At 32.4% G+C, this 121896-nt stretch overlaps 1 protein-coding gene across 6 annotated transcripts; it reads right to left on the minus strand.

Moving 5' to 3' along the window:
- Positions 1-20366: 20366 nt before the first annotated feature.
- On the minus strand, positions 20367-117483 carry LOC143256967 (cilia- and flagella-associated protein 263-like). 6 transcript variants are annotated; one of them, XM_076514916.1, is made up of 9 exons: positions 117073-117483; positions 108520-108695; positions 86071-86270; positions 80169-80324; positions 79505-79585; positions 66680-66835; positions 61699-61806; positions 33770-33925; positions 20367-20789 (listed from the first exon to the last, which is right to left on the minus strand). In XM_076514916.1, exons 2-9 carry the CDS (start codon positions 108659-108661, stop codon positions 20715-20717), a joined length of 1074 nt encoding a protein of 357 aa, XP_076371031.1. In that variant the 5' UTR covers positions 108662-108695; positions 117073-117483; the 3' UTR covers positions 20367-20714. The 6 variants fall into 6 exon arrangements, with proteins under 6 accessions (XP_076371031.1, XP_076371025.1, XP_076371029.1 ...); XM_076514910.1 differs by having other exon boundaries at positions 117266-117479; XM_076514914.1 differs by lacking the exon at positions 117073-117483 and adding an exon at positions 111665-111965.
- Between the last annotated feature and the right edge of the window lie 4413 nt (positions 117484-121896).

Here is a 121896-nt window from a genome sequence, read left to right on the forward strand (position 1 = left end):
ACAAGAATGTTTAACAATATTATACACTACAGAAGAAATAGGTAAAATAATACCTAGGTAAAAATAGGTAAACTAGGTAAAAGAATAATAATACACTGTCAAAAAAATAACAAAGCTTACCACGACCTCTATTAGCATCATCAAAACTATGTATAACATATCCAAAGAAGGAACATCAAAACAAAAATGTTAACCAAGACTTACAAAGTAAAGAATATGTATATATGGATATTATCAGGTTATCATCATTGGCTCTAAAAGTCTAAACATTCTATTGTAAACTCTTAATATACATGACCGCCACCCAAAAGAACATTAATACAACAGATTGTAAATAACTTGTGATTCTTGTGAATCATGATTGTCTTCATCACTTCTATATTTTATAAACATTAAGTCTAATAAATATAAGTAAACGTGAAGCTAAATTTTCCATTCAATTCATACTTATCATTGAGTTATACCACTTTTGGAGAAATCTATAAATAATCATCAATCCTGTACAAAAACAAATTGGTGGAAGATTTGACTTTGTACAGTGGGGGTTGTATATTATATACATGGTGTTTTTAATTACCTTTTATTCGTTAAGTGATTTATATATATTTTAAATAATACGTAGTATTGATGCTACTAATTTAAATCTCTCAATTATTAACTTGTTTGCCCTTATAATGAAGTGTGGAATTCCAAGAAACCATTGTAACTCAGTAACAAGTGAAGAATTGGTTGACATATTAGGTCCATATTTATTATTATTCTTACCTTAAACAGCTTACCTGTTAAATAATTCTGAAGAGTAAATTAATGACATCAATGCTACATATTCTTTCAATCCTATGTAAATATAAGTATACTGTGGTAAATAAATTACAGCTAAAATCCTCACATATATACAACTATTCAGCACTTATTAAATTTATTAGTAGATACTAATTACTATTTAGTTTTAATAATGCATTTAAGTTACTACTCTATTGCTTTCTTAACAGCATTTCGAAAAAGTACTGTTTATAGTTGGAGAAGGTTAAATAAGTTTCTGGACTTCCTTGTTAAAAGAATTGGTATGCTCTTCACTTCTCAGGACTTTGACATTGAAACGTAAATCATTGAACTATTTACATATTTCCAAAATAGATGTCCATATTTTTGTCTTCTCTTCTATTGGCTCATAGTTTTATAGATTACTTACATGCAGAAAGCTTATTTTGCATGGTTTAAGCTTCACTTGTGGTATTTACTCGTATAACATGTAGGTTTCCCATTATCTCCTTTGATATATTAAGTACATGTCTTGGTAACTATCATATCAAAAAATACGACATTGTTTTCTTTCTTTACTTTAATCGTGAACTGTATTGCCAGATGGTAGTTCAGTAAGTTTAGCTTATTATCCGTAATAGGTCTATGAGTCATGAAAATGTTGTAAATCATCTGAGCCAAATACTGGTTCTTATAATGACAATTTTACGGATATTAACTGCGAAATATTTCATCTAAAAAGTACTAAATACTGACAAAAGAAGTGGGCCATCTGCTAGGTTTCGTTTGATTAATAACAGTTTCTTCATAATGTTTGTAAATTGTGCTATTGCAGAAAGTGGAAATCTCTATTATCGTAAAGATTATCAGAATGATGTAACATTTGGATATTTTATCATTAAGCAAAGAAACTCCGTATCACTCCTGTAGTTAGTTCTGTGTTACTGTTTTGTCATTGAGGCATAAATGCCAAATAATTGGGGACATGTGAAATATTTATACGTATGAATACAATATATTACTGCAATTGATAGTATTGAATGTTATAAAAACAATTAATTTAACAAATTAAAATACATGTAAAAATAATTAATTTTTGCTTTAAATTGTAATTTTGATCAAGGAAAACGATTTTAAATCTCATAAATGATAAATATTCTCTTCACTTTTCAGACTGCTCCAAAAAAAGTGCCACAATATTTTAAATTTAATTTTCATAACAAACGTTTGCAATACGTTTTATCATTGTTAGTTAATTTTACATTATATGGGTCATGTTTTTTAGTATAGGTGGATTCTTTATATTAGTTGTCTGCGAGTTGTAAGTGATAAATTTCAACAATAAACAAACAAAACACAGTCAACTTGATTTAAAATAATATATTAAAGCAAGTCAAACACAAATAAATGTATTTTATACTGTTGGTTATCAGAGTTCCATCCGAAGCTTTTAATAATCGTCTATTTGTTATCAAATTTGCATAGGCTGGTTTAGTTACTTTAAAACACAATTTGGCAAGAAGAATTATTCTTTTCTGCTCTGTTCTTACAATACAACCTGGGATAAATTTAATTTTAAAATAACCACTATATCTGTTTGTTACCACAGTTTTGTTCAGAGTTTTATATAATTATTCCTTTTTCCACAAATATCGCACACAGTGGTTCAATTACTTTAGAACACAATTGATAAGACACGTTATTCTTTTCTACTGTGTTATTACAATACAATTCGTGATAATTTCAAAATAAAATTTGCCACTATATGCTCTTTATTGCTAAACTTACAATCGAGGAATCTAGATCAAGCTACCTATCTTACTAATTATCTCAAACTATATTTCAGACACGTATTCATAGCCTAACACAGGCTCAGAATATTTCACATACTATGAGATATTATGATACAATAATACTCAATTAAAAGAACGAGAAAACATAGAATGTTCTAGTAACTTGGTACAATAATACAACAATCGCTAATTCGCCACAACTGAACTATACAACACATAATTCATAATCAGTTATGTAATCAAACCTGCAATAAACTATCATTTCTAAAAATAACTAAATTTAATAATATTGAAAGTTTAGGTTTGGAATTAGAACGTTTTGTGACACACATAACTCATTGTGTCGGTTGGTTACCTAACAAAGTCTCAGTCGAAACACTATTTGCATCATTTATCAAGGTGTTTAACTTTAATTTTGGTGCCTTATTTCCAGGTAATCCATTTAGCTCTGGTACTGAGCGAAAGGCTTCGTCTGTGACTGTGTGCTATCAAAATGTGTGAGTACAGTGCAGATGATTTATGTTTCTTTATGTTGTAAAGAAAAGTATTATAAATCTCAGTATTCTGCAGTTGTGCATTCTATTAACTCAAAAATGTTGTGGTATGTTTAGCATAGATTGAAAATAACTTTGTGTAAATCTGTATTTCATAGTAGTTGACTAATTTACTTATCGTATTTCTGTTGCTACAATGAACTTTACTAATTTTCGTAAATCTTGTAATAATTTCATTAGCGCTTAAGTTGTAAAAACTAAAACTGTATTGTTATTCATACTTTATGAATAATACTAACTTAACTGTAACAAGCATGGTTTATACAGGTCTTTACCAGCGGTCTCTGGACATAAATTTAGTTACCTTCGTAAATGTCTGCTATTTTTAAGTGAATTTATATAAACACTGTCTATAAACTAATGTGATGTAAAAGAACAGATAATTGTTTCTTGCAGATCATACCTTTTGTCTTGAAGATCACGAAACTTACAACTCTATCACTGTATTGAAACATCCACTACAATATTCCAGATACTCACTGTTCTGGCAATAGAGTAATGTAAGATCACAGTATTTAACATATTCTTCATCCTTTATATCATACAAGGGACTCGTAGTGTTAATTCTTCCTCCCGAAAAACGTCAACACATTGCATTTTTCGTTCGGCACTAAAACAACGAGATCACGATATTTAATAAATATATATAAATGATAATGCATTATATTAATTACACTACTACTACTACATTGAATATCTAAGTTTTAAAAATGTTATAATGTTTACAAATTATTTATACATATATATTAGGGGAGAATATAATTTTATTATGATAATTAGTGTTCTGTGTGGTTATATACCAGACGAAGTATTTAGTCCTTGCTAGTCTTCATAATGTTCAAATATTGCATTGCAATAAAACAGGTTGTTTCTCAAGTTACAGTCATTGAAAGCTACATGACTAATGAACAAAAGTCAGTAGGAAAGTCAAACGGAATAGAAAGTTTACAAGAACTGTATGCTGAATAAAATGTAATAGACTTGTACGAAAATTAATTTAATCTTGGCAATCTAGTATTTTATCATTCATAGATGTTTTTGTTTGTGTTAATCCTAAATATCAAAGGATATTGGGCTTTTAATGGAATTTTTCTCTTGGATTAAGTTGAATAACACAACCTAAATAGTAATATAAACAATACTGACGGTTATTTACATGTCTACAAAATACACCCTGAAAAAATTAAACTCTATATAGATCTTGGTAAGCTATATTTGTAAATATTAGTAGTTTTAAACTACAAACATGTGAGATCTAGAATGTAAACAAGAAATAACTTCTTAATGTATCCAAATCGTGAGGACGTCACAAATATATATTTAGCTCATTGTATCGTTATATAAAGTACAAGAATAGATCAATAACTTTTTTTACTGAATATCAAATTCAATGTTTTGATTGTAATGAAAAATAATAAACGTGGTGAATCTATAAAATGTGAAAGAATAAAATTTTAGTAAGCCATATAAGTTATTATAAAAAGCAACAAAACTGAAATAGTTTGTCAAGAACATTTATATATTTTGTATCTTAGAACGGCTGGTATGGATATTAACACTTTTATTGATAAGGAAAGAGCATGTTTTGACCTTCCTAGGCCATCTTCAGGTTAAGAATAGGAGATATTTTGTTGTTAAAAGTTCAAAAGTAGAATATGTGTACATTAATTTTATAAATCACAGATAAAGTGGTCTTTTCTAACCGATAGCTTTGTTAATAGATGTTTCACTATGTGTGATACTTATTAAGTTTGTGATTTTACTTACATATATTAATCATAGCATATTGCATATTGCGCTATGATGAAACATAAGTTTAACATAGGAAATATAAATGGAGATTTGTATCAATTGTTCAAACATTCTTGTCAGCAACTGATATTGATGAGGCGTAATGTTTCATAAAAGACTAAGCTAGAAATGTATAGATCACCATTTTATAATCTAAGATGGTTTTCGTAAGTAGTATGTTAGTGTATACTGAGGATTTATAAATAAATGTTTCAGCATTCGTTATAGTTGTTAAGTCTGAGATATTTTACTTACATTTAATAATATCTACCTCAACATATTGGACAATGATATAAGAAAATCACAGAACACTGATTTGTAACAGATGATTAATATGCTTAAAATATTTCTGTAAATTATAAGTGAAATATAATACATTAGATGTAACCATAACATTGCTTTTGAGTATTTATTCATCAAAACGCACATTCATAATTGCTGTATATAAAAGGGAGTTTTTGGTAATCTGTTTTGAAGCAGACCGATGCTTTATTTAGACAATTTCTCTTTGTTTTGTTAGAACAATGCCTCATTACATGCCAAAAGTTATAGGGCATCAAATTGTTTAACCATCTAGAAATGGTATGAAGTAAACAGATATTGACAAAACAGTAAGGTAACCCCAGCTTACTGTATCCAGAATCCTGAAATATCATAAGACCACAGGAAACATTGTTTTAGGAAAGTTTACTGGTATATTCCAAAATCTCAATGTCATGAGTCTATTGTTAACCCATGTGAAAATGTAGTTGAGAAGCATTTGTTCATTTTAGGCGATTCGCATGTTGAATGGTAAGAATTCAATTACAATCAGTGATTAGGGCTATACATTTGAAGTAAAATGAGGACTTCAGTCTGGATCGTTGTAAATGTATTATTAATATTGTGTGTGATGAGTCAAGAAATCTGTATTATATTTACAACTCAGTATAACAATAACAATTATATATAAAGCCTTATAACTTTAAAAACGTCTGAATGGCGTTAATTATATGAACAGAGTTGTTTTATTGTTTCATATTTTAAATCAAATAAAACAAATGGGATCATAAACTACATCTAATTGCATTAATAATAGTTTTATAAAATTGTTATTTAAAATGTATATATTGAATATATAACCACCTTCATACAAAAATGTAGAAGGGAGAATAGCTGCGCTTGCAAATTTAATGATCCCAGTCAAGGATGCCTGCTATTGGATCATGATGAAGGTGCCTGGCTATATCTGAGTACTAATTTGTTTCAAGTAGATAAAAATATTATATTAAATGTGTTTGAAGATAGAGCTAGTAATCTAAACGTACACGATTTTAAGAATTTAAATATCATTAACTTTATTGAAAATGGTGAATTTATTCAAGAACTGTCTTCCACTGTAAAAATATACAAGATTAAATAACTGTGTTCTATATTGGTATGACAAATAAAAATATTTTCATGAGATTTGTTTTGTTTCATCATGGAATCTACAAACAAGATTATAATACTCGTGCTTCTGTCTCCAATGAAGAGCAATAACTTCATCATTAACTAAAGTAACATCTGTTACAATTTTCGTGTTATCATTCATTAAAGAACAATACAATCAACATACTTGATTTTTTCACCTTCCTTCACACTTTACAAAAGTTTAGTAGTATTGACTCTACTGTCAATACAACTATCCTGTATATCCAGGCGAGGAACGAGAATGTGATCCTTAATAAAACTAACTAAATTTGTATCCTTGTTTAGATAAGAGAGCATTAGACCAAGGTGGTATAAACTTGCTACTGTATATAATCACGCACACAGGAGCAGCAATAGTCGTGTACCTGAAAGGGTCAATACCACAGGTAGTGAGAAACTCTTCCTTCAACTGTAGGCAGCACCAACAGAGTATGTCAGTCTTACTGACAGCATATAATTAGATAAAATAGGTATTTTTTCCTGTTTCAACAAATTTTTAGTGTATCACTTTCATTTCATCATTATATAAACACAATTGTAAAATTAAATATCTTTCAATTTCTACGAACATACAACTTACACTGTAAATATGCCCTTTCTATCAGCGCTGTCAGTGCCAATGTTAATAGGTATCAAATTTATTTTATTTGCCAACAAGATTGATACACGCAATTTTCTTTTCAGCATAAATATATTTTAATATACAAACAAAAAATAATAATAACATACTTCATAATAACAGTTTGTTTGTTTTTGAATTTCGCACAAAGCTACTCGAGGGCTATCTGTGCTAGCCGTCCCTAATTTAGCAGTGTAAGACTAGAGGGAAGGCAGCTAGTCATCACCACCCACCGCCAACTCTTTTAACCAACGAATAGTGGGATTGACCGTCACATTATAACGCCCCCACGGCTGAAAGGGCGAGCATGTTTAGCGCGACGGGGATGCGAACCCGCGAACCTCAGATTACGAGTCGCACGCCTTAACACGCTTGGCCATGCCGGGCCCTCATAATAACAGTTATTAATAATAGTTATTACAAATAATGGTTTATGTACAAGGGTTTTGCAAACTTAAAGACAATACTAATTCTTATATCCGGTCTAGCACTAAATATTGTATCAACGATTCAAGTTCACGATGAACAAATTAATTCTGAGTTGATATTGTTGCACCTCACTTAAGGTAGCTAGTTCGGTTGGCCTCACGCTAATTATAAGTTTACTTCTTACCGAGGGAGATATTTATTGTCCTCGTAGAAATAATAATGTCTGTTTGTATATTCGAAATCTATAAGCGTTCCTGATCAAATTCTGCAGATTTTCGATTAAAAGACGTTAATCACAATTATAGCTTCCTTGGCCTATAGCACATTGACTGTAGCTAACCAACAATATTCTTCTTGTCTTTCGGTGTGTGATTTTATATATTAATCACACGAAACTCTAGAAAATTCACCAAAGCTCTCGACAATACTGTTAATCACTAGTATTACATGCACATTTAATACATATTTGATTTTTACGCACACGAACTTTCTACAAATTTCAAGACCAGACGGAACCTGCGCAATACACAGTCAAGAATGTACGTCACATAAAAAAAAAGAAAACTATGCAGAAACAAGCATTGGCACCAAAATAAATGTATAACAGAGTATTTAAAAATTGGCGTTTGATAATTTTTAATGAAGATATTACGTATATATATATACACAAACACGCTGATAACAATTAATTAAATATAATATACTGTCAAAGAATTATGCAGTTTCAAAACTCCTGACAATATATAACACAATTAATACAAATAAGCCTATGATAATAAAATTACAAAGCACGTAAAAATACTTAAACATAAATGTTATCTTCTTTTGCCTTAACATAATCAAGAATCACACTGCTTAGGTGTTCTTCAAAAGCTGGGATAGATTTTACATGAGTAACGGAAATTTTCTGGTTGTGTTTTCCAGCCATTTGACAGGTATTGCAAGTTGTAGAAAAGTGAGAAACATCTTGCTTGATTTTTGGCTAAAAGAAATGTCTCACAATTTTGTCACACGTCTTGTTCACACTTAAATGATTTCCCATTAGAAGTTCATGAGCAACCTTTAATATTTTGGAATGATATGTTTCTGGAACAACAAGTTGATAAACTACAGTCCTGTTCTTTGAAGTTGGTATATTTGGTGGTCTTCATTTTCTCATGAGTACATATTTTTGCAATTTTGCAAAAGTAACCATCTGGAACTTTCTCAAGTTTATCTTTTAGAACTGCATATTTAGATAGTGAAGAAATCTGTGGATCCTTTTCTTGCTCATAGGTTAGCTTGCTTTTAGCAAATGGAACTTTTATCAGCTGAACCAAACACCTCAACCCCTCACTTTCATTATTTCCACTCATCAAAGACTTGTCAGGAGGACAGTTATTCACAAGTTCCATGTCATACCCCAGAAAATGTGTTGTGACAAATATATAATGTCGTCCTGTGAACATGTATATATCATATCTTTTTGGCTTAATTTATTAGCCTGAACTCAAGTCACTGTACACGAAGAAACCACTTCTGAATTTTTCTCAACAACATCACCCTTAAATAAAACAGTGATTGGCTTGCTACCCACATTGGGTTAGGCAACAACTTCTTCCCCACCAAATTGTTTCCCAACAATAGTGATATCCTTTAATTGGTAGAATATGTCTTACTCCAACCACAATGGGTCCCGACAGTAGGTCTGATGTTAAATAACTGTTATAAAGAAGAATATTAACAAAACCACTCTCAATACCTCGAGCCACAACAGACTCACAAGTGGTAGAACTTTAATTTAAAAGAAAGACAATAAACAAATAATGGTTTATATATAAAAGTGTTATAAATTTATATATAATACTAATTCTTATATCCAGTCTAGAACTAAATATTTTATCGACGATTTAAGTCCACGACGAGCAAATTAATTCGGAATTTATATTGTTGCACCTCGCTTAAGCTAGTTAGTTTAGTTGGCCTCACAGCAGTTACAAGTTCACTTCTTACAGAGGAAGACATTTAATGCTTTCGTAGAAATAATAACGTATAAAGTAATTCACTAAAGTTTAACGGTTTGTAATGTTCGAAATTTATAAACGTTCCTGGTCAAATTCTGTAGTTTTTCGATTAATAGGTTTCAATTACTATTATAACTTCCTTAGCACACCGACTGTAGCTGACCAACAATATTCTTCTTCTATTCTCTCGACATGTGGATCTTTATATATCAATCACGCGAAGCAATAGAATATTCACCAAAGCTCGCGAAAGTACTGTCAATCACTAATATGACATATACATCTAGTACATTGTTGATTTTTACGCACACAAACATTCTACAAATTTCAAGACTAGTCGGGACCTGCGCAATACATAGTCATATATACGTCACATGCAAAAACAAGCGTAGGCACTAAAATAAATGTATAAAGGTAAATCCGTTACACAGTATAGAAATTTGTTTTTAATAAGTGTTACCATAGTCTTGGAAAAATAGAAGCTCATATCGGGTATAAGACCAAGATACTTTGGATTTACTCTTGTGTTAAATATATGAAGAAACAATCCTTTCTGTATTTTGGTTAAATCAAAAGTTTTAGAAAACAATGATAATGATAATCCTATCGTTAAGGGGGTATGATGGTTGTAACCATTGTCTTTTTGCCAGTAACAATAGTGAGTTTTATTCCTTGATAGATAAGACAATTTAAAATGAAACGATCATCCAATTCTCTTATGTTCCTCAGAAAATAAGAGCTCATAGAACTCACTGCATGTATTGTATCCTTTAAAATCGTGGACCACGCAGTAATTTACTTCATGAGTTCTCGTTTGTTGGTCAGTCTCCAAATTAAAAACAAATATTTTTAGTGGCGTATTTAACGTTGTTTGAAAGGAAGAAACATGGATGTGGAGTGTGTATGAATTTCTTTACATTCTGTGCAACATGTTTAGTCACATCTTTGGAAGTGTGGGCTACAATTTATCCTGTTAGTGATAATGAAACACGTTTTATATTGAAAAATCTGTCCTTATTAAATTCTGTGTCTTCTGTCTTTAGCTTTGTGTATGTTGTAAGAGTCTATTGATTTACAGTTAGCAAAACCAAGACGTTGATGGTTTATACAGTCATTAACGTAACAAACATTATAATCACTTGCAAAATTATGTTTATTTAAGTTACTAAATCCCTTTTCACAATCAGAACACTAATACAAGACACGAAAATCCTTCATTGATAACATTGAAATAGTTGTCATGAAACGAAAGTAAAAGTTTTCTGGAATGTGATGGTCTTTTATAGATTATGTGTTTGAACTTTTATTTGATGCTCAAATTTTATCTCTTCTATTCCACAAGAACCAAATGGAACATCACAGGATTCATGAAGTTCACTAATTATGCATTAGATTGATCACTAATATATTTCTTATTAGATGGTTTTTAACATGTTAAACCTAGGATAATATCTTTGACACAGTATAAATCATCGTTATTTGTTTGTTATTGTTAGATACTGACTGTTTTTAAACGATCAACTTTAATATTAGTCATATTATACTGATCGCAGCTTACAGGCATTTGTGAAGTTGTGACCTCAATTTTAAATGGTTCATCTAATGTTACCCCTTATTACAGTGATCAACCTTTTTGATATTTGACAGGACTACGTCAGGTGAAAACACATCTTTTTCTTTTAAACATGTTAATTGGTTTATCTAACTGTATGGAGAATATACTGACACTCACTTTATCTTTAGATTTCAAATGATGTGTTGTCTCACCTAATAATTTCTGTACATTATTGTTAAACAAATTTAAAATTTTCCCAGGAGGATGCTCGAATAAGTCTTCTTTCAATACTACATTATAACTCATAAACATGGCATTATATTTTTTGAGAATTCTTGATGACATTTGTCAATATTAAATGCCTCATCTCTGGGGCATTTGGTTTTCATATTGTTTCATTATAGTACACAATTGACCTTTTAGGTGTTTTCTGTACTAATCTTCTGGAATGTGTTTCTTTTTTCTGTATTTCTAAGTTTTTCTAACAAAGTTTTTCACTATCTAAATTTTTACATGGTTTCATTGTTTTGAAACTTTATACAGCTATTTTTTCACATTTTTTAAAAAGGATCTTTTGTTTTACGTGTTTTCTTCTGGCATCTATTGTTTTTCGCGTTTTCTTTATTATATTATACATGTTCTATTCATAACTACTATTTAACAAGTTTTCTTTATCATTTGATATATCTTACAGAGTGAACTATTAGTTTATATGCTTATGGCATCAACTATTAGTTTACATGTTTATGTGATTTGGCAGGTTCTATGTGTTATCCGTATAATTTGGTATGCTTTCTAATGTAACCCGCCCCCTCTGTTACAGCGGTAAGTCTACGGATTCCAACGCTAAAGTCAGGGGTTCGATTCTTCTTGGTGGACTCAGCAGATATCCCGATGTGGCTTTGCTGTAAGAAAACACGCATACACTAATGTGACTCAATGTTTTACAAATGTTCTACCACGCTTGTAAACTTTCGATAACTATCTTTTGTTTTCATGTTTTTTTGTATTGTTTTGCATATTTCCTCCATCTAACTAATGTTTAAAATGACTTCCACATTGCTTCTTATGTTTCCTACAACTTACTATAGTTTTACATGTTTTTCTACCTAACTACAACGTTTTGTAACGGACAGGCCCTAAGGCCAGTCATTGGAGCTTCGACTTTACTGCCAATTACACCTAATTTTTGTAACTGAGAAATGCAGTAACGACTGGAACTCATACATTAATAATACGAGGAAATTTGCGGTAAGACTAAAGAAACTGAATCTGATGCAGGTATTTAACAAAATACATCAGTTTTATTTAAATCCTTACACTAACGGCCGGGCATGGCTAGGTGGTTAAGGCACCCGGCTCGTAATCCGAGGGTTCTAAGACCCCTTCATACCAAACATGCTCGCCCTTTCAGCCGTGGGGGAGTTATAAAGTAATGGTCAGTCCCACTATTCGTTAGTAAAAGAGTAGCCCAAGAGTTGGCGGTAGGTGGTGATGACTAGCTGCCTTCCCTCTAGTCTTACACTGCTAAATTAGGGAGGGCTAGCACAGATAGCCCTCGAGTAGCTTTGTGCAAAATTCAAGAGAACAGTTTCAGCCCCTTTTATACACTTATTTTATAATGCTACTCTAAATTATATTGACTGAACCAGTGAAATAGTAATTCTACTTACATCAAGTGTATCAATGAAGGTTGGATACCTTCACTATTCTGGAACTCGAGAGTCAAACTGAAGAAATGAGTATCACTCGGAACTTCACGTTGTCCTACAGAACTGGAGAAACACCTTAAAGAACTTCAAGAAGTGATTTTCCAGACGCGAATTTTTAAACAAAATTTTCTTCACATTCTTATGATGTACCAAGTAGTATACATAACTCCTCGCAAATAGTTTCACACTTCATTGGTTCATTTCTGCAACTTATCGGGCTTTCCCAAAACTCTCGAGTAATTGGTTCTATCATGGTGGGTGAGCTGGTTGACTCATCACTTGTACCACTAGTACACTACTAGACTTCCAAGTGCCAATTTTAGACAATAACATAAACTAAACTTATTCTTAGCCTTTACTGTACTACCAACTTGGTATCAGGGACTTATCACTGTCAACTGAAATACTGTGCATTGGTTTATTTTTTATCTCCTTACCTATTGGTTCTCAATACTAACTAGCTGTCTATCTGTCCATTGCCTTTTTCTTAACTTAATTTCGTAATAAAGGCGTCCTCTTACGCCATTTTTCAACATGCATATACTACTTCTAAAAACCTAAATTTCTTTTAGTTCCTCTTTTAATTATGAAGCAATTGTCTAAAACTATCTAAAAATACCAATTGCTTTACTTTGCTTCTCACTTGTTTTGTTTCCTACAGCTAACTATGGTTTTACGTGTTTTCATAGTGAACTAATGCTTTATATGGTTTCTTCATCGTTTCATATATTTTATACAAACATCTACAGACATCTTGTTTTCTAAGGCTATCTGTTGTTTTACAGGTTTTCTACGTAATGCGCATTCTACTGTGTTTTATTTATCCTTTTCACATTTTCTATCCCTAACTATTGTTTTACGTGTTTTATTTATCATTTGGTGTGTTTTGCAGAGTGAACATTCAATTTGCATGCTTACTAAACCGAACTAACGTTTTATTTGTTTCTTATGTCATTTGGCACACACTGTGTGTTACACGAAGTTGTGTTTGTTTGTTTGTTTGTTTGTTTGGAATTTCGCACAAAGCTACTCGAGGGCTATCTGTGCTAGCCGTCCCTAATTTAGCAGTGTAAGACTAGAGGGAAGACAGCTAGTCATCACCACCCACCGCCAACTCTTGGGATACTCTTTTACCAACGAATAGTGGGATTGACCGTCACATTATAACGCCCCCACGGCTGGGAGGGCGAGCATGTTTGGCGCGACTCGGGCGCGAACCCGCGACCCTCAGATTACGAAGCGCACGCCTTAACGCGCTAGGCCATGCCAGGCCCCACGAAGTTGTGATAAAATCAGTTCCTCAGTGGTATAGCGGTATATATCTGTACTTACACTGCTAAAAACCGGGTTTTGAATCCCAAGATGGGTAGAGCACAGATAACCTTTTGTATAGCTTTGTGCTTAGCTACAAGCAATTCTTACCGTATGTCATCTATTCAGATTGATACGATTTATAAAGTGAACTGTCATTTTACAAGCTTATTTCTTTATTTGTCATGTTTTCAATAACTATCATATTTTTATCTAACTGTCGTTTTATATATTTTGTTTCCTATGTGGTATGTTTTCGAGTGGCATTTGTCGTTTTCCATGCTTATTATATTAAGTGGTATGTTTTCAACTGGTATCTATCCTTTTCCGTGTTTTCTGTATCGTTTTGCTTATTCTCTGTACTTAGCTAATTGTTCCTATATTGTCTAGTGTAACAGCTGACTACAGTTTAACGTGTTTCCTATTATCCGTTACCTCCTTACCAAATATCCTTCGCCTCTTACCCTTACACATTAACCAATACCCATTACACTTTATCAGTTACTCGTTACCCCTTTGCATTGAGCTTACCCATATCATTTCTCCACTGCCCCTCACCAAGTGCACATTCTTCATACTTACTACCCATTATGAATTACCCTTTACCTTTTACTAAACACCCATTACCTATATTCTTTACCCATTAATCCTTACTTACCATTATACATTACTCTTGCACCTTACCATAACTCACACCCATTAGCACGTACCCTTTCTTATACCCTTACCTTTACTCATACTTATTTCACCTATCGAATATTCATTACTTTAATTAGTTAAAGTAATTTAAAGTAAATACTGAAAGAAAACACCTAAATACTGATTTTTGTGTGTCATGTGGTATGTTCAATGTATCTGGTTCTAATCAGATAATTGTGATGTCAAGATACTAAGTCTATAATTTCATATGAATTAGAAACTAGAACTACCAATATTGATAAGCTAGAATATAAAATAAAAATCTGATATGACTTATGTGCTGAATCAAACACTGTGGCTCCGCTCACCTCTTTCCACTTTTGGGAACGGTCCCTTATATACATGTATTTCAATACATGAAATGTGAATAGGCAATGGAAAGCTCAGAATGTTCCCGTGGTCGTTTATTGGCCATTTTAAAGTGCTTGGAAGCCATCTCTTTCGAATCAAGACTTCAAGCAAGTAGATTATGTCTTTATTCTACTCGAAATTCCATATTTTTAGAGACAAAATATGGCTTGGTTACTAAGCTTCATAAATTATTTCCGAATGTTATAGTATCTAAATATCTACTTATGATTTTTTGGGGTTATTTCAAATATATATATACAAAACCTTAAAAATATTATTTCATTTCACACCTTCCAGGTACGAAATATCTTAAGGCTTAGCATCCGAGTGCAAAGGTCTTAACCAGAAGAAATAATTGCTTGCTTTACTTCTTTCTCCGGCCCAGCATGACCAGGTGATAAAAGCACTCGACTCGTAATCCCAGTGTCACGGGTTCGAATCCCCATCATACCAAACATGCTCGCCATTTCAGCCGTGAGGACGTTATTACGTCAACCCCACTATTAGTCGGTAAAGGTATTGAAAGTAATAAATACAGCTCCCAAAAAATAAAAAGGATACTTAGCTTTAGAATTGGCAGTTTAAGCAAAACATCATTTCAACAACAAAGGCACGTTGAAAAACAGCTTTCTGTTGAAAACAGTTACAATATAATTTATACATAGAAAGATTGTAAAAACTAAAGAAAAATGAAAGACACGAAAAATAGTTGAGTAGAACACCCATAAAGGAAAGTTAACAATAAATAATACACCAAATTTTATTGAAAATTTTCAAAACTAGGGTTAGCTGAGAAAAACGTGAAACAAGCAAACATTTGTAGAGAGAACTATCACATTCTTAGTCTTAAAATTTTAAATCACTCGACAGAGAAGGTATTATTGAAATATGTAAGAAAGCTGTTTCTTGTGTCTTATAATCGTCCTTCGTGAGTTTGTAATAGTTGTTTGTTTGGCGTTTTATAGAGCAAAGCAACTAGGCTATCTGCACCAAATAACCAGTGAAAAGATTAAAAGTAAAGTAAAATTCTTAAAATGGAATCATTTTAAAACAAAGTCCAATTTTTGAATTAAAAACTTAAAGAGCATTAAAAGGCCAATGGCCCTAAGAAAATTAAAAACATTTGTAAGGTGAACAGTGTTATCATCGCCAAAAACACTGTCCAGCATCAGGGGTAAACCCGTGGACAAAAAATGTCTAAAATGGTGCCGTTGTTGAGAGTTGTAACGACGGTATGAGAGAGTAAAATGTGGACTATTGTGACCTGAGTGTCACACAAACCACATATTAGTGCATCAGTCCCAAATAAATGAAAATGATGAGTTAAAAAACTGTGATCAATGCATAGTTTAGTTAGGACAACTTCTTTCTGATCCTTACAGAAACAAGACAGCCAAAGTCCAATAGAGGGTTTTATCTGGAAAAGCTTGTTTACACGTTGTTCACTCCAAGTCGACTGCCAACTGGTGCAGAGCTGAGCCTTTAATACAGGGCCATAGTCAACGTATGGAAAAGGCATAGCAGTGATAGCACCAGAGCAGACAGACTTAGCTATGGTGTCAGCGAGCTTGTTCCCGTGAATTCCAATGTGGACTGGTATCCAGAGGAACTGGATAGAAGTAGATGTTAAAGAGAAATGGGCCAGTTAGTTTCAAACATCAGCAAGAACATGGTGAGAACTAACATGAAGCAATTCCAGGGCCAGTAGAGAGCTAAGCCAATCAGTATAAATAGTACAATTTGAGTACTGCTTAGCTTCTATGTGATTCAGGACAAGAGAAATGGCGTACAGTTTCTTTGCACAACCACCGAACCATAACAAACTATGGCAGAGCCCACAGAGCCACCTGATTACTAACCATCCATATAAATGGGAATAGAAAGATGGTTCAAAAGATGTTCAGCAAATAAAAGATGTTACTTCAAATTGGGAGTATCCAATTTTCTCAAATAACTCAAAGTAAGGTCACACTTGAGGATGGTAATAACCAATGGTGGGATGGGCTGACCAGTGGATACAGCAATATCATCCAAGGACCGAATTCATCTACCATGCCCCAATATGAAGGTCAAAAGGGACAATAGCAGATAGTGTTCTGAAAAAGCATGGCCCACTGAGGAAGGAAAACATAATCCCAAGTATGATGCTGTGGTAGGGATTGAAGTTTTGAAGCATACAGTAAAGACAGTTGCAAACAACAGAGGTATGGAGGAGTTTCATGAGAGTCTGCGTACAAACTCTGGACTGGGAAAGTGCATAAAGTCCTGTGCAGAGCTGAAGCCCCTGATGATGAATGGGGTCCAGCATCTTCAAGGCTGAAGTCCTGACAGAACTCTAGACCAGAGACCCATATTCCAGTTTTGATCGAATGAGAGCATGATATATCTTAAGCATAGAACATTGATCCTCTCCCTAAGAGGTGGAAGAAAGGACATGGTGTATGTCCAGTGCCCTTGTACACTTGATATGTAGCTGCTTGATGTGTTGAATAAAGTTCAGCTTACAGTCCAAAACAAGTCACCAGAATTTTGCTTCAGGAACCACAGGAAGCACAACTCCACTGACACAGAGTTCAGGAACATGGTGAATACCCCGTTAGCAACAAAAGTGCATGTAAATGGTTTTAGAGAGAAAAATGTTAAAACTGTTTGCTGTGGACTATTTCAGTAAATGAACAAGAGCAGTCTTTAGCTGTTGTTCAATAAACTTCATTTTCAATGACTAACACAAGATGTGGAAATCATCAACATAGAACCCATTTGCAACAGTAAGAGAGAACTGTCCAGTGATGGTATTAATCTTTATACTGAAAATTGTTACATTTAAGACACACCTCTGAGGGGCTCCAAGTTCCTGTCGGAAAGAACGGGAAAGTGTCGAGGCAATACAAACCTGGAATTGCCTGCCCATTAAAAATATTTTAATAAAAATGGGCAACTGGCCATGCAACCCATATAAGTGGGGGTCTCACAAAATGCCATACCTCCACATAGTATCATAAGCCTTCTCAAGGTCAAAGAATACTGACACAAGATCTTGTCATTTGAGAAAGGCTTCTCTGATTGACATGTCAAGTCAAATCAGTTGGTCCATAGTGAAGCGTTGTTGTCAGAACCCACAGAGAGAAGGTTGTTTGAGTCGACAAACCAAACAAGACAAGCATTAAACATTCTCTTTAAAATCTTACAGAGACAGCTTGTCAAAGCAATTTGATGGTAGTTTGAAGAAATCTTGGGATCTTTCCCAAGTTTGGAGAAAGGTAGAACAATAGCCTGGTACCATGCATAAGGAAAAAGGTATATCAGACCTGTTTGGGAGCCCTCCATGCCATGTAGCAGATAGAATTCAATCACAAACGTGGATACCATGGAAAATGTTTTGAGATTTTAGGAATACACTGAGCAGCTGCCTCAATAATGCAATCAATCATTGCTGCCATGCAGTCAGACAATGGCAGGTTCATGTTTCGTGAAAGCAGTGAAAGAGGGCCAGTTGGCTTGGTCCAACTTACACCAGGGCATGCAGATAGGGTAGTATCAACCATGGCCAGTCTCTCTCAAAATGATTACTGCCCTGTGGGTTACTGTCAACCCTCCATCAAATGTAGGAGAATAATGAAAGGGCTAGAGAAGATGGACCTGAGGAAATGCCCAAACCTGGAACTAAAGGATGTGGATCTACTGGAAAGAATGGTATGGAGAGAGATCAATGGCAGTTAGACTAACTAGGTGTATGAAAATAAGTATAAGAATCAGTATTAAAGAGAGAAAGGTTGTGATTTGAGAGCATATGCTCTATGGAACAACCCCTCCAATCAATATCAGCACCTCCTCAGAGGGTATTATGTCCATTAAAGTCCCCCATGATTAAAAAGGGAGACAGCAACTTTTCAATTAGAGCATCAAGGTCTGACTGATCATAGGTCTCTTCAGGAGACAGGTAGAGAGAACAAAAGTGATAGTATGACCCAAGGAAATACAAATGGTTGTGGCCTCCAAGGGTGTGTCGACATGTGCTCGTCTATCAGAAAACCTGTCATTTCTGTACAAAGAAAACTGCCAAAATGTGAGTGTATTAGCTGGTTTCAAAAATGTTTCCTATAAAGAGAGACACACAGGATGGTAAGAATCAATCAGTGCTTTGATGTCATCCAGATTAGAACGTAAACCTCTACAGTTCCACTGTATCAAAGTGGCAATTTTTACTTATGTGTAGGCAAGTTGCATGGAGAGCCCTTCTGTTTTAGATCACGCCTTTTTGTTTATTTTCTTTATTTGAAGGAGGTCTATTGACCTATATGGATCCTCCCCTGGGTCAATTGGTCAGGTCTCTATCGTTGGAATAAGGTTAGAACATAGATGTCATTTTGCTTTGTTAAAAGGACTTTTATCTGTAACTGACATATCCCTTAGATACCTTTCTATTTAGAAGAACAAAATATTAATATTGTTATTGTTTAAGTACAGGATATGGAATAGTTGCACTTTACCATCATGTTATTAATGTCACCTATGATTTTTATAATTTTAGGATTTTAATTTTTTTTGGTTGTTTTGTTACAAAGATAAATAATGCACCTTTATAATATGTAATGACTGAAAGGTTACATATGCTGGCAAAACTAATGCTGTTTCAAAACTAGCATCTACACATGAACACTCATGAATATCAAATAAAAATTATCCTTCATCTATTACTCAACAGTTCAATGACATGAAGAAACTGCAAGTAATAATATATTACTTCACTATTATTAAAATTGGAACTACAAGCCTTGAAGTTTTTATTGAAAAAAGCTTTTTAACTGCAGTAGATATCTTAACCTAAATAATTTACAGACATACATCCTTCAAATAAAATTGCTCTAATTATTATAATGGCAAATAATCATCAATCAGCATATTGTTTACCATAGACTGAAACAAATGTATTTATTTCCTATTAAAATTAATTTAATATTTGGATTGTATATTTTTAAGTATGCCTTACTGTACTTCAAGGTTTCTATGTACAAATGTTATTGTTAATTTCTTTCAGTTTTTTCCATGCTTTATGTTTTCAACGATCATTCAAATTTTACTTAATTTGTGCTAAAGCATTTTAATATACCCTTCAGGCACTTCTGATGATGGTATAAGTATTTTATAAATTTGACATAGGTAAATACAATATGACTTCATGTTAACTTCCATTTCTGTGTTCAATGCTTTGGATGCTTTTTCCATTTGAATAAAAAAGTTTATTTGAGAACAAAGCATCTTACATTTCTTTACAACTTCACAAATAAATAACTTAATTTTAGCACACAAATCAAAGTAACTGACACAGAAAAAATTGAAAAATGTAAACATTTTATTAATGATACAATAATTATTTGAATTTAGTTGTTCTGTCAGAAACCTACTTAACTTATCAAAGTAAACTCCAGATAATTTCTTTTAAACACTTAACTTATGACAGTAAGCTGTAGTCTTGTTACAAAACACAGTTAAGAAAAGTCAACTGTATATATAATATATTCATATTAAAAAGAGATATAACAATGACAAATAATTCAAGAATCAAAACTGCTTTCTTTTTCGTTGAAAATGGAACAAAAGTGTAATATTTCTGTTTGTATAATAAGAATGTTTAAAATAAATCCATTACCTAATATTCTTATCAATCTTCATCAATTACACTTTAAGTCTTTAAATCTTTTTTGGAAGCAGTCTCTATCTTGGATTTCAGGCTTTTCTTTTTCTGTTGGAGGTTCATCTGCAAACAAAATATTTATATTTAATGAAAAATAATTGTATAAAACTTGTAACAACAATAATTTGGTTTTATTATACCTCTTGACTAAATAGTACTGGAGATTACACAACTCATCATTCAGTTAGCAGTTTTTTTTCAAATCTTGTTTATCATAAAAAAACTTAAAATTATTACATTGTTCTTATACAACCAACAGCAAAGTATTAATTTTTCTGATAATTCAGTATTTTGTAAAATGAACAATTTGTGAATTTTTTACAACATTAAATAATGATCATACATTGTGAATTAAAACTACCAGATATTTTTCCAAAATTTACAAATATTTATGTTCATTTTCCACTTATACTAAAACATAGATATAAAATAGGCATGGAACTACACAAGAGCTATTCTGTACACAGCTATTTTTTAAGTTTGAACAGATAAAAATAGATGAAAGGCAGCTGGTCAGCAACACATACTCCCAATTCTTATCTGAGGAAATTTGACCATCACTGACATCTACAGTCTCAGAAGGTATAGAGAATATTTTTTTAAACAAAACCCATAGATTCAAAGTCTGATCATTCTAACCACAAAATCAGCCTGGCCACATATGAGCAGAAATTACTCATCCCATACAGTGGATGGGCACCTCTGAATCAAAGCTGTATAATCTGGAGTGTAAAGAGGAAAACAATCCAAGAGATGGACAAAGGTTTTTACAGGAAGTACAACATTAAGGGAAAAAGTCTGCAGTGTGTAGAAAAACAAATAACACGAGTCGTGAAATAAACCTGATAATGTGAAAAAAGGCCCATAACACCAAGGATTTACAATTTTTGAAGAAATATGAGGAGCAAAAAAGTAATTTCTCAGTAATACTTCAAGAAACCATACCTCTCAGTTCTACAAGGTAAATTAAAATTACTAAGGTAAAGGAAAAAAAAACAGTGAGATAATTCTTTCATTCTGTGAAAGTTCATGATTAAAGGTCACATAAAATCCTAATAATATGTTGTGCAGTGGAGACAAATCATAAAATGAAATGTATATAAGTGCAAACATGTAAAAGAGGTCTCACTACCTGAATAGAAAAAGAAAAACAGAGCAGAAGATTTTGTAGAAGATCCTCAATGTGATGAGAATACATAAACCTGCAGCAAGATATCAGTGAAGGTAGAAAAACCAAGAAACATGAAAGATACAAATCTTTGATCTACACAAAAAAGCAGTTTCTTTAACTTGTACAACTAAATTATAAAACAAAATATGAAATGGATAAACATTCAAAGACTATCTACTACAGCATCTTATCAGTCCACAAAAGCTGTTAATCACATTAGAAAGATAAAATAATAAGAAAAAATTAACATAAAATGTAAATTTGTAAAATGTATGCTTACACTTTCAAAAGAAAAGACAAATATGTTCAATAGCCTGATTAACAGAAATACAAGATAAATTCTCAGAAACATAAGTGACATGTTCTTGATTAGATAAATTATATTCTGAATTTGTATTTAAAAAAAAAAAAGGGAAATTTATATAAAAAAAAACTCACAATAGAATACATTTCAAACAAAGAAAAAGAAACCACAACTGTGCTAAGAGAAATTGTGACTGGTAAAGATTCAATTGGTACAAAATAAATTTGTACCACTAGCTAAATATGTGCCACCCCAGTGGTGCAGCAATATGTCTGCAGACTTAATAGGCTGCTAGTAACCAGGTTTTGATACCCATGGTGGGCAGATTACAGATATCTCTTTGTGTAGCTTTGTGCTTAATACAAACAACAAAACCAACAGCTAAATATGACTAAATTAATACCACAAAAACCATGTACTTGAATATACAGCTTATCACATAAACAATAGAGTACTGAGCATGCTAATTAATTAAATGTAAGTAGGGAAAGGAAGTTCTAACTTTTTGCAAAAACAAACAAAAGTTTTATAGCTGACATTAAATCATAAATTATATTTCAATACTACTGGTTATATATTCTCATTTTGTAATAGAATGAAGGATAGAGTACAGAATTAAGAACTAAAACAATTTTTTGGAGAAAATAAAGTTGTAAATACAGTGAAACCCCTCTAAGTGGCCACTCCTCAGATTCGGTCACCCCTTGAAAGAGGTCATTCAATCACAGTCCCTTTTTTTGTTAACATAATTCCTAATTATGTACAGTGGAACCCCTCTAATCATTCTATGGGGAGAACCTATTGAATCAAGATAAATGACTGGGCACCAGATTCATGACACTGTAAATGCGACACACCAAGTTTACCACACAGTAGTCGTGGACCCAGTAAGAAAATTAAAGTCTGAAAACAAAGAGATCTGGATGTGGTTCCCCTTTATTGGTGATATAGCCAACAAAAGTGGAAAAGTCAAAATAAACCATAACCACCACCTCCAGGAACAGGAGAAAATGATACAGAGTCCAACAACCCAAAGTCTCAGGATGTTAAAAATAGAAAGTAACCTCCTTGTTGGACCATCAACAAGAAATTTCTTGTGAAATGAGGAAAGCCCCTAATCCATGAAGGGAGAATCAGTAGAAAGATAAGACCCTGGAGAAGGATGAGGAGTGGAAGGCTCAATTGTACTCAGTTTCCCATTGAGCCACTAGGAGAAAGGGTAATAGGATAGTAAAGGGATTGTGGGAAAAGCTCTAACAGTTTAGAAGTATCTACTGAAGTAAAGACAAGTGAGCTCAACCCAAGAGAATGAGAGTTTCCAAGGAAGCCTCCATACTTAAAAGAGACAAAGAACCTCTTGTGCAGTAAGAAACAGAAAATATATGGCAATTGAGACTGCCTGCTCCACATCTTTGAGCTGAAGTGGAAAAGGCAGGGCATGATGAAGATAAGGGTGGAAGAATCCTCCCTAGTGGAATAAGACACTGGGTGAGGTTAAGAATGGACCTATCCAACCAGATCAGAAAATCACACATGATTAGCTTCCTGAAAATGTAAGCAGGCATATGATTAACTAACTGGGCACCATTAGATGGAAGTAAAATCCAGGTTGAATGAGTGCCATCCACTCAACAGCTCCTTGTGCAGAAGGTCTTGAACAGACTAGGCAAGATGAATGGAAGAAGTACAATCCTCAGGAGAAAAAAAGGATATCTGGATAGTGGATAGGGGGAGCAAAACTGAAGAGAGAAACCTTAAAATAGAACCCACAGAATCCATGGTATTGTTGTGAAGTGTAGCTCAAAAGACACATTAATCAAACATATCTAGAGAAAGTACCCATTACAAAGAATCTAACAAAACCTAGAAATATGTAATGTGCAAAATACATAAAAACGATGAACGTGAAAAACTATGAAATATGACATAAAACAATAAGCAACACCTAAAGTGCAAAACCACTAAAGGAACTTAAGAGATGAGAAACACATTAATATCAAACTTATAATTCTGTTCAAAGAACCAAAAAGACAAATGGCATGAGAGTAAAACTTATCATGAAGAATATGAGAATAAAATGGCACCTAGTTAATAATAACAAACTTTGACTCAAATCTAATCTCAATTAGATATGACTACTAGTAAAGAAAATGGAACTTATAAACTAAATAACATAACAGTAAAAAGTAGTAAATAACAAATCAACACATCCACAAAACTGGGCAAAGTTAAATTACTCAAACAGTAACTATCATGAACAACTTGTAAATATACTGAAAATTAAAGAAAAACAAAGTAATAACCAAACTCATAATGCAAATTTAAACTGGGGTATCTTAGATGGGGAAAGAATTACAAAAAATTAACTTACCAAATACTAAGCAGAGAAGACATGAAAGAACCAAATTATTGAGAGCAGGAATTAATGCTGGCCAAATGTAAAGCACAAACTCTCCATAAATTAAGCCTGTGCTTTCCCAGCAAACATCACTGACTCTGAGACATAGGGACTCATGTTATAACTATTGCCTGTTGTCACAGGAAGTTCATCATCTGCCATATTAAATATTGAATTCATATGAACATATTAAAATTTGGAAAACAGAAATATTTCTAAAACAAATCAGTAGAAACAATGGTAAGCAAACACAAGAAGTTGAAACTGATATAAATTTATGATCAAGCACAATCAATATTTTGTAATCACATGCAAAGAGAGTTAAAACACGTCTATACATTAAAATGATAAACGATAAAGTGGGGATTACTCTGGAATAATAGAGGAAGCTAGCCACATTAGTGCAAAAGTCACAGTATGATTGGTGAAGGATAATCACACAATCAGCACGTCCTCAAATGGTGCAAAACTGATAAGGTATAAAAGCCCAGTGTTCTGCTTGCAAAACATTTCAGCAGTTCAAAAACTAAAAAAACGTTTGGGTGAAAGAAAATGAGACCATTTCAGAAATACTGGTAGAATGATATCAGTTTATACTGAAAAAAAATTATCACACTTGGGATAATCATTTATCTGAATTTTCTTTAGCCATTCAATCTTCTATTAATAAGTCTATAGGTGATGTGCCAGCCAAACTTCATTTGGGATATGAGATCTTCCTTTCTTAGGACTGGCTAATGTAACACCCAATAGCACCTCATACAATTGATGAATGAACAGCAGAATTAAAAGATGCTATACAGAAGGCAAGATCCAACCTTGAAAAGGCTCAGAATCAACAGTAACACAACTACAGTTGCAAGAAATGGTTAGAGGTGGAATGGATCTTTCAAAATGTTTGAATGTATACTAGAAAATGTACAAGTCACTATGCATTAAGAATCAATACACAAAACAGAACTGTAAAAATATTTTACATTAAATCCCACTAACACTATTTGCATCATTCATACAATAACTCTCCATTTTAACTTTATATAAAATTTTTATTCAAACTACTCCATACTAAAAGAGCAAATAGTATGTTCTCACAAAAAAGCAAAAAGCAAATAAAGTACTTAAATGGTACTATTATCATAGAGAGGGTTAAATATGTTAGATTAAAACAATTTGGTTAGTTGGTTTGATGTTTTATGGTGCAAAGCAACTAGGCTATCTGCACCTAAAACAATTTGGAAAATGCAAATAAATAAGTCACTTGACAAACACAACTGATATATATTCATGATGAAATAGAATGAATCAGAACTACATTTTGACATATTTTTTGTGCATTTTGTTGGTTGTGTGACACCACTAAAAATGATTGCTTTAGAAAAGGGTATCTGATAGCACTTTCAACATAAAATATTCATACACTTATATTGTAAAGATGTGTTCAGATTAGGATATTAGAATTTTCAAGATAAGAATGTCTTTGAACTATGAGTGTAGCATTTTTCATTATTTAGGTTCCTGCCTTTGTCTCATATTAATTCGTTTTTTCCAGCTCAGATAACTGTATTTCAACACCAAACATACAAGTCAACCAGCATGGGTAAAGACTCCAGCATGCACTCCACTCTGAATAAATGTCTTCATATCTTCACTCATGTTTGCATACTTTTCCACTGTTGCCTGTACTCATTTTACTCTGTGCATTACATTTCTTAAATATGCCATAATAGATATATTTATAATTTTCTGAAAGGCAGAAGTATACCTTTGTACTATACATTCAGTTAATAAATTAAATTTAGTGCAATGACTAATGGATATTTTATGTGAAGTTTATTTTGAATGTGTTTCTTCTTTTTTGTTGTTTGATTGTACAACATTTTTAAACAGTGATTATCTAAAGAAACTCTTTAAAAACATAAAATTATGAGGGGCAGGATGAAGCTGCAATTCAGAAATGGATATTGTGCCACAGCCAAAGAAAGAAATGTTACTGGACAAGAGTTTTCATTAGATAGGGTAAGAACTATGTCCACTTTATTGAACTCTCCTTGAAGATGAGAAGTTAATAAATAACTGGAAGAACCTAAGCTCTTATTTTGTAAACTTTATATGTAGGAATAAAGGGTCATGGTAGCAACATCAGCATGGGCAGCCTATCTGAGGCCCATTGATGTTTTCTCTGTAGAATGCTATAGTGTCCCAAGTATTGTTTCTGATATGGGGTCAGGAGATCTGTGGTTTATTCAGTTTTATAGGGCTGCAAATTCTGTATAGTACATATCTCTGAATTATTGGTGACAAATTTCAACAATAACTGGATAGCACACAATCCACTTGTTTTATAATAATATATTTGAATGCATGTAGAAAACAATTTTTTACAACACTATACGTTACCACAGTTACATGTAATGTCCATACAGGCTGGTTTAGTTAGTTTAGAGCCCAACTAACAAAAATTATTTCCTCTCTCCTCTGTTAACACAGTACGCTGGTGATAAATTCAGTTACATTCCTGCAGGTTACCACAGTTGTAAATAATTCTCTTTTATGTCAAACTTCTACACATGCTGATTCAATTACTTTAGAACACCCTTTTACAATACAAAGTATTTTTCTTTATCTCTGTTGTTATTACAATATGAACTATAAAACTCACTTTAGAAATCATCTGTTACAGCTGAACTTACAATTACAATCTGATTTCACATTTTTCACTTTTACTTTTGCTAAATTACTTATTTTTCTTTGTATTTTCACACATTCATAACACATGACAGAAAAATTTAGAAATATCTAGCCTTATAGTAATAATATAACATATATCAAAAAACTTAAAAGTTTTGCATAAGATGACATCAATGATATTACAAAAGCCAAGTACAATAATTAAACTACACATGCAATGAACTATAACTTTCAAAAACTTACTTTTAACATTCTTGTTATAAAACTAAATATTCATTAACTAAACCAAATAGTAATTCTTGAACTGAATGCTCTTATGTATCCAACGAACATTAGAAGGTATATTACTATCTTCAGTTGTGACTGTTGGACAGAAAAAATGAACAACAAGGTTCTGAGTGGTTTTTAGGTGAGAAATGCAATAAAATATGTCAGTACCTTTTCACTAATGTCAATAAAGGAATGTCTAAATGCCTTAAAAGTTTTCTGTATAGTTCAACACACTTGATTTGGTTTTGGGCAATTCAAACTTAATGATGAAACACAGATCTGGCACTGAATTCAAAACTCAAGAAGAACAGAATAAATTACATATCATACCATTCACTCTTTATAATACACCTTTCCCTCTTTAGAGGCAGAGGGAGCTTTCATAAGAGGACTTTAATGAGAAAGATTTCTCAGATGCATGGATAACAGGTTAGTCTTTTGTCACACATGAAATTAGAATCACAAATGATCACACAAATAAAAAGCATAGATGAGTTTCCTATCATGTGCTAAGATTACATTCTATGACCAAATGATAGGTCCTAAGCATTTGTAGGCTTTGCACCATCTTACCAGTTGTAAGTGGCCAATTTCTATACTGAATAAGGCAATTATTATGCACTTTGTGTGGATGCTGAAATTTTAATTCTCATTCCAGTCCTTCAAGTATGGTTTAGTTGAATCACAAGTAGAGGCAAAACCATCCTTTATCACTAATATCAGTGTCACAATTACAAGATAGTATGTAGCAAATGTAGAACCATGCTGAAAAATAAAACATCATCTTGCCAATTAAAGATATCGTTTTCTTTGACAGCAACAGAAATATTGATCCATATGACCATTGATAATTATGTTGCTGGATGCAACTGCAAATGACTTGTCATGAACATTCGGAGCAAATAAAGATCACAAATATACCTTACCCACTACTTCCTGTGCATGAAGGTGAAATACAACTATCAGAAACTGCTGAATATAATACTGGCATGTGTATAGTCAGTTATGAATGCAGAATAGCACGTTATTTTGTCATTAAAGAGTAAACAGCCTGTGATAAAGCTTGTGGTTCCCATATGTCAAATGCAAGGAAAACTTCAAGCACTGTATTATTTAACGAATATATTGCACTGACGAGAGTCATGCATCATTGCAATGTGTGGAAGTGGATTTTGGACAGATTATTATAAAGATTGTGAATGATGGTGTAGGCATTTCAATATATACATTGCTCAGTGAAAAACAAGCCATAATAAGAATAGCTCTACCACAAAGAAAATTGCTTCAAATATAACTGATTTTCTACCTAAGGTTGAAAAAATAGTTGGTGTGTGCTGAATATTATTTTACCAAGTTGGCTAAAGCTTTCTGTTGGTAAACATATCAGTGTTTTCCATCACACCTGTTTAGTTGAGCAATAAATATTGTAAGTGAATGGACAGATCCATCATTGCACAAGACATCTTTTATACACCTTTGGTTGACAGCAAAAGACATAAATAAGTTCTTCCCTATATTAAGTATATCTTTTATAATTTTCTGTTCAACAAAACATAACTTTTGCCATTTATAAAAAAACAAAATGTCACATAAGTTTATTTTTCATAAGATAATTTTTCATTAGCAATTGCATTTAAATGTAATTTGTTGTTTGGTATTTAATTGTAGGTGTTTTTTATTCTTTACATTTTAGACATCTTTAGTTTTTTTTATAGGAGGCAAAGGGTCATCTTCTACCTAACTCCAATGTTATAAAGCAAATTTGTCATATTTTACATCTTATTAAATGAAAATCTTCTCTTTATGGTAAAGAAATAATAATTTCCTTTAAAGTACTTTTTACAAATAAAATCTATATGAAAAATATGGCAGGTCTGTTGACTGAAAGTACTAATGTTTATAAATCATAGGAAAACAGATGCTACTCTGTTTCGTGACTAGCACATTCCAAAATACAATACTGAAATTCAGTATTCATGCTCTCTGTTATTAATGTCAACTTTTGTGACCATTAATTCTAGTATTGCTTCAGCATTGGTACAAAGGAGCATTAAGACTGAAAAATGATGTAGGGCAACTTCTATAAAAGACCAGACACTTTTGATAGGTAGATAGATAACTTACAATTTAATGTAGATGTGGACTTACACATCTTTTCCAAAATAAAATCACTGTAAAAACCCACTGTTGGAATACAAGGAAATCTATTTAATCAAGAAACGTTATAAGCAACTATTCATCCTCTGACTTAGTATGAAAATAAAAATGAGTCCAATGAATAGAATTTGGTCAAAATATTGATAAATGAAATATATTTGTTTTTCATGTTATATTTTAAAAGTGATTTTTGTCCTATTTCATTCATCTTCCAATGTTCTTTGCTCTGAAGTGTCCATTTTAGATGTGCTTTCCACTCCTATTTTGACTTTTACTAGAAATTACAAACTTGTATATGTTGCTAGAACATAATCTAATTTTATTGCATCCAATCTTCTTTCTTTAATGAGATTTAATCCAAGAATTCAAACTACTTATCATATCATCCTATTCATGCTATTCTTCAAAAATATCAATAAGTTTTCCAGTTTTTGCTGTTACGTTATTTAGAACCAAGATTTCTTTTAAGTTACTGATCTATATATATTAATATATACCATGCTGTGGTTTTGCTTGTTCTGAAGACGGGTTTAGAATTATTTACCTACAGATCCGAACTTACTATCATCACATTCAGATTAATGAGGTACAGGAATCAGTTTAATGTACTTACAGATTAATTAGAAAATCAATTACATTACAATAGTTATAGGACATTGAATTTTTTTTGTATGTTACTATTCTGTGTTCTAAATTGCATATTTGAAATAAATAAGATATTCAATAAATTACTAACAAGAACCATTCCAAACATTAGGTTTAATGTTTATCAATATTTCAACTGCAAAGGAATACAAAACCCACTTGTAAGCATTAAATTTCTAGTTTCTTATGTATACATTTTACTTACTGTAATAAAAAGTAACTAAAGAATAAAAATTGAAAACTTACAAGGTTATATATGAAAATATAAATGTAAGAAACATTAAATAAAATATTTTCAACTAGATATGCATGCAAAAAACTCACATGTAAAGTAGCTCTATACTTTGTTTACATGAACTTGGGCTGAGCAACTTATGAATGATTTATATGTTTGTTATGTATGTTTAATAGTTAAATATGTCCAAAGAGCAATAAAATAATAAAATTAAATGAAAACAACTAAACTGTTATGAGCCTAAAGCTGTAATTGTCTGTAACAATATGCTGTCATTCTAGTTCGAAATAAAAATGTAATTCCAATTTGTTTCATATTTTTCATCTTTCCATTTCACCATAAATTGCTGATCTCACTATAATTTGTGTTAAAGCAGAGAAAATAAGAGATAAAATATAAAGTTTTTGTGAAAAAAAGAACATCTGATATTCATTCAGGAGATTCTAGAAAGCATGCAAATGAAATGTGAAAACTGTATGATGAAAAACTATTATTCTTAGCACGAATACTGCCCTGCATTCAAACTAGTCATATTTTATTAAAACTTCTGATTTATTTTATGTATAACATGGTTGTAATATTTACTTATAGTTACAAAATTTCATGTAGTTATATTTATTATATTTTTAATTATAGTAAACATAGCTATGTATAGCTTCACAGAAACAGGGATTGGTGTAATTAATGCACCAACTCTGTACACATACAACTCAGGACAACAGACATTAAACCCTTCTCCAGTTAAGTGATTCCTTCAACAATGGTCAGAAATTTTGCAATGATTAGAATGCAAACTGTAGACAGTTAATGAAAGAAAGCAGGCAATACTGGATGATGAATTATACCTTTTTCTGTACTAATGATGGTAAAAAGATAAACAAATCAACACCAAACACTGAATATTGAGCAAACTACTTGAAATTAAGTTATAGCATAACCAACATTCTTAAAACAAAGAGTTGGATCTTTGATTCTTCTAAAAAGATGAACAGATGAATAGAAGTAAAAGTGAGTGCACTTGGATACTGTTTTCAATCATCTCCCCTTCTTGCTGTTGCATTTATATATCATGGTTTCATTTTCTTTACGAGTAGGTGGATGATACTATTTAATTAGTTGGGTAATTCTGTTGTTGTGAGAGGTAACTTAGACCAAAGGTATGAAAATTATAAAATTAAGACCAAAAACTATATTTTTTTATATTTTATATTGATCAGTTTCCTAACTTGAGGTGATCATTAATTATGCACTGGTCAATCATAAAAATAGTACTTTCTTCTTGTGATTAATCTGACAAGTTGTCTCCATTTTATTTCTTTTGGTAAAAACATCAATGGTGACAGTCACTCTTTTCTTGTTTCTTATCAGCATTATCTTTGTAGATAGCTCCAGCTGGTTTATGTTAAGATTTCTGCTACCGCTTGTTGGTGATGAACTCACATGTATTTGTAACCCTTTTCCAGCGAGAAGAGGGCTGAGTCAAATTGCCCAGTCACCTTTGCCTCAGTTCTGACTTTGGGTAAATCCGTCTTATCTATCCAGTAAAGCATACATGTCATCATTTTGTTCAACAAATTTGGGCAGCTTGAATCAGCTGGTCCTGACCTTATTGTCATTCTAAGGTTCTTTCTCCTTCTGTTGTGTGAGCTTGATGATTTCAATTTGTGCTCTTATTCTCTCTTTTTGAGGTTTCTCTCCTCTCTCTCTCTTTTCATCTTTTCAAATTTGTGCTCTTATTCTTTCTCTCTTTATTTCCAGTCTTTCCTTTCTTTCATACTCTTTTTTATTATTTTGGTATTCTTTCATTTTATTGTATGGTCTTACTTTAAACACTCAGCTGGATCTGTATATGGTTTGTGATATACTAATTGTGATTGTATTGTGCTGTGGCTTCTCAATATTGTGTGACTTTATGCTGTTTCTCTATCCTCTACATGTTTTGAGGAAGACACTTTATACAAGAAAATATGGCTTTATGTGTCTGTAATTTTCTTCTTCCTTTTATATTGTGTTACTCTGTACTTCCTTTTTTTATGAAGCATTTAAAATATAAACTGTCAAAGAGGTATGTAATGATGTATTCTTTTAGCAGTTTCAGTACTGCAAATCATATTAGTTCTGAAAACTAAACAGTCTATGATATCTGTCTTTAAAGTGCTAAAGTTTATACATGAGGAATTTACCAAGATCTTAGGATTTCCTGAAAACTCCTATGGTTTATGACTTATATTTCTTATTATCCATCACTCTTTGGAAAAGAAGCTTATCCTCTTATATTTTCATTGAGCTTTATAACTGGATGTTGTCTATTTGATGATTCATGAATTCTGGAATCTTCTCTGTAATGTCTGGCTATCTAACATATCTTAGTCAAATCCTATGTCTTAGAATGGCTGTTTTTTGGTTATTATCTTTAAAACTTTCCAAGCAAAGGGTGTTGAATACAGGTGATAGAAGTGAGCCCATGCATGGTTAGAGGTTTTATTGTTGACAGTATTTATCAACACACTGGAAAAAAATTGTATTGATACAAAATATTGTGAGCCCTATTATGGATATTGTTAATTACTTACTCATCAAGAGTTCCACATTTTCAAGTTGTTAACAGAATATGTGTAGAGCTTCAAGGACTGGTACTTTAATAAATAAGTAGGATCCACAAAACGTAGTACTGTATCATTTGATTTTGCCATGGTTGCTTTTATAATCACCAAAATGTGAACTGTGTTCTTAAAATGTAAGGGTATTTTACCTGTTATGATACATTTCACCAATCATAAATCTACTACAGCAGCATTTATTCACTTGAATTGTAAGGAATTCACCACAAATCAAATATACAGATTTTAAACACATCATGTCTGATGTTACAATATAACTAACATTTGTGTTGCCACACCATACTATAAACATATTAAATACATTGTTATAAAGCATGGTTAACCTTCCTTATCCATTCAAATGGAAGAGCTGTATTATTTCTAGAAGTTTAAAGGGGTTATAATATTATGTAAAATTGCATCACAATCAAATATAGTGCTCAATAATGATTTTTTATAATATCTGGCCACAGTTCTAGCTATATAGCATAACAGTAGCATGTAGTACAGTGCTTCAATTTGATTTCTAATAAAATTGCACTGGAAATAGTGGATTGATAGGCTTTCACACAAACCTGTGCAACACTGAGTTTCCTCCTCCATATATGTACAAGAGTTTCTTGTCGATTGGTTAAAGATTGTTGTTGAATGTATTCCATAACAGAAGGTACTTGAAAATCACTCATCTCTTTTTGAAAATTCTGCAGTCTTTGCTCTGTCAATGCTTTATCCTGGTATATGAATGGTAAAAAAGAAAAAGATTATATATTCATGCATATATTACTTATCTGCAAGTAAGTTAAACAAAATACATTAATGTTATATTTTATCTTCTACAAAGTCAACTGGACCAAATAATAAATTAAAAATGTAAATATCAATCATCCAGTAATTCATATAAGTATACCTAACCTTTTGCCTAACATCTTATTAGGTCATTTACTTAAATATGTTTATACCCCATTCTGTTAGCTCACAGAAAACAAATTGAAAAGATAATAAGGTTCTTGAAGAAATCCTATGCCCATCACTAAGCAATGTGAATAGAAATCTCAAAATTATGGAATATTTTCAGGAGACACTTGACAATTATAAACTAAAAATTACTTCCAAAATAATATAATTTAATTTTTATATTGAAAAAACTCTCATAGATAAAGGAATCAAAATCATAATTATATAGAACTATGCAATATTTCTTCCCATAGTCTCAAAGTTGTTACTGCTACATAAAAATTTTCTTACAAATCTGTTTAGGAAATATATGGACAAAGGTATTAACTATGGGGAAAAAAAATTAACATTTGACTTATGTTGCTTTTGTTAATTTCACAGAAAACATCCCAGCAATGAAGGATATCTACCTTTCCTAGGTATTACCTTTCACCTGGTACATCTAATGCTAGACAAGTCTACTTGCATATCAAATCTGATAAACCACCAAAATAAAGTGAGGCATGATTTTAAAAGAAATTTCATCAAACTAAAGATATTTACATCACATCAAAACAAAACCATTACTAATTTAAAATGAATGCTAAAGTAAATAGCTTTTCCAGACTTCTAAAACTTGTACCAGAAATTGGTAATTGGAAGTTAAACAAAACATATAGACTCTATGCTTAAGACTAGAAACAAAAATGGATTATTTTCAATATAAAAAAAACCGATACTTTTAAGTGAAAAGAAGGCAAGCTTAACAGGCCAATAAAATTTCATAAGATTGGAAGAGATATTTAAATCCATACAAAACTGTAGGAAACCTGAGCACACATGCACATTGAGAATGTCTGAAAAGCCAAGGCACAAAACTTCACCATGACAACAGTTAATTGACAATCACAGTATTGTATTTATTTAAAAGCAATCACTTATTGGCTGAAACCATAATCACACTGTTGTATACTCCAGTTGTGTTGACTTCAAACAAGCTGAAAAGAAAAGCTATTATGGTAATCAAAAGACCAATCAAAGAAAACCACTGATGTCTAATATTCCTCTTTTGATATTATATGACTGTTTTTATCAATTACCGGAAACAAAAACTGAGGAGTTCAAACTCCCATAGTTTTGTGCCTACTTTTACAACACTAAATAATAGTTATCAATTTCTGAAATAAAATAGGTGGAATGGGGTTTCAGCTCCTTCAGACTCCTTTACTAAATCTGTTCCTGCTTATATAACAATAAATTAATTGTAAATCTCTGGAAAACAAAGAGGTTTGTTCCCCTGGACTCCTCCACTAGATCCTCACCTTCTTTACAACATTAAAGAAGACAGTTAATAATTTTGGTAAAATACTGGTTGGAGTCTGGACTCCTCCATCACATCTGTACATGTTTATATAACATTAAAAAGTACAGTTATATAAATGTAAATTAGAAATATAACACAACATAAAAAACAGTAAATTTACACTTTAATTATTATTTTAAATAACCAGAGGGTTGGAGGTAAGGGAGCTTCCTTAACAACAGCTTTGCAATAATAAAAACAGAAAGATTTAATTTGGTAGCAATGAGAATCAAAGCTGAGACCATCAAATCACAAAGAATTCTCCCCACACACCCATTGTGAGGCTCTGTGCTTAACAACAAATTTTTGATTACTTGTATAATTAGAGTAAATAAAACAGTGAATACTCGAAAATCTTAACTTTATTAGTTAACCACTCTATGACAATGGATTTAATAGTAATTTTGCTTAACCAATCTTTGGTATAATTAAAAATGGTAATAACTGGAAACATTCATTTCTGTTAGTTGATTATTTTCGTGACATTAAACTATTAATCATAGTTTTTAACTGATCAGTTTATGGGATACTAACTGATGTAATCACTGCTCATAGGTAATTGATTAATTCTAAATCACCAAGCTCTAGTGCCTTGTCTTTGCATGAAATAGCACAAATACTCATTTCATCCACCAGCTGCTTGAGATGGGTGATGGTTGAACACATATGCTATGGAAGTGTTACTTTTCCCAATGGAGATTCTTCTTGATTGTGGTGCATACTTTTGCATGGGACATGCAAACAACTGTTTCCACTAACTTTTATGTTTGTGGATTTCAATTACTATAAGTTGCTGTACTTTGATTACCATAAGCAGGATATGACTTTTTGCAGGTCTCTTGCTAGATGGTCCCAATTCAAATTGATTCATAGTTGTTTCCAATGCCATTAAGAAAGGGGATTTTTCTATCTTGGAAATTGTACACTGCTAATCTGCAAACATATGTTTGATCTGTGAGTTTGAATATTTTCTGACAGAGAAAGTAGTTACACATCTTTTCAAAAAAGCCATCAATTTCTGGTGATATTTTACTACCTACATAATGACAAGCAATATCAAAACATAAATTTTAAGGATATCACTTCACAGCAACTTTATATTGCTTGTGTCACAATTGCTATATATAAGAAAAATTACACTAATTTTCATTAAATGAAAATTCATATCTAAATATAAATGTTTTGAAAGAGCATCAGTTCGTCAGACTGCAAATATATATCAAATATCTGATGTAATCTTATTGAATAGTAGGTTTTATAGTCTGATTTAGGAAATTGTGGTTACATTTTATTTTGCATGGAATAATTTTTGTGAGATACGGACAATGTCTCACCCAAATATATTTTTATATAGTCTACTTTTTTATTTATTTTTTGAATACATCATGAAAGTTTTCTGCTTGCAATTTTAGATTTATTTGTTTCAAAGAGAGAATCTAATTGTGTAGGTAATTTGATAATCATAGTATTTTTTAAGATGAGAAATTACAAATTGTTGCAGAAAGATTGGCACTTTGTTGTATAAAATTGGTGTCTCATTAGAAAGAAATAACAGTATATGTTATTTTTGTTTTTTAAATATCTACATTTAGGCACTTTACAAATTATAGACTATGGTATGATTACCAGATCCAAAAGTAACACCACATACCCTACATAATACTTCTTGTCAACTGACATTTTTAATACTGATTGTCAATTTGTTCTCATCTAAATTTATAGCCAATTGATAATACATTGGAAGATTCATAGTATTACAGGAAACATTGTTATATATTTTTTCTCTATGTAAGGTGCTACTTGTTACATATTTAATAGAAAATGTAAAGTATAATCAATTGTGCATTTTGTATAATTATATAGATATGTATATATATAATTATCTTATATATATTTTATCAGATTTAATCAGGCTCGTGTATACTATGCAACAAATTAAATAATATTACGTTAATATATAGCATTCTTTATGTTTGTTTATAATATTATTATATTTAATACTTACTGCTTATAGGCCTGGTATAGCCAGGTGGTTAGGGCACTGGACTTGTAATTTAAGGGTTGTGAGTTCAAATCCCTGTCACACCAAACATGCTTGCCCTTTCAGCCATGGGGGTGTTATACTGTTATTGTCAATCCAACTATTCATTGATAAAAGAATAGCCCAAGAGTTGGCAGTAAGTGATGATGATTAACAGCCTTCACTTTAGTCTTACACTGCTAAATTAGGGATGGCTAGTGCACATAGCCATCATGTAGCTTTGCATTAAAGTAAAAAAAACAAACAATCAAAACAATACTGCTTATATGTGTTGTGTGATTTAACATTAACTTAGAAGATTTGTTAGTTTATGTATAAAGTCCTGAGCTGGCAAGACGATGAGGGCACTCAATACAATGTAAGGATGGCAAGTTCTAATTCATGTTATTCTAAAGATGCTTGTCCTTTCAACCATGAGAGTGTTATAAAGTGGTGATCATTTCGACTATTCGTTGATAAAAGAGTTGGTGGTGGGTGATGATGACTAGCTGCCTTCCCTCTACTCTCACAGTGTTAAATTAGAGACAGCTAGTGCAGATAGCCCATATTGTAGCTTTGCAGAAAATTCAAAAACAAACAAATGTATATTCTTAGTGAGTTACATAATGAAATTTGTTATAACTATCTTCTTTAAAATAATTAACTTTAACACTTACTATAAAAGCTAAATAATCATTAAATATTTTATCACTAATCGAACTACAGTGTTGCACGTTCAACATGCCTTATAATTATTTTACATTACTCTCTTTAAACATACCAAGTTGTGCTATCTTAGGTAGAGGAGAGCCTTCACATTCACAATCAAATTATGAGAAGTACTTAAAGCTATAATTGTATATAGATGGCGATTTACAAAGACTGTATTGACTGATGTTTGTAACTCTATAATTTTAATTTTCAGCTTCAGGGTTAAATGGGGAATAGTTGATCTCAAACACCAGACATCCAATACTTACTACTCAGTGATGGGCCAAAATATCAGTATTTATATGTATTATCACCATATGGAAAATTTATTTTGTGTTGTTCCACAATTAATTATTATAATTTTTGTATATGATACAAAAATGTATTGAAATAATTTTCAATGATTTGACATTTTAGCTTCAAACTTAAAATTGATGCTAATAAATAAACAAATTGATAGTTAGCTACAGTTTGGCTAGTGAGTCAGAAGACATTAGAAAAAAATGTTAATACGCATTTCAAAATGAAAATTGATGGACTACTTCTGTCAGGTATGGTATCAATACATCCATGATACCAGTACTTCTGTAACCTATTGCAAAATTCTGAATACAGAAGGTTATTATAATTATGATTAACAGTGCTGTTTCACTTGCCTGTGCCATGATGGTTTTTCCCTTTTGAACCCATGCCACCCACTAAGAGTCACATATATGTTCCAAATTTCTCATGAAAGACGAACTTTGTCAAGGGTCAAACTCAAGTGAAAATGCCAAAGAATTCAATAAAAGAAAAGGGAGGGTTCTCAAGATTTTAAAAGTAGGAGCTAATTCTCCTGTACTGAACATATACCAAACTAGATATCCACAGATTCTTTTACTATTGCTTGAACACAGGAGTATCCCTAACTATACCTAACAAATTCATAATGTATACACAATATAATATAAAACTAACAAGAGCCCAAAGACAAATTCTTCAATCAGCTTGTTGTAGCGACGGCATTGTAAATAAAAATATTTCAGAAACTAGTGTCACTTCAAAAGTTTTGTGTTCTTTCACAAGAAAAATAATAAATAACTATTAGACTAATTTAACTAAGAGCATATATGTTATTATTTATTTGTTATTAATCATGGTTGTTGCAATGTTAGAAATACTATTTATAAATGTCAATGAATAAAATAAATGTATTATTAGCCACAAAGTACAAATGTGTAAATAATATATGGGTATAAAACAATTAACTCCATACATAGGAGCTATATAAAACCCTAAAATAACTCTTTAAATATCGGATAAATAAAGCCTAACAAGTCTTCAAGTTATTTTTAGAAATGTCATATGCATATTACCATGGCTGGATTAAGGGCAACTGATGCCCTAAACACAGCCCAACAATGGTGCCCCCTCAGCCCCTCCATTGCTTAACTGACAAAACATTAAGACTCAATAAGTGCTGAAAGTGAAATAAAAGTTTGAAAATTTATAACCCTTCTTCAGTTTTCTCCCAGGCCAGACCCCACAACTATATTAATTAAAAACTTTATTTTATTTATTTTAGAGAATGGGCATGGATCAAAATCAAGCAATGACTGAGGCCTTTTATTTAGAAATGATGAAGGAAATCACTTCTTTGATTAGTGATAATTAAAAATAATTAATTTTACTGTATATTTGTTTTCACTTTGATGTTAACAAAAATGAAAAATTTACTCACAACCCTTTTATTCAAAAATTCTCATTTTCATGTTAACAATATCTCACTTTGAACTTAAAACCCTGTAAGCAAATTATTTACTTATACCTTAATATTTATTTAAAGTTTAAAAAGTTTTTCTAGATTTTTTAATTGCCAAGTCTTTGATCAAGTCCTCAAAACTAATTTGGTATAACAAATTTCCCTCTATACTTAGCAGAAACAAGGCAACCAGCCTGTTTGTCTCATGGTTGTTCTGTTGGAATTTTTAACATTCTTGAGTTGGGAAAATGAATGCTCAGTTGTGCAATTTGCGATCATTAATGTTAAAAATACATGCAATGTAATGTGTACGTTTGGAAACACACACTCAATTTTGACTTCTGAAATTATTTTATAAAATTCAGCATGACTGAATCTGGTTTTTACAGTTTTCATTGCACTAAACTTGTCGTGCACACATAAGTGAAAGCACTGAAGCTCAGCAGAGAGATTAGTGTCCAAATCCTCTGAGTAAGCATCAAGTAGCTATTGGGAACACTAAGAGACCAATCAGTTTCAGCAGATGAAGTGACATCATTTGGCACATCACAAAGGAAAGAAAATCTGTTTGCTATTTCTTTGTACCCCCTTCTTCTCTTCTTCTCATCTGGGTTTCTAGTTTGTCAACAATTGTGTAGAAGGTGGTGGTATGAAATTTATCTTTGGCATTCAGATCTACTTCTTGTGCATCATCTCCATTATTGAATACATTTTTTCTGACATGTTTGCAAGTTTGAACTGCATTGAAATCAACATTTGGTAGTATTTCCTTTGCAACTGCTTCAAATCTTTCAGTCATCCCTTAAAGTGTGTAGTTGGTCAGCTAATGACCCATACAGATTTGCACATTTTTAAGTTCACATCCTCATTTTGAAAAACTTGACTTCCTTTATAAAACTTTGCAAAATCTCATCCACATGATCAACATAAAAACAATATTATAGCTCTTGCATCTTATTTGTTATATTGTCTGCTATTCTCTTAGTGTCTCCCTTTTGTGACTGGTCTTCAACTAGATGTTCTAAACCTTCCAAAACCTTAAAGAAATACTTCAAAATTGGTATTGTTGCCATAGCATGTACCTCCCATCTGGTATCAGAGAGGGATTTTAACACACTTGCATTTCCAAGACAAGCTTTAAGAATATTCCACTGGCTGGTTGAAGCTGAAAAAAAAGGTACAGAGCAAATGCATTGTAGAGAAAAAATTAACTGCCATTTGACAGCACTCAACACCACTTCAGCCTACCAGATTTAGTGAATGAGCTGCACTGGGCACACATATGGCAAACTTATTCTAAAATCTTTTGCTGCATCCCCTTATAATGCCCACACATGTTAGCAGCATTGTTGTGAGACTGACCCCTACATTTTGAAAAATTAAGTTTGTAAACTTCACGTAAGTACTACAATACCTTGTTTGCCATTTCCTCATTGGTATGGCTTTTCAGTTCCAGAAAGGTTAAAAAGCATTCAGTAGGCTGCCCATCTTTAAAGTATTGAAGTACAACACTTAACTGATCTATATGTGATAGGTTTGGCATCGAGTCAATTGACAAGCTAAAGTAACTAGAATTTACTTCATCAACAATGAATACATGGACCTTCTGAGCCACTGGTTCAATGAGTTCTTCACAGGTGGTTTTGGACAAGTAAGAAGGATTTCTTTTTCCAGAATTTCAATATTTCAAAATGTACCCTGCTAAAAATGGATCAAACTAACTTATGAGCTTAAGCAGTCCTAAAAATTCCCATTCTGCATTGAATCAAACTTTTCATCTGTTATTTGAAAAGCCAGACCACGTTCAGCTAATGTATGAATTACAGCTATTAAATGCTCCAAGACAAGTTCCTAGTAATTGCAATCTTCTTTAATTTGTTTTTTCAACTCTTGTGACAAGCCTAAACCTTGTCTGCAAGTTAAGTATGTTAGCATAGAGTCTCAGTGAATAGTGCTTCTTTCATGATGATCTATTACAATAATATTTTGCCAGTCACTGAACCATTCTCTTTCAACAAAATGTGAGGAATATTTAGGGGCAAAAAGTTTACAAAAAAAGAAGTAAGCTGACCCTGTTGATAGTGAATACAATAACCAGTCTCTCTTGTATTGCTCACTGTTGGCTTTTACCCCAAAGAAATGTTTTTGTGAACATTATCTTGTTGGTTTGCCACAATTGAAAGTCTGGCAAGATTTGCCAAATGGCCCATTGTGGTGTTGATAGTCAGTGGGTCCACAAGCAATCCAATAAGCCACATCAGCAGAGAAACTGAGCCACAACCCTGGATCTTTTGCTTTAGTTCCTTCATCTTTTGTAGACTGAAGCATTTTACCATAGTCCAGTAGATTTTCATTTGTAACAATTATTTCAACTTCAGACTGTCTTTTAGAGCAACTTGCATCAACATTTAACACTAAAGATATCAGAAGAATTTACAGGCAAAGTGAGATCAGTTGTGATACTTGTGCCAGTTGAGCCAACCTCTGACACCTCAACGTCATCTTGATGTTCTGACCTTGAAGTGGACAAAATGGTTCTTGCAGGTGTGGAGCTTGGTTCAACTTCAATCTTATTAGAGTCAGATGCAGTACAAGTGACTTCTGGTGGCAGAGGTGGGTTTTGATTTGGAAGATCATGTTGTGTAAGTTGAATGAAAAAATTAGTCAGCTTTCCAGTCTTGGCCACTAAATCCAAAACCTTTTGTAAGTTCTTTCTTGCCAGTTTTCTCTTTTGTGCACCACTTAATTGAACACATCTCATCTTGCAGTCTGAAAAATACAGAACATGGATCATATATAGTTATAATGATTAGAAAAACACTGAAATTCATAAAAGAAAATGCTGGTAAGATAGCCAAACATACAAAACTCTAGGTCTACATTTAGACAATGGTTGTCAACAAGTTATCCTATGACCTAGTTTCATAGGCACATAAAGATGAATTTATACATACCTTTATTGATTTGCTGCATTCTGATTAGTTGAAAACCATTTGAGACCAGTCTCGAATCAATTCAAGTTTGGCTTCAATCCATTTTAGGTGAATTAGTTTTAAGTCATTGCAAAAGTTTAATTAAGGTTGTTGTTGTGGTAGCTGTATGTAAGAAGCAATGTCAATGGTAATATTCAAATTCAGTGTGAGCCAAAAAGTATTCCAAAACAAATTGTGAACAACAATACATATTGTAGTAGCCTATATACACTGATCATTCTGTACTGGTACATATACATATCATATAATCAATTGTAAACTGTACTGCGCATTGAACTGCTAAATACTGGGTTAGGCTTCAGCTAGAGTATCTTAATCCTAATCAAATATCTAAAGAATGAGTTGTAACATCAACTTTGAGCTCAGTTTTGACCAGGAGACTTTAGATAAGCCAACAAACCATACATCAACAAAATAGACATATTTCTGAAACTTTATCTGCATGCCTGGATGCGAAGGGAAATTCAAATTAACAGCCTTAAATTGGGAATAGTCCACTTCATTGTTCCAGGTTACAGTGGCGTTTCCAGTGTATTAACTAGTTTAAGTTACAGTATTTAGGCCTAACATTATTATCACTCGGTTCTCAGATAACAACACTAACATTAGGCCTAATGCTAATACATTGCAACTGAGGCTGCTAATATTGAGCCTAGTATTCAGTACTAACCTTGCTCACATGAACTTGTTCAATTCATGCACTTTTTCAGACAATCCTAAATTGATTTTGTTGATTTGTAGGTTCTTTAAAGTATCTTTGTATAATCATGGTGCCACAGTACTGTACTAATACTAGTAGTATAGTGTATACATAACAGCATTAAGAATCATGTCATCGTACATGTTGAAGTCTTATGCAATTTGACTAAAAGGTCAAATTATTGCCTTTAGACAGCTCTGATCAGTCAATTGTTTTCCCAGCTTTTCAGAAATCTAATAGAACACATACTGATCTGAATTTATAGTTGCAAAATAGTTGAATTATACCTAGAAGTTTGTTATCATTGTCTCTATGTTTCTGTCCCAGATTATTCATTCATCTCATAAAAAATATCACAAGAGGGTTAGGCCAGGTTGGGGCATCATGACATCAGAATAGGATCAAGGAAGAAGTAAGGAGAATATAATTGTGATATCCATTTTTGGGTCTAAAAATGGCACATTTAAGACCAAGCACCCTTGTATTTATCCCCTGAGTAAATCTCAGCTTCAGATCTGTTTATATTATTACATAATCATAAGGGAATACATACATGCCCAAATACTCTTATAGGTTACATGTAATCTATGAATGGTGGCATTGCTATGGTGGAATTCCTTTCTAAATTTTTTTTGTATGATAAATTTCAAAACCTGTACTCACACACAAAGGAGGTTTTTTTAGAGCAAGCTGTTTGAAGCCAAAATAATTACGGCTTAGAAAAACTTCAGCGAGAAACACACTTATAAAAATATTACAAAACACACATGAATAATGCAATACTAATGCAAATAAAACTAAAACAAATGAGATAATAACCCAAATATAACATACAAAAACAGAAGCCAAAAAAACACAAAACTAGCCTCATCTCTGTACACATCTGTCACCATTTCGTTTCACTTATGTTTCTATGGTATTATTTTATTATTATTTTATATAATATAATATAATATCATATATAATATTTAATATAATATTATATTATTTTTCTGTAGATGTAACTGAATAAAGCAGCAAAAGGTAAAACAAAATAGTTCCACTGCCTGTAATTTCTTACAAATAGCCACAACAGAAGGAATGATTAAGAAAAATATTTCATCTTCAAGGTCAGACATCATAACATACGATCATCTTTTACCTGAAGTTTTATCAACATTTTGTACTGCTCTTTACAGTAATCTTTTGCAAATCAGTGACTTCTTACTTCAGATACATAGTTTAGTAGTTCCTCGAAATTTTAGTCACTTGCCAAGCCAAAGAAAACGTTTTTTTAATAATGCAGAGTAAAGTCGAAGATGACAGATAAGGGCAATTACAAAAAAATCAACTAAAGTTGAGCATGGCAGTGAAAAAGTTATGGTCATGATAACTAGGGGAAAAACTCTGTGGTGCACCCTTCCCTTGGTGCCCTAGAAACATGCTTATTTTGCTTAATGGTTAATCCAGAGCCGCATGCCACATCCAGGAAACTCCAACAGCAAGCCCATAGCTTGAACCTGTGTGATTTGTTGTCAAAGCAACTGACATTATTTGCATCAGCCAACTATACTGACACTATTTTGCCAAAGTAGTGTAGTTTTAAATGCAACATGGTTAGAAATAATGTGTCCAAGTGGTTGTTCTTTGGAGATAAAAACAGATTTGAAATAATGTAAACTACATATATACATATTTTTTTTTCTCACATTACTCTTATTTTGTTGATGATCAACAGCAATGTTAGTCCTAGTGGCTTCATATATCATCTTGCAAGCTTTCACAAATTGAGTCATAACTTTTAATAGTAAAATATTTTTTCAGTATGAGTAGCAGTTAATATTAGGGTGCACTTGGCCTTCTCCTGGCCACGATTCTCTAATTTCACCTAAATTCAGCATTTTTATCTTTTCTGAATTAATAAAAACAAAAATTGTAATGAAAATGTGCTTCATATTCAAATATCATTAAGAAAAACATGACAAAAGATTTATATATATAAATGAGAAATATGCATACTCATTAATACTTAATACAGAAAATAATTAGTTATTCCTCAGTTGCAGCTAAGTTTGGAGAAGATAAATGGCTTGACTTCTGTAACAACTTAGAAAACTCACAAACTAATTCTAAAAAAATCCAGAAAAATATTAAATTTCTGTCATCTAACAAAAACAATAATAATTTATTCTGCCAAATAAAGAAATAATATTACAGCAAAAACCAACATCCAAAGATGCATCACACAAAACAAACAATATAGATTATCTCAAACAATAAACTGAATCAATCTACAAATCATTTAATAATAATCAAGCAACAACAGGTATATTTTTATGTTGAAAAAACATTTGATAGTATTTGACACAATGCTAAAAAATTAACTAAAAAAGCTAATTACTGATGAAACTATAATGAGATAGATATTGAACTTTCTAGCTGACAGAACAACTAAAGTTAAAGTTAATAATACACTATTAAAAACATTTAATATACTGTAGGATTATCACAAGGATCCATCTTTTTGCCACTCCTATACATGATATTTGTTAACACCATCCAGTTCTCCAACTCATTATATACATATCACTTTCAAAATATCAGAAACTTAGTAATTTGGAGCATGTCTAAAAATCTATTCATAGCAATGGCCCATGTTGAAAATTCACTAAATTTAATCCATAAATGGTGTAAAAATGATGATTGATACTAAATTCAACAAAATCATATACAATACCCTTCTTCAAAATACTATGCAAAAATATAAAAACTCTCAAGAAAATCAAACTTACATCAGGAAATACACAAATAAAAACTAATAACAACATTAAACTTTTCGGTATCACCTCTGACACCCAGCTAACATGGAACAAACATATTCAGAACATACATACCTTGACATATCAACTACATTAGGCTCATTGCTGGTAAGTACATAAGCTATACACCTGCAATATACCTAAAAATAAGTAAAACATTTGTACACCCACTTAAAACCTATAAATACAACAAAACAGAGCAATAAAATTAGCCCAAAGGCTTCCAAAAGTTACCCTAGTAAGTTACATACAGAAAACCAACAACCTACCCACTTTAAAAAATAGATTAACTAAACTAGCTTTCAAATATAAAAAAGCAGAAAAAGAAGTAAATTGTCAGATGCACTACTTGAACTTACAAGCTACCCTACCAAACACACTTTGCCATACTGTCTCTTCTGCAAACAGGAAAACAAAACATAAAACACATACACACAAAAAGCTGAACACCATGTCATGTTATTATTAACCATCATATTTTTTTTTACAGCCATGGCACAGAACAGATAAATTATTTGGATTCTGTCCTATGAAAGTGGGTTTTCTTATAGTCACTCCAGTTTCCACCCACAACAAAATCCACCTGGATATTGGACCATATTGTCCTTGACCTCATTGAAAAGAGCTCCCAGTTCAGTTTGTTTCTTTCCATAAAATCTGATTCAATAATATTCATTAAAGAATGAAATTAGTTCCTAAGTTCAAAATTATTGTCTTATCAATAGACAATGTGATTTTAAATTTAATACTTCAAATGTATGTTTGGATCTCTCTGTCTCACCTTGTCCGAACTCTTTACCTCTACACTTCATTAACAACCACTGAAAAAAAAAGACCTTCATCTCTCAAATACTTCCTGTAAATGTTTTAAATGCTATTATTGCCATAGTAGCTAATTATTCTCACATGCAGAGTTGAAGGGAAAAAAAATGTTCCTAAGCCCCCTATTGGAAAGAGTAGGTAACTATGACACTGTTTTCTCTTCCTTCAAACTAAATTCTTACTATAATTAGTTTTTCCCTGTTAGCTATTTTTAATCAGATGGTTTTGTAACATGAACAAACATATATTGGTACAGAAGTTAAATGATATAACCTGTTGTATGTGTGAGCTGCAGCTTTGCAGTAAAAACCTTCCAATGGGTGATGCTACAGGTATGTGTAGAGTAAGCAGACCCAGTACCTCCAAAGTACCAGTAGTTTTCCTTGGTACCATAAGGGATTAGTCTGTTGCACAACCAGTTCTGCTATGGTAATACAATTAATGTTGCAATTTGCTACTTCACTTCCAGAAACCATCTTCCAACATATGTGATTGAAGTATGACTGTGTTGTTTCAGTTGAACCACAAACAGGAAAAAACATCTGATTGTAAAACTTTCAAGTTCACTAGTTGATGTTTGTGGATACAATACTGATAAAGAACAGCTATAGGAATATAGAGACTGGTGATAGAACTTGCCAATATATTTAAAATATCAGATAGTTTAATGAGTATAAGAGCTACTTGCTATCACACAGACACAGGTGATATATGTTCTATAAAACAAATAATATACAAGCTTAAAAAATTTAGTACTAGCCAACAATCACTGCAAGCAGAATTCAAATCCCTGTAGTTTATCTCTTGAAATAAAAAATAAACACATACATACATATGTACCACTTGTTTAATACCCGAGTTCTATTTTGAACAAGTATATACAAGGAGTTTTATTTATGAGCACTGCTCATTTACTATTCTGAGTTATTTCAATAATTATATTTTAATGAATGTGATATATTTCATATTGTGCAACTTTAATTTTAAGTGACTTCTACAGTGACATTTTCTGTTACTATCAATAATCAGATCATATTTTTTGTTAAGCTACTTTTAGTTCCATCAATTTCTGTCATTAGAAATTACATTTTTTCATTGCAAATATTCACCAGATTCTACCACCATAAATACCCACATATAGCACACACATTTTTTTTCCCAAAATTTCTGGACATCATTTGACACTGATGAATCACTGGAAATTAAAAACAACAACAAAGAAGAATAAAGATGATATTAAACATAGATAAATACTTCAGATGTCCTATTTTATAATTCTACAATAAGTAAAGCACATATTCACAGTAATCACAAATTTAAAGTCTAAAAAAGTCCATGTCATCATCATCATTTTCAAATAATTCATCCTGGGTGATAGCATTGAGATATTGTAGATCATTATTATTACTGGCTTTGGCAAAGCAGCTCCAGTGGTCATGGCATTATCATCATCCTTCCATAGAATGTCATCTTCACTACCATCTAGAGCTTTTCTTGAACACCTTGACTATTGGTTTTTCAGGGAGATCATTTCAGACATAAAAATTCCCCAAGCAGATTGTGGCAAAATCCACCTTTTGCATACTTCCTCCATTGAAGAATGTGTGGGACACATTTACCACTCATATTTATGATCAGTCAAATTTTATCAGGCAAAACTTTTTCAAATTCTGAGAGCTTTTTGCAGTGGGTTGTAAAATAATGCTAAAATACATTTGCAGTAATATTCAATCATAATCACTCTCCTATGCTTTATCTACAGGGTGCTTTATTTAAAAACACGTATATACAAATTACAGGCAACCGTAAGTTCATCCTTTGTTTGTTCATTAATATATTTAATTAGTCAGCAATGGTTGTCACTCACACACACATGTACAATTACTAATCAGGACAATAATACACCACTCACTATACAAAGACCAATCAGTTGTTAGAACTGCTCTGCACACCACACATGTACATACTGATTTTTCGTAGTATGTGAGGCCACAAAATATACTGCACACTACATGCAGGTATTTATGGTACTCTGATTAACCAATTTCAACAATGTTTCATGTTATTTGTTATTAATTCCTTATATGCATTATTTCATTAAAGTCCAGATTGTCTTCAGCATCATTCTTTATTTCAATTTTTTTTATATGTACTTGCATAAATTTTCTGTACTAACAAATAATTTTATGAATTTCACATTTTTTTGGGTTACAGTGAATTTCAAACAACTATTTATCTCTAAAATACTCATAGTCTTTCCATTGGAAGTTGATCTCATGTGGTCAACCAGCATATGACTTATAATTTTCAATATACTTGCCACAATGCAGAGCATACGTCAACTTATCAGTAATTCTTCACTCTCCCACAATACTTATCATGCATGCACCAGAACAACTTGTGTTTATCCTTTTTCCTCTCATAATCCAGATTTACTTTTTCAAAGTGATGGTGTTAACATCACTCACTCTGAACCTTTATTTCAACATTTATACCAGAATTAAAAACTCTACAATTTCTTTGGAAGCCTTACACATGGAAAAATTGTTGGCTTTTATTGATTAATGTTTTCAGGCTGTTAATTCTGACTCATCTACTACTATTCTTGGCAGTTATCACACTCGCATGGATGCTCATCTGTGGATCAGTGAAAAACCCACCATTTTACCCATAAAAATACACATACACACACACACAAAAAAAAAAGCTTATTCATTTGTCAACTATCTCTAACTTTAAAAAAGCTTCTTCAAGTCTGATTCCTGTTATTTAATTAGGCAGTGGGTACAATAGAGTAATCAAAAAACACATACAAACTAGTATCCCCAATTTAATCAGAGCTATGAGAAGTGAACAGGCATATCTCATCATATATCTTATGTTGCAATTGCTTATAAACTGTTCTACACACGTTGATGGAAGTGAACATCACAGTCTTACTTTTTATTTATTTATGTTATTCATAAAGCAAGGTGGAACTGTGTCTATGACAAAAGATGAGAGTTATGTAGCATGCTAGAATTCTAACTATATGAATTTAGATAAATGCAGTATCTTAAGAGAAGAAGAACCCTAATTATTCATATATGACAAGGGAAAATATAAGAATAGGTTGCATCTTATAAAAGTCCATTTATAATATACAATATAAACACCAAATCTCCTAAACCAAGAGAGACCAGTTTTTCATTGTTCAATTTAATGACTTCTCAACCTCAGAAACCCTTGTAATTATTAACATGAGTGAAACAGAAAAATCTTAAGCTACCATATATTTTATATGGGTATAATGCTATGTTTGGAGAATAACCATATGCACAAACAGAATTCCAAAGCTAAAAACCTGAGGTATTAGTAGAATTTTAAAAATGCATTCAAATTCATCTACACTCCATCCAGTAAGATTAGCACTAACTGTAAATGATATGAGGAAGCCAATTTAGTAGATAAAAACCAAATATCACTTTAAGATTTTAAGACACATTATTATAGACAAGCTAGATCAGGTACACAAACCATTTCATTAGCACTGATGGAGAGAAATCCATAGAAAGAGATTTTCTGTTAAGTATAAATAACCTTTGTTGATCCCTTCTGAAATATTTTGCTTATGCAAAACAGCAACAAACTGCCCTGATAAAAAAAAAATTCTTGGATGAAAATCAGTAAGAGTAGATAACATAGTTAATAAAAAACAGTGGTTGTCTTTTCTTATATCAAAAGTCTTTAATAACAAGGATGCAGGCATAGGATCATCTCAGAACAAAAAAAGTATGAGATGCATACAAGATGTAAATATCAGATTTCTGCCAATTTATAGAAAGAAGAGAAGAATACATAACTTCAGTAAAAGTCACTGAAGGTATAAAAGAAGGATGGACAAGATATCTTAACTCTATTTATACAGGACTGGTCAAAATGATGGACCATGCAACAATCATGCAATCAACAGTGTATATATACTATAATATTCAATGGATTAGTGTATCTTCATCAAATTTTAAAAGCTTTCAGACAACATTTCATGTGTTTTGTAAACAAAAAAACAGGCTTTTTAATTAAGTATTTTTACAAAAAATTAATGCAGTAAGAATCTGGCTTAGGCACAGTGATTTTCATGTTGATATTAAAGATACCTTTTTATTATACAGTTTTCAAGTTTCATTTACATAACCTAAATGAGTATCACATTTCTTTTTTTCTGTAAAATGTTTTTTAGACTGTCCATTTGACCAACCTCATATCTACCACTAAACCTACAAAATAAATCTATGTTACTCTTCTTTTATTCTCAAATGTCTTCCTAAACTATTTACTTTACAGCCTAAGCTAACAGATTTTTTTTCATTTAGCTTTTAAAATTTATAACTGAACTTCAACTGAGACTATTTTGGTAGTTTTACATGAACAATGGATTCACACCAGCATGCTTGTGTCAAATTACATAACATTGTTTATGCATAGAACATGCTATAATCAGTGATGAGAATATTGTTTATTTACTTAATTTAAAATTACTTACAATGAATTTCTTTTTTTTCATATTTCAGTTAATTTTATAACAATAAATACAAATGCACATAAAAAAACATGAAATTTAGTACTAAGTCTGAAGTCTTGTCTTCTTCAAAATTTTGTACTCATATAATCCAAGTCAACATCAAAGTTCAACCCTAATTCAAAGTAATGATTATGTGTTGTAAGAAATGTTTTAAATATTTAAATGTCTAATTTAGTATTGGAAACATTTTGATATATATAAAATAGAACATCATAAAACTAATATAATTTATTTGGCTTTCCAACTAAGATAGAAATGGTTTAAAACAGTTCGTCTATTTGGTCAAGCAGAGCTCCAACAGCAAAAAAACAACAAAGAAAATGACATCAAAATGCCTAGTTCTGCTTTATCCAAAGAGTTCAGAACTCAAAGTTGTCAGTTAAGCAAAATTTTCACTTTTTATTGTTTACAAATAATACAATTTCTCTATATATAAAGCACAAAATCTGTGTGTCTGTTTGTGCATTATCTAACCACTTCTAAATCACTTAGCCAATCTCAACAAAACTTTGTGGGACAATAGTTTGGAATAAGGAGCATGTTAGTGGGGAATAACCCCTCCATTCCCCACTAGTACTGTTTCTGGGCATTTATTTTCTTTGGTGTAAGTTAATGTTAACTACATTTAAAGATAGTGCCATGTCCTTATAGAAGCAAAAAACATTAACTTTTCTATAACACAACATAAACAAAGTGTGAGGGGGTCACACAAACATCTTATATATCTCAGAGAGTGAACTAACACTATCTATGAAGAAATGCAATGAAAAGAAATGCTCAACAATATTGCAATAATACATAAACTCAGCTAAAGTTTCTACTCCAACAGCCACCATAAGATTGATATTAATAGCTGTTTCTTGAGTTATAACTCTTCCTACTTTGATCCATGAAGCTTCAACTGACCCATTTCTGCAACCAATGACCATCAATTAATTAATCATGTGAAAAACTGTGGAAGGACATCATGATCTAGATGTTGAAAGTAGGTAACAGAAAACACCCCTACTACCATCACTTTGTGTGTTACTTTTTCTAACATTGTCACTGCACAGTATATACATTGTTTTAAGTACAGGAGATAGATTCCTCAAGCAAGCCATGTTGGGCAAATCTATGTTAGAGAAACTCAATATCTCATAGAATTAATAGAGATATGGGAATACAGCAGAGTTGAGTTTCCAATACAAGATTACATATGGATTTTTTTTATGTGTAAATGAAAAGCCCTACCATACAATATTGTATACAAAATAAAAATATAAAATCATAAATATAACAACATTCACATGTGATGTCATGCACCTGTAAATGCAAATATGTTAAATTAAATCATATAGTACTGCATTTTATTGTAACACTTGCCTATGAATGAAAAAACAAAAACCTTTTGTTGATGAAAATAAGGCTTGTGATGATGATGATAACAGGTTTGGAAGTTGAGAGATTAGTTTATGATTAATGGATCATTTGGATCAGTGAAAATTTCAGCCTCAAGCTCCAAGGAGGTAGAATTAGGTGAGATGAGGTCAAAATGCATTACACTGGCTGACTTGGGCTTCATAAAGTCATTAAGATACTTGACTTTCTTTCACAAATCGTTCATGATTTCTCTGCAAGTTGGTAGGACATCATTAGACCCTCTTTTAAATTTAATGTTACTTTCCATTATGGAATCTAGGTATACAGCCATTTCTGTGAGCTAACTATTCTTGTACAAGAAAACACACATAGCCTTCACTGTGGGGATGTATTTAGCAAGTTCTGTTTCTTCAGCATCTTCATTACTATCATTGGCTATCAGTGCTTCATGTTCTTCATTCATTGGCTATTGGTAATGGGATCCCAGCAACTCAACCACCTCCTTGTCCTTCATATTATCAAACCCCTCACTTCTGATTAATGAGTCTCACAATATCAACAACTTCCTTCTCAACCATTGAAAATCCCTTGAAATCATTCATGATTTCAGACCAAAGATGATGCCAGCACACATTTATGGTAGACTATTTCACCTCATGCCATGACATTCTGGTAATATCAATACAATCCTTAATGTTATGGAATTTCCAAAACATGGTTAAATTTTCAAAAACACTGGAGTCTGTAGTTTGGGTTCCACATTCCTTGTGTAGTAAGACTTGAATGTCTTTACTACTCCTTACAGTATTGATATGGTATTGGAAGGTAAAAATACTATTTCCACATTAGAATGCCTGAGCTGCATTGTGTTAGGGTCATGGATAGAAGCATTATCCAAAGCTAGAAGAATTTTAAGGTTGAAGATCTTCTTTGTCAAGTATTTTTTAACCTCGTGCATATAATAATTTTGTAAACAGTTTTTGAATAGGATCTTAGTTAACCAAGTTTTTTTATTTGAGCATCAAACAACAGGCAAGTGTCACTTATTCTTGCCTATTGATATGGATGGGTTTTTGGAACAATACACTAACATAGACTTGCATTTAAAGTCACTTGATATATTCCTGCAAGAGAAAGCAAAGTGAGCTCATCATTAAAGACCTTAACACCAGATACTACCTTTTGCTCTTCAATGATATATGTTCTGATGTCCATCTTCTTATAAAAGAGAACTGTTTCATCTGCATTAAACACCTGTTGAGGGGCATATCCTTTTTCCTTAATTAATTAATGGAACCTTGGCTTGAACTGTGCAGCAAAATCACTATCAGCTGCCTCAGTTTCATCTTGCAACTTCACATTATGCAGGTTGAAGTGTTGCTAAAATCTGGAAAACTAGCCTTTACTTTTTACTTGCCTGTAACTCACTGGCATCTGCAGTACTTTCCCCCTCACTGAAGACTACATATTCATACAGACTATGCATCTTCTCAAGTATCAATATGCTATCAACAACAGAGCCATTTGTTTTCATTAATCCACATATCCAATACTTTCTCCATGAACAGATTCCACCTTAACACTTGCATGGATTTTCTCTTCACTCCTCCTAATTATACGTATAAAAAACTTGTTCATACAATACTCCCAACCTATGAATGCTATACTCATCCTGCTTTGTAACTTATCAAGGATCTGAAGTTTCACAACTAATGCCATAACTTTGTGGCTTTTCCTTGCCTCACTAACACTTGATGATACTTTACAGTTTGATTCCATACTACTATTTAATAGTAATTAAGAAAAGTAGCAAAAAGTGGTAAAAATAAATTGACTACACAACACTGAACTTAGCCCTATCGCTTACATTTTCGCTTACAAAACACAGTTTATTCCCATACGAATGTTAACATCTAGCTTGGATAAACTTGTAATGGCCCTTGCCCCATATTTAGAAAGCTAGAAGTTAAGGTTAAAGGAAACTGTATACTTTTTGCATGTTATTACTACATGTTCTTTAGTGCATTATTTAACTATAAATTGTAATTATAAATAGATGTACACTGTTACAAACTCAAAGCTATCTTGGATAAACAAATGCAATTTCAATTTGAAATCATTCTTAAAGGAAAAAAAAATGATAATATATATGTCATTTAATTATTATCATGTGTATGTATGTATTTACGAAGTTGGGCAAATTGATCAATCCTATATGGTGTTAGAGTAGAGAAAATAAGAGAGAAAATATAAATTTTAATGAAAAAAAAAGTCTGGAATGTATTTAGAAGATTTTAGGGATTACACAAAGAAAATTTGAGATTTTTGAAATAAAGAAAAGTATTTTTTAATTTTAACATGAAAATTATTTTTCACACAGACTATTCAAAGCAAACACTAGATATATTCATGAACATATATTTATTTTCATTTATTAAAAATTGCTAAAATATGATTTTTTGTATGTGAAGAACTTATAATATTAATTAAAAGACTGCCAAATTCCATGAAGATATAACACAACATATTGAAAGCTGAAAGTATTAAATTTATAAAGACTTTAAACGTTTACAAAATGGAGGCATGGTCAGTCAAATTGACTGAGCCTGTGTTCAGAACATTTTAATTATCTATAGCACTCATATGTCTGCATGTTGGGCAAAAACTGTGTAAAATCAAATTTTCCATGTATGACAGAGAATTGGTTGCTTTTAATTTTGCATGTATAAACAAATTCATGTTGGTCAAACTCACATTCTAGAAGGTTTACTGCATATACAAAGTGTATATGCAGTTTCTTAGCGATTCTACAAAACTTTTGGTGAGGTAATAAAAATACTGTTATAATATGTTATATTATAAATAAATTGTGTGAAAATTAGGATTTTTATGACATTTATGATAGCATCCACCCTCACATTTCTTTAAGTTCATAACACAGACAAAGGATTTGTACTTTAGCTTGTAACAAACATAAACGAGAATTTATGACTATTTTTGAAAGCAGAATGCTATGTGGCAGGCATGGTGTGTGGTTTGCAGTTAACTGCTTATATCTCCATAAAGCAAACAATTTTTTACTACAAGTTGACAATTTAGCTCAAAGATATATACAGTATAAATAGGTAATTCCACAAAAAAGTTACAAAGTCATCTAGGAGTAGCATACAATGCATAAATAGACAATTTGAAATGAAGAAGGTGTCATGTGATAAAAAAAAAGACTTAGCATTTATTTGAAAATGTTCTTTTGGAATCAATAATTAAAACTTATAACATTAAAACGACTATAAATTACATACTGATGCAAAGTTTATTGATATAAACAAGTAACAGATTACTTTAATGAAATTTTGAATGTAACCTGCAAAGCTATTCTGCCTTGTGCACTTTGATCCACTAGTTCTAAGTAGTGAAAAATCAGAAAACTTTTCAAAATCAAAGTCTAAGAAGGATGATACCTTAATAGAACATGCAGAAGATATGAAAGAAAAAGTTTGCTCAAATATTTTACCTGAATGCCTCATGTGAATTGATGAATTCCATTCCATGTGATCAACTCACAGATGATTCTGTGAATGAAGATATATGAATTAGGTTTAAATCAAACATTCCAGTTGGTGATGGAACTTGAATCAATTAAATCAATTATCAAATAAATCATCATCCAGGAGTTGCAGGATCATCAGATCAAGTAGTATAGGAACATCAACACTCTGTGATGAAGATACAGTAAACCTCATATGATTCATTCCATTAAATGCAGAATGAAAAAGTACATTACATGATAGAAGGTGCTTCAATTGCAGCTTAAAAGGAAATACTACCAGGAACTGCAGAAAGAAGCTTTTAATTAGAGAACTGTTTTTCAAAGCAAAAAAAGTAAGCCAAAGGAAAGTAGATGTTTAAATTATAATTTAAAAGGACACATCATAAAAAACTGCTTTCAATTGATGATTGTGGAAGGAAATTACTACACGTGGAAAACATGAATATTACATCACAGACTGTAACCAAGTTGATGATGTTATAAGGAAAAGAATATTTCACCAGCCCCATTGGAAATACAAAATGTATTATTTAAAGAAACCAATAAATAAGAGTTATTGATGGAAAGCCTTGCAGAATGTTGAATGAACTTGGTATTACAGCCATAATTCTTTGATTCAGTCTGGTAATGAAAGGCGCAAAATTGCCTCCAAAGATGAAGGAAGAGAATAGATTGGTGTGTACAGCATGTGAATATAAAGATCCAACAAGCAGAGACACCTCCACAGCTGGAAGCTTTTTACACCACATAAATGCATAATGCAAGACTAATTAACATTAGGGATTGACTTCATTTAGAAATATTATTGTGGTTTTGAACTAGCTCAACAGTCTCTAACAAAGAAAGCCCTATATACTACATGAATACAACACCACCAAAAGTTGAATTTCAAACAGGAACAAAAGTAAGTGTAGAGGATAATGAGACAGTTACCTCAGAATGCAGAAAACAAAATCCAAAAGAATAGATGGTCCAAGCCAAAAGTTATTTGTTTTAATGTCAAAAGAAGATATCCAACTTAATTTTAGTGAAAACCTCACTAGAAACAAGACAACCTGCTGGTGAGTGCAGGATGCCATTGGAATGATTTCCAGAATATCTAAAAGGATGCAACCACCAGTAAGTGTGCTCAACCATCTACAAGAAGAGAACTGCCCCAATGAAAAAAACAACAACTGACAATAAAGAGATCATCTCATCCTCTTACCATAAGCCACAGAAAAGAAAAGCATAAAAAACACTTGTTCAATAGAAAGTTTAAACTCAGTAAATGTATGATAACAAATAATTTGTTTTGTTAATCAGAATTTATGAGTAGATAAATAAAAATTGTGAATCTAAATATCTTCAAATAAGAATCACAAAAAAGTGAGAAAACAAGACTAGCGATACTATAGACATTATTTATTCAAACTACAAACCCCTATTTTGGCTCCATGCTGTTATCTGGAATTACATTTGGTGGAGTCAAAATAGGTATTTGTAGTTTAAGTAGATAATGTCTACAGTATCTCCAGCCTTGTGTCAGGTTTTTAAATTCTCAATTTTTTATTTATCTTGTTTGCTGGCTTTTCATTGCTCAACTGTGAACAAAGGATTAATTGATATGTTAGCTAACCTTATACATTGTAATAATAATGAACACAGCTAGCAGCAAGTTGATACAGTTCATGATGGTTTACTGTAGCTATCAACTATTTGATCGCATTCATTAGATATGTAAAATGTCAAGCTGTAGCTGGAGATTGTGATGGAGACGTCTTTAAAAATATAATGAGTGTTTATAGTTTGTGTTATTAAATTTATAGTTTTTGTGTTGCTAAATTCTCCATACATTAGCATTAGCATAGCAAGGGACAAATATCAGACTAAGACACAACCCCCTCAACATTTATAACATTTAACCAATAGAAAAAAAGCCTTTTCAAATAAAAATACATACATTTAGAACATCAGTTTAAATAAACCTTTGTATCTTTTACAGTGATTATTCTATGAATATGTGTAACAACATTTAATACTATGTGTGCTGAATTTTCAAACTCTTATTTGAATTTTATTCATGCTATGAGATGGTTTAGGTACAACTGAAATCTTATGTGATGTAATACTAAAAACCTTTAGTTCTGTTTAACTTAAATCAAAGTCTTTAGTCTTCATTAATTGTTTATTTCCACATAAGATATTTCTATTACTTTTTATTTCTGATTCATTTTATTACTTAACTTCAATCTATTTTTATTTTAATTTACTTTTTATCATGTTTCATTGTTTTTGAAATTATTTATTTATTCATTTTAATTAACAATAGCTTTCTAATATTTATTCACATTCACTCTTTATATGCAACCCACTTTAGTTTCACACATTATGGTTTGGTCTTTCTTTTTTAAATAATTTCTCTAATTCTGTTCCCCTTACTAATTATTATGTTTCACACTCATAACATTTCCACAAAAAGCTTAGTTAAACATTTTCAATTTATCATTTGAGGTGTCATGAATTATACTATAATGAAACTCTTGCTTATATGATAATGGAAAAAAATTTTATCACATAATGTGCAACTCTCAACTTTGCAAGATTGTTATCTTGTGTGCATGTAGATTTCATCTCTGCTTCCTGTCACAGAGAATTTTATTTTTTCCATTCTCAGGGTGCAGATATGACATCTTGAATAAGTCACATGCAGATCTAATGAACTGGCGCCATCTATATAGATATTATAGTACTGTATGTTGTATGTCCATGTAAGTAATTTTCAGGGTTAGGATGGATCTTCACCAAAATTGAAATGGAGGTTCATTAGGTCCATGGGGAAATACAAATTTTCAATTTTGCATTTTTTATTAGTGTTTTTGCAGTTTTTTAAACTGTTACTTTACCCCTGTTGGTGGATCTTCATCAAATTTTCCATAAACGTTTGTTGAGTCCATGAAAAGATACACACAAATTTGCAGTTTCACATGTGTTTTTATGAGCCTTTTGGGTTTTTAAAAAATTATTTATAAAGGAAATAACTTTCATTAATCATGAATTTACGTAACTTCTATCCAGGGTATAGGTACCCCAGTTAGTAATGTATAATACTTTATCTACAACAAAACAAAACTGTTATAATGTGATGTCAAACAAGTTATTCTTTACCATGTAAATCATGCATCTGATGGTCCATCTTATGTTTTAAAATGTATATGATTGACCATTCAGCTTATGCTCACAAATTTTACAGTTATGACATTTCACTTCATACTGAAGTGTAATAGCCAAGTATCAGGGGTAGGTTGGTACCAATGTTCATGCTTAAAATTGGTGTTTACAAAGTCCTGAACAATCCTGAATTGGATATGAGGAACTTGAATAAGATATTTCTACATGCAAATTTTCAGTTTCACATTTTGTGTTTTGCTGTTTTTATTGATGTTTTTTTGGATTTTTTAAATTATATACAACAGAAACAACTTATCATGTCCTAAGACAACCTTTCATTTATCAAGAATTTATCTAATTTCTGTCCATGGTATGAGTACCCCAACTAGTACCTATAATGCTAATGATGATCATCTTGCTTACATGTTATACTTCTAAATTTCTCTCAGTATATATCTATCTTCTGTCTTTTGAAAGTACACAGGTTATTGGTTACTTTCACAAGTTACCAAATTTTTTATCATACTTGCTTTCTTAACATCAGTTTTGTAATACAACAAAATTACACAGTCTAGCTCACTCCCTATACGTCACTTTAAGTATTACAATGAGTGAAAACTTTCAAAATAATAATATTTATTTTCAAAGTGGAAGAACTGTCTACATTTTATACATCAAATCAAAAACACAGAGAAACAAAAAAAGACTACAAGTTGCAGATTTAAATTAATGTTTAATAATCAAGACATAAACATCATACAATCAGCCACTAAATTTACTCTCTGAAGAGAGGATAGATTACTTTTCATGCTTTTTAGTAACCCAGTCTTCATAGCACTGCAATAATGCCTCACAATTTTAATTTTAAGAAATTAAGACACCTACTATTACTGCTCTGTCAAAAGGTTTGTCAACATTATATTCTAATTTAATGTTACTTGAAAGACACATTGTGTTGCTACTCTCAAAAATATAAAATATATATAAATTCACCCATCCAACCAGTATACTATAATTAAAACTGTAAACTAATAGTTTATAAACCCTTAAGGAGTTAAATCCCTAGTACCAACTTTAAACGATCAAAATTCTTTGTTATTACATTTATTGTGGCCTTTGTATAATAATAAAATAAATCTTCTGAACAATTTTGAAATAAAGAATATGATTTATGAAAAGATGGCAAATTATCAATGTATTTATTATGATGCAGAGGTGAAATTCTATTGGTACTCAAAGGTACCGAGTACTGAAATTAATTTTTAAGGCAGTACTAGTGATGTAACTGCTTTGGCCTGCTTTGTCTTTTTTCATCTTTATATACAGATTTGTTGATTTTTTTTTAATAAACAGATCTGCATCACTCAGTTAAGTATCTTTACTTTTCTTTGAAAACATCTCCCCTGTTATGATGTTACTTCAGGTAACAACTCTTCAGCTGCAGTACTTGAAATATAGCAATTTTTTCAACCAATATAGTTTTATCTTCTACTGGTTAAATATGAAAATTAGCCAGCTAAAAACTAAATAAATTATAATGTAAACTAAACGTTTTGTTCTAAATTAGAACCACAGTATAATTTCAGATTTATGTATATAACAACAAAATGGGTTTGAAATGTTTAATTCACTTCTTTCAATATCAATTTTAAAGTTATTTGTAAAATATCTCAAAAAATTCTAAAATAAAATTTTATATTAAAAGAATAATAAACTACTAATTGTGATACATCTACAAGAAATACTGTATCTTATAATTCTATGGTATGCATTTAAGTATTTTAATTCTCAATACCTTACCTGTTTAATGTTAATGATTTCATTATCTAGATAATTTAGAAGGTCTTCCAATCTATCAATATCTTTTTCTTGTTCCTCATAATTACGAATAGTTTCTTGTAGTTTGGTCTACATTAAAAAAATTTTTTTAAATTTTGGTACAATAAACCATCTGTGAATTTATTAAATTTCATTAAAGTATCAAAATGTTATTACATGAACAGTTTGTACAACAGGATACTTTGTTTCAAAACTTAACACCAAACAACATCTTTATCCTGTCAATTACTGGACTTAATTATCAAGTTATATAAAATACCACAAGTGTACAAACAAACATAAAAATAAACGTTTTTGTACAACATTTAACTTCCTTTGTTTCACACACTTTTTCAACTGCTATATAGCAGTTTCTTTTTCTCAAATTACACAAATTGTACAATGATTAATGATCAACTTAAAATGATAACTTTTATAACTACATGTACAGTGCTTTATTTTAAAAAAAGAAACATATGCTAAATAACATATATGGCATTATCCTATACCCATAGTGTTTCATCTATTAATATTAAAGTCTTGAAACTGCAACTATCATGCTATTTCCGAGCTGGAAATATTTAGTAGAGATTTCACTGATACCTAACCTATTCCATAATTTTTTTAAATAAGCTATTATTTTTGTTTGTTGTCAAGCACAAAGCTATACAACAAGTTATCTGACTCTGACTACCTTAAGAATCAAAACCAGATGTTTAGTGTTAATAAGCTCTCAGACATACCACTGAACCACTGGGAGACAATAAGCTATGAAATATGTTACAATAAAACTATTCCAACAACACAAGATGATGGACTACATAATTAATTTTTACACAAATATTTTTTATGTGTGAAACTACAGTTTTTAACTTGTGTTTCATCTCATAAAAGTATATTTTAACTACTAATGTACACATATTTTGTGTATGTTGGGAAATAGTAAAGTACTTAATATTCAGTACTACTGTGTGCAAAAATGTCACATCTTCAGTCTTTAGAGTATGGGTGTTTTAAACATTGTTTTACTGCATTCACCAGTAAGTGAGATTTTTATTTTTTTATATATATATATAATGTCACATACTTACAGCTCAAAAAATGAATGCTATAAAATCATACAGCTTAAATAGTGTTACATAATGTTTTACAGTATTCTGATTAAAGAGGATCTTCCAACTTTATAACAACAATTTACATATGAAATGCAGTGATGTATAACCACAGTTACAAACTGTTTTGTCAAAGGCATAAGTGAATTACTGACCCTTGAGCACTGCAATATCACCATAATACAACTTATAGTTAGTCCTAGATGGAATAATACATGGATGCTGGTTTTTCATTAAAAATGTGCATAATATGCTCAAGTACACAGAAAATATAAGTAAATGTAGAACTCCTGCAGAATTCAGTTAAGGTTTATTTAAATGTACTACAGTGACATTCACGTTTATATATTTACAGAGTTTACAGTTATAACAGTTGCATTTTCAGTTACTCTCATGCACAACTTGATAGCTACTGGTATACTAATGTTATAAAATATTAATAATTATAATTAAATTGGTTTTATTTTGTATCTACTCTTCTATTTGTCATGCTGTAAGAGATCACTTGAATTTTAGTGTGTGCAAACAAAGATGTTTCCCATTCAGTCTTTCTAAATACATTGTCTAAAGATGTGTACATCTTTGCACCAAAACAGCGTCATGACTTATAAATACCATTTCTTTCTTTATTTTTTGATGGAAATTTAATAATTGCCATGATGACATACTTTGTGTTAGTTTTTTTTTTCATGGAAAATACACTTTCTATATTTATTTGTTGTTGTTTTGTTTTGTTTTTTAATGGTATAAATGGCTTACTTATACTAAAGTGTGATTTGCTGGTTTTAAAAATGAATTATCTTGTTAGTTTTTACCATGTATCTTTCAAATGAAACTCAAACTTATTAATAAATTTTCATTTTTGTTACACATGTTAATAAATACCATATTCATACATTTCAGTATTTGTCAAACAATTTTATTCATAAAACAATATAGCCTTTCATATAAAATAAAATTCTAAGGAATTTAGGTAAAATTATCTACATACAGTGAAACAATTCCCTGCAGATTCTGTCTGGGCATGTTAATGAATGAAAAAGCTTTGCCACATCTCTTTACAAGAGAAAACAATTACAGTGAAAAGCATATATACAGCTAAAGTACACAACATCTCCATGTAGTTCAGTAGGAAAACACAAAACAGCAAAATATTTAAGAAAGTAAAAGCAAGCACCAAAATTATACACCATGTCAATCCAGGGCAATACAACAAAATACCAGTGATTACCAGTTTTATTGGCAACTGAAATTTTGAGAATCTCACCTAATGATCCTAAAAGGATCATAACATAGAACCAAGTAAATGAGATTAGTCTTCACCTTGTGTACTAGTTCCTAAATATGATGGTTTGATTAGATTCTGTACAGACTTTTGCAAAGTAACTGCTTTGAAAAGGACAGATTCCTAAACCATTCCAAGAATGGCAGATTGTATTAATCAAATTGGAAAAGCCAGTTATATCACAAAATCTGACCTGCTGAAGAGATACCGGGATATCCCCAACAGACGGGGCAAAATAATCCTCTACTTTTGTCACACATGATGGATTATATCAGTACAATGTAATACCATTTAGGATGAAAAATTATTAAGCTGGTTTTCAGCAAATGATGATTCAATATCACAACAATATGTCAAATGTTGGAATTTATGTTGATGATACTATAATTTACAGTGACACCTGGGAAGAACACTTATATGCATTATTGTGTTTTTGAGAGACTTAAAAAGCCAATCACACTGTAAATTTGGCAAAAACTGACTTTTGTAAAGACAAGGTAGTTTACTTAAGTCATGTAGTAGGCCATAGCCAAGTTTCTCCAATTCAAGCCCAAGTTGATTGCATTGTGAATTATCAAACTCCTACAAAAGAAAAGCTTGATGAGATTTTTGGGAGTAGCTGGTTATCACAGGAAGTTTTGTAAAATTTTGCTGGCATCCTTTACTATTAACAAACCTATTAAAGAAAATCTTTATTATGTGTTTACCCTGTATTAATGGCACCTAATTTTGACAAGCCTTTTGCATTAGCTGTTGATGTCAGCAATTGTGGTGATGATGCCAATCTGTTACAATCAGATAACAAAGATATTAAACACCCTGTTTCTACAAAAGTTTAATTGTCGCCAAAATAATTATTCAACAATGGCCTTAGTGTTAGCTTTAGAACATTTCAGTTTGTATGTTTCTGCATCCCAACAACCTACTGTTATTTATACTGATCACAAGCTGTTGATGTTTCTGAAACAAATGAAGGAGAAAACAAAAGACTGTTAAATTGGTGTTTAACATTATAAGAATATGAATTGAAAATAATCAATGTCAAAAAATATAATAACATTTGTGCTGATGGACTTTCACAAGGAGATGTAACATATATACACTATTATATATAGTTTTTTAATATCAGTGTTTTTTTAGATAAAAATATATTTAAAAATGCATGTAACTTATATTGTTAAATGTATTTTGCAAAAGTCCCACCTATTCTCTCAATTTGTAGAAGATTTTCCTGCATAAGAATCAACAATGTACAACATGTGTATGTATAATGCTAGTGACTGCCAGTATTACTGCCAATTCAAATTTTAAGACCCTCTCCTTATGACTATAAAAGGTAGCCATTGCAATATGCAGAAAGATAGTTTTATATTGTTGGTTTGCTACAGTTAGTATACTATAAACCTCAGAAGTTATAACTGTGATCAATGCTTATCAATTGAGAAACTATAGATATTTGACTAGGAATGTTAATAGATTTCAAATATTATAAACCATTTAACTTCAGAGTATTAACTTTTGACACCAGTATTTCTAAACGAATATCTGATATTTTCAACAGTGAAAAACTTCAGAGTAATGCTATGACTTCAAATTTCTAGCTATTTGAAATTATAATACATAACAAATGACACAAATTTCAAACAGTAATTCTAAGAAGACTAAACTAGACCTAAGAGAATCCCTAGATTTGGAATGTGATAATTGGCAATCTTTAGAGGTGGGAAAAAAAGATGAAAAAAAATCCTTGTCAGCCAACAAAGGTTAACCAATTTCAGTAGAAGCCACAGCAAAGTCTATGAAGAAATGTTGGAACCTGTAACATGCAACTTCCCAAAACATGTTAATAGATTAATCCATTATCAAGTAATTGCATCTGCGGCACACAAAAATGGCTTCTTGTTGTTGTAGATCACGAAGATGGTAAGGTGATCTTCAGAATGCATTGTACAAAAAAGTTTCACAAAACCCAAGTACAGAAATACAGTAACATTAATTAACTGATAAATATGAAAAACGAAATTTGCTGAACAAATCAAATGAAGTTTAAAATGAACCACTTTGTGAAAAAAACAAAGTCAAACACAGATCAATAAATAAATCAATAAAACATGTCAGAATTTGTTTTTAGAAGTCAAATTAAATTCTACTAGCAGTGGAGATTCACTTAGATATATGTTGTAAGACTGAATCGTTACAACAGAAATTGTGATGTTGAGAAACAGAATGTAATCATATCCAAGTAGAAGTAACAGTTAGAGGGGCAACCATAAAATATTTTCATGTTGTGTGAATTACCTCTCACTACTAATCATGTGAACATATTGTTTAGTCACATTAAATTATAGACATAGTAGTTATTAACTGTATTAAATAATTTTGTAGATACTTTTATCCAAAACAATGTATATGATTGAAATAATATTATTAAAAGCCAACTTGGTACACTAAGAGTAAAAAATAAACTAATAATAACAAAAATACAATAAAAACTCTATAAAATTACCCATTCTATCACAAAGGTTTGAAACAATTTAGATGTTACTTTATAGATAAAGTTATCTACCTTATGATCATTTAAAACTTGAAGAGAATCACTGGTCATTAATTTCAGATGTACCAATTGCTGGTTTCGTTTTTCAATCATATGGAGATACCGACTATTTTCTATCTTTAACTGGCTAAAATCAACCTCATTAAGCTCTTCCCCCATCTCCTCCTTCTGTAAATAGAAGTTACTGAGATGATGATTTATGAACTATGTTATATCACAGCTAAAGTTAAGTATTTAGTTTAGATTTATTTTTATAATGTCCTGATAGAAATAATATTACTGAGAAAAGCTTCATATTCTATGTAACAAGAAACCATTAAAATGGCATCAAAAGATATTTCACAATGTAGTCTAAATGTTATAGTTTTCCTTTACTGAAAATGTATTTTCAGTAGGTATTTATCTCAAATAAATAGGGGGTAGGAAAGAGCATCATACCATCTTTACCACAAGTTCATGAGACTGAAAGGAATTTCGTATCCCTCAACCTATGAACAGGCACATGATAACAGTGCAAGATATTGAATAAATCATCCAAGAAACTGACATCCAAGATTAAAATGATTTATATGTTATATAAACCATCCCACTGAAATATATAATGACTGAAACTGCCCCAAGTGCAGTAACATCCTCAGAATAATAAGCATCAGGGACAGAAAAAGGGGGAAGAACCACAGTAAACTGAAAGTATCACCATCATGACCCACAACACGGATGGAATAAAAAGAGAAAAATGAGTAAGGGAATAGAGACATCTGTAATACATGCATCAGAAATCATGTTGATTGGTTCACCTCTGAATCCAAAATCCAGCCACTGGAGACCAACATCTTACTGAGGATGAGATGAGAGATCTCATCTAAGGAATGAACTCTAATTTTGACAGTTCAGTCCTACATTATACAGTGTAGAATATCTCTTCATCTAAGTAAGCAGAACACCACTGAATATATAAGCATTCAAATATATATATTATTCGTATTTCATTAACACATTCAGGAGAATGCCTCTCGCTAGAAAGTAGTAAGGTCTCTCAAACTCTGTTAATGGAAAAAAAGGGAAGAAAGCACAGTGGAGGGTCCAGATGAGCAATGACATGTGAGACAGTACAATGAGTGACTGCATTTTGAAGAGCACACCACACTGATTTACTCAATACAAAGTATGGCAGAGATGAGCAACTATCACTTTCTACTTTACCATGAGTCAATACAGTTTGGGTATGTAACAGGAAAAACTTATCCAACTGGAAAATCCACTTACCTGAACTGACAGTGGAAGCAGTAGAAGTGTATATTAATACTATCCTCATTTAACTAATTATCAGTTAACCTATGAATAGAACCATGGGTAAATAAAAAATAACAGACACTTATTAAGCATAACTGAGCAAGATATTTAACCTAATTATTGATTAATTCAAAAGTAGAACTACAGGTAAACCTCAAAATAAGCATGTGAAGCCTAATCAAACAGTAAACATATCACTAAACACTAAAATAAAAATTTAACCAAACAATAAGTATGTATAATATGGGAGAAGTTTATGTGGATCATAGCTCAAGGGTTCTACACAAACTGAGTAACTAGCAAGAACTATATAAGATACATGATAATGAAAACGAAATTGATATGGTTGTAAAAGTGTGTAGTACAATAACATATACAAGAAAGAAAAAAGAATGTAGTTAAACTAATGATTGATTTAACAGTAAGATTAATTATACATAATCCTAAAATAACAAAAATCATTGTAAACCTAAGAGAATGGTACTGGAGAAAAGTTAAAATTAAGATTAATTGCTAACCTGAACAAGCTTAGAAGAACTGACCAATCCAATGAAGATGAAAATCTTCCCTCACAGTACCATGACCTGTGTAAATATGCTGATGGGACATACAACCTCCAAATTGGTAATATAAAAATCATAATGCAAAATTAATATCCAAACACAACTTCGTTCACAGAAACAGATAAAACATTTTGTAATGAAGTAATAAGTACGTAGAAATATAAAATAATTCCACTTTGGAATAACTCAATAAGTATACAAATACCACTATTCCATAAGAAAGAGTAAACATGTTGAGAGAAATGAATACAAAGATATGGAAAAAAAATTAAAATAAACCACCTGAAGAGAGCACAAATTAAGTGTTATAACACAAGTTATGTTAATTAGAAGTGACTCTTTGATATAAATGATCAAAGGGAGTCACAGGTGTCAAGAGAGTGTGCTTCACTCATAATAGTGGAGGGTTGTTGCATAATAACTTGCATGTAAGATGCATCAGAATTAGTCAATTCCAGATTGGTGGAAGTTTGAAGGCTTGTGGCATGCACAAAAAGATATTTTAGATGGTAGCACTGAGCAATAATAGTAACTGATGTAAGAGGAGGTAATGTACTGTACCAGAACTTAACTTCAATATAGCATTTTATTAATACACATTCTAATATAGTAGTTGCATGATATTTAGATATGACTTTACAGATAAATATATTTCTCATATGATACTATGAAACTATAAAAAAATCAACTAACCTTACTTTTAGATAACACAACTGCTGTTTTACAAAAGTGTGAGTGGTCATTGAGATGAACATTTAACACTGTATGAGGCTGTGTAAAACAACAATTAAACCGTTGTTGGCACCAATCAGTTACAAAATAAAACAAAATGAAAACACTTGCAACTGGGCTATCAAATCCTATCATGAGTGAATGCATCTTTCTTATATAAAAACAAATCATTAAAATATAAAGTAAGAAACTACTGGGAGGATGAGTACTAAAGATGACTGTCTTTGATGTTTTATATACATGGAAATTATTTCAATAGTTACCATGACAGATTTCTTCAATGTGTAAAGAAATATATAATATTATAAACAGTAACATAAATGACTAGATTACAAGTGCTATCCTGCATAACTGGTAACTATTGTGATATATGGGTATACCGTGTTTTCAATCATCTTTATCAATGCAAGCATTTTTTTTTTTAAATTTTGTGTTGGCTGTTTATACAATTTTAGCATATATGAGGTCCACTAAACCACTGAAGTTATTTTGTTCTAGTCTTGGTCAGAATTATACATGGTTATCTCTGTTCTTGAGCAAGAAAATGCTGTGTGAAGAGTCTGGATTACCCCAAAAGGGATAAGTGAAAAGTCATACATGATGTTGGAATGTAAGTTAGGCAAGATAAAATATTGTAAAATATTGATAACACTATGTAACAAAATGTTTACTTTTTCTCGTTCCTGGGCAGAAAATGTTACTTACCAATTGCTTATGCCTAAAGTAAATGGAAAAGACCTATTTTTCTCTTCAAACTTTGCTTTTGTAACCTGGGAACATATAACAAAAACATGATGAGAGACTATATATTTGGGGAGCTGATACATGAAAGTGATTTACATTACAGTCATAATTCTCAAAAAACTGCTCACTTCTAAACATTTTTGTATAACTTTAGTATAAATACATGTAAATCTTGATTCATATGTTGTTTCATTCAGACCTTATGTAAATGTTCAAATTTGCCCATTTTTACATAGAAAATAGGTTAATTTATAAATTTCATTATCCAGGTCACAAAAGCAAAGTTTGAAGGGAATAAAGGACATTTTCTGTACTTTTACAGCATAAGCAATTAAGAAATAACACATATTATCCAGGAACAAAATTTGTGTTACATAGAGTAATTAATACAAATGGAGAAGAGACTGGATAGAGGAAGAAGGAACAAACTGAACAGCGGAAGCAGTGATTAAACAGGGAACAACAATTGTGCAGGCCATAATGGACCAATGATAATGACTCAACACACAGTGGCTTGAAAGACAAACAACTCTTGGAGAAGGCAATGGATCCTTGTGTACGAATACTAGCAATCATCAGACTAGTTTACACTGAAAGCATTCACTACCAGAGCCACCAGCTGAAGGAACCACAGATCATAATAGAATGAATTTAGCTGTGAAGAGGTAGGCAAACTTGGCCAATAGAAGAAAACCCCACCAGAAAGCCTGGTGATCACTTCATGGAGAGAGAATCTTGTTGAAATGAGATAATCAATATATAACAAACCAACATGAGTTGTCCCAGAAGTGAAGATCCAATGTCTGAAACTAAAGTGAACAAGAACACGTGTGCCTAATCAATAAATGAAAGATACAATAATCAAATACTGAGAATGAATCAAAACCAACCAGCCCAATAGGAGGAACTGATTAAAAATCCAATGAAATGGAAGAAGTTCTAAAAGAGTGGTCTGGAATCCTAATTCAATCAAAGAACAACAAACTTATGAGAGTCCATATATCCCATCCAATCTGTGAGAAATGCTTCTAGTAAAAGGTACAACATGGGATAGGGATGTGAAAAAAAAGAACATTAGCCACAGTAGAGTATCTACAGAGGCCCCAGGCAAAACTGACCTACAGAGAGAGATGGAGAACAAAAGCAGAACTCAAGGGATTTTAAATGAGAGTTTACAGATTCTAAAATATATGTGAAAGGTCATTTAAGTGTGCATGATCCATGGGAAGGATGGGTTTCCACAGAAGTTCAAGTCCTCATATATGAAAAAATCTCATTACCTGTGAATGAAGAAGAGAATTCTGCATAGAAAATCATTAGCTATTTTTGACTACAACTGAAGTGAAAAAAGCTGGGTCCAGCTTAGATTCCTGTCGAGAAGAACTCCAAGAATTATGACGTATTGGTTAAAGAGAATGAAGGACATCTCCAACTAGACAAAGCAACCCATCCATATGTGTAGCTTTCCAAAGGAAAGAGTGTGTATGTGAAGCCTGAAGAGACAAAGCCAATGGCAATCACTCATCAATCCAACGATGGAACTGTGAACTGTGTAAATGAGCAAAGGCCTTGATCACCCAACAGAAATATAGGGAGTCACTGCCAGACCCAACGGTAAAATGGAGAACTAAAAGACCTTTCTTTCCATGAGAACCAAAAGGAAAGCAACACATCGAAGTGGAAGAAATTAGGGATGCAAAGCATATGAGTTGTCTACCTCGGTCATCTAAACATCCTGAGTAAAAATTCACTGAAGAGTGAGAAAACTCCAAATTGGACCAAGAAAGGTCAATAAAACAAGCAAGACTGAAAAATAATTACATGATGGCCAACACTTAAAAAGAATGAAAGAAAACAACCAAGAATAGAACCCTCGAATGGTTGTGACCAGAAAGATAGTATCCCAGTAAAGAAGAACTTGTACCAATAGATGCTGGCAAGAAAAATGTGATCTGGAGGAAAAGAAAAAGGAATATGAAGAGTGGAGAATGGTTCGTTGGTTAATCCAAACTTATTGGAACAAAGCAACTGTGCCATCTGCACCAAACAATTGGTAGAAAACATAAAAATAAAACTGTTAAAGATATAAAAATATATTGAGGTAAAATTAAACAATGTCCAAAATTCAGACAAAACTTAAATAGCATTAAAAAGGCCAATGGCTCATAAAAAGTTTAAAACACAAGGAAGATAGACAGTAACACTATCACCAATGACACTTCTAATGTCAAGTGTAAACATGCAGAAAAGACATCTAAAATGGTACTGCCACTCATGGTCATAACAATGGCACAACAGTAAAACATGGGCTACTATGACTTGAGTGTCATAAAGGCTACACACTGGTGAATCACTTCCAGATAAAAGAAAATGATTGGTTAAATACCTTTGGACATTGGCAACTTTCTGAATACTGAATAGTAATATAAAAAGGGGATAGGAAGTATACTTCCCACTAAACTTCCAAATCTTGTCCCATATGACTTGGGAACTGGTGGTAGAAGAGATACTGGCTGTGAACTTCATGAAGACACCTTTTGGCTTTGATGTCTATCCTACCAAGCATGGGACAGGCTCTCTGGAAAGCAATGCAGTTTGAAAGAGTCAGAAACAGTGACCTGCTTTTGAGTCTTCCATGTCTACTTGCAGGCAGGACTCCACAATAAATGAGGAAAACATAGAAAACATGTCTATGTCATAAGAATACATTGATCAGCTTCCTGGATGATACAGTCAGTCACTGCTACCACACAGTCATCTATTGATGGCAGACAAACAACAGCAGGATCAAGTTTCAAGAGAGCAGTGAGAGAGGGCCAGGTTTGCTTGATTCAACTTCCATTGAGGCATGCAAGTCAGGTGGCATCGGCCACAGCCAATCTCCTTCAAATCGACAGGAAAATGATCAATGCCTTGTGAGTCACTGTCAATCCTTGAAGAAAAGTGAGAGAGAACTGAAGGGAAGTAGATATAGAGACTAATGGTAGTAAACGACTGACTAAGTACATGAATATAGTATAAGAACCAGAACTGAAGTGAGAAAGGTTGTGATCTGAAAGCATACACTTTATGGAACAAGCCCTCCCATCAATATCAGCACCACCCTGAAGGGAATTTTGTCCATTAAAGTCCTCCAGGATTAAGAAGGAAGATGGCAAATGTTCAATTAGATCAGGGGTTCTTAACCAGGGGTGCCCGCACCCCTAGGGGGTGCGAAGATAATTCCCAAGGGATGCGAGGATGCCCATGAATAATTAAAGCAAATCTATATTTTTACATAAGAGTATGCTTTATATTTCTCCTAAGAAGAAACATTTTTGCTTCAGCAGTGTTCCGAGATAAAGTTAAACCTAAACCTGATTTCCTAATGAAGTGGTAAAGTTGTATCAGATTCCAATACAGGGTAAACAAACGGGTATGTCATTTGGATAGACGAGGAAGGGACGCGTACAGGACACGTGCTCAACACGGAGAGAGAGGAGGTTATCATCACGTCTCAGTCCACACCACACATCCGTGCCATCAACACGTGAGTTATGGTATCCCTGTTTCAATGTTGTTGTTTTTTCTGATGCATAACAGTAGGGTGGAAGATTGGTTATGTATTATTTCAGATTTTGCTTTCTACACATTTATTTAAATGAGCGATGGGTTGTTTACATAACATACATCATCACTGTAGCAATGTAGCCGTTACAATATTTTCATAGAATGTATTGTCATGCCTACAAATCTACTGATTAAACCAGGTATTTCAGTCTCTCCATCACATATTTTAGAGATAATTCATAAAAAAAAAGAAAACACCTACACATGAATGTGTTTCTTTTCCAGATTTGTCTGCAGTATGTCGAAGAAACGAAAGTGGAATGACGAATATGTCAAGTTTGGTTTCACCTGTACTGCAGAGAAGGATGGGACACAACGTCCACAGTGTATCCTGTGCAGCACACTCTTCTCCAATGCGAACTTGAAGCCATCAAAGCTTGATGAACATTTCAAGAACAAACATGGTGGCAGGGATGCAGGAAATGACATTGTGACATTAAGGGTCAAAAGAGCTAGGTTTGATCAGGTTGGCACATTGCCGACTTATGGATTTTCGCCAACAGAGAAACCTTTACTTCTTATGAAGTTGCATACCAGATTGCTAAATCAAAGAAACCCCATACAATTGGTGAGGAACTGATCAAGCCATGTGCCCTTGAAATGGCAAAGATTGTTCTCGGCAAGGAAGCTGAGAAGAAACTCCAACAAGTGTCTTTGTCAAATGATGTAATCCATAACCGAATCATCGACATGAGTGTTGACATCCTGGAACAAGTTAATGCTGACATCAAGGCTAGTCCAGTTAAGATTAGCCTACAAGTGGATGAATCAACAGATGTATCCAACTGTTGTCAGCTATTGGCAGTAGTTCGTTACGTGAAGGAGAAAAAAGTGGAAGAAAGTTTCCTTTTCTGTCAGTCCTTAAAGACAACTGCACAAGCTATAGATGTGCTTAACAAAATACAAGAATTTTTCTCAAGAAACGAACTTCACCTTGACAAAATTGGTTCAATATGTACAGATGGTGCACCAGCAATGCTGGGCAATCGTTCTGGGTTTGCTGCATTAATGAGGAAAGAAGTTCCTAATCTGAAAATCACTCACTGCTTTCTTCATTGTCACTCTCTTGCAGCAAAGACATTGCCCCCAGATCTCAAGAAAACTCTGGATATTTGTGTCAAGGTTGTAAACTTTATTCTCAGCCGAGCTTTGAATTATCGATTGTTTCAGTCACTTTGTGAGGAAATGGGTCAGGAACACACTGCTCTTTTGTACCACACTGAAGTGAGGTGGTTGTCACGTGGTCGTGTGCTGTTTCGTGTGTTTGAACTGAGAGGAGAAATTCATCAGTTTCTCCGTGAAAGGGTACAAGAACTGGCTATATATTTCAAAGAACCTAGTTTTGTTCAGATGCTTGCCTATTTGGCTGATGTGTTTTTGCTCTCAATGAACTCAATCTGTCTCTGCAAGGAAGGGGACTCAACATTGTGACTGCAAGCACGAAATTGGCTGCATTCAAAGAAAAACTTGTCTTGTGGATAAAGCGTGTGAAGATGGGGAATTTGGCAAATTTCCCCCGCCTGGAAGAGACAGTCACAGAAAATTCTACCCTGCATCCAGACTTTGTTGCAAAAGTTGTTGAACATATGCAGATGCTGCGTACTTCATTTGAGGGTTACTTCTCGTGTGGAGAGCTGCAAACCTATGACAACTGGATCCTGAATCCTTTCATGCAGAATTTGGAAGATGTCAGCGGCATCAAGGAAGATCTCATCGACCTTAGACACAATCGTGAAATCCTAATGGAGTTCACCAATAGTCAGCTGGAACACTTCTGGGCTTCTCAGCTGGAAGCATACCCTGCATTAGCGAAGAAAGCTCTTGAAGTGCTGGTACCATTTGCAACTACTTACTTGTGTGAACAAGGATTTTCTTGTCTACTTCACATCCAAACAAAATGCAGAAATCGGCTGAATTCTGAACATGACATGCGAGTGGCACTCAGTACAAAGACGCCAAGATTTGATGCCATCATAGAGAAAAAACAGCAGCAACGAAGTCACTAAGTTTACTGTGCATTACAGGCTAAATAAAAACATCATTAACAAAATTGAAATTAATTTTTCATTATGTACCCTGAATTTTTGTCTTGAAAAAAGGTATGCTGTATGTATGAAGATTAAAAAAAAATTTTTGATTACATCAACTTTGTATTTTTAGCTTTTTTTATATTTAAGTTTCCAGGGGGTGCGAGAAATGATTACTGATTTGAAAGGGGTGCAAACACTGAAAAAGGTTAAGAACCACTGAATTAGATCATCAAGGTTTGATTGATCAATAATGTCTCAAGGAGACAATTAGAGAGAATAAATAGTGTATGTATGACCCCAGAAAACCCAGAAGGCTATGGCCTCCAGGGGTGTATTAAGTGGCAAAGATAGGGTAAGCATGTGCTGGATGACAAGCAGTGACACCCCTCCATGCACTCTTCTATAGCACAACCTTTCATTCTGGTGTAAAGAAAACTGCTTAAAGGTAACTATGTTAGCAGGTTTAGGAATATTTCCTGTAAAGAAAGACCCATAGAATGACAGGAATCAATGTCATCAACAATAGAATGGAAATCTCGACAGTTCCTCTGTATCAAAGTGACCATTTTTATCCAGGTGGAGGAGAACTGGGTGGAGAACTCTTCAGTTTAGGACCATGCCATTTTTCTTTATTAGAAGGAGGTCTATCCATCTACGTAGATCCTGTACTGGGTCCAGTGGACAGGTGTCTTTTAGTAGATGCAGATTACAGCAACTGAAGGTGTGAATGAATATTTACTCTTCACTTTTGGGCCAAAAACGATAACCCCAGAGCAGGTGCCAGCAGTTGGAGCCATAGGAAGTGAACCAAGGCAGTCACAAAAAGGAATGGTTAGGACAGAGACAGAAAGAGATGTTGACTTGTCAACTTCTTTATCCATAGAGGGCAAAAGATTCTTCACATGGTTTGAGAATGACTCTGTTGGAGGCATGGAAAGATTTATCTGCACTCCCACTAAACAAGTGGAACAAAGTGCAGCAGCATATGTCCAAGTTGAAGTTAGGGACAATAACTTGCAAGTCCTGGAATAAGAAATGTTGTTAACCATTTTCAAACATTGGTGAGGGGTGAGAACCACTAAAATTAGCACAGGAGGGTCTAGTTCACACTCATAAGCATTGCAGGTTTTGCCAACACAATGAACACAATTCACAGAACCATGACAAGATTCCTTCAAATGACCAAACCACTGACACTGGAAGCATGTTAGAGAGTTTAGATATACTGCCTTGAGAGCAGCAGGCAAATATGGCAATGTAAACGTCAAAATTAGGACACTGATAGGCAGCATAACTGTTTCTTTGCAAGTGGAGATACGTTGCACTGCAGAAACTCCTTGACCAGAAAAACCAGCAAGGATCTCAGACTCAGGGATGTTCTTCCAATCCCTCTCAACAATAACTCCTTATGAGGGTTCAAAGTAGTAGGGTGAGTAGTCTCAATGGGTAAATAGTCAATGGCCTTAAAATTTAAGAGGAGTTTATTTTATTTTGGAGTAAATGTTTCCACCAATATGTCCTTATATTATTGCTTTTTGACTGACTTTGGAGAGCCAGGAAGCCCCTTTTATACATTCTCAACAAACAAGGGAGACATCTGCCCTATGGATTTGTCAGAGAGACAAATAACAGTCATCTATACATGGTCATTTAACTATAAACTATACTTTCACTTTTTTCTCAAGAACTGGAATATGGAATATCCATAATAAACAGAGAAACATTCAGTACCCACTAATCCCACCTACCATGAATTCCTAAGAGGGAATGCATTACAATGCTAAGCAAGGGCACTGCAGCAATGCCAGGGTTTTGTGAGCACCATATCCAAACATTAGCATCAGACAGTGTCCACAACACCCACTGAAAACTTCCAACTCTGGTATTCAGTTGACCCTAGCTCAACAGGACAATCCAACTAATGCTGGGGTAGCAACCAACTACAGGAATTCAAGGCAAAAGTGCTCAACCACGAGGATCCTATCCTCCTCTTCATGAGTTGCCTGCACATCAAACATGTGAGCAAATGTTCAAATTACAGATAAGATAAATTGAAAGTACAGAACCTTCACTGGGAGCTCTCCTCACAACATACAGGAATTTACACTGAGAGGCACACATTAAGCACCCAAGTTACTACAGTAAATGCAAGCCATAAATGTGGCTCACCCTCAACACCTGAAAAGGTGGTCCTGAGAAAATGGAGAAAGAAGGAGGGAGTGATATAGTAATGAGGCATAATAGGGTTATGAATGTCAAAAAATAAAAAACGAAAATTAACACTAAGGTACCATTTTGCATTCTAACGTGGTTGGAAGACCTTAAAAACTAAGAGGTGTAACTTATGGCATCAAAAAAAGGGCAAGGAAGAATTGAAGGAGAGAGAAACCGTACAGAAAATAATGTGCACCAACAAGTAGATCCAACTAAAAGAAAAGCCAATAATACAGTGACAAAGAAAAGGGAAGTAAGGGAGGAAACAAGTCTCTCCTGTGAACCCCACAAAGGCCCTGTGTAATGACATGGTGAGAAGGAAAAGGTAATAAAGAATGGGTGAAAGGGTAAACAAAAACAGAAAAACTGGGCTTGTGATAAAAACTCGACATTTTCAGAATTTGATTCCTATGCCTAAATGAAAAATTATAGTTTCCGAGAGTCCAAGAAAATATGCAGATTTCAGTATATAACTAGGTTGTAAAGTAAACTGTATGGACCATGATATCAGTATAAAAAGGGTAAATTAACAAAGAGACAAAAGATACCAAAAGATACTTTTTAGGTGTCAACTATTCTTTGCCATAAAGTGTGAAAACCTTTGTAGGTTTAGCCCTAAACTGCATGGCAAAGGAAGGAGGTGGTGAAAAGCTGTTCAGAATGTCAGTAATTAAACTAGATACATCAGAGAGTGATGTATCTGATACTGGTACAGAAAACCTAATAGGTCACATGACAGAATCAAATTTACAAGAAAAAAAAGCCACATCTACTCCATCCCCTGGGATACTGAAGCACAAAGCCACAGCAATGATAAATGTTTTACAGTCACTGCAGTGGTAAATGTTTCAAATGAAGTGATAGCCATAATGCAAGTTTGTGAATTGAAATAAGAAAATCTTGAATTGGCAAAATAAATTCAATTCACAAATTGTCACATAAAAACACTGAATGAAAAAATAACTAGATCACCTACCTAACAAATCAGGCAAAACAAAAAGAAAAAAGTGAAATTAAACATCTCTATACTCAAGTATGTCAAACTGAGAACTTGATTCTAGGAAGTTAGTTGCAACAAGGTGTGTCACACTTTTCCTGGTGGAGGGTTGTTGCATGTTACAGTGCAGCTGCACCACATTAAATATGTAGGGTAGATTAAATATGTAGATTAGATGGGAGTATCAAGGCCAGTGGCAACCAAAAATTTATGCATATAGAGAGCAGCACTGAATCAGAAAAGCTGTTAAATGAGAGGAGGTAAGGTATGGTATAGGAATTCAAACTGTGGTAGGGAAAAACAAAATATATTTAATAAACTGCATTCACTTCTTCTAATCAAATCCATATTTCACAGTACATACAAAAGAAGTTGTACTAGTAATGTTTATTACAAGCTTAATATCAAACTTTATTAATCCCATGACATATAATTTGTTTTATATGTAATAAATCAATAAAAATGAAATAAAGCTGTCACTATTTTTCATAAAAAAAGCCCTAATATTGTAAATATTTGTAATTCATATAAGCAACTGATTACCAGAATGTACAGTACAACTATTAAAGTCTTTATACTACAAAGTACTCAGCATGCATTAGAAATCTCAATGCAAATTCAAAAATTCAGGCTCAAAATTACATAAAACTCAAACCGTTTTCATTTGTTCTAGAACTCGTTGATACTGCCCTCTCAAGGATATATATCGCATCCTCAATTTTTCTCTCAGTATATCCTAAGCATTGTAAAAAAATATAACACTGTTAATTGAGCACTGTATTATTTATAGATATATATATATATCTTTAAGCTTTTTTTAAAATTACACTTTTTATTACTTACCAAAATCAAAACCCTGTGGATTTCTATTATACTATGTTTATCATGTAATAGTAAAACAAGTTAGGGTGATTCGAAAATAATTAATTTTCATATTTCTTGGATACTTGATAGTCTTATTATACTAACATACTAACTATTGCAGTGTTTCAGACTAGTTTTATTTCATTTGAAAAAAAACAACTATTTCTACCCTAAGTGATTGTCACAAAATATTACACTGGGATTTAATTCTATAATACACAGTCAAACATTTTAGAAGTATAAGTTAATATTCATTTACCTTCATATTACATTCAAGATAATCAGGTTATTGTTAGTAATTAGAGAGTTCTTGTTGTATTTAGTTGCATTGGTATAAAATTTTAGTTTCTGCATAAAATGTCTTATTTTAACTAAATTATTTTATTCATTCTTTAAAAATAAATGCAGAAGGAAAATAAATGTGTATATGATACAGTTTCTTAAGATACATTTACCTTGGCTTTAATTTTGTCCTGAAAATACCTCTGCACTTTTTCTGCCATCACATTTCCTGTCCGTGAATGAAAAGAGCCTTTTGTAATATCTCGTTCAAAGTTGGCTTGTGCCTTTTTCAGTTCTGTAAATCTATTCTCTGACTCTTCAATTTCAGCCTATAAAACATGTTAAGAGCTGTTTATCTTATTCAGAAAGACCTATTTAAGTCTGTTCATTGACTTCTCATAATTCTAAGTGAAGTGTGCCTAAAGACAACAATTTTTTAAATCTCCAGTCTTAAAATAAAGGATGTAAAAACTGACTATTTAAAAAGATTTACATCTAGCCCTTTATACAACGTTACCACTTTATGCACAGGGTAATTCTATTGCACCAAGCCTTTATCAGTAAAATTAACATTTTCCTTATCTGAAAATAGATCTTTGATCGATACTTATCCCCCTAAACACAGCAGTTATTTCTCATGAATCTAACTTTAAGATCTTGTGCAGGCTACTAACCTTGAGCTCACTCCACTTAAGACATATATTATAACATGAAATACCAATAGGAGAATGACATATCCTTCACATACAATAGATTCCCATAACAACCTGCAATAAAAATTAATTTTATTCTTAGGCATGTGGAAGTATCTACAGAAAAAAAAAACATTTTCAAGGAAAGACAATTTGAACTTTTAAAACTATAATGTTTTCCTCTCTTCAAACAGCAGCTGAAATCCAACAATGATGTGATGGAGGAGACACTGAAATTGCTAAAACCTAGATAAGCTCCTTCTCCTTCAGAGAAGATGGCTAAAGGAGAAAGCCCATGGAGTATGATACACTATAATGAGAACTTGCTAGAAGGGTAACACTTGGGAGAGACTCTCCTGCCATACTTTGCATTACATGGTTCTACTCACACAGACTTTCTCCAGAAATATTGCACAACTGATAAGGAACTCTCCGCTAATCAATCCCATCAGCTAGAGTTTCAATGATCTTCTGTGCTTCATTTGATGACAGGAAGGGAGGAATTACATTGAAAAGACACTGAAAAGAGAGATAGTATAAGGTTTAAACAATGCTTGGGTGCATGTGAGAGAAACCAAATTACAGATCCAGTTAAGAAAAGAAATCACACACACAAAAAAGGTGGAAGTTGCTGATATCTAGAAACATATATACATATATATATAAAGTAAAAATGAACTAATCACGAACTTGATATAGAAATTAAAGCTTCACATGACGGTATTAAGGTCGTTTATTTGCAGTTACGAGTTTCATGCTTCACTGATCACATGGCATTATAAAATGGTGGGAAAATACAGAATATTACTATGTTCGATTGTTGATGAGAACGTCATCAGAGTCACGTGATTTGTAAAGTTTTTCTTCATAAAATTATTCATACCACTATTTTAGAGGAATTTCATTTAATTCCGACTTATATTCATGGATAAAATGTTTTTCCATAGTTTTTCTGGTTTGCTCACAGTCTTTTCCAACCTTATAGAATGGTATTACACTGAATTTCAGGTGTTTCTTTCTTCGCACATTGGTCTAAATGTTTACTCAGTCCAATTTGTCACAATTCTGGGTGATTTATCTGTTGTCTGTGGATAGTCATTCTGTTCTTTAATTGGTCTCAAGTTTGCCCAATATAATCCAATCTACAACCTGCACATTTTATACAATATATTAGATTTTTTGATGTACAGTCCATCTCTGTGTTGACATAAAAGTTTCTTCTGAACTTCTGAATTTTAAGTCTTTGCTTTCCTGAATGAGTTCACATGTTTTGCAACATGGGTGACCACATCATTTGGCCCCATTTTCCTTGGTAGACTGCTTAAACTCCAAATTTGGAAGAATTCTTTTCAAATTAGGGGCTTGTCTCTGGCTTTGTACCCAAGTTGAGTTAGCCAGATTTTGTAGACTTTCTTTTTCTGATCCATGGAGTATTTCTTTTGAAGCTTGGATTATCTTGTATATATCTGTATTATATGGATTGTGTGTTTGTACAAATGTAATTATTTTGTCATCATTTTCTCTTTGTTTGACTGTCCTCAGGGTTTCTGCTGGTATATTTTTATCTCGATCTATTCCTGTCTCAATTAAAGTTATTAGGTAGTTATTGGGAGAAACATTTAATTCATAAATATAAGCCAGTATCAAATGAAATTCCTCTAAAATAGTGGTATGAATAATTTTATGTATTTTCCCGCTATTTTATAATGCCATGTGATCAGTGAAGCATGAAACGTGTAACTGCAAATAAACAACCTTAATACCGTCATGTGAAACTTTACTTTCTATATATATATACAAACACCACTTGTTATAGGCCAAGTGGTCTTAGAGGAATGCCTCATCTCTTCAGTGAGCATTAGAGTACAATTAGTAAATAGTGAGGGTTTGAGGCAAAGCAAACCTAATTAGGCAACATCCAACACAGAATGGGATCCCAACATCACTGCTTAAAACTAGGGTTGCTGAAAATAAAAACAGAAATGAAAGGAAGTGATAAAACTTTCTCCTATGAATGGCCACATGAGGGAGATGATATCCACCAGAGGAAGATTCAACTAGATCATGCACAGGTACTGGGAGTAGTCCACATTACAAGCTGAATAATCTCCTTCAACAGACAGATAAGACAAGAAGCAAAAGATAGGGTGATACGATGAAAAGAAACACAGTGGAGATGGCAATATTCCATGGATATATCTCAATATACCATCCTAATGAGTTGATGAACCCAACCAGTTAATGTGACAGGGAGTAAATTAAGGGAAATGGAAGGGTTCTATGAATCAAAAGTTGTAACATAACACAAAATACTGTAATGAAAAAACTGGACAAAAAAGCTGATCAGGATTAGAATGGGAGTACTAGTGGGAAATGGAAATTAAGGAAATGAAAGTGAAAGTCAAACTGATTTCATTAGCAGCATAGTTCTGAAAAAGAAAGTGTCAATCTGGATAGAGGATGACACAGAAGGAATGGTAGAGGAAGCTAGTAGCATTAAAGGCAGAACTATCCAAGAGATGATGTCCACAATCAATGTGAATTAAATTGATCTTGAGAGGCAGATGGTAGGTGAAACATGAACACAAAAATTCAAAGAGAGGATGGGAAAGCTATAAAGAACCACATTCAGATCCCAATCAGGCAAATCAAGGAATGTGGAGGATGATGCATGACTTGAAAGTAGTAATAGAAAAGAGGAAAATGACAGAGTAAAACAAAATCAGGCAAAACCTGGAAAAATAAAAAGTGTTCAAATAATCAAAGTGGACAAGCCTTCATCAAACAAACTGGTGAAGAATAGAAAAAGATGAGGAAGGGAAGGATAAGAAGGACAGAAATCATGTCAAAAGACCAAAGGTGGAGGACACACTATTACCTGTGGTAAAAAAATCAGACAAAAGCCATGCATAAAGACAGTGTGCAGACATCTAGATGAACAATGTCTGACCAAGGTCAACAGAATAGTGACCAAATAAAAAGTAAGGGTAGGAGAGGCTGTACAAGTAAAGGTTGGAGCAATGGTAATGCTGGTTGTGTAGGCCAAATTAGAGCCACCAGTAGGATAAGACACAGAGTGGTTTGGAATAAGGACAAAACTCTGGAAAACAGTTGAATAGGAAGGTAAGCACAGATATGAAATCCAATTAGTGGCAAAAGTATATATATATAAGGTGTCCCCAGCTGATAACATACCCACCTAAAGACCTGTGAATCAAGAGACCACACCATGAGAAGAATCTTGTTGGAAGGAGATAAATGATCCACCATCAGATTCAGGGAGCCAAGAAAAAGGCAAGTTAACACCACTATCTGGTGACTATGGGCTAATAAAATATACAGGATTTAAAAACATAGAGACTTGGAAATGGTTCCCTCTAGCTCTGTGATATAAGTGACCCCTAACATTACCTAATTTATGTTCTAAAATGTATACAAGTAAAAGCAGTTGCCAGTTACTATAAAATTCAACTTGATTGTCAAGAAGTTAAAAATATCATTAGGAATGTTTTCTCTTCCTTAACATTTTCTTAGAATATGCTTCTTATGTGGTGATTGGAAGTGTTTTTTTTTATTCTAAAACAATATATATAAAACTTAATTACATGATATAAATAAAATTTATACTTATGTTATCCAGAACTGTAATTATTTGTAATATACACACAAAAGAAATTATATACATATCTAAAGGTATTGATTTCTGAGCTAAATGAATTATAGTTCAGTACAATGTTTTGAATCAGTATTTTTAAATTTGATTTGATATGTTTTGAATTCTGCACAAAGCTACACAAGGGTTGGTTATCTGTGCTAGTCATCCCTACTTCAGCAGCAAAAGACTATAGGGAGGGGGCAACTAGTCATCATTACCCACCCCTAACTCTTGGACTACTCTCTTAATAATGAACAATGGAATTGACTATAACATTATAATTTCTGCCACCACTGAAAGCACAAACATGTTTGGTGGGTCAGGCTCCCTAACTATCTGGTCATGCCAAGCCACTTTTAAATATGGAAAGGCATAGATGATAAGGCTGATAAATTCTTAATCTAATTTCTAGATTGCACTGCACAACAAAGTTTTTGCTTCTTGAACACTGTTGGGTGTTCCTTATAGATTTTTGGCTGCTGATCATGAAAATCACATCCAAATTTGCCTATCACATACTGTTTCATCAAAATCTTCAGTTTTGCTACAATGGAAAAACAATATCAGGGCAACTGGAATCTGTCAATGCTTGCTGACTACTGTTGGACACTGCAACGTGATGTACCGGATATTGAATACAAACGAAAATCAGGAGCAAAACACTTTTAATTATGTTGAACTTAATAGCATATTAAAAACATAAATGCAACTAAATACGTTATTGCCTGTAAACAGTTAACTGTCTATTTCTCAGAGTTCCTACGTGATGAAGCAAAACCAAAACTATATTTGTGCATACCCACCAGGTACCTGTCACAATCAGCAAAATCTTTTTAGGAAGCAAAACTTTTCAAAAAAATTGTTGTGCAGTGTTATTGTGATAAATACATTAACAGAAATAAATGAACAGCAGTAATATTAAAGGAAAATTTTTCATTACTGCTCATCAATGATATATGTATATATTTCACAAATCCTTTTTGTAAGTTTCTAATTATTATTTTCTTTATGCTTAGATTATGACAAACAAAACTGTAGTTTTTCTTGCCAAACTATAGCACTAAAACTATTTGAAAAAAGTAGTAACTATTATTTAAGTAATATAAGTTAGTAAGAATAATATTTCAACAGCTATAGTTGTAAAGTTATTGTTTATATACAATTATGAAATACGATGCATGATAAGTCAATACTTTGTGATAACACACATGACTATATGAATAATATTACCTCTCAACTAGTTACACATACTGTATCTGCAGTATAACATATAACAAACACATGGAAAATGTAAATATAGTGAAAGATAAACCATTGATTATAACAGCCAATCATGATACAGTAATTTAAAAAAAATATTGTAATGTATTTAAATATTCCCAAACATTTTATCAAACTCATGGTTAATTGGTGGTCACAAAGAAATTGAAGTATCCATTTTTTTGTTTAGAATTTCTGGAATATTGACCTGTTGACTAGGATAGTTGATAATTTTGAAATTTTTGTGCTGGGTGAAGATGAAGGTTAATTTTATTGAAAAAAATTGAAGACTTAGCAGAAACAATGTGATCATATTTATTGCCTTCAAGAAGATATCAAAGAGGTTATAGAAAATCAAATATCTTTAACACTCAATGACTTTGATGTGAAATGCCTTCATTGTATTTGTTTTTCTTTAAAAAATAAACTTTCAGATTATCACTTGTTAACATATTTTTTGGCAATTACCTTTAAATTTTCCAGTTTTGATTCTGAAGTTTTTTGAAATTTTTCCCTAGACTCTCTTATCTCATCAAGCTCTTGAAGCATCACATCAAGCTTCTGCTGGATTGTTAGGCAGGACTTTTTGTCTGTACCCAAGCCCCTTGTCTTAGATTTTCGCCTATGACCATGGAGATCACTTGTGGATAAAATACGAGACTGTGTTCCTGAAACATTTGTCAACTGCACTTTACAATAAGTTTTCATCACTTGTGTAAATGAAACTTCCAGTATTATAGCTTCATTAAATATTTATTTTCAAGCTACAAAGTCACATTCTTACAAATAAAAAAAATAATTGTTTTTTAGAATGCACATGAATAGATTTTCAGGGTAAGGAAACACTTATAAATTGTGTTACATTAAATCAATTATAGATACACAAATATATATATTTAATATAAAACATTTAGATACTTATACAAGCTTTTATAAAACTAACATTCTTCCAATTAATACTCTCTTTATATGTATACTTATCTCTGTATTTCTAATCAGACGTTTGTAGAACTAACATTTCAAACATCCTTTTAATCTGTCATAATGATAGGTCAACTTTTATTCATCACTTCATTGATAAATACCTCCTAAGGACTGACTATGACAGAGAAAATATAATTTTCAAATGTTATTTTTTTACACACCTGTGACTACAAATTCATAATGATGAATTTATTGAAAAAATAATTCCAATATAGAAAGAGTTTCTCACCTGTGTTATGCCTAAAAAAAAAAGTACTTTGACAGGTTTGTTAGTTTTTCATGATTGAATGATTTTGTACTGGATACAAATTTGAGATATATATTGTGGTGCCATGGGCCACATTACCTGATGAGTTCTGTTAGTGACGAAAGACATTATGAGCAGAAATTTGCAATACGTAAAACACTTGTCTGAAACAATGTTTTTAAACACATCTGATTACATATTATAATCTATAAAGGGCTGTGAAGAAAAATAACTGTAATCAAGTGGGAATTTAACATTTTGTTAAACTTATAAAGCTCCAATATTTCACCATTTTGGTGTTTTACATCAGTTTCAGTGTCTATTTCACCAACATTTTGCATATTCAAACATTTACAGATGGAAGTAAATACAAATTAGCCTTTTTTTGGAAGTGCTTCTTCAAACAAAATATGGGAACGAATTATTTATCAGGATCTATAAGCTTAAACAAAAGATTATCAGATATATGCTCACACGAATTGGTCGAGGTGGTTGAATCTGTGGAAGTATTTTGAAGGGTGCAGAAGAATTAAAAACTAGAAACAGCCAGGCTCTAATTGGAGAACCACTGTGATATCTTAATCAGGAACCTGGAAAGGATGACAAATACAGATAAAAAAAAACAGAGGTAATGACAAAACCAGGGACTCAAACACTATTGTTCTTTATGAAAATAAGAGGTAGACAATAAGACAAGACTTGCAGAGGGTAATAGATGAAGATACTAAACATCTCTCAAATAACCATATCAGAAACTGTGCTACATATAGCACAGTGAAACTAAAAGTGTTAAACCCATGTCTGAAAGACTACTGATGATAAGTAAAACATTTCTATTGATAAACTACCAAAGAAGAATGCCAAATTAACTGTGCCAATAAGGATGCTATCCAAAATGTCAATCCTAGATATTGTGTTACAGACTACATAAAGAAAGGTGTGAAGTGAATGAATGTTGACTGCCAAAAGATGAATGTTCAACTAAAACTGACACAAAAGATATGGCAAGAGTAGAAAGGGAAGAGGCTGGCACTCCTGAAGATTCTGGAGGAACGGAAACCAGGATTGATCCAACCAATGTGATGCTACCAGCAGATGTTAACAGGATGTAAAACAAATTAGTGCAAGAACCTTGAATAACAGACAAATTGATGAAGACCCTTTAATCCTTTCTGTGAGCATCAATGGTCAAAGCCAGAGGGTTAGGTATAGAAGACTAGAAGGATTGGAGCTAATCATTCCAGTGTGTGACAAAAGCATCTACCTATAAAACAGCCAGGTATAGAAATCCTCAAGAGAGGAGTCAACATGCCCTATGGCCTCTTTGTGATGAAGGTCTTGGATGGCTTAAGCTCAATATAAAATTTCACACATTTACATTTTTTAAACCTTAACCAAAAAAACTGAAGATACTCTACCCAAAATTAAAACATAAGCCTCAAATACCCAAGACATAGACAATCACACCTCCCTACTCATCAACATTATCTTAAAGCAATAAACAACATGGTTTCCAGCAAAACTATCACTTCTAATTTAAATTCACAGAAACTCAAACCAGAAATAAACCATATAATCCATGAAAAAAACAAGACTCCACTGCCATTTTATCAGAGCCTGTCACAAGTCACTTTAACACCTTAAAAACAAAATTAACAATCAAGTAAAAAGACTAATTAAAATCTAGTAGCAACATAAGAAGGCAACCAACCTTGAGCTCTTCTGCCATAAGTTGCAAAAGGTCTGCAACAACACTGTAAACACTAACATAACTTACAATAATTCTATAGCACACACAAATAAAGAAAAGAAACAACCTGTTCTCACACTTCTACACTGACACTTTCAGCATGATGAACCACTCTACTTTTGATAGCCAACACAATTAATAATCACATTAACACCAACTAGACCATTTTAAACCAATCATTACCAGTAGATCTAAATGCACTCTCTTACAAAAATAAAAATCATCCTTGAAACACTTGGCTCTCTATGTAGATAACGTCAACAACACAATCATCAAAAACTTTTCTGATAATATACTAAAACATTGAGCCTCCTTATTCAATACATCCTTATTTTCTGCATAATATCTGTCAACTGGGGAAGTCCACAATAATGAAAGTTATCCCCCCAAAAAACACAAGCCTTATCCTACCAAAGAGTTAAAAATTATAAGCCTTGTAAATACATTAGGAAAACTTATGGAAAAAGCCATCCAACAGGCTGCTACATAACTTATAAAGCAATAATATCCTCAACAATAACCAAAATGCAAGCAGAAAATACAGACAGACAATCAATCACCTAGAAAGATTAGTTTATACACCAAGGGTTTAACTGCAATCATTTCACAGTTGCAGTCTTTCTAGATGTAAAGCAATCATTTCATACTGTTTGGCACAATGCTGCTTGGAAGTATAAGTTAATTAAAAGCAAATTCTCTATACCCATTATCAGATAGTTCTGTAGCTTTATCATTAACAAAACTGCTAAAGTTAAAATTAATAACAGCATGTCCAGCACATTTACACTGAAATCAGAAGTCCCCCAGCCCAATACTCTAGATTCTCTTCGTACATGTATACTCTCATATTCTAATGATACTGCTGTTTGGAATACATCATGTGATCCACTCACTGTTACATCCAGAGTCCAGGGGGTATTAAATAAATGAATTAAGTGATGTAACAAATGGAGTGCATTTTCAATCCAATCAAGACACAGGAAGCACCATTTCACATGAAAATAGGAAGACAATTCAAAATATTGGAAAAATCAAACTTACATTATACAGTTCTCCCATCACCTTTGAAACAACTTATAAACTTTTAGAAATCATGGTAAACTCATGCCTTTTGCATACCACTCACTACAACAATATTCTCAAGAAAACAATCACTAGACTGGCATTGCTCCAACAAATTGGGGGTATGAACATAAGCTGCAATAGCCACTCAACCATTAAAATTTACAAAGCCTATATCAGACCTCTAAATGAACACAGATAATATGCTGAACACATGATACAAAAAGACTGAACACAAACAGCTCACTGCTATGAACCCAGCATTCTGTCTCCCAAAATACACTCCACAAATTTATGTCAGCAACCTCACTGACCTACAACTCATTAAGGATCATATTAACACTCAAGCCAAAAAATACTACAACAAAGCCAAAAATAATATAGAAATGACCAAACAAGAACAATTTCAACCCTAGCAGCCACACATTCAATTATATTAATAACATTTAGCACATATGTATTAATTAATTGTTTCCTTAAGAGTTTCACATCTCCAGCATGGGTCAGGTAAATTATTCACATCTCACCCATGAAAGCAGGTTTTCTCTGGGCACTCCAGTTTCCCCTTGTTTTAAACATTCTAAGGATATAGGATTATTTTATCCCAGCTCCCTGAAATGGACTGTTAATCTAGCAAGTCAATCAGACTCCCTTTAATCATTTGATCATAATATCTCTTTATCTCAGAAATATATTCAAAGAGAAATGCACTCACTCAATCTGCATCTCTAAGCTCTAATACTCATCAGCTGCACTCTCTAACTGACATTATCAAATGCACATGTTCCCCTCTGACTACAGAACAATGGTCTCTTCACTGCTCTGCTAGCGTGCTTGGGTTGGCATCTTCCTCATCTCTGTGTTTGTGTTAAATATTAAACTAAACCAAGTGGCTCTATCAAAACTTGTTTGGCATTAATCTTTTCACCATTGAGAACAAAGAGAAATAAAAATCTGTGAACACCCCAGGATGTCTTTCAGTCTCCCAAATATTTTTTTGAGGCTTGAAAGATTTTCAAATCTAAATTCCTGCCACAAATTTGTTTTCTGTTAATAATTATTCCCAATGATTAGATAGACAGAGAAAAGAAACTTTCATTGAGATAAAGTTAAAGTGTGTTTCACAATGGCATTTCCTTAGTACATAATAGATGTATGAATAGAAAATAAAAGTGCCATTATTAAGGTAACAAACACAACAATTATAGTTTTATTGTGAAAATAATACTGAAAATAGTATAGCCAAATAACACACATTGTTCAAAGTGTATATTGAACTAGGCCTCCTTTGAACTTAAAGATTCAAGGTTAAACAATTTTTGGAATACTAAGTTTATTTATTATACCTGCTATTGTGTAGCCATATAATGTGAAGAACTGAATAGTGATCAATGCCACTTTTTCTCCACTTCACCTATCCAGTAATAGGTTTTTCTCCTAGTAACTATAAAGCACATTCATATTAACAATACATTTGCCATTGGTCTTCTCTCCAAAACATTACACTGAACAATCTACAGGAACTATTTCTCTAACATTAGATGTTGTGCAAGAATGTTTGTTTGTTTTTGAATTTAGCGTAAAGTTACACAAGCGCTATCTACACTAACCGTCCCTAATTTAGCAGCGTAAGACTAGAGGGAAGGCAGTTAGTCATCACCACTCACTGCCAACTGTTGGACTACTCTTTTACCAACAAATAGTGGGATTGACAGTAACATTATAATGCCTCCACAGCTGAAAGGATGAGCATGTTTCTGTGGCGGGAATTTGAACCCACGATCCTTGGATTACGAACCAAATGCCTTAACCACCTGGCCATGCAAGAATGCAGAGAACAGTAATGTAATTCTGCGGTGTTCACAATATTGTTTAAGGATCACCAATCACATTATCTCTAAGTAAGGAATGTTAGATTTAAATATTTACTGCACAGGATGCCTAGTGAGTAAATTGATGGAAAAACATCTTGACAGCAAGTGCCAGTTAATCAGTTCATGAATCATGTAAAAGACAACCATCCAGTATTTTAAAATAACACTGTGTTTCTTGTGTTTGACATAGTTTTTGTCTTACTCATTGTGTTTAGTCTGTTTATTTCTTTGATAAAACTAAGTTAGTTGAGTTAAATTCAAACTCACTTTGTAATTTACCTAATTAGTCTTCTACATATAAAGTAGGCCAACCTAATCCTAATACATCTTTGAGGAATTAGATGAATCTCAGTATACAGCACCATTAAACGATGTTGAAGATAAAGTTTAATTGAAAACTATGATAAGGCTCAGTTTTTAAATGCTTTTTTCTTCACCTGCTTGTAACTAGAAGATAGAAATAATTCTGGTCCAAAGTGCTCTAAGTAAAATACTGAAATGGAACTGAATCATACAGATTTTAATCCCTGAAAGATTAAAACAGACATGGCACTGAGAACAAACAAGTTCTTCCCAAGATTTTATAGGTCAAAGATCAGTTACTTAATCAACTATCTTTCATTTTTTTACATTAATAACCTGATGACTTGAGTTGTTATCATTACTCTTATTTTTAGAGGATGATAACAGTTGCTCCAAAAATTATAACTCCTTTTATTAGACTGGTTTAATGTGAAAAATTCCAGAGAGCTCTGATATAAAAAAAAGCTTTACAAAATCAAGTAGTAAAATATATCATAAAAGAAAGCCAAAATGAATTCACCATGGAAATATCTTGAATACTACTCTATAATATTTTTCTTTTTTATTACTATGTTGCTTGCTATCCCAAAGATGAAAAGGTTGTAAACTTGTAGAACTTACATTTTGAAATTTTTTTAATAAAGTACTGTACAGAAAAGATCAATTCAAAATATCATGTGGCAGGGTTACTGAAGAAAGACTAGTTAACTGAATTATCAGTTGGTTTAGAGAGGACAAAAGGTCGCTATTAGTAGAGTCCAGTCAAACTGGATTCTTATCATGATTTTAAATATGTTGCAACCAAGGGAACATCTTGAAGCAGTAGGTGCAGTGACTGTGTCTAACAAAGAAAAACTGACACTGTGCTCAAGTCCCAGCAAGGATATATCAGCAGCCAACACAACCACATTGGCTCTAAGCAAATTGACAAAGCTTCTCTGGACTTATGGTCTTCCCATGATGTTGCAATAGATGCTGACAATGTTTCCAATAAACATTTTCTCCAGAATTGAAAACTAAAGTGTCTATTCCAGATGAGGGCAGAAGGGTCATTTCAAAGACAACTATCAATGACTTTCCATCTAAACAAGGTAGTTGAAGCTTCCAGTTTCAACTAACTAAATGGCAGTTAATATAAAGAAGGATCAAAAGTGAGCTGTATCTGCTGCTGTTTCCACTCTGACAATCTGGCAGAACTCAGGTCAGTTCTCAATCAGTGAATTTGGAAGGTGTAGCAAACAGCTTGCACCAAACACATTAATGTTCAGCTCAGCTCTCTCATGGGTGAGTAGTGCTTAGTACATATCCATAAGGAAACCAAAAGGGGAAGAAATGAAGTTACCAGTTGATACAGAAGCTGTCAGGATCCTGGTTAATCACATCAAGTGCTATGAGTGAAGCACCTCTTCAACCAATTAACACTGACTTTATCCTTGTGAATGAAAATGGGCAAGAAATGATTGGGAGACATGTCTCCAATTACATTAGGGTAGAGTATACCACAGAACAAAGGTTTTCATTGCTAAGTTTTGATTATGGAATTGATATGCTCATGAAGAATTATCACAGCAAGATCATACCTAATAGCAATGGACTGTACAAGTGCATGCTCCAAAAGGAGTACCAGTATTTCTGTGTACACAAGTGCACTTTTTCTTGTCTACAAAACAGGCAGCATTAGTTTGAACAAAGTCTGTATGGTGAGAGTCCCAGTGTCAACCTGTACTTATGAGTAGTTTGTTATCCAACTCCCAAATGGAATAGTTATCAGAATAGCAAATAAAATAGAGGTAACCAAAACTAACAGCATATCTATTGTGTTGCTTCTAAAAAACATTATGTGACTTCAGACACATTTAAGATTACCAGTTGAGGATTGCAAGCAATTTTGATTCAATACAGTAGCAAAAGCTCAATGACCTACTGACTATATATACTGATGTGTTTTGGGGATCATGATGGTTGACCGGATTGAACTAAAGTAACTTATTATCATATAGAGAAGCAGCCAGTACTGTAATCCTAAAGCCAACAAAGTATGTGTCTGTGTGTCCATCTACAATAGCTACTGTCAAGAAGGAAGACATGCTAAAGTTCTGCAATGATTTTAGATGAGTGAATGTCTGAATGCACTGAAAGGTGTCTGAAGGTTCCACACCTTAAACCTAGCATCCAGATACTAACAATTCAAACTAAGTGATGAAGGCAAACTAAAGACACTTTAGGCTCCTGAGATTTCTCATTTTAAAAAAATGATTTAATTTGAAAAGCTCTTAAGAAACAGATAATGGACAAAAACCTACCCCTTAAAAAGTTGTTAATTTATCATATCTTTTGTTAGATAACAGAAAAACATGTAAAACTACCTGTTTTTAGAATGCACTCAATAAGATCTGTTCAAATATGATCTCAAATCCTATTTTAAACTGGCTTTCATAACTACCTGAACTTAACATGATCTCAGTTACATTTTCTCATAAAAAGTGTTGTGCATCAGCTGTAGTTTCTTAGATCTTCTTATTCCATTTAAACTATAAAATGACCAAACAAGTTTCTCTGCAATAATCAAAACTAAAAAATGAAACTTAAAAAATAACACAAACCAGTTTCACAAGGTAATATTTAGTTAGCATTCCCTTTTATTTTAGTACTGCTTCACATCAACATGGCATGCTTTCAATGAGATTGTGCAGATATTCCTGAGTGATTGACTGCCATTCTTCTTCAAGTACTTCAAGAAGTTCATCTTCCATATTTGACTTGCAATCTTTCATTACTCAGGTTAACTCAGCTCATAAATTTTCAATCAGATTGATATCAGGTGGTTCACTTAACCATTCTATAGCATCAGTTCTCTTATTTCTAAGATATCTTTTAATGACTTCACAATCGCAGAGAAATATGTTTGATCATTTTGTAGGCTAACTGGAATAAGAAGATCTAAGAAACTACAGCAGGTGCACAATACTTTTAAGAGAAAATGTAACTAAAATCATGACAAATTCAGGTATTTACAAAAGCCAGTGTTAAAATTAGGATTTTAGATCATATTTGAACAGATTTCCTTGAGTGCATTCTTAAAACATATTGTTCTACATATTTTTTGTTACCTAATAACAGATATAACAAATCAACTGCATTTTCAAGGGGGCCACTTTTTTGTCCACCCCTGTAGCTTGTACACATTTTGCATCATGCAATTTGGCTGTGTAGTGTGCCTGCCTTTTCTGAAAGGTTTATGAAGATTACCCTGAAGAAGTTGATATGGAAGAAAAGTCTGGTCTACGTTAATAATGTTTTGATATTTGGCCACACACTTGTTTCTGCTACTAAAAGCCTGTTCTTAGTACTACAAAAAATAAGAACAGCATGAGTGAAATTGAAAGACAGGAATTATTATATTTAAAAACCACAGTGGTTCAAGACTGGCCTCAACCTTTCAACAAATGAGAAGACCATGATTTCCTTGCTTTTGTGTCTATTACTGATACTTCTTGGTCAATTTATCCAAGACAGCCAAACCATTATCTGTTCTCACTAAAGCTGATGTATACTTTGGGTAGATCAAGGGATATTGAATATTGAAATCAGCAGTAATGTAAATGGGGTAGTGTCATTGAAGTTGTAAGATGGATTGTAATGTGTACTAATATATATTAGTCATACATTTACTGTTCTTAAACACAAATACTGCATAACACAAGATGAACTACTTGCAGTTGTGATTTTACCAAACACTACCTATGTGGTTTATAATCTGCCCTTCAGATGGACTACACATCGCTGAACTAGTTCATAAGCTTTACAAATTTGAATAACAATTGGATACCAATTTTGTAGTAGCCCTACATTCTCCAGGCCTGCAACACAGAAATGCTAAAGAACTGTCTCACAATACAATGAATCCTTCTTGATGACAAGAAACCCACTTGAAATAAAAATATATCTCAGAATAACTGGTATGGGTATTAACACTTTTATTGATAAGCAGAGAACAATGTTTCAACCTTCCAAGGTTACCTTCAGGTTAACACAGAGAGTTTGTAACTGACAACTGCCTGACACATGGACGATAAGTTGCAAACCCTCTTTGTTAACCTGAAGATGACCTAGAAAGGTTGAAACATTGTTCTCTGCTTATCAATAAAAGTGATAATACCTATACCAGCCATTCTGAGATACAATGAATCTTTGTTCCTTCAAAGAATATCTTGACTCTAGATTCCATATGGGAGTTAATGTTATTTCTGCTACAGCAGCATTCAAACATATGGTGAAATATTCTACTGAAGACTGGATATCATGAGTAATGCTTCAAGAGCTCCAAAGAGAGCAAAGAGCAACTGAAGAACCCAAAACAGGAAATGGATACTCTTTGCCATGCAAAAAGGTGATTGAAAAACATATTATTAACGCATATAACTTCTGACACTTGTACAAGTATATATGAAAGCAAGAAGACATGCTGTACTTTTGTTATCAACCAACAAGATGTGGGTCTGAACCTGTTTATAAGCTAGCAGTTCTCAGATCTCTGAGGCAGAAAATTCTTTAGACTTTGCATAAGAAAATAATTGGAGGTCAACAATGTGTTACACACAATTGTTTTAATGTACAACAGCAATTTTACTGGCCACATATAAGTCAAGAAATTAAGAAGTAATGTTAACATTGTACTGTTCCACTGTACAGAAGAAAAGCCAGCTCGGATGAGGTAAATTTCACCATAATGAAATATTTGTGTAATACAAATTCTAATTATATATACATTTAAAACCTTTCAAGAAGTGCATTTTTAATGTATATAGCATACATTGTGGAGAAAGAAGTAGATTAAAAAAATGTTATAAAGACACATGGATACTAGTGAACCACAATTTGAAATAAGGAAGATAGAAAATTGAAAACCATCACAGTAGTTAGCTCATTACACATTTCAGCCATGATCTCAGACATGCAAGAACTCACCTGTCTTCTCTCATAGGCTAAACAAGGTTACTGCTATGTGCTGTTCATTACTGATTAATTCACAATGAGAAATTAGACTAATCTGTTGGTTGATACTTCAGCACAGTCCATTGCTAACGTGTTGGCAAAGCAGGTGATATCTCAATTCTATCACTTGAAGAAATTCACAAAGATCTGAATCATGGAACTAATTTTAAAAGCCAAATGTTTTCTGAGCTATGCAAAGTGTTGATTCTGCCTTATCATCCCCAGTTTGATAGTCTAGCAGACCATACAATTCAAACTATCAAAATGATGTTTGCAAAAATTATTAATATTTGTTAAACCAATTTTGGATTAGCTTTTTCCACATATCATGATGGCACACTGTTTGCCAAACATGGTCATGTTTTTTTTCAAATAAATATTGCTCTTTGTGTACTTAATGAATCATTTATCTTCCCCTAGAGTAGAAGTGCTGCAATGGAGTGCCTGAGATATGCAGTAAACAACATGTTCATGCTTGCATTCCCATGACTATGGTTTTGGTACTGCCAATGGCAGAAAAAGTAGCTCTGTTCTGGCTAGACATATCTCATACCCCATGAAATCAGTATATTTACATAGAAAATACAACATTCCTGTGATACACATAAGTATGTGCAGGATTTCAACAAGCTAAGACCATATATTAATGATGAGTCTCTTATGTACTGACTTGATAGCAATTAAAATATTAAGACTGTGAAATTAAAGAGCAAATACTGCTTCATATCATATCAACTCAATTGATGAGAAGGAAGATTCTGAGAGTGCTTATTTGGTTGAGCAAGATGAGAAAGTACAGAGTAAAGAGGTGCCAGATTGCTCTAGTGGTCAGCTGAAAAGCCACTGATAATCTCCTGGTCACTACTGTCAGGACTAGATGCTAGCTCAGTTATTAGAATATTTACTGATTTTCTGATCAATGACTGAAGGGAAGGGGTGAACTTTTAATTGGCATTCTTTATTATAGCATACCTCACAAATAATTCTTTAAGTGGAATACAGTGTAATGCACATAAAAACAAAAAAGAAAAACCCACAGACCAACACAACTATTCTTGAAGCAATAATACATATACATTATTCATGTTTTTCTGTTGACAATTTAGTGTGAACAGTTGAGTTTTATGTCTGGTATTAAATAAGCTAAAATGTCCATATGTATCTATAATACAACTTCATTTTGTAAATTGCTAGTAATTGTGTAGCATTTGTTGTTCAAATTGTTCAATATGTATTTAAAGGTACACAAAACAAATAATTATAAATGAAATGATGTTTTGAAAATCATAATATATTACTTATTTTATTTCAAGCATATACAGTGTAAAAATGAACTGCAGTAAAGAGTTCAAGAAGTTCAAATGAACACATTTAATGAGGAGCAATGTTTTATGAGACAAAATAACTGAAAAGTATTTGTATTTTCATAAATGGAGCTCTTGGTTTCCAATGATAAATACTGTCCTTTTTTCCCTCTTTTGGGGACCTGTGTATTCATGAAAGCCCTTAAACATTAGGATCATGCACACAGCAGGTAATGAATGATCAATGGAATCTTTTCTGGGATCCCTTAAAGTCCATCATCTTCCTTTCTCCTTCACTCCAGATCAATTTTACCTGGTGGCTCAACAGAGAAAACACCTTGACTGGCATTCCTTTGCCTTTCCTCATCCCAAGTTGCATCTCTTTACAGAAGTTTCACAGAATGTGTGGCTTATATAGATTATCAGCAGATTGCATGCCATTGTCCCAACAAGATTCTACCCATGGTGTAATCCCTAACTTGTCATGTTTTCTGTTGGTTAATGCTCCCAGTTTGGTAATCCTTTTCTGATTGTATTTGCCACACATCTAAATTTCAAACTACCCTTATTCTTATTTCCAGTCCCACATGCTTTGGTTATGGCTATGGATGCATTCAGTCACTACTGGCCTATACTGCAATCTGTTAGTTATGATATAATGGTAGTTTAAACTTTTATTTTTTAAGGATGGGTGTGCAAGGACAATCTCAGAGAACCAAATAGCCTACTTTTGTTCACAAATTATGTTACAATGGCAACTACTGATTCCATATATAATTTATATTTATCATGTACTTCAAATAACAAGTTAAGATCACAACTGTTTTCATGTGTACATACAAGTAGTATTATATTATTAGTATACAATACACTTAAGTGATGCATGTGACTCCTTTAACATTCATCTACCAAATTTTCACTTCAAAGTTTGGTACTGACTGTTGTCTGCCATATATATCACTTTTAATATTGATTTCTGTTTAAATTAAATATATATTTTGAAATGTACAGAAGCTATACTGTGAGATTTGTATTGCAAAAATTACTGCCTATTAACTAAAGTTGTAGAAAATTCTCAACTATAAGAATCAACAATATATGTTTATATATCAACACTAGTGTATTGTCAGTATTGTTGTGCAGGCTGAAATTTCTAGAAACTCTCCTCATGCCTATAAATGTAACCAACAAGAGGCAGTTTGTATTACTGGTTTGCTATACTTAGTATACTATAAACCTCAGAAGCTATAACTGTGATTAACAATTACTAATCAGGAACTTCAGATATTTGACCAGGAACATTTATAAATTTCAAATATTAAAAAAACATTTAACTTCAGCATATTCATATTGGTCATTAGTATTTTTGTGAAAACATTATATAAATACATTGGTGAAAACTCAATTTTTAATCAGCATATGATCAGCAAAGACCACAGAGCCAGCTAGCTTTTAGTTAAGTGAATTGTATTTGTGCCAACTCAAAATTAATTTGCTTATAGTGAACATTTGATAAGATAACAAAATGAAAATCTAGACCAGACAGAATACTTAATATTTGTTTTATAAATTTGTGAAACATTTGTAAATAAATCATTATCTGTCATAATCATTATTGTAGGTTGTACTGTTGTTTGTATATTAAAATATATTTGTAATAGAAAATAACTTGTGTGTATCAGTCTTTTTGGAAAGTGTCATACATTGGACACATACTGGCATTCATTTAACTTCTGAATTTAAATTATAACTTAATTCAGTTTCAGGCTATTTGAAATTGTAAAATATAACATAATAAACTGGAGGCTCATGTTTGAGATAAGAATTATGGATAAAATGTGATATAAATTAAAATTTATATCACAGTTAAATTTATATTTATCAATGCCAACAAGATCTGATAATATCTGATTATCAAGATTTTCTTGAATTACCCTCCCTCAAATAATTAGAAAGATATAACAAAAGTGTATTGCTTGAAATCAATGAGAAAAATGAACTAAAAAAAGGACATTATTGAAATATTAGTTGATCATGATTTATTATCTGTGGAAGCATTAGGGAAATACTCTAGTATCTCCACTAGTCAATCAGAGTCAAGTGATAAAGATAGGTTAGAGATTGAAATAAGACTCACATAAATCAAGCTTAAACATACTCATATCAAGGTTGAAAGAAAAAATAAACATCTCAAGACCAAAAACCTTATATCAAAGCCAAGAAAGAATGAGTTGATGTCAAAACCAAGAGAGAAGAAGCTCACATTAAAGTCAGTAAAGAAATTAAAATTTGTCTCAACTCCAATCAACCAAGGCAAAATGACAATTTTGAACTTAATCAGTATGTTAAAATACCACCATTCAATGAAAATTGTTTTAACTATTAAAGCACAAGAAGCTTAAGTCACTCTCTCTCCAGAATTATGATATGATTAAAGCAGCTATTCTCAAGGCATATGAGTTGGTATTGAAGGATTAGAGACAAAGCTTTTGAGGTTATCACAAGTAAAATAATCACACTTATATCGAATTTGCCTATGACAAAAAGGTTTATTTTGATTGATGGTATAATTCTATGCATATGAGCAACAGTTTTGACAGACTAAGGCAATTATGTGTATCTGAGGAATTTAAACATTGTGCAAGTGGTAATCTCAAAACTTACTTGGACCAAAAGAAAGTTGAAACACTGTTGAGGCATCAGACAATTGTATGTAATAAGGAGAAGTGCAATACAGTAAAAATGATGATTATATAATGGCGATGACTCAAGAGAAACAAGAGAGAAACAAGTTAAGAAACTTTCTGCTATATGTTTAGAATCTAATGAGCTGACACTATCAAGGTCAGTAAAATGGTTATGCAAGCTATGGATGCGCATTAACAAAATGGAACCAGGAAGAATCTCTGATAGCTTGAAGATGCCATGAGTATAGGCTAAAGCTGCAGATGATTGATTTTCAATCTTAAAACTGCCTGAAGAGGAGGCAAGTTGGCACTTTGATCAAGTATCAATAACAAGAATGTGAGTATAAATACAAGAGAAGAGTCTGACAATTCACCATCTCCAGTTGTGATTATTGCGTAATTAGAGTTGTTTTTGTTGTTAGTTGTTGCCAACAATTATAATAGAATTGACCAATTAAGTATCAGAACTACTCATGTAATTAGGCATACTATTTAAAAGATTGTGAGGATACTAAGGAAAATTAGAATAAAACATCATGTGACAGTTGAAAATACAGCTCTCCCACAACAAAAGAAGTTCCTTCCAGACTCCTCAAAGTGCTCTCTCCTGAAGAAAAGTTGCCTCTAGACTCCATGCAAGCTCTCTGCACTGCATCAACATGTCCACTTCCATAATGAGACAACCAACTGTTTCTTGCCTTAACTCTTTGTAAGTATTTTAATGCCATTATTCCTAAGCATTGGTTATCATATTGAGTAGTATAGAGTTAAATGAATGTTTAATAAAAGTGTTAATTAAAGTAAAAAATTTAATATATTTGAAAAGATGTATGTTGAATGTAATCATTAAGTATATAAAAAGTTAATAAAAGAAGTATTCTTGAAATCTGAGACTAATTGTTGGAGCTTCAATTAATACTACCTGTTACACATGTTATTTATTTTAAGTAAGGATACAGTGGGCAAATGAAACACACAGGCACTAACTCGAGGCTCTACAGTTAAACCAAAGAAGCTCCAACAACTAAGCTGAACCAACCACTCAGCCTGCCTAACATTACACTACAGAAAGCAACTGCTCTTTCCAATGATTACACTTTAACACTTAAAACTACTGTTTATAAAAAGAAATTCCTAACATCTTAGCAAAACCTGTATCTGTTAAATTAAATCAAATATGGTTGGAGTAAGACCTACTCTGCCAAATAAGTGTGTATCATTTTTGTTAGGAAATAATTTGACTGAGGGAAAGTTGTTGCCTAACCCAAAATGGTTAGCAAGATTATCACTGTTTCATCTGAGGATAATGTTATTCTTGAGGAGAATCCCAATGTGTTCTCCTTGTCTGCTGTGACTTGAGCTCAGACTAAGAAATGAAGCCAAAAACAAATAATTGTTCTACTGGTAATTTCTTGATAAGTGATAATGTTGGGCATGGTGGAAATGGTTCACCTGGTGAAGTTCCATTTGCTAGAAGTAAACTGATCACTAAGAAATAGATTCACAGATCTTTTCACTATTTATATATGCACTCCTAAAAGGTGAACTGGAAAAAGTTCCAAATAATTATTTTTTTTTAATTGTGTGCTTATGAGAAAATGGATGCCACAAGATGTGCCAGTTTCAAAAGATTGGGCTATAATTTATCAAATCGTTGTTCCCAAAGCATATTGTCACGACATATTTATAGTTGCCCATAAACACCTCCTGAGAGATAATTTAGGTGTCAAAAAGACATGTGAGAAACTTATGAGACATTTCTTTTGGCTAAAAATTAGGCAAGATGTTTTTCAGTTTTGTAAAACTTATCACACCTGTTAGTTGGTTGGAAAACCTAACCAGAAAATTCCTGTTGCTTCTTTGAAACATATCATATCTTTTGAAGAACCCTTCAATCATGTGACTGTGAATTGTATTGGACCTTTACCAAAAACTCAATACAGAAACCAGTATTGTTTTATCATCATGTGTGTCTGTCAATCTCTGGTGCTCATGAAGACAACAAAAAGGTGGAATAAAAAATACTTGAACTATGATGAACAGTTTCAACTGCAACTGCAAGAGCAATTCCCAAACTACTTCTAACAGATGCTGGTTTGTCATGGGATCTCAAGGATGAAAGAAAGAAACAGGGAAAGAAGAAATCTGAGGCAGGGAAATAAATGGTAATTGGAGGAATACAAGGCTTTAACAGAGACAAATGGGCTACAATATTTGTAAGAGTGGAATGTTAATGGACTGATGTCACCAGAGGCTTAATAAAATCTGAGCCTGTATCAAATAAATAGCATCTTAAAAATGGGGCCATATGTAAATCTCTAAGAGAAGTAAACAGTAAACAAACCTGAGCCAATATGGCATCATAACTTATAAGATCGCAATAACTAAGAAACCACATACTTAATGCTAGAGCTGAAGATGAGACACAGGCTAAAGTGGAGGAAAGAAGAATCATGGTATCTCCAGAAAAGCCCACAGGATTTCTGTGGAGAGACTCAAAGAGGAGATGTATAGAAGAAGGATACTACAAGAAGATGGTAAGGGTAAGAAGCAAGCAATGATTTTGAGCATGTGAAAGATAGATATACAAAATGATACCTCCTTCTACCAATATGTAACATGTATCTTATCAACTGCTGATCTAATAATGAATAGACAGCACTACAATAGGAAAGGGCAAAATAATCAGAAGTTTCAGGGAACTTGAAATGTTAAACCTCTCATGAAACTGCAAGAACACTGAAGCAGCAAGAACTTAAATATCAAGAGAAGGAGGAAAAACAAAAGGTTGGGAAAAATTCCTTGTAATAAGGAATGGCAAGAATAAAACATCACAAGCCTCAAACAAAAAAAAAATATCCATTAAGACTGAATTATGCCTAAATACTCCACAGATTGGGAACAGGAATCAACAACAAACTCTAGAGGCAGAAAAAAAAAGATCAAAGTCCTCATTAGCCAAAAATTGTTCAACAGTTTCAGTAGAAGCCTTGGCAAAGTCCAGAGATAAAGATTGGACTATGTAACATTCAATCTCCAGATGTATAAAAGCACATAAATTCATCATTGGATTACCCACACATGAGGTCCAATAAAAACAGTAGTTTCTGTGTAATCCCAGAATTGGTAAGGTTAATTTCTGAAATTATTGTACAGAAAGGTTTCACTGAACTCAAGTGGAGAAAGAAAGTGACTTAAATTAACTGATAAATACAAATATAAAAATCAAGTTGAAAAATAACCATTTTGTGAGGAAAGCAAAGTTGTACATGCAGCAAAAAACAAGCAAAATTGCACATCTGAACTCAAACACTGTCAAAAAAGGAGTGATAGTTTGGTAGAGGAGTGTAGAGGGAGTTACATATCATGCTCCTATCGGTGAGGAGGTGATACATGATTTGCTTGAGAGACATGTTGGAATCTTACAATTCCAATAGGGAGAGAGCATGTGGCTTGAGGCATTCATAAAAAGAAAGTTCACACATTAAAGCAGGCACTTGCAATTCCAATAGGGGGAAGAGCAGATAGCCTGTTAATATCTGTACAAAAAATATTTCACATACAGAAGGCAGCACTGAACATGAACAGCTAGTATTGTGAGAGGAGAAATGTACTGTAACAGAATCAATTTTTTACAATAACAAAGCATATGTCTCCAAAGTTTATCTTTATTCTCATACTTTCATTACATTTAGCACTCAAGAATTTATTATTTCCATGTTGCATAAATAAGTAAAAATTTTCAGTGATGTCGAGAAACCCACTTGTTGAGAAATTTATATGCAAAAACGGCTCATTTGGGTTGAGAAAATATTTTACATAGAAGAGCAAACAACGTTTCGACCTTCTTCGGTCATCGTCAGGTACACAAAGAAAGAGGTAACTGACCGGAAGCTGACCACATGTTTGAAAGGGGTTGTGTAACTGAGTGTCGGAATGTAGAGGGCGGTATTAGATGTTTGAATATATAATTTTATTTATTTTATTATATTAATATAGGTATAAAGGCGTTCCTTTATACTGGTTTATTTTGGGTTTAAATTGTTGTATAAGTAAGGCTTCTTTAATTTTGCGTTTGTTTATGTTTGTTTCTTTATTTAGTATTTGAGTGTTTTCTATGGTTATGTTGTGTTTATTTGACTTGCAGTGTTCGAAAACGTGTGAAGGTGACTTTTTATGTTCTTTGAATCTGGTTTCCATTTTTCTACTTGTTTCTCCAATATAGAAGTCGTGGCAGTTATCACATTGTATTTTATAAATAATGTTGGTGTGGTGTTTGTCAGTGTAGTTTTTACATAGTTTCGACCTCAGTTTTGTGCCTGGTTTTTGAATAAATTTGGTATTAACTGGAATGTCATATTTTGTTACTAATTTTTGCCAAACATTTGTTTGCTGATGTCAGGAATATATGGTATACAGCAGTATATGGTTTCGTGATTTTTTTGATTCGTGAGATATATTTACTTTAGTTGGTTGATTTTGCTTTCTGTCTAGGTGTGTGCGTATAATGTTTTCTATGGTTTGTGGAGGAAACTTATTGATGTTGATGAAGTATTGTTTTATTTTGTCTAATTCATCATTAATTTTATCTGGTAAGCATAGTTTTATGGCTGTGTTTATTTGGTTTCTTAGTATGTTGAGTTTTTGTTTTGTTTCATGTGCTGAGTCCCAAGGAATGTATAGTCCAGTATGGGTGATTTTTCGGTGGATTTCTGTTTTGAATTGTGTGTGGGTTCTTGTAATTTTGAGGTTAAGAAATGATATTTGATTGCTTTCTTCCTGTTCACATGTGAAGTTAATGTTGGGATGTATAGAGTTAATGTGATTGAAAAAATTAAGTATGTGTTCTGTAGATTTGAATCCAAGAACCGTGTCATCTACATATCTGTACCAGTATAGTGGTGGATGTAATGCTGTGTTAATTGCTTGTGTTTCAACTTGTGTCATAAAAATATTGGCTAGAACTGGTGATACTGGGTTGCCCATGCTTAGGCCATTTGTTTGTATATAGTTTTGGTTGTTGAACATGAAGTTTATCTTTATCGTGGTGAATTCTATGAGGGTTGCTAACTGGTGACTGGGAATTTCTATAGTTGGGTTAGGGTCTCGGATATAGAGTTCTAAGGCTATCTTGCAGGCTTCATTGGTTGGAACTTCTGTAAAGAGGGATATAACATCGAAACTGGCCATTAAGGCTTTATGATTAAGTTGATTAAGATTAGACTTGAAATTAAAAGAGTCTTTGATGAATGAGCTGGCTGATGTTACATATTTGGAGAATGCCCATGCTATGTATTTACCAAGATTGTAATTAAACGATTCATATGTGGACATTATTGGTCGTAATGGACAGTCTGGTTTATGAGGTTTGGGGATGCCGTATATTTGCGGTGTGCGTGAGTCGGTTTTACGTAGGTAGGAATAAAGTGTTTGTGAAATTGTGTTGGCTTTTTTCATTTGTAGTAGTAATTTGTTCAGTTGTGTCTCGTGTGTCTTTGTTGGATTTGTGTGTATTGGTTTAAATTTGTTCGTGTCTGATAGGATGTTATTCATTTTTTGGATGTATTCATTCGTGTTCATTATGACTATAGCGTTATCTTTATCTGCTTTTAGAATTTTTATGTTTTTGTCTTGTTTTAGGTTTTTAATGGTATTAATGTCTCTTTTTGTAAGGTTGTTTTTTAGTTTTCTGTTTTGTGAAATTATGTTGATGGTTTTGTGAGAAAATTCTTTGAAAAAATCGTTTAAGATGTTGCTTTTAGGTGTTTCTGGAAAATATAAATTTGTAATTTTACCTGGGAAGTTTGGCTGTTGGATGTCAATAAAATTATCTAAGTTGTCTTCTTTCTGTTGGTTATATACTATATACAAACTATATACAAACAAATGGCCTAAGCAGTTCTAGCCAATATTTTTATGACACAAGTTGAAACACAAGCAATTAACACAGCATTACATCCACCACTATACTGGTACAAATATGTAGATGACACGGTTGCGGGATTCAAATTTACAGAACACATACTTAATTTTTTCAATCACATTAACTTTATACATGTTATATCCCTCTTTACAGAAGTTCCAACCACTGAAGCCTGCAAGATAGCCTTAGAACTCTATATCCGAGACCCTAACCCAACTATAGAAATTCCCAGTCACCAGTTAGCAACCCTCATAGAATTCACCACGATAAAGACAAACTTCATGTTCAACAACCAAAACTATATACAAACAAATGGCCTAAGCATGGGCAACCCAGTATCACCAGTTCTAGCCAATATTTTTATGACACAAGTTGAAACACAAGCAATTAACACAGCATTACATCCACCACTATACTGGTACAGATATGTAGATGACACGGTTGCGAAATTCAAATCTACAGAACACATACTTAATTTTTTCAATCACATTAACTCTATACATCCCAACATTAACTTCACATGTGAACAGGAAGAAAGCAATCAAATATCATTTCTTAACCTCAAAATTACAAGAACCCACACACAATTCAAAACAGAAATCCACCAAAAAATCACCCATACTGGACTATACATTCCTTGGGACTCAGCACATGAAACAAAACAAAAACTCAACATACTAAGAAACCAAATAAACACAGCCATAAAACTATGCTCACCAGATAAAATTAATGATGAATTAGACAAAATAAAACAATACTTCATCAACATCAATAAGTTTCCTCCACAAACCGTAGAAAACATTATACGCACACACCTAGACAGAAAGTAAAATCAACCAACTAAAGTAAATATATCTCACGAATCAAAAAATCACGAAACCATATACTGCTGTATACCATATATTCCTGACATCAGCAAACAAATAACCAACATTTGGCAAAATTAGTAACAAAATATGACATTCCAGTTAATACCAAATTTATTCAAAAACCAGGCACAAAACTGAGGTCTATACTATGTAAAAACTACACTGACAAACACCACACCAACATTATTTACAAAATACAATGTGATAACTGCCACGACTTCTATATTGGAGAAACAAGTAGAAAAATGGAAACCAGATTCAAAGAACATAAAAAGTCACCTTCACACGTTTTCGAACACTGCAAGTCAAATAAACACAACATAACCATAGAAAACACTCAAATACTAAATAAAGAAACAAACATAAACAAACGCAAAATTAAAGAAGCCTTACTTATACAACAATTTAAACCCAAAGTAAACCAATATAAAGGAACGCCTTTATACCTATATTAATATAATAAAATAAATAAAATTATATATTCAAACATCTAATACCGCCCTCTACATTCCGACACTCAGTTACACAACCCCTTTCAAACATGTGGTCAGCTTCCGGTCAGTTACCTCTTTCTTTGTGAACCTGACGATGACCGAAGAAGGTCAAAACGTTATTTGCTCTTCTATGTAAAATATTTTCTCAACCCAAACGAGCCGTTTTTGCATATAAAGTAAAAATTTTATATTGTTAATTTTTAGGGTGTTCTTATTCAAATGCAATCTTGGCTACATTGAACATTTTCTGCACCAAAAGAAATGTTATTCAGATTTATGAACTTCCTCTGCAGCAATAAATCAACCAAAAACCTAGCATAAAGATTTTACTGCCTAAAAATTCCTAATAGTATGCTATATAAAAGCAATTAGGATTATGGTTAGGGAAATGTGTAACTGTGGGTCAAAATTTCTATTTGACTTACCAGGACTTGTTGAAACAGATGATCGTTGACTACTGTAAAAAGTTGTAATAGGTGATATCTGACCACTATGAGCATATCCTACTGTAGGTGTAGGAGCCATCACATCTTTTAATCCCTCTCGTTGTATGTAATTTTCCAACATCGCATTTTCTTCGGCAAGAAACTTGACTGAACTTCTAAAAGAGTTAATATATTATGAAAATTAAAAAAAAACACAAAGAAATTTTCAGTACTGGAGGCATCCAAAAATGCATGAATTAAAAATAGTTTAGCATCTCACAAAGAAATAAGTAAACTTCTTTTATCAAATACCTACATAACTAGTGTGTGTTAAAAATATTTTATATTTTATCAAATAAAAGCACTAAGAATTAATTTCAGTTTTTGGCATAGAAATTTATATTCTTAGTGTCAAATTTTAATTCACACACGTACATATCTCTGAATGGTGTGTAATTAACCTACACAATGATCTTATGCTAGGTCTTGTGCACTTTTTTTCCTGGAGATTTGTGAGGTCACTTTCACATAAATTACATGATATTTACTGGCATATTCCAATTGCAGATTTCACTCTTTTTGGAGATATTTGGATAAGGGGAAAAGTTTAAAAATGTGTACATCTGGAGGAAAGTACTCATTTTAATACTAAAATTGTGGATTTAATCATTTTGGATGAACTTTTAGCTTATCATGTGAAATAAAAAAGAAAGATGAAAAAAAATCTAAGAAATAAAGAAATTATCATAAAATCTTAAGACTGATAATGTTAGGTCATACATATGCCCAGACAAATCCAAATATAAAATATGTAACCATGTCTTGTGAACAGTCTTGTTGGGCTAGGGGCCTGGGATGATAATATCATCATGTTCTGCTCAATCTAAAGAAAGTACTGGCAAATGATTTGTAAAACCCTAGTACATCATCCAAAACAGTGATGATTAACAGTAGTAAATGTCTAATCAGCTTAACAATTCCAGTTATGCAAACTAGAAGAATAGTGCAATGGATGAAATTCTATAAAGAGAACATTTTCTCAAAAAAGCTAAAATTTACAGACCTATCCAACCACAAAACAAAAATAGATTTTTTCAGGAAGAAAGTGATTTATACTCATACATTGAAAGCTTTATAAGAGCAGTTATTTTATTGGGCTTAAATATAGACTAAATTCAAACAAATTGCAATCAAATTTTTCTTAACATTTACTTGCACCTTGATACCTAAAACTAAAGCAGGGGTAAATTTATAAACATATGCATAAAGTTTTCAACTGTTCTTATAAGAACAAAGTGTCCAAAACATATAAGAAAATTGATAAAATAAACACCAGGAAATCTCAGATCATATTTCATCATAATAATTTTCAAAGACAAACACTATTTATCAAGGTTGTACATAAAATAATGTGACATTTTGACTCTGTTACAAGATTTGCACTTTCAGAACTTCAAAATCAGTTTCTTTGAAAAAAGTTCATTTTAAATAATTATAAACTTTCACATACTGTAATAAAATTAAACATCAATGATATAATGATATTCAAATGGATTCAGTGTCTACAAAGTCACAATTGCTTGACCCATTAGAACAGCTAACAACCGTACATGTACAACATGCAGAACTAAAATCAAAATCATTTTTTTTTGCCCATACATTTTTTTTGTCTCATTGAAACTTTCAGTTAAATCTTATTTCTTTCACATATATTATCCTGTACTGGCAATAAATCAGTTTGAAAAAGCACCATTTTATCTTTTGATAAGCATCATCCCCACTCTAACAGATCAAAATTATTATTCCTCCCTTCCAGCACTTGATAAACACATACATTGTGATACATTGCTGCTAGAGATGTTGGTGGTAATGTATTGACTTGTACAGATAAAGTGTTATGGATATTAAGACCTTCCATAGGGATACCTCTGTACAACAGGTCAATACTTCTTTTCGAACTTTAAAAAGTTTCTCCTTAGATGAAGTAGACTAACAGAAAATTTCACACTTTTTTTTAAATCCATGTCAATTATGAACTGCTAAGAGTCACATTTTTCCAATTCAAAAAGGTCTGCAAGTCCTGTCACATCCAATGAGTATATAAAAAAAAGGCAAAATATGACATATTTAATCTCCAAAAACTTCATTTGTTTCATGTAGTTCCTATTCTATTGAATTTAGTTTCTATTAACATTTATGTTAGTTCACTCTTGAAAAAGATCTTCCAGTGCTGAATCAGCATAGTGACAAAAGAGAACCATCAGATCTGAATGTTCTCCTACCAACACAATGTCACATCCCATAGTGTGCTCAACTGCTGTCTTTACAATCAGTACATCTGCATTCCTTGCTGCATGTCATACTTTGATATCAATACCTTTAAAAAAAATGACCAAATATTTTAATGAAAGCCTGTTTATTCTCAGCATTGGCTAGAAAATACTCTTTTTTGGGATTTGCATATCATATAAAATTTAGAGAGAGCATCTGTTCCAATAAGACCTTTGGAGATACATCATGTCCTTTGTTGACACATCATCACCATAAGTGTCAAAAACAATAACAGCAGATATTTTTCATCTGTTGCTATATGCTTTATATCTGTCACAGACTGTTTCAAATATATCACCATCATTCCAAGGTAAACAACACAAACTAGCACTGCCAAACAGGACATACTTTACATGTGGAAATAAACCAGTAGTTGAATTTTACCTGCTACTGATTAATTAATAAGTATTCACTTATTTAATTTTTTTTGCTGATTCATTCAAAATGTCCCTTTAAAATACATTTAACAACTGTGTGATTTCATTCAATTAAATTACGACATTTTTGAACAATTTCCTACATATATTTATAGTACAGAAGTATTCATGCTACAGCCTCATTCCAACGAAATATATTTGAATTTTTAGTTTAACAGAAGTAGATCCATTACAAAAATAAAATATATGTATATATTTAATTATGATAAAAAGTAAACCAATGTAATTTTAATAATAAAATTACACAATGCCAAGTGTATTTTAGGTATTCTTGAGCTTTAATACCTCTTTCTTATAACAGAATATTTTATTTTTGGCAATAATGGTTAAATCTCTGTCATAACAAATAGTATTATGGATTAGAGTAGATTTATTACCTGTTTTATTTTTTATGATCAATTCAGGGTTCTAATTAACACAAACTCCCAAGTCCCTTATGCACAAGAATTTAGCATATAGTTTGCACACAGCTGTCTACAATCAGCTTCCAACAAGTTTCACTGACAAGAGTAAATTGCATGAAAATAAAGCCATCTGAAAGTATTACATGATTAACCATTTCACAGAGTACATTCAAAATTTAATTTAACTACTTTTTATCAATGTATATGAATAAACTTGGTATCAGAAAATAGATAATAAATCAAAATTTAGTACTGTTTGAAGTTCTTAATTTTATATGGAAATATTTTTTTTAAAATTCTCAATCTACCTTTGTACAAGTAGTGTGACATTTGTTACCATATCTTCCCTCTTCAGTAACTTTTACCATCTCTAAGTAATATATGAAATTTAGTTTAAGTTACTAATTATAGTGATGTCACCATTCATGGAAAGCATAATTTACAAAGCTTTCAATCTTATTTAGTTATATAACAATAAAACAGAAAATAAAATCTCTCTTTCCACACCCATCTGTCATATGCTCTCTTTCAAAAGTTGTCAATACTAAGGCTATAGTCATGTGAAAAATGTAGAACACCCCATGAAAGCCTGTGTATTTTTGTAACATTTTTGGATATATAGATATTTAAATTCAATTTTAACAATACTGAGATATTATAGGAATATAACTAAACAATTATAATTGAAGAAAAGACTTTTCAAGATCTTCTATAAATGTAATTCTACAAAAATGCATATTCTAACTGAGGAAAAAGTTAGGGCACCCTACCCCCTAATAGCTAGTGTTACTCCCTTTAGCTGAAATAACTGCAGTCAGATGCTTCTTGTAGCCATCTACCAGTCTCTGACATGGTCTGAAAAAAGTTTGCCCCACTCCTCAATGTATAATTCTTTCAGCTGTGAGATATTTGAGGGGTTTCTTGCATGTACAGCCCGTTTCAAGTCACCCCACAGCATCTCAAAGGGATTAAAATCTGGGCTTTGACTCGGCCATTCCAGGACTCTCCATTTCTTAGTTTTCAGCCAGTCCTTGGTGGATTTATTGGTATGTTTTGAGTCATTGTCGTGTTGCATGGTACAGTTATGCTTCAGCTTTAATTTTCGTACAGATGGTCTCGCATGATACTCAAGAACCCTCTGATACATAGTAGAATTCATGGTGAATTCTTTGATTGTGAGCTGTCCAGGTCCTGCTGCAGCAAAGCAGCCTCAAATCATGACACTTCCATCTCCATGCTTCAGAGTTGGTATGAGGTTCTTTTCCTGGAATGCTGTATTTGGTTTACGCTAAACATGTCCTCTGTTATAGTGTCCAAATAATTCAATTTTGGACTCATCTATCCAAAGAACATTATTTCAGAAGTCCTGGTCTTTGTCTACATTCTCTCTGGCAAACTTCAGTCTGGCCTTGATGTTTCTCTTAGAGAGCAAAGTTTCCTTCTTGCACACCTCCCATGCAAGTTAAACTTGTGCTGTCTCTTTCTGATTGTAGAGGCATGCACTTTCACATCAACAGTAGCCAGAGCCTGCTGTAGGTCCCGTGATGACATGTTAGGGTGTTTGGAGACCTCTTTTAGCATCTTGCAGTCTGCTCTCGGGGTGAACTTGCTTGGACGACCAGACCTGAGCATATTGACAGTTGTTTTGAAAGCCCTCCACTTGTTGACTATTTTCCAGACAGTAGAATGGCTGATTTCAAAATCTTTTGGGATCTTTTTAAATCCCTTACCAGTCTCATAAGCTGCTACAATTTTCTTTCTGAAGGCCTCAGACAGCTCTTTTGCTCTCACCATGGTGCTCACTCTCACTTCAACAGTCAGGAGCACACCAAACTCAATGTCTGAGGTTTAAATAGGGCAAGCCTCATTCAAAATGCTGAGTAATGATCTTCTAATCATGTGCACCTGGTGTGATACACCTGTGAGTGAGTTGAGTCATTTTAAGTGGGAATAAATGTGGTGGTGTCCTAACTTTTTCCTCAGTTAGAATATGCATTTTTGTAGAATTACATTCACAGAAGATCTTGAAAAATTTTTTCTTCAGTTTTAATTGTTTTAATTATTGGGTTGAGGAATAATTCGTGAGCATTTTTTCAAGTTAAAAAAATATATTCATAAATGAAACGCTTTCGCAAAATATTTCATGTCATTTGGTAGATAATTTTTTGCTCTAATAGATGGTGTGTTTGATTTTCACAAGTCTTTAATTTTCATTTTCAGCTCATTAAATGGAATGTCAAGTGGACAAAATCGAGCATTTTCGACACCATCTGCTTTTCACATTTAATTTCTTGCAATTTCGTTTAAAACAATGCATACTATATACCTAGGTATTACATGAAATAAAGTATCATAACAAATGTTTTGGGTGTAATGTGTTCATGCATTGAAGTATTGTATAGTCTTGCATGTAATGCTTGAATGAAATTATTTAAAAATGCTCACGAATTATTCCTCAACCTAATATATTTCTATAAACTCTTAGTGTTGTTAAAATTGAGATTAAATATCTATATATCAAAAAATGTTACAAAAATACACAGGCATTCATAGGGTGTCCTAACGTTTTCACATGACTGTATTATTTATAACCAATGAAAAGCCAGTTTTTCTTTAGCAACTGGTGTATTATATTACACTATTGTCTGTATAAAGAAATGTCTATTTTCCTTCTAGATCAAACTGTAAAATATAAAATGTGAGTTACATCCTGTTAAAGTTTATGATATTAAATATAATTGCATGTAGACTGAATCAATTTGGATTTATTTCAGAAAATATAGAATGAAAAAGCTTTTAATTGGAATATTATACAGATTACCAAATAAAACTGACAAAAGTAATGAGAAACTTTAAAGTGAGATTAAAATTTCAGCTGTAATGAGGTAATAATTATGGAGGGCTTTTAATTTCAAGTATATAGATTGGAAAATGTTAGCATCAAACAATAAGGGAGGTAGGTTTTTAGAGACCATTCAGGTTGGTTTTCTTTACAAATTGGTTAATATACCAATGAGGAATAATGCTATTTTAGCAGCCTTAGTGCTAGTATTTTCAAAATGCATACACCAAATGCAAATCCCATCTTAAAATGTGTATAGCTTATGAAAAGTCTGTGTATTTATTTAAACAAATAATTATTTTGTTTTCTCATTATCAGTTGACAGCATAACTTTAGAACACACCACAAGATGAAAAACATTAATTTTACCCTATACTGTAAATACTAGTGCCATTAAAAAAAAAAGACTTAAGTTTTGCTAACAGAAAAAAATAAATAAAAATAAGAAGTCAAATGTAAGTGTTAAATTTATTGTTTTTTATGTATACATTTATATTTATTGTTGTAAAAGTAAATAAAATGTAAAAAAATAGACTCTTACTAGGTAATATAAAAAAGCATAAATGAAAAAGTTAAATAAAGACTTCCTTATGGAGATCTCAATGTGAGCTGCTCATTAATTATGAAATTCACTTTTTTAACTTCAGCAACAAAATTACTATGTAATTTAGTCTTTTTATGCAAGATTAGTACTTAGACATGGTTCAAAAAGCAAAAACAAATTAAATGAAAATAGTTATGAGAAAGACAGGGGACTGAATATTTTATGATAAATAATTATAATTGTCTATCACAATTCTGCAGTCATTCTGGAAAGAAAAAATGGTAAATTAGATTTATTTCATTTTTTGTGTGATAATTACAAGACATGTCAAATTGGAAAAATTCCATAAAATATTGGGTAAAGAAAATAGCAGATAAATTGTGAAATTTTAATAAAAAAATGATTTTCATTTAGATGTTATGCAAATTAAATATGAAAACAATAAAATGATCTTTTTAATCTTAACATGAAAATTATCTTGCACTGACTCAATACATTTAGAATGAAATCTTTAATAAAAATATTTAACTAAAAAAATAGAAAATTGTAATAGAGTGTTTGAATCTATGCAAACACTATGTGACAATAAGAGGTGTCAATGATATAAAGTTTTGAATTAGCAAATGTCACAGACCACCTTATCAGACAGAATTATGTCAGTGGAAAATTTCATGAGATCATGTTTATTAGTAATAAGAATAGTGATGAATAATCAAGAGAAACTAAGTGTTGACAAATTTACTAACTGTATGTGATTCAACCCCCTAATTATCCTTTTCTGTCTTCAGTCTCAACTGGCTATAACTTCTCTCTTATATGTAAGATACACTATCTCATTTTAAAAAATATACAAGTATTAAATAACTTACAACATGGCATTTCAAAATAATTTCTATTACTAACATTCTCCTAAAGTAATTTAGCTCCCATCAAATCTTCAATTTGGAAAATTTAACCATTTAGTTCCTAATATTCCTGAAATTAAAATTAAAGCAAATAAGGATTTCTTGAACAGTTTACTATGTATTTATTTAACCCAAGTTCACTAAACTCCTTCACCACTATGCAAATTTAAACTAACATAAATTTTAATGAAATTCATTACAGGTTCAATCCCAAAGTACTTTGCTATCTAACCATTTCTTGCATACAGTTCAATCTTACCCCATATGCTATTTCACAAGCCCAATCAGCCTAACTACTAGTTAACATTTTTATGCATATCCTTGATGATCATTCACTTAAACTTCAGACCATGCTAATAAAAATATTACTAGATCTAGAATAAGAAGGCATTCCTAAAAGAGCCACAAGTTTATTTCTTATTTCAGACCTCTGAAGAAGTATTTTGTATTTCTTAAAGAGCTATTCTGATTTAAAACTCCAAAAACCATTTGCTCTAATATAGAAAGAAAATGACTTTTGAGACCATTAACTAAGTTGTCAATTATCTCAAATATTTGTAAAGGTAAGCCTACACTAAAACTATATAAAATTGTAAAAGACGTTCTGAGCTTAATATACGAGATAAATAAACATTTTCATTAAATTCTTAGTACCTCAAATTACTATAATTTATGTAAATTGTGATAACCTTTTACCTAAGAACAAAAGGTTAATTTAGTTATCTAAGCAAAATGATCTAAGTATTAACCTAAGCTGTAGCTTAGGTTTAGTTGTATCTGTAAAAATAAATGTTAAACTTTAATCTTATTATGCACGCACAGTAAATTAACTGTTTTCAGAACAATGCTACATTTTTTTATTCCCAGTACAATAATAAAAGTATTTTTACCTTTACTGTTAAAGATCTAAAAATTATTTTGTTTGTTCACTCTAATTCAGCAGACCTCGCAATCTTGATCTTTGAACTCTTTTTGGGTCAAATATTTTGCGACCTTGTCAAAATTTATGTTCATAATTTGTTCTTTTAAATTTTTAAAATATTGAGCTGTGTAAAACATGTAACTCAAAGTTTTAAACACAAATACTTACCTCTATGGTTAATACACGCTATGTTTGACTTTACGCTTACAAATTACATGAACTAACTTATAATAATAATGTAACACATAAACACAACACATTCAGAGATAAGCTCTTTGTATTCAATGTAACTGTAAGTGTAATAAACACTAAGCTACGGGTAAGTCCAACGCCCAAAACTTGGTTTAACGTTTTTACATACAGTATATCTTCCGTGAGCACTTGAATTTGTTCATCGGACAATTCCATGAGTTTCCCATCTGATTCGGCATCGCTGCTACTAAATGTTGCCAATTCACTTTCAACACTAACACTACGTAAGTCCGCCATTGTAAGGCATAACGTTTCCATGGAAACAACAACGGATAAAGTTCAAAAACAATGCTGGAAAATTCACATAATGTGTTTACAGATACAGATAATGGAACAATGAATTGTTGAGCAGTCTCTTTAATAATAAGCGATTTTAATGTTTTTATGAAACTAATTATTTAAAACGGTTGTACTGACACATAACTGCAAACAAAAGAAATATTTTGGTTATTGAAGGTGGTGTCTCACTTTCATCTATTTTAGGTAAAAACGTTAAATCCATCTTTTATCTTTCAGGAAGGCCTGGCATGGCCTAACGCGTAAGGCGTGCGACTCGTAATCCGAGGGTCGCGGGTTCGCGCCCGCGTAGCGCTAAACATGCTCGCCCTCCCAGCCGTGGGGGTGTATAATGTGACGGTCAATCCCACTATTCGTTGACAAAAGAGTAGCCCAAGCGTTATCGGTGGGTGGTGATGACTAGCTGCCTTCCCTCTAGTCTTACACTGCTAAATTAGGGACGGCTAGCACAGATAGCCCTCGAGTAGCTTTGTGCGAAATTCCCAAACAAACAAATCTTTCAGGAAATATTTTAAAGTGCTGATCTCCACTGCTACCACGACAATTCATTCCAAAGGTTAATCACTCTATACATTAAAGTTACTAAAAGTACTTCTCCAAGGTCCTCAAAAGTATTCCGTTTCAATAGAGCCCCCAAGTGGCTCAGCGGTATGTCTGCGGACTTACAACGCTAAAAACCGGGTTTCGATATCCGTTGTGGGCAGAGCACAGATAGCCCATTGTGTAGCTTTCTGCTTAATTCAAAACAACAACAAATCCGTTTCAATAGTAAATAGAACCAAAATATATGTATTCTTTGCTTTTGAAGTTTTTATATCGTGCTGTGTTATATCCCACAAATTGCACAATTTTTCTCGTGATTCACGCTATATTCGCATATTTTACGGACACTACGACAGTACTAATTGCAACGTTAAGCGTCCCTTATGTGACTTCATTTTAGTGCCTGCTGACTATTTGACAGACATCACATTACAGTATGGCGGTATGAATGGTTAAAACAAGTGACCCTTAAAGGCGGTCTTCGGCCCCCTTTCGAAAAATAAAACTGCTGTAAATCTTCCACTCCTGGAATTAATATTACATCCACGAGCTAGCTCCACTGAAATATTTTCAATTAGTCAACATTCTTTCTTTTAAAAAAAAATCTGCACCCAAAGCTCCATATGAAGAATAACTAGAGATTTATATAAGTATATAAGATTTGATGAAACTTTGTAAAATGGACGGCAACTGCCTGTTGTGAAAACACAAGTGTAGAGAACGACGAAAAGCAAAAGACTTTCGAAACGTCGTCCGCTGCGCTTGTGTCTTCTCAACAGGCAGTTGCCGTCCATTCTACAAAGTTTCATCAAGAATGCTCTGCCTAAACAATTTATCAAAGAATATATAAAATTTCTTTAGGTTTGTAACCAATATGTCTATAAACACATCCAAAAATTCTTGGTAATTTATTACTAGCAACAGTGCACTACCTGGATGGTTTAAGTGCATGCCAAGACCTACGCTAGGATCTAACTGTAGGAGAGTTGGACAATTGCTTTGGGAAAACTAAAGCTGTTTTAAGAAATGTATGTTTCAGTAATCATGTCTCGACATCGTATAAGCATTGAAATGTATGATTATTCAACTTTTATATTTAAAGCTGCAACTGGTATGCATTTTGCTCGACAATATCTTAACGTTGTATCGTCGAATAATTATTCATGATTATATTCTCAAGTACGTGTGACATGATTATTTTGTGAGTGTGGATGCATCTAGCAGTATATTATGGTTGTCATAAACTGTGCTAGTTGGTTACGCATTTTCTATGTTTTGTCTGCTATTGAGTCACCTTGACAGTTGTCGTGGTAACGACTTGTATTTTGTGCGAAATATTGTCTGGTGAGTATAGTCTGCCCGAAATGTGAAAATCAGCGAGTTTTCCAGAATTGAGGATTTCAATAAATTTCAAAGAAAAAAATTGTACAATGCTTCTAATATATCCATCCCACGATATACAGAATAGATACGTTCTTTAAAAATTGTCCGAACAACCGAAATCCCGATAACTGAAACTTTTTTCCTGTAGGCTTCAATTATCTAATTGGAGATACGTTCCTACAGGAAAAAAAAAAAAAAAAAAAAAATGGCCGTAAGATATAATAATAATTTGTTTGTTTGTTTTGAATTTCGCGCAAAGCTACTCGAGGGCTATCTGCGCTAGTCGTCCCTGATTTAGTAGTGTAAGACCAGAGGGAAGACAGCTAATCATCACCACCCACCGCTAACTCTTGGGCTACTCTTTTATCAACGAATAGTGGGATTGACCGTAACATTATATCGTCCCCACGGCTGAAAGGGTGAGCATGTTTGGTGCGACCTGGATTCGAACCCGCGACCCTCGGATTATAATAATAATACATTTATGAATGTTCAAAATATGTTTAAAATAAATATTTGAAAAAGGTAGTAGTCTATATACACATTCTTTCTACATACTTTCATGATAGACACATTTAATACTGAGTGAAATTTTTTAAATAAATGTTATTTTGGACAAAAGCAAACACGTGTTTATGACCATAATTGTAAAAAAATCCGTTTCCAATCGTAAATTTGCTATAATGATAATTGGGCACAACAGAAAATACAATATCAAAAATATAAACGTGGTAGAAAGAACAATAATAATATGGATATACAATATTATTGACTATTTACAAACAGTAATCACGTTGGAAAGGTAATAAGATACATAAAAACATAATCGCATGTGGGGTTTCTCGGGGTATTACACACTACCACAAAAAGTAAAACGGCACTGGATTTTCGCCAACCTGTGACCCTGACTATGGACCGTTGCCCTTTCTTTTTGTTGAAATCCGGAATGTCAGTCTCTGTTTTCTTTTCGTTGTATTTACCTGTATCCGTTTTCCATAAACATTTTAAATCATGATTAATATCTTAAATCAATTCTAAATTCAATGTTCTCATCTCACGAATTGTTAATCAGAAAGCCATTTATTAATACAGTTATTAAAAGCACATTCTAGATAAACATAATCATCTATTTTGAAGATGGTGGGAAAATATGACATATATTTATTTGCATATCACACTCTCCATTTATTCTGTTGTTGGTTTCACTTTAAGCCAACAATTAAGTTCAACTTAAAAATGAAGAAAAAACACCTTAACTTTCGTTTTTCCTTCGAACAAATAATCTCTACATGGACGTTCTAACATTTTAATAGACTTAAACATAAGAGATGCCCTTTAACTATAATTTAAGATTAAAATGTAATATATTACTGTTCACTAATAAAAGGCCCGGCATGGCCAAGCGTGTTAAGGCGTGCGACTCGTAATCTGAGGGTCGCGGGTTCGCATCCCCGTCGCGCCAAACATGCTCGCCCTCCCAGCCGTGTGGGCGTTATAATGTGATGGTCAATCCCACTATTCGTTGGTAAAAGAGTAGCCCAAGAGTTGGCGGTGGGTGGTGATGACTAGCTGCCTTCCCTCTAGTCTTACACTGCTAAATTAGGGAGGGCTGGCATAGATAGCCCTCGAGTAGCTTTGTGCGAAATTCAATAACAAACAAACAATCACTAATAAAAAGACTTTAACTAAGTCTTAAAACTACCAATTAATCAATAAAAAGAGAAGATTCCTTTACAACTCAAAAATTGGGATAATTTTGGTGGAAAAAACTGAACGTTAACTAAACTTCAACTGCAAGGAACAACCGCTTGGAAGTAACAACAAATGAAGTGAAGGTGAAGAATGAATAAACAGAAAATAGAAGAATGAAATAGAAAGTTAAAAGAAGATAAACAAGAAGTTTATATAAAAGAAGTAGTAGTAAAATGATAAGAGAAAAGAAAGAGATGTAATAAAAAGACGTATATAGATTAATTTGTTTGTCTGTTCATTATTAAGCGCAAAGTTATACATTGAAACGCAATTTTTACTGTAACCAGCCTTCAGACTTGTAACAATGAGTTAGCAGAGTCCAATGTTTAAAGAATAATTGAGAATAAATAATATATTTGATTGAAGACAAAAGTCACGAAATTATTAGGATATACAGTGGGATTACAATAACAAGATGAAAAAAATATATATACAATAATACTTCAACAAAGTATACAGAGGATGTAATTACAGGATTAAAGAAGTTCAGAAAGTCTGTAACGAAAAAAACTAAACAAGTGAAGAATGACATTAATACAGTACATAAAAGTTATGATGATAAAATAAAAGATGTACAAAATGAAATCATTAACAGAATAAAGCATTTGTGTCTACCAAAGAATTCCAATGTAAAATACATTTTAATATAAAATAGAGAATAGGAAAAACTGTTTTGTCTTCACTTGTTAGTTCTTCCATGGAACAGAGGTAAATCTTTAGAATTACAATGCGAAAATCACGGGTCTATTCCCCTTGATAGACACG

This window comes from Tachypleus tridentatus, chromosome 7 (genome assembly GCF_004210375.1).
Source record: "Tachypleus tridentatus isolate NWPU-2018 chromosome 7, ASM421037v1, whole genome shotgun sequence".
Lineage (NCBI taxonomy): Eukaryota > Metazoa > Arthropoda > Merostomata > Xiphosura > Limulidae > Tachypleus > Tachypleus tridentatus.

Excerpts from the sequence above, each read along its gene's own strand:
- LOC143256967 (XM_076514910.1), bottom strand. The coding sequence starts at position 117,414 with ATGGAAACGTTATGCCTTACAATGGCGGACTTACGTAGTGTTAGTGTT. Across the intron at positions 66,836-79,504 it reads TTCTAGAACAAATGAAAACG|AAGGAGGAGATGGGGGAAGA; the intron begins GTTTGAGTTTTA and ends TTCTATTTACAG. Across the intron at positions 61,807-66,679 it reads AAGTTTTAAATGATCATAAG|ACCAAACTACAAGAAACTAT; the intron begins GTAGATAACTTT and ends TTTTTAATGTAG.